We start from the raw sequence: 144,179 nt of genomic DNA, 5'->3' as shown, positions 1-144,179 counted from the left end.
GTTTTTGTCCTGTGCTGTACATATTAGAGCAAGGGCACTTCTGATGGATGCAGAGTCACTTCACTCCTTCAAGAGAAATGTGAAGATCTCCCCCATTGCCCTTTCCCACACACATATGCCTGCACATTTCAGGCTCCAATATCCTTTCTATGATGAATCATGCTTAGAGAAAACTGTGTTATTCACAGGCAACTGTGATGCCTGAATCCTCTTTAGCAACTCTTAACAGGCCACTGTGGTGCCTGAGTCCTCTTTAGCAACTCTTTTTTCCTTGAAGTGGGCTCATAGTTACAGGAAGCAAAGTCCTGAACATGACAACTCTGCAGCCAGGAGTTGACATGCAATGTTTCTGTTTCCTTTTCCTTTAATAGCATGATTCATGGCATCACTGCCTGGACTTTCTACTCCTCTCTTTGAGTTGTAAATTCTCCCAGCTTCCAAATCTCATGGTCCTGGAAATCTTTGCCCTACCCCTGCTCAAGCACAGGTTTTGAACATTCCTCCTGTTTGCCATGGGGGTGTAGGCTCTGGACAATGCCAGATCTCAGCAAAGATTCTTTCACTTTCCCATACATCTTCCCTGATGCAACATGCTCTCTCACCTCCTCCTTCATCTCCTTCTTTTGGCTTAGCAACCTGACCAGAGCACACCTCCTGCAGCTGAAGGTATTCCCAGCTTCTACCTAAGAGAAGAGCATCTGGCTCATCCTGCAGCCCAAGACCCAATGATTACACCTCCCCTTGGAAGACCCTCTTGGGTCAATGTCTATGTTAATCTACAAGTCACATGAATTAAACCGTGTCCTTTTTGTGTCAGTTGAGCTTTCTGGGAGTCTCAAGAAGCATACTGGGGGCTTTGGAATTACTCTATTTATACCAAATTTTTGTGGACTACCTAGCTCTCTTTTGCATGATCTATTCTTAGTACTTTTGGTGTGCTGGCATTCCCCACTATCAGCTTCCAACAAGAAACTGGGCACAGATCTCTGCTTATTCTGAGAGTATTCCTACTTGGCAATAACTGTGTCTCTTGGCAGTCACTGTGACTGAGTTCCCAGCTCCCTAGTGAGTACAGGCTTGTGCTTTTCATTTCTATTTTTTATCCCTGTCAATTGCAGACATTCACATGAGTGCAGGTACAGGGCTCTGGTAATGAAAAGGGATGCATGAATATAGAAAGAGATCTCAAAGAATAAATTATGCTAAGGCAATGACAATGCTTTTGAATAAGAATTTTCTATGGGGTTTTTTTTGGGTTTTTTTTTTTGGTTTGGTGTTTTTTTTTTGGTTTTTTTTTTTTTGTAGTTGTCTCTGGTTGCTTAAAAGCCTAGTTTGCAAGGCATTTCCCATTTAAGGACCCAGCTTACAATTACATGAAATATATGACACTAGTCTGAAAAGGTTAATCCTACTTTTACCATTCTATTCTCTTGATATTCTTCTCTAGGCTTATTTCAGCATTTTAGAATCTATGAGATTATGGAACTTGATGAGGTAGTGTGTACCATATGTGGTCAGAAGTTAATTGGTATTTAAAAGCTTAATTCCAAGAACCTGCCAATGTTTTAAAGATTATTTTAACAGCAGAATAGAAAGAGAACTGCAGAATGGGGGCATTACAAGTGTGCCAGTGTGGTGTAGGAATTTAGACCTAAGACATTTAAACAGCTGAACAGGCTTCTGTGTGGAGTTCTCTTTTCATGAAATAGATTATTTCCTTATTTAAGAATAGTGAATCTGAATTCTTCTGTAATTACTGTGGGAAAATACCACCTAGGGAGATAAAAATTTAGTCTGAACTAAATTTTAATCTCAGTAACTATGCAATAAGGAAAGGGCTTAAGCAATAGTTACTCAGGCATCAAGAGAAGCAATACCTAACATACCCTGTCAGACATAGAATGAGTTGCAGTTTTCATGTCTCAGTCATTCATACCTTTGTACCTCCTGTAGCAATGTTCATTTTAATCACCTGATGTCAGCTTAAAATTCAACATTATTATTGATTAAGAATTTGATGAAACTCATTCTAATGTTTATGTTCCTGACTTCTATGAATCAATTTATCCAAACTAAATGAGCCATTTTCAATCCATGAAAACTAATTTTCAGTCTGTTGATTTGTTTTTACAGAAAGAAACTTTGAGTGTTTCACATGTACAGCTATATGAAAATTATGACCCTTAATGGTCATAGAATACTATTGAATTCTTAACATTTTATATATTATAAACTATATTCCAGTCGTTATTTTACAGCTAGTGGCTAATAAAAATCCCACTGGGCAGTAATATTATACTCTGCATTTTTTTCTGATTTTGCAGTTCATTGGCTTGATGTTTATTATCTTCTCTGTAAGTATATAGAATATACTCAAAGTCTACAAAAAATCACCATGCATTCAGAACAAATCAGCTCTGAGGCAAATGACTTATTTCTATTGTAGAGTAATTATTAATGTATATTTCAAATCAAGAGAATGGATTAGTTTTTCATCGCAAGGGACATATTTTGGATTCTTTAAACAGGCTTGCTTCTCTCAGTCAAGTCCTATGTAATTTAAAATATCTCTAAATAGATATAATGCATTCTTCTCTGAGTACTGTGTGCAATAAATTATATTTTATAAAATCTATTAAAAATGTCAAATAATGCAAATAAATTCAGCAAAAGAATTCCATAATATGTAAAGAGAACAGTGAAGTCTACCTATTCCTAGGCTTTAAGGAATTATGGTCAGAAGAATCAAAGAAATGTGTATGTATGAAAGCTTTGGTGTTATTTTCAAAGGCCAGTTAGGGAGTCTTCTGTACTTAATTAAAAATAAATAATGGCTCAAATTTGTCTAGCATGGTTGCCAACCAGTAATTAAAATCCACACAGACAACTAGGGATCAGACTGTAGGTAGAGGCAGATGTGATTTTTTTGGTTTTTTCTATCAATGTATCTTTAAAGACTTTCAGAGTTCCAAAATTTTGGTTTGTCTGAGAAATAAAATTTATTCTGAAAAAAATATCTTGTGTCTCAAGATACAAAATGTTCTTTGATTAACTTCAATTTTGAAATCCTTGAAGCAACTAATTTTGTTAAATTCTTTATAGGTTTTCACATGTGAATGTGAGAGCGTTTGTCTCCTCCATTTGCTCACACCAGGACTCTCTTCTGCCCAGCACAGTGCCCAGGAACCTGGCACCTTTACCCAGGCTAAGAGACAAGAGCTGCCACTTTCCTCTTTGCGGGTTCAAACACTAGTGAATTTTCCAGGATCACAAGCACACACACATTTGTGAATTCCTGGGTGGTAGTACAGACCCTCTGACTACTTTGTACCCCTGCTCAGATCCCAGCCCCTCTTACCCACCCTGGAGGTTTTTACTCTCCAGCTGGTCCAGCTCAGTGCTTGCAACAAACATGCAGCAGTCATACACTTGTCCCATGGGCACAGCACAGCCCAGCACAAACCCTGCCAGCACCTGAGACCTCTGTTGAGACCCAAGCTGCCTACTCTTCAGCAGGTACAACTTAAAATCAAGTTGTGAATACACACATCACGCACACAGTTTTGGGGAGACTCAGACAAGCCGTTGCCCAGCAGCTGGAAGTAGGAGTACAGGCTTTGCCAGGTCCCTCACTTACCTCACTCACCCTGCTCCCTTCAGTAGTTCTTTTTTTGAGACACACATAGTTTCTGTCCCAGTGTCTGGGGTCTAAAGACCCCCCACTCACGCCAGTTGCTGACACGGAGACCCCACTGGCTCCAGGAGCTGGCACAATAGCCCAGCTGAAATCTGACTGCAGTGTCTGGCACCACATTTCACTCATACACAGGCCTCATGAGCAGATGGTGTTGAGTTCTTGCATGACACACAAATGGCAAAAAAAGTGAGATTACACAGAGAGAGAGAGTTAAGATAAGGCATAGTAAGATATAAGAAAACAGGACAGTCTTTGTCGATCAGATGCAGGGCTCAGCCAAAAGAACGTACTCATTGGCACAGTTTTACACATCATAGCTTGCCTCTTTTATACCCTTTTCTGACTATCCCCTTTTCTGTACCTCCCTGCTCCCCCTTTCCCCAAACCTTGCATTACCATTTGGCACAATCCCATTGATTCCCTCCAATGTGTAGGACCTCCAGGCTTCCATCCTTATCAATTGCAAAGTGCTTGTTTGCCTGCAGGTCCTTGATAACCCATTGATTATTGTGACTGACCAGGTGTGTTTCTGATTGTCTACTTCCCTTTCCACATCCCCCCTTTTGGAAAAATATTTTCACATCCGACATACTACTACCAATTCATGCCACTGACCATGCTTGCTCTTATCATTATCTCCTTTATCATGTGTCATATTCTGGTTTTTGGCTTCTTTGATCAGATGCCCTCAGAGGAGCAGACACCCTTTCTACCTAAGCTTACACTTCCAAATTCTCTCTGCATAGACGTGCAAAGTCTGTATAAACTTTTTTGATTGTATTGCCTTTGACATTTGAACATGGGTCCTGTCACACAGCATGAATTAGAGGCAACAAAAACTGAAGCTAATGTTACTATCATCAAGAATTCACATTAAAAATTATATTTGCATTTTATAAAACTTTTCTGAGATTAGGTATATTGTCAGATATAGAATCTTCAGTAAAATTAAATGTAAGAGAGATAAATTGTTCAGATTATCTATAGAGAATTACAGATATACTAGTAGGATTCTCCAAGATCAACTGAGAAAACTGATAAAGAATAGAACATGTCAAAATTGATTATTTATTGGTGAAATAAATTTTGGTAAGGTTCCTTTATCCCATAGTACCAGAGCCATCTTCATTTATCTCATATTCTCTTTGTCACCAGTATAGTCTTGGAGTTGAGGAGGCAATTCAGATTGGGAAAGAGCTATGTTCAGGAAAACAGTTATTTTATCTTACACTTGAGGGAAGTGTACAGAACTATCATGCTAGTCTATAAAAAAATCTCTATACAGTGAATTAGCAATCATTTATCCCACCTAATTAAATCTAAAATCCCCAGTAATTTCTCTAGCATGCAATCATATATTAATGATTTTTTCTAAGAATTCACAGAATTTGACTTTGGTTACTTTCTGTTCAAGAAGCCCAAAGGCAGAGAAGTAACTGTATTTAAAAGCCAAATTGGTAAATGTAATGTCAGTGACAGTGGGTTTGTATTTTACAGTATGCACACCATTGGTGTCAACATCTTTTATTTAGATAATCTTTAATAAAAGAGATAATGATATCCTCATTGTTTAATTTTTTCCCTTGCATGGCTGTAGTGAACTCTTCCATCAAACTATCTCATTGATTACCATACTTTTAAGTTATACTCAGAACAAATTTTTCTCAGCTTGCACATCATTTCAAGGGTCCTGCTCCTCTATTTCAACCCTAAAATTTGATTTGCATGCCTGAAACCCTCTCATGTTCTGAATACACATCTGGTCTAAGGAAGGAGTATGTATTTTCCTAGAGACATTGCCTCATTTAATATATTACAGTACTGATCTCCCTGTTACAAGTAGTAGGATGATCCAATTTTCCACTGTCCTCTAGCTTTAAATGTAAATGCATTTCATCAATAAGTTTTGAAATTATGCTTTAGTATTTTTTATCCAAGGTATTAAATATCTTGCCAGTATAATAGTGATCTGGATGATTGAAGATACATTTTAGAGTGCCATCAATTCAAAAATTATATCAAAGCTTTGCAGCTAACAGTGCATGAGACATGACTGCATTTGGTATAAAGTAATTGAAAATCAGCTTTGTAGTATCCTGTTAATTACAGACAGAGAGTATAAGTTAAGAAACCCAGTTTCTTTTGTTTCATATGTGTTTTAGACTCACTACATGAGTATAGGCAATTTAGATGTCCTCGGGTTCATTATATGTATTACTCACCTGGAAAAGAAAAGGTAATAAGATAAAGTAATATTAATTTACATTGGAATATTCAAGGGACACTTCCAATATGTTTGCAAAACACTTTGAGAGACTTCATCATAAGTTTTGTTTTTATGGATATATATGTATTTTTATATAGAGGTATACCTATAGAGATATAAATTGTGTTCAGTAATGGTAAGTGTTGACACAGCTTACTTATAAGACCTTACCTTCATTTTAGAACATGCAATTCTCAGCTCAGAGGAATTAATTTTCCACCTATTTAAATAAATCATTTACTATATTGAATTCTCTTTAAATTAGAGTTTCACTGAAGGGTGCTGATTACATCTGAATAAAGCAGCAGGAGAAGTTCAAGTTTTCACAGAGTGGGAACTAAAGACAGGAGACAGAGAAGCTCTGTGAGATTTTAACAATATCTAATTAAAACTCTCCTGAAAACTGCTTAATTTTGACCTTCAATCTTTTTTTTTCAGTTGAAATAAATAAATTTCTGTTTTCTGAAATGGATATAAGAAGAAAAAAAAAAGAAAAAATTCAAGTTTGGCATTTTACTCAATGCTTAGCATCATTTAGTACCATTCCTTGTCCAAGATTTCTATTAATATTTTAAAAGGTGTAATTAAATCACTTGCTGTGAAAACAACATCATATTGTTTGTGAGCAAAGCTCACAGTTCATTGAACTTTATTATTGTCGTTTATTACAAAAAGGCAGAAACAACACCATATATAAAAAAAACAATTGATGTCTTGCTTTCATTGTTCCTGTTCTGTGTTTTAATTAGGAATACAAGTATGTTGACTAAGTTGATCAAGCATACCTTATGGATCTATCTCTCTATGCAGAAACAAAAATTTTAACAAGTACTAACCATTATTATATTAGAAAGTTTCAACATATTTCATAGCAAGTTAGAAGCTAGGAAATTCTTCACAGAGATGCAAAAATTTTAATCAGGTCACTTGCAATTTGCATGAGATTGCTAATCACAGAGATGAAAGAATACCTTCCCCTAAAAAAGTTTTACTGTGGAAACAAGCCCATAATAATTTTTTATGTAGCATGTTCTAGGACTGTTGGTAAAAATTGAGTTAATAAGTAATGTGGGAATAAAGAATGTTTTTATGCATGATTGAGCTGCCTACTGCTCAACAGTTCTAGACTTAGGTTATTGATGTAATTGGAAACATAGCATAAAATGCCAGAGCAGCTCACTAAAATTGTATGAAATAGGGCTGGAATAATCTCTCAAGCACTGGTTTAATCCTACTTAAAATGAATGATAATGATACATTTCTTTACCTCTCCTAAAAACATACATATTCTTAACAAGATCTCTGTCAAATTTACTGGAATATATTCCAGCAAAAACACATCCTCATGCATTTAGAACCAGTGTTTTGATTTCCTCTTTAAAACAGTTCCAGTTACAAGCAAGCAAAACTTTGAGTCTTTGACACTCCTATAAAGACACACATATACAACTGTGTAATTTTTTGTATTTCTAAGAGACTACTTTTTTGATCTTTCTCCTTAGGTTCAGAGACTGTAAAATTATGTGTCTGATTCTAAGTCATCCACATAGTCTTCCTTTGCAGTCAGAAGAGAAATAGGTGCCTCCAAGGTGTTTATGTGTGTTGCATTACAGCAAGAAGAACCTTCTGCTGGGGCAATCTATTTCTCTCCCCCAAGTAAAAGCAATCTTATGACTATCTAAGCTTTTGACAGGTCCCTTCTAGAAACAAAAGGTAAGGTAATCCAAAGTAATAGGGGCTTTCATTAAAAACAGTACAGAAATTAGTTCACTGGAAAAAAAAATGCAAGAAATACTTTCTTAGATTTGCACATTTGATTCAAGCTGTAATTTTAATTGTTACTTGCTGCTATAGTTAGCTAATACTTAATGAGCAATTAAAACATTTTATGAGCATTTTTGGGTGTTTTTTTTAAATTAATCATAGATAAGATGCAGTGCTACAAATCATACACAGGAGACAATGAATTAGAGGGGGTTTTAGAGGATTAAAAAGATAAGTTTATATCAAAATATTTATTGATATTTAGATGCTAAAGTCTTTCTAATGTGTCCTCTGATTTGTTACCTAATGAGTCATAATTACTTACAATTTAAAGCATTTTCCTAAATAAAACTTCTTGTAACAGTCAATATGTACTAATATTTAGAGAAAAGGGTTCATTTCAGGAGACAGAAACAAAAAAGGACACAGAATAGGGACAAATTATTTATTGCAATTGATTTTGAGTTGCTATTTTAGTGGTAGATCAAGAAAACAAAACTTTCAATATCTTTGAAAATCACTAGTTGAGGAGTTTGCCTCTTCATTCATGTACTAGCACTTTAGCAGTGTCTATGCTTATAGAAGTCTACATAAGAATTGTAACAGATTTTTCATTCAGTATAGTAGTAAAAAAGTAAATATAAAGTTAATTGAGATTTGTGTTTAGTGTTGCTGCTGGGTTTTGTAATTTTGTTTTTCATTTTTAGGGGATTTGGAAAATTTAAAGTTTTTTTGAAAGTTGATAAATTTTCTGCTGATTTACAGACTTTTTTTCTCTGTCAGCTTCATTAAAAAGTCTGTAATATTCTTCTGCAGGTTATTTTCAAACTATTTTATTAGCAGATAGGTTTGGTGTCCCTTAGAACACCGATTTGTGATCTGCAGTGGTGCACAGGTTACAGATATCATGACAGAGATAGGGAGCTGTGCTAGTAACATAAGCAAGGATATTTAGCACCTGTGGGTTTAGAGCCTAAGAATGTCAAAACCTGAGATTTACAGTACAGAGAAGATGAGAGCCCTAGGTGGTAAATATCTGTTTTTCTTCTGTCTCTGAACCTGCTCCAGCTTTGCCCCCCTGGCTGGATACTTTAGAACAATACTCTGGATGTCAAGACTCCTGCCCTGCTGGCACATTATTTCACTTGACTTCCCATCCATTAGGGAGCAGCTGGTCCTTTCTGCTTTCTGACACTTTGCACCATTGCTCACAATGACTTTGAGTTCCTGCTTATTTGCATATTCTCCCTGCTATGCACATAATTCTGAGTGTTCATCTGTTAAAAAAAAAGAAAAGTTAAAAAATGTGAAAGCAGTAGTGTAGGATCATTGACTGAAGAGTTCTGAGATTCCTAAAGTTGCCGACACATATTTAGCACAGTCTGGCCAACATCTGCTAAAGCTTATGGTACTCTTGGAAGTGGGCCACCTACAACTAGCACCATGCTGCACAATTCTTTTTTTTATTAGTTTCCCAGACAGTGATCTCAGATGAAGATATAATCCTGACACATGGTAAAGCAAAAAGTAAGGATGTACTTTTCTTCTTATAAATAGAAAAATTATTTATAGAGAGAAAATGGTTTCAGAAAGGAAAAATAAATAGATGCATACAGGGATGCATTTCTGAAAATCAAATCACAGAATTTAGAGTCATTATTGCTGGCATGACCATGTAATCTCTATATTTAAAGACATAAATTGGATGTTTGATCATTTGTAGAGAGAATCTCAATACCTGAATAGGTGATCAAGCTGAGGATAAAATATGATGCTTGTTTAAGGAAATTTTCTGGTTTTACTATAACCTGCCTTTTCAGACTTCTCCTGGTGTGATGTTTACCCTTCCATTCTGCTTCTGTTCAGCTATACCTCTTCCTTAGAGCTTTCTTTTTCTCACACCATCTATTTCCTAGGGTTCCCTGCTTTGTTCCCTTGTTACCTGTTAGTTGTCTTTTCTCTTGTCTTTTATACTCAAAGACCAAGAACAGATTCGTGTCATTTGTGTAGTTTGTGTTTGTTAGTGCTGATTTTGTGTGTGATACCTATAAAGGCATTGTTCTTGTATTTGTGTTGATGTGTGTATGTGTCTATGAGTGTGTACAACTCCAGGAAGAAGTGTTCAACCTGGCCATTGTCTGGACCTTGTGTCAGGGTGTCACAACCATGCTCTAGCAGACCAGGAAGCAGAATCCCCCAAGGTCTTGAAGCTCACCATCCTCAAATTCTCTTTAACAAGGAGGACCCTCACACAGAAGTCATCCACTCACAAGTATTTTCAGAAGCCTCAAGCAGCTTGCAAGAAAGTAAACACTCAAAAAACTGCACCCTGTGAAAGAGACTCATGCTAGAGCAGATCGAGAAGACCAGCAGCTCAGAAGGATTCACACTGGTAGAGTTCATTGGGAACTGTATCTAGTGGTAGAAATCCCACGGAAGAGCAGAAAAAGAATGTGAGGATTCCCCCTCCTCAGGAGGAAGTGACAGAAAAAGCATGTGAGAAACCAACTCCAGCTCCCTCCACTCCCTGTCCCCTAATGCTGCTTGAGGGGAGGAGATAGAGAAAATTGAGATGGAAGTTCAGCCCAGGAAGAAGGCAGGGACTGGGGAGAAGGTGTTTTAAGATTTCATTTCATTTCTCACATTTCTTTCATCATCCAAATCCAATCTGACATGTAATAAATTAATTTTCCCTAATCTGCATCCATTTAGCACAAGACAGTAACTGGTTCTTGATTTTCCTGTCCTAATCTCAACCTATGAACCTTTAGTTTTATTTTCTCTCTCCTGTCCAGTTGAGGAGGAAGAGTGATAGAGTAGCCTTGGTGCACACCTGGAAGGCAGTCTGTGAGAACCCCGGCCTTGCTCTGGGGTCTCATATGGTGGTGAAATTCCTCCTCCAACCCGTGCTTCCAAAGAAAAACTCCGCAGGCTTTTGCTGTTCAGTCTCAAGGCAGTTTATTGCTAGTTATCTAACAGATTATGTTCTTGGACTGCAGCTATTTGATCAGTGGCCTGGGTAGAGGCACACACACACTGACATCCTCTCTATCTGCTGTCTTCTTCTTCTCCCTCTCTGCCCAGGGCTGCTGCTATCTTTTATATGATATATTACGTATAACATGTTTACAATTATTCCCCAATACCTACTACCTACGTTGCCAAGTGTTTTTCTACTCTAAACCAATCTGTGAGTGCCAACATCACCAAGAACATGGAGGTAAGGAAAAAGAAGGAGGAAGAACAGGATCAGCCTACTTTCCTCCATCTTAGAACTTCTGACCCCCATGTACAAAGCGAAAACCCCCCTGTACATGTGCTAAAACCCCCCTGTACAATACTAAAAAAATTTCCCCTCTGTTTTGTAACTACTTTTACTATACTATCTAACCTTTTGTGACTGCTTGTTCCACCTCCAAAGTTGGTAACTCATTCCATGGCTCAAACTCAAAATCACAGCTGTTTTTCAGCTGTCTGCCAGGGTCTAGAATGCTTCTGACCAAGGCCTGGAACCTCTAAAAATGTCTGAGAGACATTATGAGTTCCCACAGCAGTCAGGCTTAATACATTACAACAATAACAATGAAATACATTTATTGCCTAATCGTATCACAGTGATGGGTTTTCACATAATATTTTATCTGAAAATAATCAAATCTATTTTCTATTAAGAAAATAGAAAATAAAACTACTTAGGAAGTGATGGACTGGTCACTAGCAATTCAGCTTCACTGATTTCATACAAGTGTGTTCATTTTGCTGGCAACATCCTTGTTCTGTTACAGGTAATGCAGCAAGGACAAAAACTTCAGCGGCCTGAACATTGAATACAGCATTTTTCAATTTCTTCACAACATTGGCTCAAGATGTAGCACTAGAATGTGACCTTTTACAATTCATTTCACATATGACATGTTAAATCACAAAAGAGAAATTTATAACTAGTGTAGGAAAAAATTTATAAAAGTTACAATATGTATAAATAAAACTTGAGTTACAAGTGAAACACATCTTGAGTAAATAAAGACAAACTCTCATTTTCATTTCCAAATCTCAATTAAGTAACTAAGCAACGCCAGACAATAAATTATACAGCCTGTGTTAAATTCATTTCACATTGGTAATTGCTTAAATGCACATTCAACATCTATCATTTCCAGGATATTTTTAAAGGGTTCACTGTTTTTTTTTTTCTCCCTTCCGTTCTATTAATACCAACCTTTTTTAAAAAAATTGATTCATACCTCTTGTTTTTGCGAAATCATCCAAGATTAATTAAAATAATAAATATCTAAATTAATTTCAAAAATTAAAAAATTCACTCTGTCTGTGAAAAAAAGTATGATTAATATAATTTTCAATTTATTTGGATGTATTAAGATACAGATCTATTGTATTAAGATAGCTAATTAAGTCTTCAAACCACATGAGATCTCACGTGCACATCTCACTCAGCATTTCTTCCTGTCTTTTTTTTTTAGGGACATGTCTGGTCCATGGTTCTCAGTAGAAAAAATAAACTCCTTTTGTTATATAGAGGTATCACAAAAGCTGATATTTTAAGGTGTTTTTTCCCTTCTATTTTCAGCTTTCTAATATGCACTGCATGAAAATATTTTTAGCTGTCTTTAACTCTTTTTAAACTATCTTATTTTTATATCTCAAGAGCATCATCATGGCAACACACAGTGAGAAAGAGTACACTTACTAGCGTGTGAGTTGAAGAAAGTGTTGCTAACTCAGGTATCAGGAAACTGACTCTAAAAGATGATTCTCATCAAAGCTGATAAAATCATTGAATTGCAGAATAGCAGCTTAGATTGGAATGAACTGAAAGATCATCTAGTCCTTTCCCTGCTGCCTGAGCAAGCACATCTTCCATTAGACCAGGTTTCTCACAACCCCATCCAGTCTGGCCTTAAACACTTACAGAGGTGGAGCATCCACAACATCTCTGGGCAACCTGTTCCCATGCCTCATCACCCTCACAGTAAAGAATTTCTTACTAATACCCAATCTGAATCTCTCCTTATTTACTTTTAAAACATTACCCCTTGTCCTATTACAATCTTCCCATGTAAAAATCACTTTCCCACTGTTTTTTTAAATGCCTTTAAGGTACTGGAAGGATGCTAGAAGGTCTCCCCAGAGCTTTTGCTTTTCCAGGTTTAATTGCAAGTCTCTCTCAGCCTATCTTCATAGGAAAGGTGCTCCAGCCCTCTGATTATTTATTTGGCCCTCTTCTGGACTTGTTCCTACAGGTCCATGTCTCTTTTTTCCTGGTGACCCCAGAGCAGAATGCAGCACTCTAGCTGGACTCTCACCAGGGTCAGCAGTGGGGTACAGTCTCCTCCCTGAACCTGCAGGTCATACCTCTTTTAATGAACGCAATGGTTCATATTAATTCCTTTCCCTTTCCCTTTCCCTTTCCCTTTCCCTTTCCCTTTCCCTTTCCCTTTCCCTTTCCATTTCCCTTTCAACTGAAAGCAAAAGCTTCTCAGGACACAGTAATAGAAAGTTAAAAAATATTTCTGAGCACATAGAGTGAAATCTGCCAAGATATTCTGTAGCTTTAGAAAGCATTTGTATCCCTTACAAATAAGTACACATCCTTTCTATCCAGACTGACTAGGTTCAAGGGCTTTTCTAGGATGAGCTGCACAAGGAAAACTGCAAATATCTAAGTGGAGAAAAAACTTTTACAAAACTTAAAACAGAGGAACACAAGAAAAAAAAATTATCAAAAATTACAACCTTGATTTTAGAGACTGTCTTGCAGCTTGTCAGCAAATGGGAACTTAAATATGGGATATTTCAATCTGTCACTGAATTATTTCAGTGAATTTCTACAGGATGCATACACACTTCCTTGCTAACTTGGGTTTGGCAGGAACTGTTTACAGCTCTCAGTGAAACCTATGAATTCTCCCCAGTGAGGATTTGGTGAAGAAGCTACATATACTGAAGATGTGTAAGTTGTACAGTCTAACTGCATTGTAACATAGTCTTGTCTCAGGAAGAAATGAAGAAATACAAAAAGAACTCTAAATAAATAAATGCGTGCAACCCTCTGTGCTGGAGATCAGAGTTAAAAGGGCTATCTGCTGCCATCTATTGATAAACTGGACAAAGAGGTGGAAAGAGCAACAAGCCCTGTGTTAAAAATTCTCTCTACCATGACACGAAGTCTTGGCTAGTTTTGAAATTTTCCCTAAGATTTCCTCTTGGCTAGTTTTAAAATTTTCCCTAAGATTTCCTCGTAGGACCAATGAATAATGACTGCAATTTTTCTGATTTTGAAACCAACCAGTACGACTATTTTCAGGGAAGTAGCTTAAAATTTCATGGTGCCTACTGTGAAAAACAGGAGAAGGCAAACTCATTTATACTTTGTAGGAAGAATGCATCCTTGATACTTTGTGAGTAATACAGTCACATACACCAACAAAATCGTGTACATGATATGACCATACACATTATAAAGTACCCCTTCTGGAAAAATTACACAATGAAATGTGAGAATACTGAGGTGACAGGACAGGCAATCTGCAATAACAAACAGCTGCAAAAGATGACTCATGACTATATAAAAAAATTGTTTTCAACTTTTATGATGGAATTTCCCAAGTTTTATTCAAATGCCTTTGAAAGATTTTATCTACATTTTGCATTTAATTTTATCCCTGCAAATCCAGAACCCAAAATTTCTTGTGACAAAGTTCAGTGACATTAGTTATGCACGTGGAAAGTTTTTATTAATTTATAGTTATTCTGTATAATAGACGAGGAAAATCAAGATAAATTTCTTACATTAACTTTCCTTTCCTTTCCTTTCTCCTTTCCTTTCCTTTCCTTTCCTTTCCTTTCCTTTCCTTTCCTTTCCTTTCCTTTCCTTTCCTTTCCTTTCCTTTCCTTTCCTTTCCTTTCCTTTCCTTTCCTTTCCTTTCCTTTCCTTTCCTCTCCTTTCCTCTCCTTTCCTCCCCTCCCCTCCCCTCCCCTCCCCTCCCCTCCCCTCCCCTCCCCTCCCCTCCCCTCCCCTCCCCTCCCCTCCCCTCCCCTCCCCTCCCCTCCCCTCCCCTCCCCTCCTCTCCTCTCGCCGCGCACCCGCCCCAGATGCCCTTCTTCCTTCTCTAGCCCCGGCTAGCTCTTTGGTCTCTGGGCGAGAACGGGCAATGGAGGCGCCTCCCGCTGCGCCCTAATGGGGTTTAGGAGGCGTCCTCGTGGGTCCACGAGCGTCGCTGGCGAGCCTCGACAGGGTTAAAGAAAAGCCGGATCTAGTGGCAGGCTAAATCCTTCTTTATTGATGGCCAACAGGGCCAAACGCGTGGAAGGGGTGCCAGCCAACTGGAACCCTGGGCTGGGCTTAACACAGGCTTTTATGGGTTGTGGGAGGGGTAGACCGTGAGGGGGGAACCAATGAGGAGCGGGGAAGGGAGTGGCTCTGGGATGGGGTGATTCCACCTGGTCCAATGGGGAAGGGGAATGGGAGTGGCCCCAGGCCCTCGTCCAATCACTCGGTGCCCTGAGTGGAAGCTTCTAGATGAAGGGGAAGGAACACCGAGTGACAGACAAGGCACCTGGGAGGGGACAGGGGGATGACACAGCACTTTCTGGGTTGACGGACAAGTGCTGGGAAGGCGGGAAGGGAGGACCAGGCGGGAAAACAGAGAACAAAGGAATGAACCAAGTGTGGATAGGGGGACATAGGAACAAACTATCGGGATATAAAAACATATAAATAACACACCACCACATCCTCTCCTCTCCTCTCCTCTCCTCTCCTCTCCTCTCCTCTCCTCTCCTCTCCTCTCCTCTCCTCTCCTCTCCTCTCCTCTCCTCTCCTCTCCTCTCCTCTCCTCTCCTCTCCTCTCCTCTCCTCTCCTCTCCTCTCCTCTCCTCTCCTCTCCTCTCCTCTCCTCTCCTCTCCTCTCCTCTCCTCTCCTCTCCTCTCCTCATCTTCCCCTTCCCCTTCCCCTTCCCCTTCCCCTTCCCCTTCCCCTTCCCCTTGTTATTTATAGATAAATTGGAATATATAATGATGATTATTTGGGACACATCACTGAGGATTTGTTGTGTTTATGAAAGAATTGTAGAATGGTTTAAATTGGATGGAGCCTTACAGATTTTCCAGCTCCAAGCCTCTTACCATGGACAGGGACAGGGACAGAAACATTTTTCATTACACCGGGTGGCCCATACTATCGGGATGGTGCAGCCACATTTTCTCTGGGTAACCTCTTCTTGTGCCTCACCACCCTCACAGTAAAGAATTTATTTCAATAGCTAATCTAAATCTACCCTTTTTCAGTTTAATGTCATTACCCCTAGTCCTGTTACTACAAGCCCTGGCAGAAAGTCCACAGACTGTCCTGTAGGTCTCCTTTAGGTACTGGAAGGTTGCTAGAAGGTCTTGCCAGAGCTTTCTCTTTTCCAGGTCCAGGCTGAACAACCCCAACTCTCTCAGTTTGTCTCCATAGGAGAGGTGCTGGAGCCTGAGATAAAACATCATCTTCTTGTCCCTCATCTGGGTTCGCCCCAAGAGGTCCATGTCTTTCTTATGTTGGAGGCCCCAGAGCTGGATGCTGTACACCATTATGGGATCTCTTGAGAGGTGAGTAGAGGAGTGAATAATTTCTCTTGTCTTACCAGTCACACTTCTTTAGTGCAGCCCAGGATATGGTTGGATTTCTGGGTGCATACTGATGGGTTGTGTTGAGCTTCTCATCCACCAACTACCTCAAGTTCTTCTTCTCAGCACTGCTCTCAATCCCTCAATCCATTTCTTCAGTCAAGAAATTTGCGTGTAGAAATTGGGCTGGGCACAGCAGGACATGTATATGCGGAATTCTAGAGCTGCCCAAAGTTATCCCCTGGATGACTGTTACAAAATGAGTGAAATATTCAATAGGAATAGCATCCTCTTTCCAAGGATTCTATTTTCTCAAGGCAGTCTATTAATTCATACCTTCAGATGACTAGCTGGTGAGGTGCTACATCACCCCAGGAATTACTGACTAATGAAGTAGGCTTTGCACACAGGACCAGCCCTGTTATCTCTATCAGTAATGCATCTGGACTCTAAAAGTGCAAAATCTCTTCTGCTACCTCCCTGTATTATGCCTATTATACTGGCAACATATAACATTAAGAATTTTGCACTACATGTACAAAACTGCAAGAAGAACTGAAAGGAGAGTTAAGATGCAGAATCCCTGAAATTTATAATGCAAGGTAAGAATTTGGTCAGCATCACCTATTTCTGATGAGTGAGCTCATGCAAATTCCGAGTAACTACATTTTTCTCTTAGCTTAACAATTAATGATTTCTACTCACTTATAAAATGATCCAAATTAGGTGTATATCTGCTTTCAAAACAAAATTTGAGTGGGGAAAAGCAAGCTATGATTATGAGTTCTACATATAAGAGAAATTTATATTACAAACATGACAGTTACACTTGGGATAAGAAAAATGGATAACAAAGGAAAGAATAATGTGTCGATCTGGGAGAAAAAGAGACACCAAGATGAAAAAAAGATGAAGTAAAGAAACTGATGAAAGGGACAAAGAACGTCTAATACTGTGAATGAATAAATAATAACTATATTAATATTTTTTTACCTAAAAACCAGTTACATTTTGTTTGTACTTTGATCCACATTTTTTACCTAAATATAACAAGACAGTTAAATAACATGAAACTTGAATAATGAGGGCAAAAAAATGCCTGCAGACTTTTACAGCAGTATGGCCAGAATCAAAGGGAACTCAAACCAGCAGCTTTAAAGTTCTTACAGTTTTGTTTGGACATTCTACACAGGTCTAGGCACAAACAGAACAGTTGTATTCACAGTTAAAAGACAGTGAGAGATATTTGAATGTCCAACTTTTCACTTTCTTCAGTTATTCTGCAATAAAGTATGTTACAAACCATCCTGTTCATGAATTGTTTTCTTGAGTAACATATGATAACAGATTAAAGTGTTTTTATGAAGAATGTATAATTCTGGAAGCTAGGCAGATGAGGTATTTCATTCTTAGGCTTCCCTCATCTTCCCCAAAGGGTATCAGTTGAAAGTTTTGGTCCCAGTTAATAAACACATAATTAAGCAATATAATTATTCAGATAAAATGAACTTGTAAGAAGTTTTAACTAGGCAAGTTTTGAGATGCTTATCCAACCTCTGAACTGTATTTTCAAGTATTGAGTTAATTGAAAGATAAAACAAAGCAAACAGTCTTTCCTTACTGTGACATATTCTAGTTTCTGTCAGAAGGCCTTGGGCAGTCTGACCTAACACAAGCTCTGCTGAACACAACAAGGAGTCAGTACTTTTTTTCAGTATTCTGTCACTCTAGAAATATGCCTGTGAAGTGCACTGATCTGCAAAGACCAAGCTCAATTAAGAGACATTTCAGAAAAACCTTCAGCTGTATAAGGCATTTGGCAACACAGGGAACCCTGGGACTTTACAGAAATCTAATTCCAGACAGGAAGAGTCTTTTTCCAGAGCTTCCACGTGTAATCGGCTGAAATTTTTTGTGGGAAAATAAAAAAAAACCCCTCACTAAGCCAACTACCAAAAATAATAAACAAATCAAAACCTAACTAAACAAAACCTCCAAACCTAAACCAAAACAAATAACAAAAAATCCCAGCAAAAAGGGAAAGGGGAAGGGAAAGGGAAGGGGAAATTTGAAAAAACTCCAGTCTCTTAGTCAGACAATCTTCAACTTTAATATTGATTGTATTGGATGCTATGGACATGCTGAAAGAAGCACATGCCTTAGCTATCTTGAAAATGTCAATAATCTTAATAAAGTTGAGGTGATCTGTAGGAACTTAGGAAAAGATAAGGATCTGTCAGTACTTATAACCTGGATACTTAATTGTCTATGTAACAGATGAGCAGGTAGATGAGACAACTTCTAGAAGGAAAAATAAATTAACTGGTGAGAATAGTAATAATTTAAAGATTAAAGGTAATAATTGGTTAGATGCAACTGATGGAAGAAAACAAATGCAATTATTGTGTGACATAGAAATAGAATTAACTTTGATAGATTTTATTTTAGACATGCAGAGGTAATAAAACATTGAAAATGTTACCTCTTTCAAAATTTTCAAAGCTGGGTTCCTCCACTGCCATGCCTTTTAAGAAAATAATAGAAAGGAAATAAGAAAATATAGAAAGGCTGCCAGGGAAAAATGACTGAAAAAATCTCAAGATTACAACACATTTATGGAAGTAAATATAAATGAAAGAAAAATTGTGAAAGCTGAACTAAATATAACTTTGCATTGTCATTATAAAAGTTATTTTTTAGCATATGAAACATGCTAAATAAGGTTAAAATATAATAGAACAGCTAGAATATGCTTAATATTCTTTCATTGTCAGAAACAATCCCATGTGATGAGACTTCAACAGAATATATGTTTCTTGTTTCCTTTTTTGTTTTATTTTAAACTGTGACTGTTAAAATGGCTAACATCATCATAATAGTAGAAATAAACCTTCTCTCTTTCAAAATTAAGCAGACATTATCTGGAAGCAAGGATGAAATACTGAAAGTGACAGAATCTTTTCTAATCTCCAACAACAATATTGACAAAGTACTTCTGCATTTTCAGAGATGCTTTAGTGGCAGCCCGTTTGAACACTCCTGAGCTCTTTTGTACATCATATTTCCCATCACAAAGCAGTCCTCTTCAATTATACTGTCTGACCAGTGGTGCACCCGGGAGCTCTTTTTAATGGTGGTGTATTTTTCTTTCTTGTATCATTATAGACGCAGCTTGGCCACCACAGTGAGTGGGAATATGCCACAGTGAGAAAAAATGAATATAAAGAAATGTATTTCAAATTATTATGGCAATTTCAACTGAGAAAAAAAAAATCTGAATGTCCTATTTGTGAAGAGTTAGGGGACTTTTATTGTCAGCACAAAAATTACTCTTAGGAAGTTGTCACTTTTTGAAGGTAAAGGAGGTTTTACTACAAACACAGCTTGCTATCTAAATAATATATGTGGAATAATTTTATGGCAAAGTTTTTTTATATGAACATTAATTATTTGCTTCAATGTATTCAGTGTTTCAAAGGGAATCTTGCCCTTGAGTTACAAAGCCCTCATAATAAACTGCACTGTGTGTTCACTACTGAGTATTTGTTGTAAGAAGGGCAGGACAATATAAGGTTTTCACTGTCTTGGTATTATAAGAAGTTAAATGAGTGCTGGTACAATTAGAAGAGCATAGTCATTTGAAATTTAGCTCTAAAAGCACATAAAAGGTTAAATCAAGGCAAGCAATCTCTATCCAGTTGAAAAGTGAGATGTCAATACATCTACTTTTGGGCTAAACCAGTCATGCCATAAAGAATTCTCCTATTAAACTCCATGGGTGAAGTATTTTATAAAAATGCTAATTAAGGTTTAGCAAAATCTGTTTTGCTCTGCATTTACTTTTAAAAAATGTCTGTTCAGCATGGAAAAATAGGAACATGGCAGATGTTGTGGAAAAATCAGCATCTATTGAGGGTTTCAAGTGTCCTAAAAAAGAATTACTGTTTTCTGAATAAGATCAAAAGAAGAGAATTTTTGTTAAGAAGAGGAAAAGAAAGTAATTCCAGTGAACAAAAAATCAAATAGCATATGCATCTATTTTTTAAACAATCAGCTGCTGTAAGTGATGTGCATTTTGTTCTGATAGTAGCTTAAATAGCTAAAAGATTTATTGTACTTCTACTTAATTGTTTTTGACTATAAGATTAAAAAGCAAAGTGTAAGGGAAGAATAAATGCTAGTGATTTTGACAAAGTTAACAGGTTGACCCTGACAAATAACATTATGTAGGACCAATAGTGAGTAGAAGGGGGAAAAGCAGGCTAAATTTCTAGGCATTAGAGGAGGGAAACGTATCTCTCTGTATTTGCAGAATAAATGGATTTATAGGTAACTGTATAAAAAACACTTTCCTGGAAGATTCCCACGCTATTCCCCAGCCACAGATTAGTTTTCAAGGATGAAAAAAATCCACTCATTTCAAAAGAATCCCCAAAATAGAAGATGACTCAGAAAAAAATATCATATATGAAATGCAATAGTATTTCAAGTTAAAGGTTATAAACTGTTTAGCACCACCTTAGATGCTCTCAAACAGACAACCAAGCACCAAGGAGTTTTAACCTTTTATTATAAGTATACAAATATTCAGAGTAAATTCAATAATATTTGAATGAATTATGATAAAATTCTGGTCTTATGGAAGTTAACTATTTACTTCTCAAAAGCCAATAATATCTGCAAGAACTTGTGAAAAATAGATGGTTTATTTCTGGCCTTTTTTGGAAAGTATTTAATTTTTATTCTGCCTTAATTATTAAACAAATGAATTATTAGTTCTCTGCTATGTTAGACATACATATTTTAATTAATTGAATAACAGAGACATTTTCTCTTGAAATGTTTCCTGCATTGGCTCTGCTTAGATACATCCAGTTAGTGCTATTTTCAAGGTATTACCACTCTGTGATGGAGAAGGCAAGGAACTGAAGATGAGACATAATCTCCCTCGCTTTTAATGTTCCATTTTCAGGCCAGCAGTTTTACTTCATAGACTTAAATACAACTGAGAGGAGCTCCAAAACATATGTGAGTGAGGAACTTGTCTGGGTGCAAGGATGAAAAAAGAAATCCCAGGGTTTCCAGCTCAGTGCATAAGACTTTGCTCTCTGACAGAGACACATACCAGGTTCTCGCATTATAATGGACATGGGAATTGAAGTGTAAGACAGAAAAGAAAGGGGGAGATTTGTTTCCATTTACAATATCCCTCAAATCCTATCATCTTTTCCTTAAAGTCTTTGCAATTCGTAGTGATGTCATGATGCTCTCCTTTTTATTGTCTTTTCTAAAATCAGGAATCATAAGTCAAATATATAATAGTTACTGCCAGAAAAATTAAAGAACCCTTCACTACTTCATTTTGAGAATTTTGTAATGTCTTCTTATTTGTGTAGTAGATAAAGATCCATAAATTTCCATCCTGTACCACACACATTGAGACATGGAAAAACTTATGTCTGAATGGAAAGGAAAGAGAGGGTAGAAGAGAAAATAAACTGTAATGACCTGATAGTGCATATCTCAGATCTCAGGATAATGAGACTTCTCATGCAGTGCATTTTATTCCCTGCTGTATTTTATACATATGTTTCTGATAGTCTCAGAATATTCTTCTTTTACATGTTTTACTTAAGGAGAAAAAATGACCAAAAAAGCAAAAAAAATTCAAATTGTCAGCTAGATTCAATTTATGTAATCTTATTTTAGATGACCAATTTATTGGCAATGATGTTTAATTTTATCAAGCAGACTGCTTTTATTATCTGTGGAGGGTAATAGGCACTTTGGTTGTACAATAAACATTCAAAGCAGAAAAACTCTGCTCTGGGAATTCCTGCTGTTTCCCCTCTGCCAGCTTAGGGGCAGAGATACAGAAAATATAGAGCTCAAGAATGCTGGAGAGCCACTGGGGAACAGTATTGTGTTCTAAACCAATACGAAAAAAAAAACCCTGTTTATTTAATAAATTTTTTTGCAAGAGCCAGTAGAGTTATATTGAAAACATTTTACATGACAATTCAGATATGTTTATGCAGGAAAAAAACCTGCAGCTCCAGAGTGCAGAAATATTAAGATTATTTTTTAAAAGTTATCATGGGAAACACTATATGTACTTATGAGGACTATGCTTACTTCTTTCGAGGTAAATACTGAAATACTAAAACTCAAATGCAACTCTTTAGGTTGAATAGGAAACATATTAACATTGTTTATAATTAGCAGACTTCATGAGCCTTTGCTCATGAAGTAAAACAGCTGACAGAGCTCTGTGACTTGGCAGCTGCAATAGCTTTACAGAGAAATGCAAAAATTTAGGAACTGTCCTACCTAGTTACATCACAAGAATTTAATCCTCTGATCATTATCTTATATCAATTATTTATGTGGTTATCACATATTATTCTATTAATTTTCTTTCTCACTATCAATTTTTCTCTCACTTCAACAAACTACATTTTTTAGTTCTTTGTAAATTCAGAGTTTTAAAATACTGAATATCAAGATAGTTTATTTGCCTAGATTCCCGAGTGATGTCCAGAGCCAATATTCATTAGTAATCCTAGAATTTCAACCCACCCTTTGTAAAAACCAGTCATGTCTTGGATTTCACATCTAGAAAACTAGTTCTAGTGGTAGATTTTTGCATTGTACAAATCTAAAATGAAGTGAAATGAAATGCAAGGAAACAACTGAGATACTGATAAGGGCATGCTCCAAACAGCTGCTTGGCAGTATGATCATAGATCAGAGCCCAGTGGAGCACTGTGATGTATATTAATAAATTAGTGTAGACATTGTCTAAATGCCCAGAAGATGTTGATAAAATCTGCTGCAGATAGCAATCAAAGAGTGCCTTTGGCACTGTATGTGAAATAATTGTATTGATAGTATAGCAAATGAGGACAGCATTCCTCATTCTGTCCCTGGAACTAGTAAGGGAAGACAACAGAGAAATGTATAATGCAAAATGGAAGAAGAATACAATATATTGGTCACAACACTAAAAAGGTTAAATATTTTGTTATTTTAATTCAAAAAATGTCACAGATTTTCACATAAAGAATTAGTCACAAAATCTTCTATTTCTGAAAAATTATCTAATCCTATATAACATACTAAGAAATGACAACAGCAGCTATATTGACAGGTCTGTTGTCAAGTGATGTGGACACTCAGAATCAGATATTCCACTAAAATGTAACTTCAAGACAGTGAACTGGATATCCCACTCCTTGGGAAGCTATCATGGACTATTTTTTTTTTTACTTATTAGAACACACAGTAAGTCAGAAGCCAGGGCTTCTGTAAAGCAGTTAGGACTCTAAACTGAATATTTATTAAAAAAAAACCTATGTTTTGTCCTGTTCAGTTCTGCAAGACAAAGCTTTTACCTTTAAGAAATTATATATTTTTGATGTTTTTAACATTCCATCCCCTTAACATTTTTAACAGACCTTCCCCTGTTTTATTTTTCTTGCTGTTTTGTTTCAGTTTTTATGTTTAGTTTTGGGTGGGTTGGGGTTTTTTCTTTTCTTTTCTTTTCTTTTGTTTATTGACAAGGAAGAGGAATTATGACAGACACTAATTTATTGTGGATTTTCTTTTCAGTAATTGGAATATCTTTGTATGGAAGGGATGCTGATATAAGAACTCAAATTTTGGGGGAGAGAGGATTTTCTGGATGCTTCCTTTAGCAGCCTCTTCTTTACATGTTTAGACAAATTTATTTATGTTCACACATGCACACACCTCACAGACAGATAGCTAGACAGATGCATTCATGTGGAAACAGGCCAAGGGACCATACCAATCACTACTGTTTGTCAATGTGCCAAAAGTAGCTACAGGACAAGGCCACATATGCAATTGTTTTGTTAAGATATGCAAAAGTTCTCCTATATGAGAGCACATCTTCAGTCTCTGTATCGTTACAAGTTTCATCCTAGCTTTGTGTCAGGAATATATCCATCATGTGCCAGTTGTCTCCCATTACATCTTGTTGCTTGTTTTCTACAGAGGAAGAATAAAATATGTGAGTTCTTTAGAAATGAGGAAATTAATGAACAATTCCCTAACATGAGCAATGGACCCATCCAAGAGGTGTACCCAAAGGCAGATATATTTAGACAAAAATGAAGTGTGCCACAGTATGTGGGGTTTGGTTTGAAGGGTTGTTGCAGTAAGTGAACTGGCATAGACTTTCAGTGCTTTTTAACAAGTCTTTCTTTCTTTATAAAATTTGCAGTAATTTGTTTATTGTGAGCATTTTTCTTTTATACTCATCACTTTGAGTTCAGACTTCAGAATACAGTGTTTTTTGAAAACTGCGATGTGTTTTGCTTTGCAAAGAGTTTTGTCATGTATAAGCTTACTGGAAAACAATAGCAATCTAAAAATGAACCAGGGATAAAGAAAACACGTATACTACCTTCAGGGCTGAGCAACATCTAGTACCTGTAACCTCTAGGGATATCTTCTGACATGCTTTCAAACGCTGGTGACTAAATATGCTGGTGAAACAGACTAATACAACACCGTTAAAATGTATTAAAGACAAAACAGACTGATGAAAGTAGAATCCTATCACACTGCAGCATCTAGCCAATATTAAAGCCTGTCCTTGGAATCTTGCCTAGTACTATATCTCTTAACAGATTTCATAAATGCTACTGTATAAAAAAAATGTTGACAGAAATTTTTTAAGATTATATCATTTTAGCCTATGTTGCTTGGGTTTTATTGGGGTTTCTTTCTTCCTATTTGCTAAGTGCTAATCAACCAAAGCTGAAGGCAATTTTTTAGAACCAAGCAGTGTAAAACTTTTCAGATTTCACCATCAAGTATATTTACATTAAACCCTAAATGACATTTAGCCTTCATTCATAAAATAAGATTTCCTTTTATTTACTTTTACATGTCTCCAGCTTCTTTGTCATGGTTAATTCTGCTTTGTAACAAAAGTGTATTCATTAGTCAAAAGTACTGTGTATGTCTTGTTTAAGCCTGAAGCAGAATGACTGGGAATGATTGCTGAAATAATGGTTAAAAAATTTCTTTTTTTTTTTATTTCCCTGATTTACATTTTCTTAAGACATTCTGCATTTACTCATGACTGTTTATGGATCTCATTTTGATTTCCATCTCCACTATAATTTCTGTTACTCTTGGAATACGTTCAAATCAGTGTCCCATCCAGTATTGGACTATGGTCCCATCCTGTGTTGGACTATAGTCCTCCTTCCATTTTTATTCATTTTCACTCAATTTTGCGCTGTGCTCCTGAATTTCTGTATGTTCCCTTCTATCTTCCTTCAAGCCCCCAGAAGAGTGTAGGATACTACAGTTTCCCCAGTGTTCCAATTCCCTTTCTTTTTCTCAACAGCAAAAGGCAAGAAGGCTGATATGGCATCTTCCATCCATGCAATTACCACTCCTTTTCACAGTTATGTCCTTGATCTCTTTTCCATGCTTCCCTAAATTAATCTTAGTCTTTTCTCCAAACAGTTTATTTTTCACTCTGCAGGTCCTCATGTCTCTGACGAGTCCTACAGGCTCTGCAATTATGAACTTTCTGCTCAGTAACAACTTAGTCTATAAATACTTACACGTTTAAAGCATATAGCCTAAATTTCATTTTTTATACACTTTAGAAACCTTTTAACTTTTTAACTTAATGTTCTTGATTTGATTATTAATTTTGCACCTTAGTGTACTCATTTGTCTCATTTTAAACACATTTTAAGGTTTCTGTTTTCAGATCAAAACAATAAAAGAAAATGTATTGTATTGTAGCTATTCTACAATAATGTAATGTATTGTAGCTACACTACAATAAAATAAAATGTGTCTTTAAAATCCATACAACTTCTTCTGATATCTAACAATATGTAGTCCAAAAACTCAAAGTAAAACCAAAATCCACAGGAAAAAAAGCCCCCAAAATCTGCAATGAATAGTGTTATGGACAATTTCAAGGTCTTGTTTCTTCATTGTGAAGTTCAAAGTTCTAATAGGATTCTTTTGCAATGCTGCCTGTAGATTGATTTCTGCTGCTGTGAAAAGATAGGATAAATGCATATGAAAATGGTGGAGATGCTAAGGAAGCATCTGAAAGTGAGGTATAGTTATTGTTACATTTAATGTCACACACCACCTAGAACTATTCCAGTGTAATAATTTAATTATAGAAATAAAATCAATCATGTTTAAAAAACAGGTCCAAACAGTTTATCTCTTCTACTTGCAGCTAAAATCTCCTCTGTGATAAATATATATTTGATTATGTATTTACGAAATGGAATAAACTTTAACATATTTTGTGATGTGGTAAAAGTGCTGTGCTCAGTACAATCTGCTGTACAGTTTGAATCCTTCCCTGTAGTCAGAAGTAATAACAGGTTTCTCTGTTACTTCCCATTCAAAAAAAGAACTAAAAGATTGAAAAAACCCTCATTAAACTTTGTAATTTGGTACTGTGAAGAATTTAATATGATTGTTTAAAATAATCATATGATTTTTCTTATTCACACTTATACAGATGTATTATATATAACATTATACAAAATAAATCGTGGAAATTAAATAAAGAACAAATTAAAATTTTGTTTATTTATTGAAAAAATAGGTTAGGTCTGAGATATTAATTATCTGAGTTTTCCACAGATGTTAAAATATTTCATTGTTCAAAAAACCCAACTTTTTTTTCCAGTAACACATATAAATGCTTCAAAATGAAAAAAAACCCCAAACATTTAGTAATATAATTAATAATAAAAGAGACTAATAACAACAATAAGAATGGTCCTAATAATAATACCAGTGAAAAATATTAAGGCATTGATGCATTTCAGCTATCAATGGTGGGACCATTCAGAGAGAAGTTTTATATTATCTTTGCTGAGCCATACATAAAAAATGCTTGGGCTTTGAAGGAAAACTGAAATTGCATGCTAAGGAGAGTTCAAGTTGGGCAAGCTGAACCTGTAACAGTTTTTGACAGAAATTTCAGCTCTTAATGCTTTCTGGTTTTGCCTTTGAAAATAAAATACCTGTGTCAGGTAGAAAGTAGACTTTACTCAATTTCTGTGTTTTATGTCTTTCTGTGTTACTGAAAGGCAGACATTATTTCTAAGAAGAGAATCCATGTACACTGAAAAATATCCTTTGTTGTTCCATGCAGATTTGTATACTTTATCTAGTTTCAATACAGTCAAGCTGTATCTGCTAAAATGTCCTTTTTTTTTTTTTTTTTTTTTTGGGGGGGTGTATAATTTGACTCTATCACCACAGCTGAACATAAACAGCATTTATATATCCACACTTCTCCTACCATCTACTTCCCACAGGTCTGTGCCTACTGTGCCTACAGCACTCCTGTAGGCTGGGAGAAATTCTTTGAGGATCATATCTGCTAGGAACAACAACAACAAAAAAAGTAGGGTTATGCACAGTGGTAATGTTAGTTCACTTGTAACATGAACTATACAGACAAAAAAATTAAATCAACATGGTCACCTGCTGACACTAAGATCCCAGTGTGATGATCCCATCTGTCCTGAAAGAACACTATTAGTAGCCATGGTGACTAATCCAATGTTAGTCCCACTGAGTATGGACACAGTCCACTCTAAGAATCAACTCTCTGATGATAACTGACCACATATTTGAGAAGATGGTATGTCATAGACTAGTTTTTAGTGAGCCATAAGGTTTTGTTTCTTTTTATGTCTCTAATTTTTAAGAAAAGCTATTTTTAAAATAGAAATTATAAAAAAAAAGAAAAGGGGCAGTGAACTTTAAATTCTCAATAATTACTAGATTGCCAGTAATTGCCAATTTGACTATCACGTAACAAAAACAGCTCTGTGAGAGTTCCCATTTCATGTGAGGCTTTTCTTTTGTTATGTTTCTTATGAATTTTCAGTGTGATATTTATTTACTGTGGCTAGGTCAGATACCTGTCTCACATATAAAACTACTTGCTCCATTTAGCTAATTTCAAATCAGTAATGGTTGCAAAAGTTCATCTCTAAATTTTTCAAATTCAGACTTGACTACAAAATTGCAAATCAGTCATTTAGTATCTCAGTAACAGAGCTCTGTTATTATTTTAAAAAGTCTAAATTTTCTTAGAATAAAGGAATGATTTCACTAGAAATATTGAAAAGCTATGACTGCAATTTTTCTAAGGCTGAATGCAGAAAGATTTGTTTTCTTAAATGATTACAGAATGAAAATAATTCCAAATGTTTACAGAAGTTGCATTCATTCCAAAAGCTGTTGGTTGGCCATGGATATTTTTTCTTTGCCTGTGGCAATGCTTTTATCTGCTTGAAGAAAGGAAAAGAGCACATCTTAGGGAAATGATGGCACCATGAAAATAGCAGACAGATTTTTGTTGAGCAATTATTATTTGGTTGGCTTTCATTTGTTTATTAGTGGTTTGGGTTTTTGTTTTTTTTTTTGGGGGGGGGTTGGGGTTGTCTTTTGGGGGGGAGTTATGGGTTTGTATTGAGGTTTTTTTTGTTGTTGTTTTCTTTTGGAGTTTTTGGGGTTTTTTTGGTTGTTTTGGTTGGGTTTTTTTTGTTTGTTTGTTTACTTGGGGGTTTTTTGGGGGGTTTTTTTGGTTTTTTTTTTTTTTGTTTTGTTTTGTTTTGTTTTTTTATAATAGCCACAATAAATAGATGAATAACCAGTCTGGAGGATGACAATTTTTTGATAAAGCATTTTTCAAGTATTTTTGAAAAAGTTTTAAAATCTAACATGAGTAATTATAAAATTGGCAAAACGTTATTTGTTGAAAATATATTTTCACAGAATCAACTTTTGGGGTTGGGATTTTTACTCTTCATTCTATTCTGCTACCCACAGAAGCCCTTATTATTCTTTCTGTACGTTGTTGAGCTCTAGACACACCTTGGCCATCCTAACCCCAACCCTACACAACTCAGCAGCATCCTTATACTCTGCCCAGGACACTTGTCCTTGCTTCCACTGCCTGTGAATTTCCTTCTTGCCCTTGTTTTTGGTCAGCAGGCCTTACCCACCATGCCAGTCTCTTGCCTTTCTTTCCTCTTTTCTTACACCTAGGAATACACCTGTGTGCTGTGTAGTGTTCTTAAAGATCTGCCAGCTCTGCTCTGCTTCCTTGTCCTTGAGGGCAGTTTCACAGGGAATCCTATTGACTAACTGCTTGAACAGCTGGATCTGAAATTCTTTAGGAGGGGACTTAGCCAGCGCACTTGCTAGCAGTGGATACCCAGAGTGCATCTATTCACCCAGAAAATGAAAAATGGAGGGATGAGGCACATGATATAAAGCAGGGATTAAATAAGAGCACCAGACATGGAACAGAGGATGGTGCCTGTTACCTGGATGTCTTCATTCTTTTGGTTGAAGACATTCCCAGTGTTTCCATCACATACCCATTCATAACTATGTGGACATGTTTTTTAATGGACATATAAAATATTTATTTACATTTATCCCTCAGGTTTATGGGTGGAATTAATCTGCTCTAACCTGAGGATGTGCAGATTTGATATCTTAGCTTGTGTAGGATGCCTTGGTTGGACGTGTCTTATTTTAATATAGAGAAATAAATGTCTTCTTGAGATGATTTATTTTATTTTGTGAGGTGATGTAAATTACATGAACTATTCTCTGAAGTGTCGGATTTTACTTCTGACTGTAAAGACAGTCTAGCATTTTTAAACAGATTTAGTAATCTACAATTTTTACATCTAAGATTGATTTGAATCCTCTGATTAACTGCTTGAGATGAATATGCTCAGGACTGTATCTTACTAGATCTGGTATTTTGTCTCACTGATCATCTGTCCTTACAAATGTTCTTATATTAATTTCAGTATAAACAATATACATTTCAATATATCCAGGATAGGATCTACCTCACCAGTAGCTGTCTATCTGCATCTTTCTCTAGAGGAAGACTAATATATATGAGATTGTCATCTTAATTTGTAGCTTACAATAAGCATCTAATTAAGTGTAGTATTTGGAGTTTGATATCAATATGAGTTTGTCATAGTTAATTCCCCAGAAGCATTTATTTTCAAATAATGTAAAAGTTTCCCCTTATAAGCTTCTCATATGTCTTTCCTTAAGATTTCAAAAATGGGACAGTTGATTCTCAATTGTTCTGATCTCAAAACAAAGAAATTCTCAGCATATGCCACTGTAAGAAAACTGTAAATTCGTCAGTGGAAAAGTTATTCCCAGTTAATTAGCTGTATCTATATACAAGGGTCCTGATTTCAGCTTGGATAGAGTTAATAACCTTAGCAGTTTTCTTTTGGATGGAGTATGAAAATAGGGTTGATAACACATTGGTAATTTGGTTGTTGCTAAATGGCGCTTACAATAATTCAAGGACTTTTATTTATTTAATGTGTTTTATCCTCTGCCAGTGAGGAGGCACACAAAGAAACTCGGGAGGGAGCATAACCAGGACAGTGACCCAAACTGGCCAAAGGGGTATTCCATACCAGAGAATGTCTTGGCCAGGTAATAAACTGGAGGAGTTACCTTGAAGGGGCCTGACTGGCATGCAGGGACAGGCTCTGGAACAGGTCACAAGGTGGTGAGCAACTGAACGGCATTTCACTAGTTTTTCCTTCTTGGTGTTTTCGTTGTTGTTGTTGTTGTTGTTTTTTGTTTTTTTCCCTTTTACTATTGTTATTAGTTACTAGTATTGCTTCATTTAACTTTTATTTCATTTTTTAAACTGTTCTTATCCTAATGCTTCATATTTTATTTTCCTCTCCAACCCACCAGAATGGAGGAGGTGACCGAATGATTGTGTAGTGTTTCCTTGCCAGCTGGGTTTAAACCATGACGAGAATTTTGGCATCTAGTTCAAGCCCTCCAAGAAAATTTTATCTATTTTCATAGAGAGAAGACAGGCATTTACAAAGTGGGAAGCAACTTGGTAAACTACTTTACACTTTTTAGACAGTGAAATTTAATGAGACAAATCCAAAATGTGTAAAGAATATTTTACATATGCATACTGGTCAACTTACATGTACTGAAGTTCTGATTCACTGTTATCTTTGGAAATGCACTTAATCTATAAAGTTTGTTTACCTCTGTAAAATAGGAATATGGTGCTTTTCTGTTTTGGAACCCAAGAATAAAGAGCAGTTGCTAAGTTTATGATGCCATTAGCAGAGCCTGAAAGGTATTTGGCTGATAAAAGATAATTTGGCTGAAGTTATAAAAAATAATGAAGGTTTTTTCCACTCAATAACAACCATTTAGTTGATAGTCACTGAGGAGGAATATGTTTATCTAAGCTTCCTCCCTAATAAGCAGAAAGAGATAATCCTCCCAAGATGCTGATATATTTAATGCTGAATTGTTTTTTAAAGTATTTTTTCACTTTCAACTAACTACAGATGAGTTAATGATGAATAGAATTGCAAATTATGTGTTTTGAATAGGTGGCTAGAATTAAGGAAAATGAAACAAGGTCAGAGAACAAAGTCTGAGGAATGGGTATTGTGCTTGCCAATATATTTCTCTGGTAAATATATTTATCAAAGGAGTTTATGATAGGGAGCAATCAAGATGTGACCTACCAATTGAATTTTCATATTAAAATAATGTTCAGGTGTTTTTATTTATGAGAGAAATTTCTGAAGACAGTTAATTACATTTTCATCTTTCTAGCATCAGGAATTTTGAGGAAAATAGTATATAATTAGTAAATATATACATAACTGTATATACATTTTTATATAAAAATACATATATACAATCTTTTGTATTGGTTTTTATATTCAAATTGAAATATTATAAGCATATCCTGCAGGAAAAGCTAGGTGGTGTAAGACAACCTGTCTGTAAGATGAAAACTAATGTCAGGTGACTATTCCCAGGACTGTTTTCCTTCAACCTGATTTAATTATAGCAGTATTAATTTCTGCCATTTTTCCAACCATCTCACACAGTTTTACTATCATAATAGAAGCAGGAGACAGAGCCTGTCTACTGAATCTGCATAATAATTGTATTAGATCAGCAAATTATAAAGATCTTACTCATCAAGTAAGATCTAAATATTCTTTAGCTATGACAAGCATATAGAATCAGCAAATATACTTCAAAGATAATGTAGATGTTAAAGAGGAAAAAGTGAGCATAGGTTCTTTTACAAATTCCATTAAAGACTAAAAAACCTGTCACGCAGTGTGAATTAATGCCGTTTAAATAGATTGGCATGATAATTTAGGACTTTAATTATTTTAAAATGTGTTTTTTTATTTGCTTGTTTTGCTGATATTGACACAAGAGTGGCCAAATGTATTGGCTGTTGAATAGATGAAAATATACATGGGTTTAGATTTCATAGTTATGTTATATATTCCATACCACAGGCACCAGCACAAAATCTGGTATAAACTGTATCGCTGGAGCTCTTCTACTTTATACAAATAATAAAAGATATTGGCTTTACATGGGACTGGAACACAGCCATTCTCCTTTTGCTTTCTGTATTAATATTGTGCCCATCAGTCCAAAGAGAAACATTCTCTGAAAAGAGTTTTGGAGTATTTCTGAAGTGTAAGTAGATTAGATGCAAGAGGAGAAAAGACGTTACTATTCTTTGCACTGTTGCAGTTTATCTAGAACCCCCAAATATTTTTGTAAATCCCCTTGGGAGAGAAGGCAGTTGAAATCTTCCATAATATTCTGAGTCTCAAACCACTGACCTAAAGGACTGCAGACAAACATTGCTATCATAAAATCACCATTACCTGATTTTTTTAAAATATATTTTTCTTTATTATTCTTTTTCTCCAGACAGACTAGCTGGAAATTTTTTCCTACTTTTAAACAGACATTCAGAACATTTTAACAAAGAAAAAATGCATGTAAGTATATGCCTATAAGAGCTACACAATTTATAAACAAAATCTCATCTTTTGGGATGGAATGGAAAATTCCTCCAGTCCTAAAATTGTAACTCCAGCTTAAGCCTAATGTTACTATTCATGGCTAAATGTATACACAGAGGGAGTACAGGGACTTTAACTGCAATCTGTAAATTCTCTGAAGAATTGTCTTATGTTTTTTTTTTTTTTTAATAATAATATGTTGATCTTATTCTCATTCTAATAATAATTTGTCCATCTGATAGCTCTGTTTGTGTGTCTATGTTGATTTGTGAGCAGTTACTTTATAGATTAGCATCTGGTCTTGTGAAGTGGGCCATATCTATACATGTGTATGCTTCTTACAACTACCATCGAGTTTTTGTCAGAATAAGGTTTATTGGAATTTTACAGGGTAGAACTAAAATAATTTAATTTTCCTTAACTCTATCAGCAAAATCAGGAAGTGATTAACTGATTAAACTTAGAATTTTAAAATATCATTAATTTACCCAGAATATATATAAACAAAGGATTATTGGCTCAAAATAGAACTTGATTGCTTGGGAAAAAAAGTAATACAGCCTTTTAATCTTTTAGTGGGAAGTTACAGCATGATAACATAATTTTTTTTTTTTCCTCATATTATTTGCAGTCAATACAAAACCAAGGTGTAAGACATTCAGTTTCTATTAAGAAATTTGAAATTGTGAAGGTGGTTCAAGGTTTATTAATGGTGAAATCGGTCAAGTGATCTACACAGAAGTTCTGTATTGTTCTCAAAAGTATGTTCAAAAACTACGAAAAAAAATAATTCTATATTTAGATACAGCAATCATGAAGCCTTGTAAATGAGGGCAATGCAAATTATTCTTTCAGCTCTGTAAACTAAAAAGACAAGATTAGTTTTATTTCCTCAATGTATCTCAAATGTATCAAAGAAATGTTTTACACAGATTGAAAATTACAGGATTATCACCATAGACAGTTTGGTTCATTTTATTTTTCATTGATGTTCAAATTTGATAGTACATAAATGAATTAAACAAGTTAAAAAATTTAAAATGAAGAAAAATTGAGATGACACATGCAGAATGGTTTGCAATATATTAAAAAATAAAGTGCCCAATAGGGATAGTCTGATTAGTTTCAGAAAATAATCCAAGGTAGCTGAATGCCATGAAAACACTGCTGACCCTATGAACAACAACAACTCCTGGAATTGAAAAGATTGATGCTTAATTTTGCAGTAAGGTAAACTCTTAAGAAATCTTTAAATCTAAAAGAGGCTTTCATATTGTCTCTTTGTAGACACTGATGAAATAATTGTGATAGACAATTTGTGTATTTATGATTTTTTAGTTTCATTGTGTATGAGGTATGGAAAAAATTATTTTGCTACCCTACTAAGTTGAACCTATTGGCAATATATAGCTATGTCCTAGGAAAGACTGACTTTTGTTTTCAGATGGCCACAGGATCACAGGCACATGAAAGTTTAGCCTTACTAAAAGAGCTGTAAACTGTGGTCTCCACTGTTACATAAAATAGGACTGACCTTTGCTAGTTCATTATTAACAAAATAGGATAATAAAAAATGTATTATTTTACTTCATTTTCAGGGTAACATTTACTATACTATAATGTGTCCATTTTTATCGAATAATTTGCCTGACAGACATATGAACTCAGAATTAAGTTTCTTCTTTGCTGCTGTTTAGCCTTTTCAGTCCATCACTCAGAGATCAATCTCCAGGGAGTCAGCAAACTTGTCCTAAAGCAAAACTCTGTGTTTCTAGGAACAGCTAAATGACAGCTGATGCTGCTCCACAGAAAAGGGAGCTGAGTACTGGATTCACTCTTTTGTCACCCATTATTTCCCCTCAGTTGGCTTCTCGCATTCACTATACCTGCATATTCATGACAGCAATGGAAGAAGAGAAAACCTCGTCCATCAGAAAAGCTTCTTATTCACCTTCTTACTCTAGATAACTACTCTCTCATCTCTTAGGTTGAAATAGCAACTAAGATACAAGTGGGTTTTCTTCCTAAATAGTAAACTTGACTGGCCACTGCAAATGTGTAAATTCACTACTTGAGCTCAATGAAACTGCTCTGCTTCTCCTTGCCCTGCTTTCAGAATGAGTTGAAGTGGGAATGGCCCTTTGGACTGTGAAAAATATAGTATCAAGTTTTCATGAATTTTTTCTTTATGCTACCTTTGCACCTTTCCTCAGGAAAATGGCTTCTGTATAAAAGAATGGACTTTGATTGTGTTTCTAGGAAAGAATGTTCAGTCATTCCAACTTTTTCATTATGATCAGAATTTCACCATACACATGAGGAAAGGGGCACAAGTGAGATTTTACTGGGAACAACTGCTTCTTTTGTGTTGAACACATGCAGCTTACTTCAATATCTGCTTTGTAGTTTGACATATCTTTTCCTGTATAATAACAATACACATCAATATTTTCCATGTCTACCTCAAAACAAGATGATTAAAGGAAAATAAACACACAGACATAGATTTATATGAATACAAATATAAGTATTAACATGTGTGGCAGATCAGTAGGCTCTGACCTGCTATTTACTAACTGAACAGAATATGGAAAACATGATAATGTGAGCATAGCATGCGAAAATGCTGGACATAACAAATTAGAAAACAATGACCTGAGAAAACTTTTAGGTAGCACTGTGAGAAATTGCAGGACTATCTAGTGTCCCTAACCCTAGAAAGATCTAGACTCTGAGTTTCTGGATGAGTTGAGGACCTAGGAGCCAGGTAAGCATCAGGGTGGATCACATGGGTATTAGGTGAACATAAAACCTGTGCTAATAATCAACAGATCTGTGAATGTGGGGATGACCATGAGTTAAGGAGTAATGGTGTCTATTTATCAACAGTGCTATATTCAGGCTTGATCAACAGGAGGAAAGAAGCCTGATTTACTGTTGTCTGTGTTCATGTGAGTGCTGCATTAAAGGCACTGGATTGTGTTGGTTTCTGTGAATACTTGTGTGCGCACACACACACACGTATCTTTGCAGAACACCTATTTATTGTCTGGATCAACTGATGGAAACAGTAGCAGACTGTTGATTCCTTGGAGAATGAGAGTACACCAAATAGAGCTCCAGCACACAAGGAATGAGGAATTACCAATGTCCTGAGGATCATCACGTTCAGTTTCTTTTAACAGGGAGAAGCATGGGAAAATTCAGTTTAAGCACTTTGGCAGTTGTATTCTACACTTGTGTTTGTCTTGCTGAGCTTTACCATGATGTACTGCCACTTATAAAATGCTGAAAATCAAACAAGAACCTTTACTGAGCTGCTCTGATATGCTGTTTGCTTTTCCTGCATTTCTCCTGCTGTGTGCTCCAGGCTGCTTCTCTTGTGAAATTCAGTGTCACTGTTAAGAAAAGTATTAGATATACATGTGAAATTCAAGCACAATTCCAGGAGAAAAAAATTACAATCTCAGCTGATTGTAGTGCTTAGGTACCCAGCTGCTGAAACACAGACAGGTATTGAGTATGAAATATTTCATATTTTCTCTCTTCAGCATGTGAAATCAATTGGTGTTTCAGATTAAAACCAGAACAGACTGAATGCTGGACTGAGACCTGCCCTTTACATGCAGCTACATACTGCTAGATGATTACAAGTACTGAGGTCAGAGATACATTTCAAATTGCTTGTTTAACCGGGTTGTAAGACAGTGAGTCTGACAATGGAGAACCTATGAACCTGAAACCTCTCTTAAAGGTAAATCTTACAGTCTTTCCTCTATATATGAATTTCCTCTATATATGCAATTCTTCTTTGCAAATTTACCCAAGTAGAAAGAAGTTAATGAAATGCTTGTCCCTCTTTTAATAATTATTGGACCATGAATGAAATACACATCTGAAAATACTTGTTTCAATACCTCTCTGACCAATATGATATTCAAGAGAGTTCTACAAATTCAACAGCTTTTTTGGAATACAATGTGCTATAAATATTTGCTATGTCTCTTATTGCCACTCTAATATTGTGATTATAGGACCTAAAGCCCAGGGTGAAGAGAGTGAAAGGTGAGAGGGTGTAGCTTTCTATCCTCAAGGTAAATGACAAAGCCTAAGCCCTGTCTCCTGTGTATGTAAACGTAAGAATCACAAGAAAAATAAGGAATTTAGAAACTACATGCAGACACAGAACCACAATATGATTATGATGCAAGACACGTGGTGGGGCAGCTTTGATGATTAAAGTGCTGGATGGACTCAAGCTCTTCAAAAAGAATAACAGAGAGAGGACACAAAGTGCTGCACCCTATGTGGACTAGCTTGAATGTACATTTAGACTTCTAAGGGATGACTGAGGATTTATGGGTCAGTGTATTGAGTCTGCATGGCCAAGATTTGGTAGCAGGGTGGAGGGCAACTACAGAGTAGTCTCTGTGAGGGGGTGCCAAAAGCTTCCTCCACGTCTCTCAGAACCCATGGGGGAACTCAGTGAAAGCCTTGTTAGAGTGGAAGTGAATAACAAGGTTCCTCTACTGCTCATGGTCAGTCATTTCACCACAGAAGCTAAACATGTTGGTTATATATATTGGTAAATTCCCCAGGAATTCCTTAGGGTATTCCCTATAATTTTTGCCCTTTTCACCAAAATAACAGTGGAAGACCTCAAAATTCTTAACATTGGAAAGATATCACTCAGAATGAAAACTGAGCCTGGAATGCTCTGCTGGGAACAGAATGGTAGCAGGCACATAAATTCACATCTTTAATATTGCATTTCCAAGGACAAAGGACAATGAGAAAGCAAACCTTGTCTCCTTTTCCCTTTCCTCTTCCCTTTTTTCTTTGACTCTCAGTTTCAGGTGACATCTGAAGATGTTTTCTGATTTGTAGACTGAGAAACTCTCTTTAAGGAAGATAGAACTTTTCCAACATATCAGAGCTACTGTGGAAAAATGCAGGGATTAGCAGGCTTTATGTACTATTAATAGCAACTTAGATATTGTGCTTGAACCTTAATGGTGATTACAGTAATTTTAGTTTCTCATAGTGGTCTAAATGTATGTATAAATATAGGAAAATTGAATTACAGACTTTCTGGGTTCTAGACTATTTTTTATCAATAAGAAAGTGGCTAAATTTTTTATTTTGAGGTGAATTTATTAGTAAATATATCCCTTCCCACAACAAAAAATAGTTATTTAAAAATAGCAACCCTTTGTTGAAAGGCTTTTAAAAAGTCTATATGTTTGGCTTAATTGCATCTTTAAAATGACTGAAATAATCCTTCTAACCAACCCTTCCTATTATCCAGGATTATGAATGAACCTTTAAACAAATTTACAATCTCTTAAAGGCTTGATTCTCAGCTGGTATAAATTAGCATATATCCACTGAAATGAGTAAATTGGCAAACCTCTGGTGCTAGTAAAACTATATTGATCTAAGTCAATGAGAAACTGCCCAATATTCCACTGAAAACTCTTCAGTAGTTTGTTTAAATTACTGTATTACTTCTAGGATGGATTATAGGAATATAAATATGTTTTCCTGTGGAGGTAAAAATGGTTGACTTTTCATGTCTCAGTAGAACTTTAATAAACTAGCTGATTTCCACAGGGCTTTCTTATACATAATTTCAAAGTGCTGAGTGTGTTATCTTAAGTCTATTTACACAATAGAAAATAATAACCATATTTGTAAAACAAAACTATATTATTTGATTAACAGTAATTAAAAGATAATCTAGTTATATTTACTTAGCTCTGTGAAGATTCTTTTTCTGTGAGGATAAATTATGCTAAAACACTTTAAAAATAAACTATGACTAGATATTTTGGTTTTTAATGTTTCTAACGCTTAAGATGGGTGTCGGTGTCAGAGTTTAACTTCTTGCACTGTCAGTTATACTGTACTGGCACTGCTTACTTTTTTCTTTTTTCCCTTTTTCTTCTTTTTTTTTTTTTTTTTCAGAGAGTTTCACAGTGTGTGTGAAATTTTAACAAGTTAAATCTACTTCATGTCCATAAGAGATACCAGCATCCTTTCAGCAACACCATAAAACATATGAAGGGAAGATATACTCACAGAAGAAGGATAAAGTGACATGGCACACATAAGGGTGGAAAGTGTGTCTTTTCTATAAGCAGAATTGCAGAGGGGAAAATAAGAAACGTAAAGGAAACTTGAGTCTTATCTCAAGACCATTCTCTAATTCACTGTTTATCCACAAAAGCCAAAAGATGTCTGCTTGATGCTTTGGAAGGATTATTTGAAGACTGAATGAATGAAGTATTTGAATAAAGCTGTATATTTTATAACATGCTGATGGGAGCTATTTGCCATAGCAGAAAAGCCATTCAACTCACATTAAAATACCCCCCAAGTGTCCCCATAATACATAAGAAACGGATATCCAGGCACCAGCTCACCATATCAATTCTATATTTACTCACATTTCCCTGCAGATAGCCATTACGCAGACCAGAACTGCACTTTTCATAACCACCAGCAATATCAGAGAACTTGCATCTTGTTAAGAATATGTACAGATTAAAGAAAAAAGTAGCACTCTTGAATTACATCAGTCAAAATTAGACCTATTTTACAATATTTTTTCACAAGAAATCCAGATTCTGTTTAATATATCTAATAATAATCATGGCTGATATGGGCCACATTTTTTATAACACCATAGATAAAGCAACTTTATTTCAGTATTTCTGTCATTTCACTTTTCTGAACTATAATTTCAATATATTTTGAACAAACAGACTTTTTTTCAAGAGACTTTTAAAAGCACTTTGATGAACAAGAATGAAAATTGTTACATAAAACTTATTCTACTTTTTTAGAGTATATCCTGTGAAGGTCTTCAATTATTGTGAATAACAGATTTAGAACAAGAAATATGTTGCTGCTTACTTATAACGCATTAGGTAGCTGTCAGAAAAATTCAAGAAATAAGACGCTACCAAAAAGAACTAAAATACGAGCATTTATTTAAAGACATTTTTGGAAGATATTTCAAAACTACAGTAGTTCCTTAAGTTAGGAGCAGTGTGGGGGAAAATTACCTTCTGTGGATTAGTAAGCCAAGTAAATGCAGGGAAATAATTCCCAGAACCTTTCATATTTACATAATCTTTCATTTACATTCTATAAATAATCTAAATAATGTCTCCTTTTAATAAATTAATTGTTGGAATTCAAAATGTCTCTCAGACATTTTTAGAGGTTCCAGGCCTTGGTCAGAGGCATTCTAGACCCTGGCAGACAGCTGAAAAACAGCTGTGATTTTGAGTTTGAGCCATGGAATGAGTTACCAACTTTGGAGGTGGAACAAGCAGTCACAAAAGGTTAGATAGTATAGTAATAGTAGTTACAAAACAGAGGGAAAAATTTTTTAGTATTGTACAGGGGGTTTTTTACTTTGTACATGGGGATCAGAAGTTCAAAGATGAAGTAAAGAGGGTTGATCCTGTTCTTCCTCCTTCTTCCTTGCCTCCATGTTGTTGGTGATGCTGGCACTTATGGATTGGTTTAGAGTAGAAAGGCACCTTGTAATATAGGTAGTAGGTATTGGGGAAAAACTGTAAATATATAATATGTAATATATCATATAAAAGATAGCAGCAGCCCTGGGCAGGGGGAGAGAAGACAGTGAGGATGTCAGGAGTGTGTGTGCCTCTGCCTGAGCTGCTGACACAACCGCAGTAGCCCGAGAAGACAATCTTTTAGGTAACTAGCAGTAAACTACCTTGAGACCGAACAACAAGAGGCTGCACAGTTTTCCTTTGGAAGCGTGGGTTGGAGGAGAGACTTTATCACCACACGAGACCCCTGACCAAACCTGGGGTTCTCACAGTTAATGATGAGTTAGGACAAACATCTAATCATTTTTCACTGTTCTATGTGTATTAGTTCTCAGTGGGATAGAGATAATTCCCCCCATAGCAGCCTTCATGGAGCTGTGCTTTGTGCTTGCAGCCAGAAGAGCTGATAACACACCTGTGCCTTGCCAGCAGCTGAGCATTGCTGGCACAGCATCATCACTGTCTCCCCAACCCTTCTTCTCTCCCCAGGGGTCTGTGGGCAACAGGCTGGGAGAGGACACAGCCAGGACAGCTGACCCAAGTTGACCAAAGGCATGTTCTATACCATACTGATGTCATGCTCAGCAATGAAAGAGGAAGGAAATGCAGAGAGGTATTAATTATTAGGGCTTTTCCTTACAAAGCAACCACTATTCATGTGAAGACCTAATTCTCAGGAAGTAGCTGAACATCACCTGCTGATGGAAAATAAACAATAAATGTTTTTGGCTTTCCCACAAAAGTGCAAGAATGGCATCTTGGCAAGAGCCAAGACCACTCCATACCATTAAGGCTTCCAGCTTCAAGTATTTGTGGAGGTTAATACTATCATATAAATTATTTCATGTTTCAATTTTCCTCTGAAGTTGAAAAGCAGGGGGAAAAAAAATTATCTACAAGACAATTATTGTTTTGCATGTAGAGGCAAGGCAGAAAAATAATTAGTGGGATGTTTCAATATCAAGATAACTTAAGTGATGCCAAAGCTTCTGTTTTCAGTTCTAGAATGATGATTGAGTTTTTGTAAACAAATTATATTTCCCTTGTTATATTTTGGTTTCTCTTATTATTCTATTATAATCTGAGAAAAAAACCCAAAATAAAAGAAATGCCTTCAACAATAGTTTAGTCTTCATAGTTCTGTGTCTAAAACTTGTTTGTGAACTTGTGTAACTAAATGTTGAATAGTAACATTGCCCAAGCTGATGATTTTGGGTAAAAGATCCTGAAGACCTACTAAAGATTCTATGTAGTGTTCTTCCACTGCACAGAAAAGTGAACCTGTTCAAGTGGATCAAGGTTAGCATTAATAATTCTAGGTTACTTGATTGTTTGTGAGCATTAATTTGTATTAAAAGTCTCTGAAAATAATAATTGGCAGGCATATTAATGTTAATGAATATATTAGTTATTAGTGTTAATGACTAATGGTATTTTGTAGATACAGTAAGTGTAGAGATTTCCATAAATATCAGTCTAGTATTATGTGGAGAATGAGAAAAATTTTAAATAAAAATTAAAATGAATACTGTCCAATAACAAAATACATGTCTCAAATGTTCAAAGTGCCCTCTACATATCCCAACAAATCAAATCTCAAATAAGCCTATTACTTTCAATGCAGGTTACAATAATTAAGCAGCACAAAGTCAAACAGCAGTAGTTGAAGATCCAAAATATTTCAAGTTAATTCTGTATTGATGCACTAATTGTTTCATAGATTGGAGGCCAGACCCAAATAAGGACTTAGCTACTCCCATGTAGCCAAAACCTTTTAAATTTAAAGTATTACACAATAATAAAAGTAAATAACATTAATAGAAAAAACCCAATATTTGGGAAAAGTTAAAGCAGTAAATTTTGTGTGCAGCTTTAATTCTTTCAGGTATTAACAACATATTTTAAAATAAAGTTTAAAAATACAGAATTTTGCCCCTATGGAGATTCTAAGTGCCAAAGAGCAGTTGTGACCTGAATACACCTGCTCATTAAATTTAGACACAAAAGTAACCAATGCTTCTCAACAGATTAATTTTTGGTTTTCTATTACCTCAACATCTACCATACAGCTTGTTATATAGCCAAAATTTCCCAAGAAGAGACAGGATGAGCAACCTTAAAAGGATTTAATTCCTTTATAAGCGCAACAAACCTGAAAATGCATTATTCTGCCATTTAATAAATACATTTGAATAAATAAATAAATAAATACATGTTAAACATTTGTGAGTGAAGGCAAAGGGAATTGGTACTGTGCAGCTTGGAGAGGATAAGGCTTCAGGGTGGCCTTCCAGAACCTAACAGGAGCCTAAAAGAAAGAGAAATTTTTACAAGGACATGTAGTAAAACACAGGGAAATAGCTTCAGACTGAAAGAGGATAGGTTTAGGAGAGATATAAGGAAAAATTCTTTACTGTGAGGCACTGGAGTAGGTTGCTCAGAGAAGTTGTGAATACCCTATCCTCTCAGCATCAGTGTTTGGCACCAATCAACAGTGGATGGGAACTGACTGTCACCATCAATTTATCATCCGACTGTAAGACTTTCATACCTTCTCTCTGTGAGTTCTCATGGGCAGCTCCTCTCAACACTGCCTCCTTTTCTCTTTCTCCTGCATGGCTGGCTAGCTAGCTGACTTCTACCTATCCCTAGCACAACCACCAGACCCTTACACCCCATAGCACAGACAACTGATTCTAACACTCCTGTCAAAGAGGCGTTAACCCACTCTTTTATAATACCCATCGTTATTTGACACAGCTGTGTCCTATTAAGGGCAGGGCTGTTCCTACTCTTTGGAAATTAGTACAGCTGCAACTCCTTAGGGGCAAGATTGCCTTCAGCACCATCTCTATTCTCCAACAATCCGTCCTCCCACATGTCCCTGGAAGTGTTCAAGAATCAGCAGCATGATCTAGTGGAAGGTGCCTCTTCCTGAGGTAGGGCATTGGAGATGGGTTATTATAGATGGTTCTATGATACTATAATCTTAATCAATTCAAACTGCTTAATGGCATAATAAATGCTGGAATTAAAAGTGACCATGCTTACTGCCAGTGTGCCTGAGTCACTGAAAGAGAAAAACATCTGGTTGTTTGTGAATACAGGTTGCTGAACAACACAGGTATTGAATTCTGATTCTGTATTGCTATAGGTAAGATCAAGGGATCTAATTATATTCTTTTGTTTTGGATTCAGCTCATCAAATTTCCCTTAAATTTTCAGGTTTTGCCTCATAGCTTGTTAATTCTAGGGGCTTTTTAACCTGTGTTATTCAGTTCTGAGCTATTTTCACTTTCTCTGCCTCTATACTGCCAGCTTGTATAGGGGTTGTATAAATGCATAACAAAGTTTCCTTTGTGCTCCTCATCTTCACAGACTTTGCTGCAGTGGACAGTTAATTTAGCACTGCTTGTCTTTACTTACAGGTATGTGCCTCTATGTTTTTGGGTTGGCTTCAGCAAAGTCTTTTTGAAGTGTGCTGCAGCTCTTCCCCAAGATATCTGCACAGGCTCCTTTTCCATTCCAAAGGGAATGGAAAGGCGAGCATGGGGTGTGTGACAGAGCTGCTCTCCTGGCAGCCAGTTAAGGTCAGCTCACCACCCAGCCATATAGTTACACCCCGGGAGACCACTATTACTTTACACATCCAAGCAGTAGCAAAAATAACACACATTAGAATGCAATAAAGGCTGACTTTTTAGTGTCATAAAGTAGCTTTTTTAGAGGTGTGGCTATATGTTTCGTGTATATTCACTGCCTGCTCAACAAAGGGAGGGAAAGCACATTCAACCTCTGAATCCTTAAAGGGGGTGGAGGGAGGGAGAGGGAATTAAAAAAAAAGATGGAAGAATCTGAGACATCAAACTGACTAAATGGCTGAAAAACAGCCTGATCTTTTTTTTTTTTTTTTTTTTTCCCCAGCTTTGTCCTTTGTTTTCCCTCCAGATACACCACATCTGTTCATAAGCCTGACTTGTTATGTCATGTTTGATTTAGACTGTACAGGGCAGGAATCCTCTTTGTGCTGCATCTGAGTGGTATTTGACATGTTTACATGTGAAAATGAAATAGGCCAGTTGAAGAGGCGTTCATCTCAGTAAGCAGAAGCATAAGTGAAACACTCTAAAACATTTTTCTAGAAGCTGGACCCAGATGTCTCAGCAAGCTGACAGACACTTGCATTTTGAAGGCAGATATTTGTATGCAGCTCATGAAGAGTATAGGAAGCTACTTTGTATGGGTTTGGCAACAGTAATAAAAACAACTTTTCTACCTTACCAAAATAAATATCACAAAATTTCATGTTTAAGGGCTTAAGATTTAGGTGCTTAAAAATTTAAGAACTTAAAGCATTAAGATTTAAGTGGACTACCAATAATATAAAGTAAAATAGTATAGAACAGAACTACCGCTACTTCTAGAGAAATTTATTTTTGAATTACTGTCAGCTGAAAATTAACTCTACTTGGAGGGAAAAAAAGAGTCAAAAAGACATAGATAAAATCCTCCAATGCAGAGATTCATTTTTAATGAATAGGAGAACTCATGCATTTCCAAGAATATACATGCTCTCCATTTTATTGGTGTAAATTTAATATTTTCATCCATTTTTGGCAAGATAAAATTAATTCACTTTTTAAAAACTCTTTTTTTCCATTTTTACAAAAAGGAGTTATAAAGGTCCTTTTTTTTTTTTTTTTTGTTCTTTCTTTCTTTTTAACTATTTTTTTTCATGGACACCTACCTGGAAAATACATTGGGGTTTTTTTTCATGTTCTTAAGAAATAGGAAAAAATAGAAAACATATTTACATTTTTATAACATTTATTATCATTTTAAGCTGGTACCTGTTGAGGCAGGAACTGAAGTTCTGGGCACATGAGGGAATGCTAGTCCAGGGGGCCTATTTTGACAGCGATCAGTGTGCCAGCTCAGAGAAAAACTTTCATTTCAGAATAAAGGGTTTTAAGGCCAAGGTCTCAAGATCAGGAGTTTCCCATTGTCCATCACTATGACTGTTTAGCAAGCTACAAGTTCATATAGAGAGAAACTTGTTTCATTGCTGACATCCTTAATCTGTCCTTCAAATGCGCTCCATAGTTTCTGTGGATCTCTTGTGTGCATCAACAAACAGTGGTATCCCTATAATGTTTGCCAGAACTCTATATATAGAGTTTTTTTGGAACACTATAACTTCAGAAATTTTATTTTTTATTCACCTTTTTATTTGGGTGAAAAAAAAATGATGTGACCAAGAGGTGTCTGTGGGAGTGGTGCTGGATGAGTAGCTGGCAGGAGAGACTGGGAGAATTAAAGGGAGTGGGAAGTTTTTAACAGCAAGACCTCAGCAAGTGAGTAATAGGTTATTTCACCATTCTACTAATACTGTTGATGTTAACAAGGACAGATCTGTCAACAGTGTGGCTGAACTACTGACATTTGTCACCTCTTGTCAGCTCTCACATCTCTTTTCAAGTGAGGCTGTACTTTCCTAGAATGTCAGATTTTTGAGAAGAATCCATTTATGATACTCATAAGGCAAACACATGGGTACAATGAAGTGGATTTCCATGAGTAATTACATCTGTCAGCAGTGGCAGTATCTATGGTCCAGAATCATTAATAAGACACAGAAGCTACCAGGATTCTGCCTGTACCATCTGAATGAGTGACTGCTATTTTCAACTACTGAATGCCCTGAGGAAATATGAGGATGATGGTTTTGTGAGGCCCCAGAAAAAGTAACAGTGTGGAAAGCAAGCAAAGAAGTTGGTGTTTCCTTGATTCATACCTGCAGAACTGTTAGCCTCGAGCAACACAGCATGATTGGCTTATGCATGATTGCTTTTTGAGTGTTAGTTTGATTTCTGTACACAGGCTTTCAAGGACGAAATGAAAACAGCTATTCTTAAACATGGCTCCAGTTCTCTTTTATGTTGGTCTGAGAGTAGATCTGATGTCAAAAGGGTTTGAATTTTAGGTATGAAATTTCTGTATATGTATAATTTTAATGATGACAAAAGGAGTCTGGCTACCTGACTTTCTCAAAGGTCTAATAAGCCAAAAATTTTGGGAGATTATGAATATCTGTTGTAATAGTATTCCATTCAGCACTGTTTGTCAAAAAGCAGAAGTATTATCCCTTCTATAATTACTTTTTGCCTATCCAAGGTCAATATGAGCACAATCTCACAGATATCGATCGATAGATGATACAGATGGATGTAGGTATAGATGTAGTCAGAGACATAGATATGAAAAAAGCCCAGAAAGTAATACCAAGGAGTGGTGAATACTTGTGAGGATAAAATATCTTTTGTCTGCTTATTAATTAGATTAGGATTCCAGGAATGGAGGTTGACATGAATAGTGTCCATTTGTTTAGATTTGGCTTTTTTTCAGTTAAGAATATCTCAAACAGTTGAGGCAAAAGTATGTACACATAATCATAATTTGTCTTTTAAAAAATGAGACCTACAGAAAAACACATTATCCTTTAATACATCTTCTGAAGACACTGCCTTTTTTTCCTAGTGTATAATAAAGTTTATAAAAAAGAAAAATTGTTTCTGTCGCTATTAATAAGGAAACTAAATTATAAAACAACATTAAAATTGTTAGTAAGTGAGAATTTAAGAACAGACAGTGTTCCTAATGCCATACTGCAAGGGGCTGTGCTTCTATATTTCACACAGCAAAAATAACACTGACTGGATCAGCAGAATATTAATATTGTCATTTGCCCTCAGTGTCAAGCTCACAGATTTGCAGTAGTCTCTATCAAAGGCTGTAGTAACACTAATGTGAATTACTTAGACTGCTTCCTGTAATTTAGTAATCCATGGTCTTAGGTTCCAGCAAAATTTAGATTGGATATAGTGGTATCAGTTGATTCAGAATGGATTACGAAGCAAATCAGATTTTTAGGGCTAAGAAGGAAAGGTAGATTTGCCAAAGTAAAATCAAATAGGAATACATAACTTTGAGATCAAAGTAATCTTCTAGTTTTTCTTATCCAACCCAGCATTGCAGCAAGAATTCCACTACCAATAGTTGGCATTTGAATACATTGTAACTGTTTAAGTTAGAATTAAAATTTTTACAATACTTTGATTCATACTTTACTGTCAGTAAATTCATTAAAGGAAATCAGCTCAAAGAAGAATCATTTAGTGTGTACAATGAGAAACAGTTTCTGTAACCTGATTAATTTTAAGCAAAACTTATTAAATTAGGCTGATATTATCATAGTATTGATTATGATTTAAATTAAACATTGCCCATATACATTATTGTTTTGTGTCCACAGAAGTTAATTTCATATACCAGTTGAATTGGGATACATTTAAAACAGTGGAAACAGGGTTCATTTGAATTAATAAAGATATATTTACTTCTAGGTATATTTTCTGTTCAACAGTGGGATGGCTTGAAAGTAAGCTGAAACACAGCATGCTCGGTGACCTTTGTTCCATCTGTTCACAAAGGGCCTTGTGACACCCTAAACTCAGTTTTTAGCTATTGCACCCAAGCAGTCTTAAAAAACCTTTTCCATCCTCCATCAAAAATATGATTCTTCTTCAAGGCATGCAAAACACATGTTGATGGCTTAAAGCTAAACAGGCAATCTGTGACCATTCCCAGCTCATCCACAGCACTTGTAAATCTATTCTTGATTTCATAAAACAAAGAATCAGTCTTTTCTGTTTCAGATGCTCTTTCCTAACACCTGTGCTTGAACATAGTCCTGAATCTAGTCCTGGGATCCACAATACAGAAAGACACCTGCCTGTTAGAGCAGGTCTGAGGGAGGACCATGGAAATGATCAGAAAGATGAGGCATCTCTCCTTCAGGCTGAGGGAGCTGGCTGGGATTGTTCAACCTGGAGAAGACCCTGGGAAGACCTTAATGCAGACTTTCAGTTGTTAAAGAGTGTTTATAAGAAAGAGAGTGTTTTAAGTGAATCTGTAGCAAAAGGACAATGGTTTTAAACTGAAAGAGGGTAGCTATAGATTGACTATTTAGAATGAGGTTGGTGTAATATTGGCAGAGTTTGACCTAGGTAGATGTTGATGTCCCATCACTGAAAGTGTTTAAAGTTAGGTTAGGTGGAGCTTTGAGAAACCTAATCCAGTGCAGTGTCCCTGCCCGTGGCCAGACTGAACTGAATAAGCGTTGATGGTTCCTTCCAACCCAATCCACTCTATGATCTATGAGAAACAGATAAACAATAATTTGGAAAATAAATACAATACATTAGACACAGGCAGGATGAAGCACATGTGCATACATAAAATTCAGAATAGAAGCAATCTAAATTAGTTTTACCATTGACTTTATGTTGGTGTGAATCTGTGATCTCCGTTAGAAAGAAAATAAATGTGTTCTAGCTTATTCTTATTAAAATTTGTTTGGTTTCTTTTTCTCAGAATAAAGGGTTTCATTACCTAAAAGTGTTAGCAGTTCATCATGCAGTTATGTTACATACTGTTTGAAGAAAAGACCACTTCTTTTTAAGTTTGCATTATATGAATTTGTTCATGGAAAGCTGATGCAGATCAGGGCTGAAAAGAGATGACATTGGTAAAGATATATTTAGATCACTATTGTATATGAAAAGAGGTCACCTGTAGGAGAAATATATAAATATAAACATGCAATTTGGTTTAAAAGATAAGTCCTAGAATAGAATATTTTTAAAACAGCACCATAGAACTATTTGCACTAACATTTTGATACTACTTTAAGAGGACACTATCTTAGACCTGTACTACTATTATGGAAAATGAAAATTGTCATTAACACAGAGTTCTAAGAAGCTTGTCAAGTTTTGAATCCTTAATGTGTGCATTTAATTCAACATATCTGTCTCTGTTGAAACCAATTAAATAAATTAAAAGTCACTTTTTAATTATTTAAATTATAATTATATAAATTATGATTATGTAAATTTTATTTTACTGTATTTTAACACACTTACCAATTGTTTAAAAGTTCTCTTTGTAAAATGACTTAAATCAGATTTCTGGCCCAGCAGTCCTCTTGTGTTATCACATATTTTTCTGATTTATTTGTTGGGAAATGAAATATTGTGACAATTGTTCTAGCAATATTTGTCTTTGTAGATAACAAGATTTATTTCTAACTTAGAGATAAAAAATTCTTTAATATTCTGATTTTTATTATTTTTGGAGAAGGAATAAAAATCTAAATTCATGTTTGCACTACATATTTGAGATTATTGCCACAAGTAATTTTCACCTTAGAAAGAAGTCAACAGAAGATTAAAATGTCCTGAGTGCTGCAAGTTTATATCTAGCCTATCTCACATTAAATGCACAAACATTACATCAAACAATACTGACAAACAGTAAGTACATAGTAAAGTTACAGCCCCACTTCAAATATTCCAATGGAAAAATGAGACAATCTCATTTTTAAGTATATCTAAATTTAAAATATATATGCAATTTATGATAAAATAGAAAGACAGATAAAATCATCTCTCAAGTTTCTAGTTCTTCACATATTTCTAGGAGACAGCAGCATGGAGTAGAGTGAAGGACTGGGTCAAATAATAAACAACAAAGAATCAAAGCCATCCAAAAGTAACTGATTTTCTATCATCCAACATACAGTGGAATTTTGTATAAGGAGTGAGCTGCTTTACATTTTTCTAGCAGGTATACAGGTAAGCAACCTTTGAATTTTCAGTGTTTCTTTAACAGGAAATTTTTTTCCCTAAGTAAACATCAGAAATAAGAAATCCCTTTAATGTGTAATTAATATAAACATTTTTTGTGATGGTATTTAGTTTCTGTGTAACTGAACACATCTAGTTTCTGTGTAGGAATGTGTAAAATTTGTTCCAATTTCATGCACCTATCTGCAGGTACCAGTTTCCTAATGGATGATATCTGAATACTTCAATGCATATATCCAAAGAGCATTCCTCTACACAGTTTTATACAGTTTATAACTCGGTATTCAAATGTATTAACATACATATGTAGAACAAATTAAAATTAAAAAGCCAGTAAAACATCTGCTCTGTTTTTGGAAGATATTTCTTGGGTTAGACTAGAAAATCCAACAATACTGAGCAATGGTGTACTGATCAGCAAGGCTACACATTATAACCACTAAAATATTTTTTTTCTTCTGTCGGATCATCTCCATAATTTTTTATCCATATAGCAAAATGAATTGCCAATTGTGTTGTGTGAGAATAAAAATTAACACAAAACGAGAGCAATTTTGATCTCAATGTTATCTGTAGACACTGAAAATTAATCACAATACTATTATGTAAATATTAGCATAGAGAAAAAGTCGTGGTAAAAAGTCAGGGGAAAATAACATCTCACTATATTACTAAAGGTAATTGAGTTTAATTGAAGACATAATATTTGTTAGTATTCATTAGGGTTCTCTTTTTTTCTGAATTTTAGTTCAATACCATAGAGTTAATAGTAATGCAATAGTATTCAGTTACATGTGTTGTACAAAAAGTACATGTCTACTGTTCATTACCAAAGTGGCATTAACTCTGGCAGCATTCAGAAATAGCACAAATTTAATTTTTTTAAAGACTTATTTTACCTGTGAAATTAAAGGATCACATTGAAATATTCTGATTTGTTTGCTCGATTCCAGGTTTCCTAGCCAACACAAATTTTTGCAAGAAGTATTTAAATATAATTTTTGATTTGAGCACTTTTATAAAAACATCAAAAAATTTGTGACAAGTAAGTCACTGTGGAATGGTGTGTTACTGAATTTTGCATCCTAGAAGAACTAAAATAATTTAATTTATTTTCCTATTTAAGAGGTAAGATATAGTAATCTAACAATTATGATATCTTTTCTCTGAATACATGTATATGATGTGCTACAAAGCATCATAATTTATTTCTATTATTGCACTACACTGCTTTGGCCACATAGGAAAAAATCAATGTATATTCAGAATAAGTGATAGGTAAAATATTTAAGATAGATTTTTAATAAAATATGTATGTGTGCTTACTTTTACCAATATGCAGGAAATCCTTTACCAGTGCAGTGTTAAACAAGAAAAGCATATTATTCCATATAGGCCTAAGCCTCAACTTTAACATCCAGTTTCTCCTCCTAGTGAGCTAACCTTTTGTCTTGCTATGCTTGACAGTAAACACCCTACGGTGATTTTTCCCTTAAAAATATTCCCATCACATGTTGTACTGTCAGAGTGATTTAGGACACTGCTTCTGAAAATGGTTGAAGTTGTTTCCTTTTGCTATGCAAGTATTTGAATGATGAAAGCAAATATATTGTCTGTCTCATTAAAGATGTTTTCTACCCTTATCATATCTTCCTAAATGATGAATTTATGTAGGTAAATAAACTTATCTGGAAATCTATTCTAAGATTGTAATCATTCTAAAAAAACAAATTGTATAACGAGAGTATCTTGATCTGTGAAGAATGACTGATAGGGATTGTTGGGCTCATATAGATTTATTTCCCTGCAAGAGCAATATTAGTGAGTTATACATTATTAACACTAGATTATTCATTACTGTCAGCAAGACAATGTTATTGCAAAGAATTAAAAAAAAAAGAGGAGTTGCAGAACTTTTAATTTTTAAAAAACTTGATTGCAGATGAATAATAGAGACTAGCTTTTTGAAGATTTTAATGATGTCACTGAAATACTGCCTTTTATTTTTCTCCTGAAAGAATTTGTTTCTGGGGAAAAATACAGTATCTCAGGCTGTTTTGGGCTTTCTAATTTCTTTTTTAAGTACGCCACCCAGATGAGTGGTCTATGATGTACTCTGCCATTTCAGCGCTTAGGAAGAAATTGGTATCAAGTTATCAAAGAATGCATTATATTACTAAGGAATCAGGAAAGCAAAAAGATAAAGCTCTTAATTTTCACTTCTTTGAGACAACACAGTGCTATTTTTAAAACTATTTTTTTTAAACAACTTGTTTTATTCTGACTTAATGTGACAAGTATGTGAAAAACTCCTAGGCATAGGATTTAATCTATAATATATATTGAGGTGGACTAGATGATCTTTAAAGGTCCCTTCCAACCCAAACTATTCTATGATTCTATATAGATTTACACATTGTATAATAAGTAGGTGTGCTGGGAAATATGAGTAGATTATAGTAGTGGTAGTGCATATGGCATATAAAATTCAGCTACTTGCAAGTATGGATTAACTATGTAAGCACAATGAGTAGATAGCTGTAAGAGTGCCTGATTATTAAGGTGTGTCTTTCTTTCCTCAGACCTTATTTCCATACAGTGATGTTTTTAAGAGAACTGAGCTGAAGTTCTGCATAATAGTCTGCATCAGCCTGAATCTTGGGCAACTTTTGGTTTACATGGTTATCTGATTCTGAGAAAATGGCTAGAGTTCTTGAATTCTTGAGTTTTCACATTACTTACCTGAACCATTTATTTCAGCAAGGATACTTCCTTCTCATCATGAAAATTGGTCTACATTTTACCCATTTATAAAATCAGGGAAAAAATTTATTTTGCTTGTGTATAACCAAACATATCTAGTAAAGCCTCCCCCCTTTCTAATACTGTACCTATTGCTGTAGCTGCAGAACCACTGGGTTCTCTGACAGACAGCCCAAGATGCCAAACTGTAAGTACACTACCATAGAGAATAAATTACCATTTGGTTTAGGCCATCTATAAAGAGGCAGAGCTGTACTGTTTGCTCTGGGCATGATTTCATTTAACTCCATAATTTGTGAGGAACCCTTTGCATTAGACTGCTAGAAGTCACAGTGCATGGTGGATTATGCCCATATGTCAGATAAACGGTTTCCCTATTCACTTAGATATTCCAGTCCTTTGGTCAAACACATCTCACAAACTTTATATTTTTTCAGGGAATTAGTTAAGGAGACACCTCTAAGCAAAACTCAGGTATGTTTCTGAGGATGGCTCATTCTAGCGTTCATCTTTATCCATAATATGGGAAATGCAAACATTTTCTTTACATTGTCCTTCACATTCCTCAAATCTTGTTTCAGAAAACTTTTCATCTCAAATTCCCTTTCAATGTGTACCGTAAACACTACTCTGCTCAACTACAAAAAAAAAAAAACCAAAAAAACAACAAAACAAATATTATATAATTTTAGGTACTCTGTACTGAAAACACAAGTCTATACATAATTTTTCCTTCTAGTTATAGAGGCCTAGGGCCATATGTAATTTCTTAGAAACACAGGATGGTTAAATTCAGCAGGGGCCTCTGGACATCATCTAGCCCACAACCCCTGCTCAAAGGGGACTCAGAGTAACAGAGTAATGTGCACAGAACCTTGCCTGATTGCATTTTCAGTGTCTCCAAGGCTGGAGATTCCACAGGCTCTCAGCTACTTGTTCCAGTGCTTGCCTGCTGCTGCAGGTTCACCCTATGTGATAGCTGAGCACCCACATATCTGCTCCTGCATCCTATCCTTTCTCAAATATGTTTTCTCCAAGGCATCATCATCTTCCTGTGGGGCTCGACTGTGCCTTATGGTTCTTTGGAACTGTCTGTGTCTGGTAGAGGGCAGCTCCTGGACACTCTTCTCAGAGGCCACTCCTGCAGCCCACCCCATGCACAAAATCTTGAAACCTACATCCAATACAACCACCATTATATTAAAAAAGTATTTGCTTATGTATATTTGCTTATGTATATTTGCTTATGCATAAGAATTCCCTGTATTTGTAACTTTGTATATATAACTTTGCATATGTAACTTTGCTCATTGCTTCTCATGCTCTCACTGGGCCCCCCTAAAAAAAGCCTGGCATTATTTTCTTCATTCCCTCATCATCAGATAATTATACATTTTGACAAAATCCCCTACATACCCAGGACTTCACGCTACCAACCTATGTTTCTCTTGTACTGGAGAATTCAGAACTGGACCCAGCACTCCAGATGGCCTCACCAGTGCAAAATAGACAGGAAGCATTATCTCCCTTGACCTGTTGTTGACACTTTTCCTAATCTAACACAGGAAGATTTTGGTTTACTTTCCTTCAAGGCTGCATTGCTGCTTTGTATTCAGTTCATTTGCTAGGACCTAGAGATTCTCCTCTGCAAAGCTGCTGTCATGTTTGACCTGCCCTAGAACTCATTGAATAAAGCATCAAATGCTAGCACTTCTTTTACTGTTCTTTTCAGTTATTATTTTTTCACATCTCTTTACTCAGGTGCAATAATCTGACTAATCCCCACTAAAAATAGTTTCAATGTTCAAATCTCTCTACTGGCCTCTCTCATAAACTTTGAAGCAAATAATTAATTTAGCTTCATTTGCACTGGTTTTGTACTCTTGAAATCCTATTTTACACTCTAATTACCTCTTATGCCTTTTTGATTCTCTGGCAGAACCCTTGATTCTGACTTTTTGATGAAAAAAATAAATTGCATCCCATGAAGGAAATAGCATTTCACAGCAGTTTTTCTTACATAAAAATATGGTTTGTGACTATTCTATGATAACTGACATATACAGAAATCTTAATAATAATATATTGAAAAGGTTTCTGACTTCTTAGAGACTCCAAAAATCATCACCTCTAAGAACAAGGGGATGCTATAAATGGCCACTGATTTCAAGACCTCTGTCCCAGGACCCCTCCTGCTAGTTTTTGGAGCCCGGTCTCAGTGCACACAGAAACAGACACGAACACATAACACCAACAGTGCCAGTCACACAGATAGCCAGTCACACAGATAGAAAATATGCTGCCTTCAAGAGCACCCACATACAAGCCTCCTACCAAACACAAGCCCAGAAAAAACATAGCCTCTTCTCTTCTTGGGCTGCCAGGGGCAGGAGTGCACCAGGGGAGTGTAGAGACAGAAACTTTCTACGCTGACAAGCAAAAATGCATTTGAATTCCTCAGAATTGGTCTGATACCCCTACCTGCATCCCAACTTCTTCTACCTTCTTGCATCTTTCTTACATCACAGACCCTCAGATCTACTTTCTTACCAGGATCAAAGCTCAAGTTTGCCTGTAGTTTTCTCATAGCCTGTTAATTGTTGTGAGTAGTAAGAACTGATTCTTAGCTTTGTCTTCATCATGCTTGTCAGATTTATTTCTCTGTGTATTTTCTTTATGGCTTTCTCATTTTCCTTAATATCCCATTTGACATCATCTTTGATCTGATAATTTTACTGAAATAAACATTCCCACATTTCAAGTACTCTGGTGTGACTCACCAGTTTTGATTCTTGTTACTGCCTACTTAACTATTTTTGTGTCTGATTTATACCTCTGTGTATTTTGTTTATGTCTTCCTCCTTTTCTTATTATCCATTTTTGCATTGAAAAGCCACAGACATGTGCCCTTGAGGGAGCAGAGCATTTCTCTTCCCCTTTCTGCTACAATCCATTTCAATGCCATAATTTAATGGCTGCTAGGGTCCCTTAGTATTCAAAGACAGACTATTTTTCTCAGTGACCCTGTAGCTGAGATACTTAATTCTGATTGACATCTCTTCTTTTCTGTTTGTCTAGGACTATTTGTAAATATTGAAAATGTTCTTTTTATATATGTGGTAGTGTAATGCTAATACTTAAATTCTCCAGATTTAGGTATAAGACAATAAAAATTTTCCATGTAAATGAAGGATCAGAAAGTTAATTACAATAAATTTATATACTGCATTTGTTTTTTTTCAAGTAATTATGGGCTATCTTACCTTGTTCCATTTACTGTATCTACCAAATGCAATTGTAATGTTTTTCTGCTGAAGCATATTGCAGCATCCCAAGGATTATCTTCTCAAACCAGTCTTGAAATGCTTATAACTATTCCTGTTATTTCATTTACCACTGCTCTGCAAGATACCTACATTTTTAGTCATATATTACTTGTACAGAAATGCAGTTTGGATTTGCTTCAAGAACCTATTTCAATGCTTTACACTTGATAAGATCTTATTCTTTTTATAGTTTCTTCTGAAATACTGCATTTTATGGCTTCATTTCAAAATTGTACATCCATCCAAAATTCTCAGATTTCCTATAATGCTTATTTTTAACACTATATCTCTTTTTTATTACTTAAATTAAGTTCCATTAAGCGTATTTCATTTTCATTTAGGTGAAACCTTTCTGTAAAGAAATGGCTCTCTGTCTTTTTTTTTTCTTTTCTAACATATCTAAACTTTCTTTATGCATTATTTTTTTAAGAATAAATTCAGACTGACTTTTATGAAGCTGGATTTTTCCAGGATACTAAAAGCATTTCAGTGGTTCATACCTTTAGTCTCCTACACAATCATGATACTCCACTCTAGTTCTTAAAAGGGGAATATGAACAATTAAAGCTTTTGACCTTCCTCAATATATGGTCAGGAACTTAGCTGAAGGTGAACTAGGACAGTGGATTTTTTGTCATAAAGGCAAATATAGATGAGAGTATTTCAAAATAAGCCGCAAATATTCATGTTGGCAAATTGAACATGCCTAATACATGTAGGTTACTGCAAGCCTAAATATTTTTTAATGATCTAAATAAAGACACAACAGTACCATTATTAGTATTTATCATGCTGTTTTCTTCATAGTACCGCCTACTTTCCTATGGCTGAAGCATTTATCCCCAAAAGCCAGATTCATCTCATCTCTGCTGTTTAATACAGGAGAACTCTAGTTGTTATTAGAGTTCTCCTGTAAGCTCCTGGCATTCCCTGTCAGGAAGAGTGCTAGCAGAAAACCACATGGATCTTCTTGGCTTGAGCTAGTGCCTTGGTTTTTAGTTCACTAATGCAACCATGGCTCTTCTGCATCTTATAATTTTCATAATATTGTGTTTTATTTGTTTTCCTTAATCCCATATTTTTCTAACCTATTTCTGAACCAGTTCTCTGCCATGATTTAGCACTGGCAGGCAGCTAATCTTCACTCATCCGCTTGCTTACTCCTCACAACAAGGATGGGGGAGACAATCAGAAGAGCAAAAGTGAGAAAACTCAGTTTCACTGGTAAAGAAAAAGCTGGGCATGCAAGCAAAGCAAAACAAGGACTTCTTTCACCACTTCCCAAGGGAAGGCAGGTGTTCTGCCATCTCTAGGAAAGCAGGGCTCCCTCACATGTAATGATGACTTGGGAAGGCAAATGCCATAATTACAAATGTACCCCATTCCTCCCTTCCTCCTTCAAACAACAGTTTTATTGCTGAGTATGAAACCATATGACATTGAATATCCTTTTAATCAGTTGTGGTCAGTTGACCTAGTTTACTCCTAAAATTTTGGGCATCCCCAGCTTGATCACTGGTGTGATGGTTGTGAGGAGCAGAAATATCCTTCATGCTCAGATATTAACTAACACTTGGGCATGTTATCAGCACTGCTTTGGTTACAGATCCAAAACACAGCACTAGGCAAGCGATTCTGAAGAAAATTAAACCTTTTGCAAATGAAAGCAGTACATTCACAATAAGTCCCAGGGAGTTGTGTAAGACTAGTCCTATTGCCTTAACATAGTTTACAGTGCCTCAGTTAGTCCCTGGTGTAGGAAAGAGAGGCAAGCAGAGTATTCTAGAAAGCAACTCAAAGTATCCAAGTGTCTTCATTCTTATCTCTGCAGAAGTTAGGGAAATGGAAGCATTCAATAATAATAAAATATTAGAACACCTTGTTCTCTCCTCTACCAATATTTACAGCCTTAAGTACTTTGGTAGAACTTAAATACAATTTTCATAATTACATTGGAAAAGGGGTAGGGGGAGATTGCATGAGCTGAAAACCAAATGCCTCTGATGTTTCAAAATTACTTTAGTAATTTGTTAGTAAAAATCATAGTTTTCTTGTATGGTTTGAATAACTGTTCTCTATATTTGTAATAGATCAGAAAAGCAGTGAGAAAAGAATAACCTTTTGCAGGTGAAGACAAAAGTAGGATATATGACAATTTATTCCCCTACACTGATAGTTTCTTGTCTTCTAGTCTTGGAAAAATTAGGATATGACTGATAATTCTGCTGTTATGAAAAAAATCTAGCTAAGGTGGTTTTTTTCTTTTTCTGTCTCAATACTATCAGGATAGAGAAGTATTTATCTGATGCATGTCAGATAACAAAACATGATGAAATTAAAGAATCAGAAGACTGATCATAAGGAAGTTCTTTAAGTACAATGCAGGCAAACTATTATTGTTCTTTGTATGGAAAATACATATTCTCTCTCAGCTTTACAGGTTTTTAAATAGGTTTTGATCCTAAAAGGTTAGTATGGCAAGATATCCTGACAAACATATAAATAAAAGCTTTAGTATGTTTAATCAAAACTAGAAATGGAAGATTTATTTCTGAAAAGAGAAATTTCTCTAAGGAACATGATTATATGAGTGGACTAGAGTAATTTAATAATTCAGGCAGAATACAGGAAAATGCATTTGGGACAAGGTGATTCAAAACTTCAGATATTTCATTTTGTTGGAAGGAGACACTAATTCTTTAAAGTGGATGAAGAAGGGGATAAAGAGGCATGTCAAATAATTCAAACCCCAAATGATAGGTTGGTTTTAAATTTCTGTTCTCCACCTTACATCTAATTTTGTAGATTGAAGACGAAACAGAATATACCAAACTGTCCGAAAAAAATGGGTTTTAAATATTTATGTTTCAAATTGTTGAACAACTGAAAGAAAAATTTATGCATACAAAACCACTTCTAGTTAGAATATAGCTTCAATAGTGATACAGAAAAGATGGGGTTTTTTTGTGTATATCTGCAAATTGAAATATTATAGTATTTGGCAGTTTATCTTATAAGCATAAGGTTGTTTTTTCTATGATGTACCTCTGCCAGATGTGTAAATTATTGCCAAACCCTGTGAGATCCTTTACCAAACAGAAAAATATGCTCAAATGTATCAATCTCTAAATATTGCCCATGGAAAACCATTAATTTAGATTGTTAAATTTATGGAGTTAGTCCAGGAAGGTCTTGCCTTCCATTCATGGAGTTAGTCTCTCCATCCTTGCCTTCCATTCTTAAAAATATTGTCAAAACCAAAGTAAAGTTTTCGGGGTTTGGGGGTTTTGGTTGGATATTTTAAAAATTATTTTTTGCAAGGCTTTTGTAACACATCTTTAGCTGCCTTTGCTGTCATTAGTGGCTATAAACTTCTAAAGAAAATATAGTTTTAGTTCATACTTGGCAGGAATTCTTTCTTACTTAGCAGGAATTCTTACTCATCAGTGTGACCTAAATTTGTTTGGGACATATTGGAGCTGATGGATTTGGAAGTCCATGTTTCATAGCCGGAAACTCCAGCTGTCAAGAGTACAATTCCATTTTGTCTTACTTGCACATTAATCACTATTGAGTGAAATCCTGATATACAAGGGCATATGTTCTAATTACTTTCTGAAATTATTTAATGATGTTTTCCTTCTTCTTTTTTCATGGGCTTTGTGGGTTTTGTTTCTGTCCAAGCATGATTAATGGGTTTGTAGGACCAATCATCTTTAACAGCTGTTTCTTCTTTGCTTCCGGATAACCTCTATAGGGGAAGTTCCCCTGCCCAGTCTGAAGAACTACTTTTTAAATGATCAGAAATCTGTTGTAGTCACTTGTATTTGAAGGTTAAATATGACACAGGTAATTGGTTACAATTCCCCGTGTCATATACACTACTATGAGGTACAATTTCTTTGTAGCTTGTGGTATCTGATGAATGAATCATCAGCTCCCAAAAGAGGCAATACATTATATTATCTTAATACAAAACATGTATACACTCAGACCATTTTGACCACACATGCTTGCAAGAAGCTTTTTTCTCTTCTGTCCTCTCTGTGAAAGTTTATTGAAGTTTATGCAACATGTGTCAAATATTTCATATTTCAAAATAGTTATGTCATTGCAGTACCTATTTACTGGGTTTATTTAATGAATTAAATACAAAATTTGACACCTGTATGGAAAAAATGGTGACTGATTACACTGTTTCTGTATGACATTTATGTTAGAATTTTCAGATTTGTTTTTTTTTCATGAATCAAGGAGCCAGAACTCAAAGAGATCTTATTTTTTTTTTTTCCTAGTAAGTCTCTGTTGCAGAGACATTGAACCTCTAAACCTTCAAGGACTCATCCAGCATGTTTTAGTGTGACATCTCTTTATTCTCACAATCTATGTAAAGCAATGTGATAAATGCGTTTCTAACAAAATTTTAACAGCTGAATGATGTATTGATCACTCGTGTGATTTGGAGTTATCTATACATAATGCAGTAACATAAATTTTGGAGAACACAAGAGAGAAAAGAAGTAATTAACTTCAGAAATATCACAGACTTTTCAACAGGGAAAGCAGAAGTCTATAAATTGGCTGTAGTACTGTATTAAAATAAATTAATACATTTCTAAATAACATCTATTAAAAGATTAGCTACTTTTATAGCTTAAAAATGCTTTTCCTATTATTCTGTTTACTGAAAAGTATACTACAGTATGATATCTAGCTTGTGTGTCTCTTATAAATGCAAGCTTTATCTACACTGCATTTTGAGAAAAGTCTTTTAGACTACTGAACATGCTAAATGCACTTCTCTGCTGTGTATAAACTGAACCTTCAAGAGCAGGCTCTGGCACTGACAGTGCACATCCCTCAAAATACAGAGGATCCTCTTATGATTCATTTTCTACTGCTGTGTGGTATAAAGCCTATCATAATAGTAATTTTGATACATCTAAGTAAGAATTAGAGACAATGACAACTTGATAGCCTGTGTAGAGTGAAATATATGATGAAACTGAATAATGTGTATAACTGAACAATCCAGTCATCCTAGGTGTTAATAAAAATGAAGATAGAATTTAGAGGACATCTTGCCTCATGCTACAGTAATACAAAATGTCTTACATTAAATAAGCAAGAGACCTTTTTGTTTCTACATTAATGTTAACAAAATGTAAAAAAGCTTAGATGTAGCTGTCTAGAGTAAGTCTGACTTCTGGTCCAAGCCTTTAATAGCTACTGTAAAGATCACGGCAGGACTTGTATCATATTGCTAAGTTATGTATTACCAGCCAAGACTGTCCATGGCAAGGAAGGATTTCTGGGAGACACTTGATCTTAGAAGATCAATTCTTCAACATTTGTATGTACTAGAGGACAAAACTAAATTATATGAACTAGCTTAATATTATATACTTGAAGTCCATCATTTTAGGCATGAATAGCCAATTCCAGACTGAAGAAAAGAATTAGTCAACAGCTAAGAAATGTGAGCAATCAGAGACCCACGGCTTCAACTCACTCCTTGACACTTCTCTTTTTCAGGACTTAGGATATAAGATGCAAAAAAGGCAAATCTTATACTCAAAAGATATGACCTTCTCTCACACCTCTTAAGAGGCAGGATGGCTCCAGAAATAAAAAAAATGTGCAACATCTTCCAAAAAGGTAACAGGAATGTTACTAAGAGAAAAGCATACATTAACTCAACCAGTGCTACTGCAAGAACTTAGTTAATAGAATTTTCAATTTTTGGAATTAAAAAGAAGAGAAACTTTATAGGTTTTTTGGTTGCTTTTACTTTCTATCTTTTCTCTTTTTTAAATTCCAGGTAAGATTGAACTAAGCATTGACTACTAATTCTAGATTTTCATTAAGGTATTAAGTAATATTCCAAGATAAATAAAAAAGAATGCTAAGAATCAAACTCATGGACCTTAAGAATGAATTTGAAATAAAAATTAAAGATCTCAGAATGTTAATAAGTACTGGACAGATAAACTCTTCCATGTGCAGCTCTGGAAGTAGGAGATGTTTTATCACTAGTTCTCCACTGGCAACAATCCCCTCTGCTGTTTTGGCATTGGTAGGTATGAAATTCTGTGTCAGTAAAGACAAACTAGACAGTAATTGGACAGAAAATCACTGGGACTGACCAAATGGTGATGCATATGGTGGAGACATGAAAAACAAGGATTACTTGTGCTGAGGGATATGGATTGTTTAATTTATTAGATACCATCTGGGACAACAATAAGCAGCAGTTCCCTCCCTCCTATCTCTTCACAATAAGAGAAGGACACACAGTTCTCTGGCATTATCCCCTGCTTGTAGTTGTAAATATCTCTCCCTTCCTCTTTCTCTTTTAGAATAGAAGCAGCAATTTTTTGTCACTGTGTGGACCACTGCCCTAATTTCAAGTAAAAAAATTTAATTGCAAAAACAGCAGTGTGAGAGACTGTAATAATAGCTGCTGGCTTGAGACCCTTTAGGGGCATGTGTGGGGAAAAGGGCAGCTCAAGTCTTGCCCTGGTGAAACAATGCACTGCTTCATACAGCATCCCTCATCCTGGGACAGTATCCAAGACCTGCAGTGGCCACCACTCCCTGACATACCGGAGGCAATTCTCCACACCTCACCTCTGAAGCCTCTAACCCAGCTCTTGAGTGGCAAAATGACCAAAAGTGTCAGCTGGAGCAATGGGCCAGGAAAGTCAAAAGGGATTTAAGCCAGAGCATGAGGTTAGAACATTGTCTTGACTCTATGTCCCTTGCATTTTATATTAGCTGGAATACTGCTGAAACAAGAGTGGTAACTATCTTTTTTCTTTTCATTATTTCTTCTCTCTTACTTCTAATTTTTTCCCCTTGAACTTTGAATAGTCTAAAGTTGGATGGTCTGTAATTTGCTAAGTTAGTGCTTTGTGTTGATTGAATGCTGTGATAAAGTTTTTTCCAAAATTCCCTGATTTGCCAGTAAAATTTTTTGTTCTTTTGATCTCTTGAGGAATAATTTGTAGATATTTTCTCCCATGCATCTGGCTCAGTGTGCATAAAAGAATCTTAAACCCTTTTAAGAGATTCATTGAGCAAGGTCTGGGGTCTTACAAATACCAATCAGCTTTTAGTTGTAAGATGTGAATTCTTCCAGATAAAATGGGTAATACAAGATACAGATACTCAAATGTAAAGTCTATTTGAACCTAGCTAACTTTAACAGGTTAGGAAATGTTTAAATTATCCACTCTAACAGCAGTAGTGGTGAGGGAATATTTCAGTAAATGTGGTGGGTTGACTCTGCCTGAATGCCAGGTGTGAACTGATGCTGGTCTATTGCTCTCCTCCTCATCTGGAAAGTGGAGAAAAAAAATAATTTGTGACTTGTGGGTTGAGATAACAACAGGGATGAATCAATCACTGATTATTGTCTCAGGCAAAGCAGACTTGACTCAGAGAAATTGGTTTAATTTAGTATTCATCAAATCAGCAGAGGATAATGAAGACTAAAAATGTTAAAATTTCTTACACCCCTCCCTTCTTCCTGGGCTCAAATTCACTCAGTTTTCTCTACCTCCTTCCCCTAACACACTGGGGAGGTGGGAAATGGGGGTTGCAGTCAGTTCATCATGTTTTGTCTCTCCCACTCCTTCCTCTTCATGTTCTTCCCTTTCTCCATTATGGGGGCAATCCCACAGGAGAGATTGCCGATGAGATTCTCCAACATGCATCCTTCAAATGGGCTGTAGTTCTTCAGGAACTTTCCCAGTGTCGATTGCTTCTATGGGATGCATTCCTTCAGAAACAGGCTACTTCAGCATTGGGCCCTTGTGGGCTCACAAGTCCTGCCAGTAAAACTTCTCCAGTGTTGGCTTCCTATGAAACTCTTGCATGGGTAAGGTGGGAGTTGCACTGAAGCAAAGTACAAAAATGAATACAGTCATTTGTCTCTGACAGCCTTGAAATATTCTCTGCTGGAACTTTTGTCTGAGAGGAATGGTACCATTGTTGCAGGATGGCTAAAGTCGAACATCTCTCAATGTTATAAACAACAGACCTCAGTGAGGCCTATGGAGCCATCCTGAGCAGCAGCAGGCTGCAAGCAGAGTCCCCCTCTCAGTGGAATATGTCTCAGAGCATGTGTGATTGCATTTAAATACACTATAGAAAGTATAGCGTAAATACTGCGCTCTCAGATCTATAATTAAATCACTGTTACAATTATAGTAAATTCTATTGAATCATTACATAGATCTTAAATTAGTCAATTGATTAAATGCTGCTAACACCTTCAGACATAAACCATTGATCAGGTCTGAGGCTAAATTCACAAGGGTGTCCACTCTGAACCTTATGACTCAGCATTGTCCCTTTTTACCCTGGCCATTTTCCATCTTTACCCTTTTTTTGTCTTGGGTTTTGTGTAATTAATTTTAAATTGGCTATAATTTTATTTTGTATGCTTCATCCATTGTAGAGTAATGGAGATTTAAAACCAACAATTTATTTGCTTTCCATTAAGGCATCCCTATTTTCTATTCAAAAGACAGACATTTTTTTAATGCAAATTTAAGGGAAAGTTAAGAAAGCTGTCTCTTCACTATATTTATTGAATAAAGCACCTAAAATATCACTAATGAAAGACTTTAACCTGTGTAACATAGGCATCCATTTGGTAAATCCTACATATTCAATTAAGCTTGGAATATGTCTGTTAGCATCGATTGAATGGTCTAGACTGGTTGTTCCTGGTGTTTTTCTAGCTGAAGGTAATTTAAAAATTAGAGAAACCTTGAGTCCTGATCTAAATCACTCCTGCCTAAATTAAAGGCATTTCCTGAGAATGTATGGATCATGCTAAGAAAACCAAAGCTCACTTGAATTTGAAACTTGAAAGAGATAGCTAGGACATCAAGAATATATTTTACCCCTTTGTTAATGTTAAAAGGTTGAAAAAAGGACACTGGGTCACTGCAGAATGGGTTGTATGTATTTAGTGACAGTGGGAACAGTAGAGCTTTGACTCACTCTTTACCAAGACCTGTGTGATTAGTTGAAGGGTTCAGGGAGAAGAATAGCAATCAGAAGTGGATGGGTTTTGAGTCGTGATTTACAATTAGACCTGTATAATTCCCATCACCCAAAGGGAATCATCAAAGAATTCTAAGAACTGTCAGAGTTCCTTGTGAGGCAACTTTCTTCCATCTTTCAAAGGTATTGGGTACCAGGCAAGATCCAGGCACCAGAAATGTTGATAAATGTTGAAACCGCTGTAATTGACATTCCTAGGAGAGCACTGAATAACATTAATAGCTTTTACAGAACATTTTTCATCTGAAGAACTGACTTTTCTTTGTATTGGACTAGACAAAGTCCTGAGCTTCTTTGCTTCTTTGTCTCACGTCAGAGCTGACCCTGCTTTGAGCAGAAGGTTGGACTCAAGATCTCCTGAGGTCCTTTCCCACCAGTACACTTCTGTGAGCTTGTGCTGTGATTTTAAAAAATACACAGTGGACAGATTTCACTATTTTGGAACTGACTTTTTTTTTTTTTTTTTTTTTTTTTTTTTTTTTTTTTTTTCTGTGCATGTAATTTCAGGTTTCCATGAAATCTACAGTTCCATTACAGGAAATTTAGCATAACTAATTTGGAGTTGATGGAGAAAAAAGTGCAACCAAAACAAGATGTTGGCACCAGCATTATAAATCCTTTCTGAAATTCTGAACAGCACTAAGATGAACTTAAGAGTTAGAATTCATAAAAAGAAGCAGCAATGTAGATTTTGTTGCCCTGTAATTGCTCAGTTCACTTAAACTTCAACAAGCCCTTTGACTTTGAAGCAATGTCTTATGTGACTTGGATTCCTCATTTTTGCAGCTGGATAAATTGGATTCCTTTTTCAAAATTATTTTTGATTTATTGTAAAAACTATGTTAGAAGGCTTCTACTATTGTGTACAATAATATTTCTCTTAAAAATATTTGTTTTCCAGAAACACACATAACAAGAATGCATAAAATTAGCACACCGTTTGTGGGAATGGCATTATTGGGATGTTTATACAGTCTGAAATGCTTTTGCAGAAGATAGAGAATCCTAGGAGTGGGAAATATCCTGCTCAAAAGTAAAAGCAAAATAATAAAATATTTTATCTTTTTTAACAGATTGTGAGACAAATGTTGATTTTTCAAGTAGAATTGGGTAAAATTATTACTTGAAGAGAGTTCAGCTTCAGACATGCACACATCAAATATCTAAGCTCCCACTATGATCACTGTGAGCTATTAAGTTGACCTATATTATACTTCTGAACCCAGTTAGCTGTGGCAGGAGTCCATTCTTTAAACAGTGTTTCCTAAGGCCACTTTAGATGTCCTAATTTACTCCATCTGGCCTCTTACTCCTGCTCCAGAAGATCATAGGTAAACTGGCTCCTCTGCTGTATCTGCCAGCTCCATATGATTGCACGGAATAACCTAAAATGCCTCAGAAAATAATATTCAACATCTGAATGTAGGCAACTGAATTTCCCATTTGAACATGCCAAGTCACTGTATACACAATCTAATGATTTTAATGGAAATTTAATCTAATTAATGTGCTGGTGACTGAAACAAGAGATTATTTGAATAACCTGTGACAGATTAGCATGAACAGGAAATTGACATACTTGAATTCTGGTCAAAGTTCCACTGGAAACTTCTGTAATGTCCATATTTTTCTTTCTTTTTCATTTTAAAGGAGATAGTGAGACTCAGCTTCTATTATATAGCACTCTGAGATCTTCAGATTAAAAAAAATTAATAAGAATTATTAAAATTATTCAGTCACTCCCTAAGGATGCCAAGTAATGACAAATTCTTCTATTACCAAAGTTGTTATCAGCTATAGTCACTAGGGAAATAAAAGTGTAGGCTATCTCTATACCAGTTATTTCAGACTAATTGTTTCAAAATTTTAGGTTACAGTGCTTATACTCTGACCTTGGTGTCTACAAGCTTACCTGAACCAAGCAGCACTTTCTGCAAAACAATGTGACATCATTACCCATCAGGGTTTCTATAAAGCTATCATGAGTCTGTTAGTTTCTTATCTATACACGCTCTTATTTTATTCCTTCTATCTCAAGTTAGAGATATTTGGGCTTGGTAGTTTGAAACAGCATGAGAACTGGAAGAGAAACATCCATTTTGATACTTCAGAATGTAAGTATTCCTCTGAAAACACACATGCACACACTCGTGCATCAATTTTTCCTAAAAATCATAAATATCTTTTCTTTTTATCTGAAGAATCTAAGTATTTGAGATTATTAATTGAAGAAGAAAATATACAATCAACTAAATTTTGCTTACAGCAGAGAAGTAACATAGAACTCAAAAATTTATTTAATTTCTCTGGAGTATTTTTTTATTTCTATTCATAATCATGTTTCATGGAAGTGGGAAAGTTATCATCTTACTATCATTCAATCTGCCCTTCTATACCTATGTTAGTAATGGTTTGTGTGCCATTCCAAAAAATCTGGTGATGTACTCTAAATGTGTTGGAAAATAAATCAGAAGGAAAGGCCAAATAATTTTATATGACACTTCACTGGTGTGCTTATTCTGATAATGAGATATGTGTTAAAAGACAGAAAATCTCTTTGTGCTCATGTTTTATTAAATAAATCAAAAATAAACTAGAGGTTTTAGATATAAATTCAGACAAGTAAATGTGTTATGAACAATAATGCCCTTACTCCTGCAAAATTCTCTTTTTTCCTTATATGTTCAACTTCTTACTCTTTCTGGCCTCTTTCATTTTTTCCTTATAACTCTTTGGATCCATATTTAAGTTTAGCTGTTCAGTGTACATTCCAAGGGTTGGTTTCGGGTTTTTTTCCCTTCCCTATTTTCAAATGCTTGAAGCCTTTTTAAGGTAAATCCTCTTACTTCAGCATTGCTATGGCAGCTGAAGGCATGATAAGTCTTTAATTACAGCTGTCTCCATTGTACCTTTTACATATGTTTTTAATTTCTCAGGCAATTCCCTTTTAATGCCATTTAGTTATTCCATTATTGCTGCTAATTTTATTCATTTGAGAAGCCATTAAGAAATACTAAGCTAATTAAATGAGATGGATTTCTGTAGTAAAGGAGATTTATTTTCTTTTTTTTGAGGGAGGAAGGAAAGAGGAAGATTAAAGAAATTAATCTGTGTATTTGTAATATTATTGAAGGAACAGTACTGAATATGTATTTATGAAAAATATTTTTTCTTAGTAATGACAACAGTGATCTAATACCCATAGATTAGATTATTATTTGTTTGCTGGATTACCTTGGGCAAGACACCTCACCTTAACCTATGTCTTTCTTCAAGTCTGTAAAATCAATGTAGTTTCAATGGCTCAAGAGTTTTAGGTTTTTTTAGCTAAATTGTGATAATTTTTCACAATGGAATTTAATTTTTAAGGAAACTACCAATGCATCTACTTAGATCACAAATTCTGGGAATTTGTTTGGATGCTGATAGGTATATATTTACATCTAGATTTGATTACTAGAAGAAATTCAGCTTCTGGAAGCAAAAGAGTATCAGTGCTGGGATGCCTTTGGGAAGAATGATGTCTGAATGCCAATTTCAGAAGGCTAATTAATTACTTTATTATACTATATTATACCATAACTTTATTACACTATATTACACTAACAAGAACTATCACTAACTAACTAACTAGAAAACCCGTGACTCTCTCCCAAGAGTCCTGACACACACACAGATCCAATTGGTCAATGAATCCAGACACCATCACCAGAATCCAATCAAGCAGTCACCTTGGGTAAACAAACTCCAGAACACATTCCACATGGGCATAATACAGGAGCAGCGAATGAGATAAGAATTGCTCTGATTCTCTTTTCTCTGCTTCTCTCACAGCTTTTCTCAGGAGAAATCCCGAGAAAGCGAAGTCACTCTCTGTTCAGAGGGCATGTGAATACCACAAAAGAAGAGCTTTCTTTTTCAGTGCTGCAGTTTAATATAGTTCATGAAGTTTAAGATTCCCATTACATGACAATGCATTCAACAAAATTCTTTTTCTCCACCTATTTTTCAGGTGATGATTTGTAATAGTATGGATGGCTGGTAATAATATGGATATATGAAGCATCCACTACTTTTTTGGAATGACAGAATAATTATAAAATAGAGTTAAAAGGTAATTTGTCATTTTAATAATTAAACTGAAATTTAGTGTACTATGCTTTGAAAAAACATTAAAGTAAATTCTACAAGATTTGCACTGGGGTTCTTTACACTGCAAAGACTGACATAAATCTATGTCTAAAATAAGTTTTGTGTCACGATAGGGACATAAAAAGTAGCAAATAAGTTTCAAAAACCTGTTCTTCCATCTCAGGAAACATGTTTTATAAAGTTTTTTTATGGAAAAAAAAAAAAACAAATTGAGTACTGATGTGAATAAATGATGCGCAAAAAAAAAAAAAACCCACTCTCTAAAGATAATTAAAACAAATAAGAACTTGTGTATGTTTCTAATAAGGAATTATGGTAGTTGAACACTTTCAACTTCAATAATTCTATCTAGCTTTGTAGTGTCAACTTGACAACAAGTGCATACATTAAATATATTATTAGCAGGGTTTTTAAAAGCTTTCTCCTTCAAATTAAAGGCAATTACCTTGAGATCTCTTTATACACATTGAATTCCCATTAGAACTTCAACAAACATTAGACAAATTTCAAATCAATGCAGAGTCAATTGCTTTGCTTAGAAAACATCAAGAGAGCCAACTTGTCTATATATTTAATAGAAGGTCATACAATTAATTGAAGGGAAAATAGGTAGGTGGAAATAAGAGTATGTAGAATTCTCTCCAGAAGCAAAGCTCTTAATAAATTATTTACTTCTATTAGCTGGGGCATTGGTGACAATACTAGAACAAAATGAAACCATAAAGCTGTCTAGTAGTGATGACTATAAAATTTGGCAAGCACAGATGAATCTGTTTTAATAGTCACTAGTAAGATTTCAAAGTCAAGGAATGACAAAATTAGGAAAATGGATTTGCTTCAGAAACCTTAATCTGATCACCATTTTTGTATAAATTTCTATACCAACTTTACTTGCATAAACTTTTCCCATTACACTCATTACAAGGACAAAGTTCCATTAAAAAGCAGTTCCTCAATTCTCTTGTTCTTCCAGTATTAAATGCATTGCTGTAGGTTTTATTTACCTTATGCTAATCTAGAGCTGTTCTAAATTCAAAATTATTATTTCACAGGTAATAAAAGATCCTCTTTTCCTTTTATTACAACAGTATGGGAATACTCTGTTAATTTGGCAGCATATATTGTGGCTACATCACTCTGAAAGAGGTATTACTACCCTGATTTTATGAAGAGTGACGACAAAGCCAACAGTGTTATCTTCAACTGCCCAATTTTAAAGTGCTATGAAGTTTTTTCAGACCATTTTGTGTATAGTATTATACATATTCCAAGTGCATTTACTGAGCACTTTACTAAGTGGACTATTGCTTTTTCATTAGTACCCCATGAAACAAAAATTATTAGAATGCCACAAAAGATTGTTCACATTACAGAGATGATATTGTAACAGGGAGCTAGTTATAAAAAGCCTTAGGTAACCATATATCATTTAATCCACACTATGTGCTGAAGTAAAGAACAGCAAATTCTCATCACTCATTGCTAACCCATAAGTCAGACAGGGCATTAATCCAAAAAAGAACCTAGAAAACCTAGATTTCCTTAGATCATTTCAGACAGTGTAATTTCCCCACAATGATTCTGTAGCCTTAGAAGTTTTAGATGTGGTACACAAATCAAGTTTATGTACCCAATATCAATGTTAAGAGAAGTGAAGAACACAGGCATTTAGGATGGAGTTATGGGTCATTTGAATTAACTGGATGTACACAAGTCCATAAGACCACATGATGTACTTAGATGCTGAAATACTTAGAAGACTGCTCTCTATCATTTGTGAAAAGTCATGATAATTAGGGAGGGAAAAAAGAGTATATCTATGCTGGCTTCAAGGAGAGATAAAGGAAGATTCAGGGATGTATAGACCACACAGTCTATCTTCAGACACTGAGAAAATTATAGAGTAAACTCCTCTGTAAAGCTATTCCAAACACATGAAGAACAAGAAGGTGATTTTTAGCAGCCAGAATGAATTTACCAAAGAAAAATTATGACTGAACATTCTGATTGTATTCTGTGATGTGTTGACTGACTTATTCTATAATTGTAAAACAGAGGGGGAAGTTTATCCTGACTTTAGGAATGTTTGTCATTCCGTCTGATAATAATAGTATTGCCAGGGTTCTGAGTGTACTAATAAAGCCTTAAGGAACCTGATCAGCATCACCTGGGGTTTCCCACCCACACATACACTACCCATGAGCACAGGACCTCTACTTAAGCTCAGTCCTGGGTTGTACTTCACTGTCTGTGGTATGCTGGAAGAATATTCGTTGCTAGTATGCTCTATTCATAAACCTGGCTGAAACAGAGCTAAAGCTATGTTATTATTATGCTTATATTACTATTATGCTTCCCTCTTAGACATAATGATCTGCCAGATGATCACTGGATTTGTTTCTAACTCTGTGGACAGACTACTGGATTTGACTTTAGATCGTTCTCTTCACCTTAAGCATGCTTGATGATTTAGGCTACTGGCTGGACTTGTATGCTATATTATCTTTTCTGGCAGTCCTCGAACTGTTGATAAAACCCATTCCTGACACCATTCTTTCTTTTTCTCTATTGCTGGCATTGTGGCCTCTTGGTGAAGTCATTGCCTCACACAATGTGTGTGAGGTAGTCATGGAAATTAAATTTCAGTATTCACAGTTAATAACGAGAGTATATAAGAGTATGAGTATCTCTCTTCCAGCAAGGTTTTCTGATCAGAAACATCATAATTAGGAGGATGAAAAAATGGTCAGCTCTAAACATACAGAGATATAAATGTGACCAAACTAACATGGAGACAATGACAAGAAACAAACCTTGCTAGTCATACTAATTGATGGGCTGTCAAAAAACCACAGGTAAACTGGAGACAAATCCCTGTCACACAACTAGGCATGAGGAAATCTGTAGGATTATATAACCTCATGGGAAAGGAGGGTAGGGAAGTGAGAAAGGAGGAATAAAAAAGTGCTGTAGACAGCAAACAGTATTAAAAAGCTCAGGTCATATGTAAAGCAGTGACAGCCATTATGCCTGCCTGGCTAGGCTCTATGCCTGATTGCTGCAGTTTGTCCTGTCTTATTAAACATTCTCATATGTATGTCAAACTGTCCTCTGTGTATGTTTGACTGCTAAGATTCAGTGAAAACTACTGGCATGAGAGTACTGAATGTTCAGCTGCTTGAGTTAAAAAAGAGCTGTAGGTTGGGCACCCTTGGACTATGGTGCGAGCTACTGCAGCCCATGAGATGTCAGCATCAGCCACTGGAGACACCAGGCACAACTATCCTCCAGCCACTGAGAAAGGAATAGTTTGTGTCTGAAAACCAGCTACTGGAGGGACCAGGGTGAATGAGACAGGTAAGGGGCTCAGCACCAGGAGCAGGATTGAATGGCCAGAGGCTACGTGTCTAGTGCTGACTGCTGGGAGCAAGTGTCTATATCTTCACCAAACCAGGTACTCATGTGTATTTGCTGTCAAACTTTAAATCTGATAATGAACAGGTAGACCTTGGGTCCAGAGTGGGCAATTTTTTGGGTGGAGGATGTGTGCTGATATGCAGGGTGACCCATTATTGTGGGGTGCCTGTGTGAGTGCTGCATGTTTGCAATGAACATCCAGCTGCACCAGCCAGAGAATGCCTGGAATGAGGGATGGATAAAAGGGGACAGGATGCAGTCAGGGGTGTAAGGCAGTAGAGGATCTGTGTGGGTGCTTGGGGAATATGCAGCTGTTTGTGTGTGTTTGTGAACCTGAAGAATGTAATGTGTGTGCTGTGTCACACCTCCTGCCTCTGCCAGGCCAGAAGTAGGAAAGGATGTGGCTGTCCAGGTTTGTGTCTGGTGTGAGTCTTATGTGTGGCTGTTCTTGAAGACTGAGACTTGTCTGTGGCTGCCTGTGTATCCAGCTTTGTCAGTGTCCCCTGTGTGTGTCTGGGACATGTGCTCAACTTTTAGTGGTTAGCAGCTGCATCAGAGCCTGGCCAGAGAGCACAAGTCCCCCAGGCACAAGGCAAATCATTATTTAATGAACAGTAGTATATATTTGGTCCTAAACTTAGTTCACGTTCACAGGGCCATACATCAAAATATGTCAGAGACAGAATTATTTGCAGGACTGGACTAGATGAGCTCAAAAGGTTTTTTCAAACCCAAGCAATACTGTGATTGGGCAACGGAGACATTGACAGAGCAAAAATTTTGATGTAAAAGAGGCTTTTTAACTTTACAAGAAACTCACAGTGCAGCTGAAACCTGAAATTCCTATATAGATCTTTAACAGAAACACTTAAGCTGTTTTTCACATCTGTAACCAGAGCTACGGTATTTGTAAAGGATGTTCTGTTGGAACATTGTTGACATGAATTCATTAATTCTCATTTATGTCACAGAATTACTTTAGAAATGTTGGGCAAATATCTTCAAATTTAGCAATGCAGAGATGTTTTATAATTTGATAGAACAAATGCATATGATAACCAGAAGTACACATGACACCAAAGCTATGTATTCATGGAAGCACTTCAAGTGAGCTTGTAAAAGCTTCTCTTCACTGGTGTAGACACTACTGCCAGCACTACAGAATGAAAATGTTCACTAGTTGAGCTTTGCAGCCAGATGTCTTAGTGTTAATTCAACAGGGTAAAACATCGCTATTAGTTATAAGACAGTATTTTAAAATTACTGTTTAGTTAACCAAAGGGTTTATATGAGTATATATGTGGCATCTTCATTTTACATCCTCATAACAGTAATGTAAAGAAGCATTCAACAGCTATTTGCTGCCCACTTTATTAAAGAATCCACAGTCAGTTTGATAATTTTTTTCTTAATGAGTAATTAATTTGTTTCAATCCCAGTAAAAACAACTTCTGAAATATTTTTTCTACAGTATAAGACAGAAAAATCACACAATACACTTATCCAAGAAATATAACCATATAATCCTATTTCCCTGTATGCCACAGAAGGCAGACAATTATGGTCTCTACAAATGATAGGTACTCAATTTAAAGAGTACAAAGTATACACAGTCTTTTGTGTGAAAACTTCAAGCTTTGCTATTCATAGGAATTATTATTTTCTTAGATCTACTGAGATTAGAACTGAGGACAGTAATTCTAAATTAGTACATTCCTACAATAGCAGCATTTTTCCTCCTCACATAAAGTTCAGAAAAAAAAAAAGAAATTTAAATAACTTTATAGAAATATAAGATTCATAGAGAAGTAGAGCAGGCTGACCAGAAATATTGTGCATCTCTGGCTTTGGAGACAGATCTTTTTTCCAAGACCTAAATTGAAACATTCTGAGCTGCCTTATCTAATTTTACACCTGATCATATTTTGAGCAGAGGTAGAGATCTCTGAATTACTCAATAGTGGTATGATCCTATGAATTTTTTACTATGTGATAAAATCGTTACCCCCTAAATGCACTGATTTATCCCACAATCAAAATTTTGGAGAGAGGCTGTGTTTAAATGCAATCTGTATAGTCCACTAAAATAACTATTATTTATCCAGAACTATTTGTTGCAGGAAAAAGAATGTACCTAAGATAAAATATTGCTATTTAAGGAAAGGTCTCCCTAAAATTGCATTTCCTTTACTCTTTTCAATGTTTCACTTATGTTGGGTATTGCACTTCGAAAATGTTGTAACTCCTATCTTCAAAGGCTCTGTCCTTCAATAAATGTTAATTTACCTTTGATGATTTATTGTAGTCCTGGTATCTCAGTGTCAGGCTGTTTTTTTAATACAAAAAAGGTACGTCACTGACCTTCATTCCTGTTCTAAGATCATGTGCAGCAAAAAGCCAGGATTATGGCATGTGTAAGTAATAAATCTATTAGTTAGGATATAACTGGTATTGGGTAGCCTTAAATCCAAATGGAAGCATGCATCTAGACTTGTCTGAATCACTAGCAAGCCATAAGCACTCTCTGTGACAGTATAGCTGAACACAAAACAAATGCCTTGCAAAACATGTGAGTAATTTGACCCAAAATGGGTCAAAGACATGTATAATGGCATGTAGGGGGCATATAAAAATGTGTGAAGAGTGCCCCATGGAGCAATTTTGTGATATAGAACAAAGGAAAAAATAGGCACAATGTACTGCAAAAAGGCAAGACACCCTGCTGAGCACACCAGGATGACTGACAAGACTGAAAACAAGATTAATCAGCATCAGGAGCAGGGATGAGGGAAGGGTGAGGGAACAACACAAGAACACCAGACATAAGTAGGGAAAACTGGGGAAGAAAGAGGTGATATGCTTCAGTGCTCACTTCTTTTGTTCCTTTTATCATCACCTCTGCTGCAATGTATACTCATAGCTAATTTAGAAGTGTTAAGACCTAGCAGGGTTTTATATGCAGCAATAAATAGTGATAATGATTAAGAATTAGCCATTAGCACAAAATGTGTTGTTAATAAATGGCTTTCTTCTTAAAGTTTTTTAATGAACTAAATTAGGTCTTCTAGTCTTGTCACAGAGATAGCTATTTCAAAAGTGGAATGTGTTTGTATATGATAAGTAGTTCACCAAATAGATCTTTGCGTTAGTTCAGACAGGTTCCATAATTTCTTCTCAAATGTAAGTTGACAAAAGGTATTTCTAGAATGACATCATGGATTAGTAGTCCACTTCGTGCACCATAGAGTCATAGTGCCATTCAGGGAATGATCATCAAGAGGTCTATATTAAATATTTTTGTGTAAATATATGTATGTATGAGAATGTGAGATTCACTTATCAAAATGTAAACAAAGATATATTCTATTTAACAGAATGGGTTAACATAATTCCTAAACATTATTAAACGTATGAGTAATTATGGTAATTTGGAAAAGAGTTTGAAATCTGGTAATAGTTTAAAGCTTGTTTTCTTTTCTTCCTGATGTGGTGGGTTGAACTTGTCTGGTTGCCGGGTGCCCAAAAAAAGCTGTTCTATCACTTCCCCTTCTCAGCTGGACAGGGGAGAGAAAATAAGGTGGAAAATAACTCACAGGTTGAGATAAGGCTGTTTACTAAAGTAAAAGGTTGTATGTACACAAGCAAAGGAAAAAAAATCACTACTTCCTATAAGCCAGCAATGTATGGTCACTTCCTGGGAAACAGAGTTTCCCAGGAATACAACTGTATTGCTCATTCTGGAAGGCAAAGACTTTAAACAACAAGTGCCCTTCTTCTTTGTACTTTTTGTAGCCTTTACATCTGAACCAACATCATATGGTATAGAATATCCCTTTGGTCAGTTTGGGTCAGCTATCCTAGTTGTGTCCACTCCCAAGAACCTGCCCACTCCTGTTTATGGAAGGGGCACACAATGCTGGGGAGACAGCACTGATGCTGTGCCAGTCTGCTCAGCAGAAGCCATTGGTGTTGCTTGTTCTAACACCTTTCCAGCAACCAATCCAATGAACAGCATGAGAAGGGCTGCTCTAGTGAAAAATAACTCCATCTCAGCCACATTTGATATACCTGCTTTCTCTTTGCCTCAAAACCAGTATATAGATATGTACAGCCAGCAAATAAAAAAGATGTTTTTATTTTTGTTCATATGTCATAATCTTAATGTATGTTTGTGTCTGTTCTTGGTAAAGGAGTCATCACTTCTGCTTATTCCATAGACAAAAAGAGAAATAATATTGTAAATTCTGTGACATTAATTTGTAGCACAAGTGAAATCATGTCTGGTTTTCAAAGGCTGTTCAGAACAAATTAATGGCAAGGAATAAAACACTGAACAAAATACTATTAAACACTGAAGGAGCTGTGCTAGGTTAAAAACTATCTATGGCACAGTGTGAAATGTTGTTTGTAGTCTTAATTTGGTTGGTTTGGTTTGATATATTTAAATTCCTTTGAATCCCTTCTCAGAGTGGCCAGAGGTTTAATAGAGCCGATAGACCTGAGTATGCTGGTTGACAGTGTCTGAGCATGAGCCAGTGTGTGCCCAGGTATCCAAGAAGGCCAGTGACATCCTGGCCTGAATCAGCAGTAGCGTGTCCAGCAGGACCAGGGCAGTGATTGTCCCCTGTTCCCAGCACTGGTGAGGCCACACCTCGAGTGCTGTGTCCAGTTCTGGACCCCTCACCACAAGAACAACACTGAGGTGCTGGAGCAAGTCCAGAAAAGGGCAATAGAGCTGTGAAGGGACTTGTCCTCTTGTGAGGACAGCTGTGGGAGCTGGGGTTGTGTAGTCAGGAGAAAAGGAGGCTGAGGAGAGATTTTATCACTCTACAACTACCTGAAAGGAGGTTGTAGCAAGGTGGGGTTCTGTCTCTTCTCATAGGACAATAAGAAATGGCCTTAAGCTAAGTCACAGAATCATGGAATATTCTGAGTTGGAAAATCTGCACTAAAGGTTTAAATTAGATATTAGGAAAAAATTCTTCACTGAAAGGGCTATCCAATACTGGAAGAAGCTGACCTGGGAATGAAGTCACCATTCCCGGAGGTATTTAAAAGATGTGTAAAGGGACATGATTTAGTGATGGACTTGGCAGTGTTGTTTTAACAATTGACTTCAATGATCTTAGAGGTCTTTTCAAACCTAATGATTCTATGATCCTGTGAAAGTATTTATATTTGTAACACGAGCTTTTTAAACTTTGTCCTCCCCCAGCACATTGGTTTTACAAATGTAATTTTAATACCAGCATACTTTCCAAAAGTATGGAAAAGTTTTCAGTTTCCATTTCTTAGTGATAAGCAAAACAATTGTGTTTTCATCAGGTATCAATACATTTTGGGGCCAATATTTGAATATTTCTAGTGGATTTAGTGTTATCACCTTATACAGTGAGAGACCACTACCACTATTAAAAATAACTGCTTTCTAGGCTTTTAATTTCCTCAAAACACACTAAAGAGAATTTAGTTTTACATGATCAAAGTTCAGATGAATAAATGTGTTATGTTACTGAAGAATGAAGAAAAAAGGAGAAAAAAAAAGAAAAAGGAAAAAATAAAGGGAACCATTTGGAACTAGATTCAACACAAGTCATATCTAGACCACAAGTCAGTAGAGAAAGTCAGGAATGGAACAAGCCAATATTCAGAAAAACTGTTCAGGGCTTCCATTTTAGCATTATAAATATAGGCAAAATAACATTAAACACTATGAATATTATTTTTCAATACTTGAAAGCTACTGGTCCAGCTCTAAAAATGGAATTTGGAAAGGTGCCTTTAGATCCTCTAAACTCCTCACAGTGTAGATAGAGTTGTGATTTTGGAATGGCTTAAAGAAAAACAACTAATTGAAGAGAAGATGTTTGGTACCATGGATCCATACATATGAGCTTCTTCGTGTTTTACAAGTTACCTAGTAGATTTTAGTTGTTTAAAGTCTTGTTGTGGCCTTAGATATTTAAGTATTTAACTTTGAATACAGACTACTTCTTTAGAAATGTGGGGTCAGATGTCTGGAGATTCTCAGTCTGGGGGTGAAGGGCCCACGAAATTTATATTTCAGGAGGTAGTCTTCATCCATATTGAAAAAATTTATTAAAAGGAGGAAGACTTCATGTGTCTTACTGAAACACAAATACCAATACGTAAAGAATACAGAATTTTAGAATCTGAAAAGGCAAATCCTAAGCAAGTATGTCAATGTGTAGCTTGTTGTTTTGCAGGTTGTTTTAATATCCACTCTCAGATCCTATGTTGAAATATAGAAACAGTTCAAGATCCAGAAACTCAGTATTTTATTTATTGTGATTAGAGTCCTATCCAGTCGAATAAGACTACATTCTTTAACAAAATTTATACTCTATTCCTGTCTTTATTTTGGGTTGGCTGTGACAGACAAAAGAGGAGATGGTGGTGTTAATAGACAATGTAAGGGTTATGTAGCTCTGGGGTACACAAGAGCCATCTGGCTTTTCAAGAATATATTGTATCTTTCTGGGAAGGGTTTGGTTAAATGAGCTAAGAACAAAATAAACAATTGTTAAAATTACTAGAGCACTGAAAATAGTGTTGCTTTTATTAGAAAGTCTCATTTCTCCTAGTACAAAGGACGCTCAATATACTTTTAACTGAGAGGAATTTAAAATCCAATTATTCTCTTTAGGGGAAGTTCTGTAATTTTAGTCTGTATTTCCGTTTTTTCTCTTTTAATACAATACAATGATAGCCAACTAAATATAAATAAATTTAATCTAGAAAATTGGATTATTTGAGTATTTAAGTATTTTTTATTTTCACATAGTGTTGAAAAAGAGGTTGAAATGTAAGCAGACAAAATAGAAAAATTGCTTAGTATGTCTGGTGTTTTTTTCTTAAAATTGTTCTATGGAACTATTCATGGTGATTCTTTATTATTTACTCTTAGAACCTCTAAGATAAGTCCTGGACTGATTATTTCCAGCCTTCAACTCTGAAATGTTCTGCTTTACATGGTTTCAGGAAAGTAGTCTAGAGAACCAGATAAGGAAATATAATGGTAAAATATCAGTTTAATGGAAAATTACATAAAAAAATTTCAAATAAGAAAGATAATATTATTATTTTCAAAAGTTACTATCTATTTTGTAACATCATTATGCTAGTACAATTAATAATACACTTTGAGAGAGTGAAGCACAGGTTCTGACACCTGTCAAGTGATTTTCAATAGCTAATTATAAAATATAATGATGCAAATAAGCACCGATTGTGGCACTTTGATTTTTATTTTTGTGAAAGATGCTTTCTCTTTTCATAGCTATGAAAATATTGGAGCATTACTGTATCATGGAATGCATAACAATCTATATTATTCTGTAAAATATAGAGTGATAATTCTTATTTTAATAATGTCTAACATATTTTTTTGTTTTTCACAAGCTGCCTGGTAATTTACATTAATAAAAATAATGTAGGTATGGTTTTTATGTGTTTTTTGCTGTGAATGTATTCTATAAAAAAGCTCCAAAACATTGTTTTGGAGCCAAGTCACAGTTCAATATGTTGAAAGAAAAATTGTCCTATTTTAAATTAAACATTTTTTAGAATGGTGATAATTGTTCTGGCATTTCAAGACAGAAGGTTCAGGACAGACAGGAAAAGGAACATTTTTCATACAATCATACAATATGTTGAAATTATACTTCTGGTGAAGGTGAGAAATGCAAATTGAAATAATTCTTTCAAAGCCTTGACATTTGTCAGCAAGTTCTTTCATCCCACTCATCAGTTCCTACTGTCAGGAATAACTACAGGTGATACCATTAAAAGAACACTAAGATTGGTCATTATGGCTGATACATTCCCTAATCTGGAAACTCTGTGGACTCCCTGATGCAGAAACTGTCATAAAGAGATGAAATGGGATTGCATTTCCAGGCTGAACAGCCCCAACTCTCTCAGCTTGTCTTTAAAGGAGAAGTACTCTAGCCCTCTGATCATTTTCAAGGCCCTTCTCTGGACCTGCACTAACAGATTGATGTCTCATGCAGGGAGCCACCAAGATGGATGCAGTGCTCCAGGTGAGGTCTTACAAAAGCAGAGGTCAAGGAGATAATACTTCATTACATTAAGCACTGGTGAGGCCACATCTGGAGTCCTATGTCCTGGTCTTGCTACCCAGTATAAGAGATATGAATCTCCTGGTCTGAGTCCAGCAAAGGTCCCTGAAGTACATTAAGGGACTAAAGAAACTCTCATATAAGAAAAGACTGAGAGAGCTGAGAGTGTTACCCTGAAATACAACTTGGATCTGCTCAGAACAGGGCCAGTTCATTCTTACAGCCAAAAAAGAGAACACAGAGCACCAGGATGACTTCTGTTGGTATGAACACTGCCCAGATTAGCCCAGGAGGAATCTCATCAGTATCTATAACACCTGAAGGGAGAGTTGCAAGAAGATACAGCCATGGTCTTTTTGGTGGTGTCTAGTGACAGGAGTAGGTAGAGACAATATGCAAGAGCTGAAACTCAAGAGCATCTGAAACTCTGAACATCAGGAAACACTTGTTTTATTGATGGCGACTGGCCTTTGGCACAGGCTGTACAGAGATGTTAGAGAAAGGCTGTGTAGTTTTCCTTATTGGAGATACTCAAAAGTTGTCTGGACACAATGCTCAGCATCCTGTGCTATGTGACTCTGCTTGACCAGGGGTCAAGCAGAAGAACTCCTGAGGTGCCTTCCAAAGTCAAGTATTATGATTCCATGATTATCATAGCTTGAATGATCTAATCTAATGGCCATAAATTGTGACTACAAGGATTCAAATGGGGTACAAAAATGACTTTTCCACCACAAGGACACTGCAACAAGTAGTCATATCTCAACAGGTTGTGGATTTTCTGTTCAGAGAGTTTTCAGGACAGGACTGGACACAGTACCAGGCAACCTAGAATAATAGAATTTTTAAGGTCATTGAGTCCAACCTTTGACTGATCACACCTTGTCAACAAGAGCACAGTACTAAGTGCTAACTCTGGTCATTTCTTGAACACTTCCAGGAATGAAGAATCCACTACCTCCCTAGGCAGCCCATTTCAATATTTGACAAAACTTTATGTGAAGAAATTCTTCTTGAACCCTAGTCATATACCTAAAATGTTAAAGATTCAGGTTTGAACACTACTCCTCTAAGACTCCATCTTCTATGGTAGTCTCTTAAAGGAAGGGAATTACCTCTTTTGGGTTTCAGGGAGTTCCATTCACAGGGAGGAACTGATACCTTTTATTTGAACTACTGTTCCTAAACACTGTGATGGCTTTGATGAAACTCTTGGGTTGTATATATATGTTTTGTCATGATTACACAGTAGGATATTACAGTAATAAGTAATGCAAATGGTCCCAAAAATCTTAGGGGGAAAAAAATTAAGAAAGATTCTACAAAATCACCTCTACAAACTTACCTGTCATGGGAATTATCTTAGTATCTAAAAGCATTATGAATGCTCTGGGTTCCATCAAAAATTATCTGTGCATTTAAGTTCATATATAGCAAAATACTACTCAAATTCACTAAGAACAAATATACACGTAGGTATTTTTTGAGTAAAATGGGAACATAATAAATTAAACAGTTTTTCTGTTTGGTCTACTCAATGTATTCTATGTCAATTTTTTTTTTTTTTACCCTGGTGGCTAACACCTGTCATTGCAAAAGGCCAAATTTCAAAATTAATTAGGCCCAAATTATTGCTGTAGTTTGTCATAGTTCTGTCAACAAGTAAATGAAAAGGTTTTAATATTATTTTTTATCTTATTAGTTAAATAGTTGTTTCAAAGAGACAATGACATACATACATCTAAATATTTCTTATTCTCATGTATGGAATGGGCATTGCACAAACCAGGCATAATGTTCCACAGTTTAGTGTCTATGCTTTAAAAGTTGAACATGCAGAACATGTTACTTTAAAGCAGCTCCTGTGTATTAAATAACCAAGTGGGTACATAAGCTTTTATGTATAAATTCTATATGTATAGCCACACAGAGACATAAAGCCCTCAAGGAGAGAAAAAAAGTAAAATAACAAAAAAAGGAGAGAGAGCAGGACAGGATGAAAAATTTTATCTATTTTTAAAGTGAATATTTTTTAAAAATTCAAGAGGGAAAATGACTCCAATTAGGGATATGAGAAAGGTTAAAAAGATACTTTAATAATAAACAAGAGAGAAGTGGCTGTGTCAGTCTGATTGCTTCTGGGTTTTGTCAGCAGATACAAGATGTGCTGCTATCATTTCAGAGTCTTTTTTCTCATACTGAGAAACAGCTGTGAGAAGCAAAATAAGAGAAACATAGTTTCACTAAAAAAGAAATAAGTGAGTCCAATGATTTTACGTTTTACATTTCTTCTGTTTAAAAAAAATAAATCTGTATGCCTGTTGATGTTGAAGGGATAGTTCCTTGGACACCATTATTTAGTGTGCTTAACACCAATTCAATAAAATATATCTTAAGTCTTCAGGAATTGCAGGAATTACTGTGTTCTCACTCACCAACTGTTGTTCTTTGTTGTATTCAGTTTCCCTGGAATGATTATGGTAAAAGATTTTTTATCAATAATCTTCATAGACTGAAGTTTTATTCCTGTGATTAATATTAAACATCTAAATTGCACTAAAATTATTTCTACACATTCTTCTGAAAAATCATAGTATTTTGACACATAAATCCAGTCTACGCCCCACCATTGTAACTGAAGAGATTAGAGATTATCCTTATTGTTAATTGAAAAGCAATGTGTATCTCTTCTACAATAGAGTGAAATTAATGCAAAAATGTTGCTGAAATGAGCAACCACCACTGGATTAAGAAATTCACAGGTAAGGTTATAGAAACATTTAGAGAAAACAACATGATGATCATAGTAGTAATTTAGTAGAAAATATTGTTTTGAAATCATCTGTTTGGAAATGTAGTTTAAAACACAGTAAAAGCATCAGGTTTTGTTTTAGCATTTTTCTTTTACAGACACTTTGTTTAGAAAAAATATCAGAATCATTCTTTATTACTACAATATTGAAGATGTTAAGTCCTTGTTCTCTTAAGAGTGTTCTGTGAAAATAACAATAGAAACTGTAAAACAATGAGGCTTTTAGAATTTTAGAAGCGGCAGATACATGAGCAAAACTGACAATCCTTTTTCAAACTACAGATTTAACAAAACCACAGAACCAGCAAGGTTGAAAGAGAATTTCAAGATCATCTAGTGCAAACTGTCAACATAGCACCATCATGATTGCTCCTAAACCATCTCCGTACACTTCCTTGTGTACACTCCAACTTGTGGAGTTGTGACTCAACAACATTCCTGGGAAACATATTCCAATGTCTAACCACTATTTCAATAGCAACTGCTTTTGTACTTTAAAGTGCAATTAAATGTAAAGAAATCCCTTTAAAATACTTACAAGAATATTATAAATTAAGTGATCATTTTGAGGTCCTGTTGAATAAATAAAGCCCTTTATTCTTTTTAAACATACATGGTCAGTAAATTAACTACCAGATTTTAGATAATACTTGAAACCATGTATTTTATAGAATCACTAGAAAAATAACCTAAAAAATGGGCTAAAAAATGGAAAGGAATTGGAACTTATTTAATGACGTATATTAACTTGAAAAGATATCATTACCTAAAGACAAACTGTTTTTACAAAACAAAGATAGTGTAACATTGAAATGAATACACCAAGAGTTGGTCAGTGACTGGGAAATCAAAGAGAGATTTCATAAGTCAAAAGACATATTGTAAAGGATCAGTAAGAAATACATAAAATAAGTGATACTAAATCTAGAAAGCTAGAAAGATTCATTCATATACATTAGTAAAAAAAGTGTTAACAAGGAAACCTTTGGCATAGGTAAACATACAAGTGTAGAGATACAATGCAGAAGATGAACAGAAAAAGGTAATAGATATGGAAATATCTTCAATAGACACTGTTTTGTTTCAGCCATCACTGAAAAAAAAAAGACTAATTTTAATCACATACTGCATAGCATACAAATAATTTTGACAGGGATATAAGAATATGGGCCCGAAGGAAGAAAAAATAAGCAACAAAAGTTTTATGTTATCTCAAGTACAACAAAGCAGAAGGAAATGACCCTAAAGCAACAGAACTAGTCAAAAGGATATTTCAAGTAATACTTGTTACTTTATAGAATTTATAGAAAAAGAATATGCATGCCCTAAGAACTAAAGATAATAAAGTCTGGAGGAATTATATATCTGTCAGCCTAATTTTTATCTGGAAAATGGCTTATCAATATACTTTAAAAAATCAGCTTTAAAGTAAGAAGCATAAGAAAAAAGGATAGCTTTGTCAAAAATGCAAAAAAAGCCCAGCTTCATTCCTTATCAGCCTAACTACTCTAATTCATAGGGGAAATAATATATGTAATACAGCTTTTTATTCTCCATAGTTGTCACTGTCACACATTATCACATAAGAAAACCTAGAAAACATGGTTCAAATATAATCATAATGTCACAATGCACAAGGATTTATGAGGAGGAGGAAAACTGACACCCTATGTATGTATCAGTGATCAGAGTCAAACCATAAAGGCATATTTTTTAGGCATTGTGTATAGGTAGATCCTTAATATATGGATTGAATAATTAATTTCAGATTTTATTTCAGTCTATATTTTCAGTAACCCATGTATTTCAGATATTTTTGACATATATATCTAAAGGAAAAGGGCATTAATTAATCTTCCTGACTCTTGGATTTGTTTATGCAATTTCTAAAAATATTTACTAATGCAATTTACTTACTTCCTCTTTGCTCTCTCATCCATAAACTTGATATTGCATCCAAGTTTTACTCAATATGGCCTGTTTTAGAGATGCTTGAGATTTCATTTTGGTTTTCTTTTTAACCCTGAAAGAGGTTCTGTCCATCTGCCACGGTTGTGTTCATGTAGTAATCAGTAATTGACATCAGTGATTTGTGATCATAGCCTTGGACCTTGTCTACTGTCCCACGATTGCACTTACAAGCTATTTCTGTCAGCTTCTGCTTGCTGTTTCAGAAGTCCCTGATGTGATCCCATATTTCTCCAGTAGCTTTTAAACTGTGGTTTTATTTACACAGCCCAGCCACAAGTGAGTATGGCTGTAAGGTCACTGAAAAGTCCACTATAAAAAATACAAGAGCTATCAGAAGACACATATGTATTTAATTATCATGTTTTGCTAATTATTGTACAACCATTGTCTCACTATCAAAATTGGTTTTTAGCTTTTCCTCAAAAGAGATCCTTGAACACTTCATATCTTATCATTGTAAAACCTCCTCATCTAACTTTTTTATTTTAAAAACAAAAGGCCATTAGTTTTTTCATTTCTGCAAAGGAAAATTCTAAAGACAGGATACTTTTCTGGATTTTTTTATTTCCCAGATTTGCTACCAGTTACCAGTAAAATTAATCACAAGCTATTTCTAGCTAATCTAAAATCTTTCTTAGACCTTTCATAATTTCTTTCAATGTGTCAAAGTTGCATCATACTGAAATTAAATATGTTTTTTATAGGTAATGGGGGATATTTTGGTTGTTTCATTTTGATATTTTTATTGTTGGTTTTGATTTCTTAATAATATCATAAGATTTTTGAAGTTTTATTTTAAGTATTTGTGGTAGTTAATCTCTTACTGTGAGTATCAGCACTACTAAAGAAGAAAAAGTGTCTCATAAATTTCTTGAGATTAGTTTTTCTGACTTTGAATATGAGACAATGTGTCCTCATTGCCTATCCTGAAAGTGTATAGGTGGAAAGGGAAGGTACACATATCCTTAGAGGGTTTCACACTACTAAATTAGTTTCTGTTATGGCCAATTATCCAACCACACTATGGTTCATAACCAGAATATAATTCCAGAAGAGAGAGGAAAAAAACCCCTAAATAATTTCCTCTTATTTTCAGATGTGGATTGATTTAAATTTTATCTGTGCTTGAAAGAAACATTCTGGTGAACCAAGCTTGTATTTTTTGTTTCCTGTTGAAAAGAATAATAGATAGAATTTTAGCGGAGTTTTGCCTAAATTTCCCATGAAAAGACTGTGATTATACTTAGAGATCCACTTGAGGTCCTCAACCTGGAGAGGGAGGACCTAGCTGAAGGTAAAACCAATCATTAAACTATTTTTAACCTTCTACCTTAAATTTCTAATTTGGGTTTTGTAGCATCAAAAATTACTTTCTCACTGATTACTAGTTCTTTGTATTCCCAATTTAGGTACTAGTAAATTAGTATTGTCAATGAAGACAATGGAAAACTTTTGAACGCCCTGTCAGGTGTTAAAGATAATCTGTTGTTTTCCATGCAGTAACTAAAATGTTAAATATTTCTGTGTGATTTAATGTATAGTAAAACACTATTAGAAAAATAAGAAACCTGCAGGATGTTTAAAACAGGCTCTTCAAATGCAGTCTGTATTTTTAGTTTCTACCTGGAGTTAAAAACAGCAAACTGCCTTTTGATGAGAAGAGACTTAGCAACAGAGATAAAAAACATATTTCTGTAGAACTACAGCTCAGCAAAAGTTAGGATGCCTCTAGGGAAAATAAAAAAAAAAAAATTCTCAAAATCCCATCTACCAGGAGACAGGCCAGGGAGTATTTTTTTGAAACTGGGTCACTATGAAGTCAAGAACACATTTGAGTTCAGAAGACACTACTGAAAAAAATGTGTTTTCCAATGAGTTCAACTAAGACTATTTAGACCTGTGGTGTCAATTTTTTGCAGTTTATGTTTTACATTTTTTGGACTTAACTAAACTCAATAAAAAATTACCAAAACCACAGAAGTAAACAGGAATTAAATCTGCTTTGTCATCTAAATGTCCTAATGTCAAATTAGGAACAGTAGAATTTAGACGCATAAATTCCAGTATTAACAACTCAATGTTCCTGTAAATTATACTCCTAAGAGTCTATCAGAATTTTTAGACCTTGATAGGTATTTTTACTTGTCCATCTCTATTTATGTCCTGCATATATAAGTCAATACAGTAGAGTGCCATGATAAATTCAAAGAGCCATTTCTGAACATTTGCAGGTCAGGGAAGTCAGTCCAATATATTCCCTTTATCTAGTCTTCCCATCCTAAAAATGTAATTATATATTTACTGTAAACCCACCTAGATCAGAACACAAGAGAATGCCATACAGGAAAAGTTCTTGTTGAAATCCTAATAGATTCTGAAATTACTAACAATAGATGACTGCAAAATATTTCTCTCTCATGCAGCTAAAAAAACCTAAATATTTTTTTCATATAATTTACTTACTGTGAATGACATTGATTAAGTTGGATAAAGAGTTATACTGAGAAATAGGAATACCTAAAAACTTCTAAAGAAAATAGAAGGGTCATAGAGAAAAGCATTATTTAGAAACCGTCATTTTCCATTTTTAATTCAGACCTAGGTGATGTGCTCTGTTTCAGGTAATGAACTTAAGTTAAATTCCACTTCACCAGCAGTGGGGTGTAATACTGCCAGCACATAAATCTTATTTAATCAATTTCTTCAGATGCATTAACTGTATACACAAAATTTATGGTTCTCCTTTTCTTTACAGCTGCTGAACTACTATCTCCTAGCTAAATTATAGTACACTTATTATTAAGGAAGGCAAGCTACTCTTCCTGAGGACAGCAATGCTTAAACAAAAAGAACTTTGCAGGATGTTTATCTGAAACTACCTCATGCGGAAAATGCTGTGAAGTTTCTGAATAATAATAATAGATAAATATTTTTTGAATAATTAGATGCCATGTATTCTTGGTTATTCAACAACATTATTTACCTTTGAATTAGGCCTTTGCAGGTAAGTATATTTGAAGGTAAACTATTATATTCAAGGTTGACCAATTTTGTACATTTCAACAGACATACATTCTGAATTTCTATGAAGTCAAAACCATGTAACTTTTAGCACTAATTAAGCAGTGGATGATAAATATGTTGTAGATTTGTCTGAGGTTTATGTTAAGCATATAAATAAACTGTTTCTTTACTTTTTCCTACCTGAGAATTAAAGCAAATTCAGATTAGTTTTAGAACCAAGGGAAGCTAATGACAAAAGTAATCCAGTAGCTGGCTTTTGAATTAATTCTGAGTGACATCACTTCCTTTTAATTCACTGTAAAGCAGAGATGTTATCAAATCTTAAAGGTAACAGAGAATTTTTCACAGATATCTATGACATGATTCAACTACCTATTGAGCTGACTTGATTTCAAACGACTTAGATTTAATTTCTCTCAAGATACAATACAAATGGAAGATCCATGATTTTCTAAAGAATGTAAATATATGTTGCTTCTAAACATTCTTCCTACAATAATAATTAAGACCTCAGACACTGCCTCTAGAATGTATTATATTGAAAGCACATAATTTAGTCCTTTTTTAAATAAAAGAACCTCTGATATAAAAAGACAATAAAAATATCACAACAAAAATACATACTATTTTGTCTGAATTGCATTAAACCAGAGAAAAAGTAATTATTTTCATCATAAACGTGTCCCATATTGTGTAATTCTTAAGGATTTTCAAGTTATTCAAGCACTTTAAAAGATGAGTACCTTTGAATAAAGGATGCTACATTTGAAATATAAACTTTTGAGTTTAAAGATCATAAATTCCTATTTCCCTGAAGCTTCCCACTCTTCTTTGTACTCAGTTGAAAATAATTGCAAATGTAGACCAAAGTATTTCTACTGAGTGAAAATACATATTTTACCACATAAGTATGTTTTTCCATCTTTTTTTTTCTTTTTTCCCCCTGGTTAGTCTGAAAAATGAATACCTAGATAAATATGGTGCAGAAATATTGCACTAAAACAGCAAAGATTCCTTTTGAATAGATGAGAGTATTGTCAGAAAAATGAATACTTTCATTCAACAAAGAATCCTTTGTTGCTGTATGTTATATTTAGGAGGATGCATGAAATTAGTAATGGTAAAAGGTCAAATATGCAGACTCCAGGAAGTTGCAATGCTAGAAGTAGTACAAATCTCCAATTGAAGTGAATTGGTTGCTACAACAATAAAAGTGGCAAAGAATAATTACAAATTCAGAGTACATATATAATACATTGCCACTAGCATTTCACAGAACCTATTTGCATATCCAGTTTTCAAATCTTAAAAGCTAGCAACAATGTCTATGAAGAATTATTACTTCTTCTTGAAACAATGGAAATATTTTTTTGTTACAAGTTTAGTCTATGGGAAAAGTAAGACAGGAATGAGGAATTGATCTGTGTAATATATATTCTTTAGGACATTAATAGATTCTTTTCTTTCTCAGAATGCTGTGGTGCAACTCTACTGGCCTGGCTTCGTACAATAGAGAATTTGCACCTATAGGCAGGATAACCACAGTCATAAATCTTGAATTATTCCAGCTTTAGAGGTGTTTCAAATAATTTTTTACCAGAATTAATCAGCTTTCAAAATAGGTGTTATGAGAGCTGTGTACAGCCTCTGCTGTCAAAGGACTCATCTACTTAAAATCACCCCCATCCACCCAAAAGAGATGAGGCATAATTTTGCAAAAATAATAATGTTTTATTATTTTTGTGACTATTTTTCAGTACTAGGCAATCAGTATATTACTGGTATAATGCTAAAAATACACAACTCAATTTCTCTTAGCAAATTTTCATCTATTCCCATAGAAACAGTTTTCCTTTTCTGTGTTTGTAGCTATGAAAAACAGAATAGCAAGTGTGGAAAACAAAAGGAATAGTTTGACCATTGCCATTTTTCCATGCACTTCATGAGGTGGTGAACATGATTTCAAAGATCAATGTGCTTCTGAAGACTTAAAGACCAGCAGGATTCCCATCCCCATCACCAGACACAGCAGGGACAGAGGGCCAGAGCAAACTTGGCTGGTTGGATCTGGTTCTTCCCACCTGCTCCCATCCCATGCAGGGACTTCCTAAAGGCAGGCAATGGGGGCAGAGAGTGCACAGCAGGATCTCCAAGCATGACCCCCAGCATAAAGAGAAAGTAAGGTACAATTCCAACATCAGAATCATGCACATCCAAGAAAAAAGACAAGAAATCCATCACAAACTTCACTTCTCTCCAGGTAGGAGGACTTGTGTTACTGCAGTTTACTGCAGTGCTCAAACCCAGAAATATCTGTAACTAGACTAATTCTACTAGTTAAATTAATATAACTGGACTAGTATACCAGTTAAAGCACAGGTTGGACTGACAGTAGCAGACTGACAGCTGCACTTGTAAAGTATGTTGTTGCAGTTCATGTTTATTTCATTATGTTTTATTGAGTGTCAAATGGTCCATTCTGTTATCCCCCATGTTTTCTCCAAGTTGATATCTCCCTAAATTGTGCCCTCCCTTCCAGATAGCCTTCAAGGTGGCCCCTCCCCTTGTTCCAGCCCTTCCCTGCCTGTCAAGGCAACCCTGCCCGTTCTCTCCTGCCCATCAAAGCAACCCTGCCTCTTGTTCTAGAAAGTTCCCTGTCCTTCCTTCCCTGAACCAAACCCTAACTGAACCCTCTCTCTTCCCACTGTCATGGTTGGCTGTTACTCCAAAATCCCACCTTAAGTGTTGCCCTATTGGCTGCCCTGTTTTATTCACCCCCTGTTTTGTGATGCTTTATAATCCTATGCACTGTGGTGCTTGGGCTCTCCTTGTCTTGGTCTGTTTGACCTCACTGGAGTGGTGTCAACTCTCTCTGCGTCCTGACCCCTTCAGCTTCAATAAACTGGTTGGAACTTCAAGACCTTGAGAGACTCCTTTCTTCATCCAGTCCCTGCCTTGCCACCTTGGAGCATTGCTTCCTTGGTTAGAGCTGTGAGAGCTCTAAGGTTCTGTCCATGGCTGCAACCCAGCCAGGGCAGCTCCCCACTCTCATCACTGCTCTGGAACATCAGAGAGCTATCCCGGGCTCTGGTAGGCAGTGGCAGTATGTTTCATTCTTTTCCTGTGGCAAGATTTTCAGTGTAACAAAAAAATTCAATGGCATCAATGTTTTGGGAATAGAAGACTAGGCCACTAGTGAAAGATTATACTAAACTATGGCAATTTCTCCTTCTTTATAAATACCTCCACAGTTAATCATCCAGAAGCCAGTGAAGATGAGATTGCTGTGTGTTGAGAACATTAGGACTGTTGTTACTTCTTTAGTTGGTACAGTCCAGAATCTTTCTTGACCTAGTAGTTGGAGGTCAGACCCATGTGCTGAAACTCAGGTGTGAGCTACAGATGGAGCTGCTGCTTTCCTGTAGCTGATAGCAATGGCCAGGGGTGCCCACCACTTGGTCTGACTGCAGCAGCTACTCCCAGATTTCACTCACACACACTCAGGTCTCCCCTGTGCCCTTGCAGCATATACAGACACACATACACATACACACACAATACAGAGTGAGATTGTGGTTAGAGAAAGTTAAGAAAAGATTTAACAGGAAGATATAGGAAGATAGGATAGGCTGCAGTGATCAGGATAGGGTTAAGCCAGACAAGAACACTGACAAGTCCTCACACTACCAACCCCTTTCATATGCCTATCTCCATCTCTGTTCCCCCCGCTCCCCTTCCCTTGAGTATCAGTTGACACTGTCCCACTAACCCACTCCAGAATGCATAACTGCCAGGTTCTCATTCTCATCCATTGCAAATTCCTCGTTTGCCTCCAGGTTTTCAAAAGCCTATCAATTCCACTTAGCTGTGCAATTTAGCATTGTCTCGTATTGGAGTAAGAAAATACAAGAGGTTAGATAGGCTATTTTAGAATAATAAGAATGAAAAATAACACTAGATTAATGCTTTAAGAATGTAAATTAAACAAAAAAAATCTTTGCAATAAATGTTTTTTGAGCTTCAAGACTTCATAAATATATGCTGTACAAGATTAGGCCTTGGTATTATCTTTGGTTTGTGATGTGTGGAGAAAGGGTGAAGTAGAACTATCCCAGGCAACAAGCAATAAAGATAAAACATAATCAGGATGGGTCAGGGAAGGCTCACGTTGGGCCTCAGGAAGAATTTTTTTCTTTGAAAGGGTGGTTAAGCACTGGAATGGTTTTATCAGGTAAGTGGTGGAGTCACCATCTCTGCAAGTGTTAAAGAGTGGATGTGACACTTAGTACTGTGGTTTAGTTGACAATGATTGTAGTGTTTGGTTAAAGACTGGGCTTGATGATATTGGAGTCTTTTTCAGACTTAAAGATTCTATGATTCTGTTGAAATGGAAAGCAGAAGAATGGAATAATTGTGATTTCTGACTTGAAGAGTTTCCTAGGTAACACTTCTGAAGCTAATACACACTCAATGTCCTGCAGTTTCATCATTTGCAATGAGAAAGTAATACTGCAGGAAGTAAGACAGTCTACCATATGTTCATGGCTGCTGAGATATTTCTTCTTTTTTCTACATATAAATTTTGTTCCAGTGGGGCTTGAGGACTTCTGACACATTTAGAATTTGCAGTTTTGACAAGGCCATAGGACAACAAGAGCTGTCAAACTTGTAGTACATATATCGCTAGCATAATATAAATTAAATATATAATATATTGGGTGTAAATCAGGTCTGCTGCTGATGACAACAATCTGTGTAAGTTGAATAACTTCAGCATGCCCTGAATATGTCAAACACATTATGTTTGTATACAGAAACAGAGAAACACATTCAGAGATGGGGCTAATGTTGCAGAGGGGGGTGTATGGATACAGTTTATAAAAAATGAATGATACAGAATACAAACATACTTAGGTAGCTACATGAGGCTGATGACTATATTTATGTTTATATTCAGTATTGTGTTTAATTGGCAATATTAGGCTTCTAGCAGGTGAAACAATCAGTGGCTGATGCAAGAAAAATGCAAAAGATGTAAATATTTTTGTTTCTAAATAAAGTAAAAAGACCCATTTTATATATTAATTTTGGTTTTGACTAGTTATATAGTCATTGTGTATTCAAAGAAGTCCTTATTAAAACAGAAAACTTAATTCCCAGAAACATTTATTTGAAGCTCTCTCAAAAATTTACTGCTTTTCAAAACAAATCTTCAGTGGATTATCATGTTGTTCTTGCTTAAAATCTGAGGAAACAATACATGCAAGTACTGTTGTACTTGAATGCACACTTTGGATAGTGTAGTCTATGCTGATCTTCTAAATGTACATAAATTACCATGTAGATGACCATCTATTGAACAATTTCTCATAAAACATATTTCAGAAGCTCAAAAAAGAAATAAAAAGTTGAAAAATGCAAAAAGTGCAGCACTTTTCTAGAAGATACTTTCCACTTCCTGGCATCCCCTGGGTAGTCTGATTATTATGAGCCTTAAGATTTAAATCTTTTAACAGCAGGTATTAGAAGACTACTTTCTCTAAATCTATTTTCAGAAAAGTTGTATATCTCCTGGACATTATGTGAATCAAAACAAAGGTAAAACAAACAATAAGAATAGTAAGTATAATTTAAGAGTCCAGTCTCAGAGAAAAATAGATTATTTAAGAAAAAGAAAGGCTGATGTAAATTATTGTCGCCATGTGCTTGGCCCACATATGACAAGACTTTGTACAGTTTACAGTCAAGAAAATCAAGTTAAGTGGGTTGCAGAGACAAATGCTACATTGTTTCATCTTAAGCAAAAAAAACCTAAAAATAATATAACTACCTAAAATTGACTCTGTCATGTAAAATATTTACAATTGTGTTAACTACAGAAAGAAAGCTAGATATATCTGCTATGAGAAAAAATTTCTAGTTGGAGTTCAATTTGAGAAATGTATAAGGGAGAGGAAAGAAGAAATTCACCATTCCGTTTTGGCTAATTAAGTTTACATATCATTGCCCCGGAAAGAATATGCCAGGTTATCATATAACTGATTTGCATATTCTTAATTTGGTCTAAAAAGAGATGGAGTAGATTAATTTCAACAGAATTATATCTTTTATGGCAAAGTTTATTAATAAGTTGATAGTTTACCAGGGACTACTGTTCATTTTCCTTGGGGTATCATTGCTTGTTTCACATTGTTTCTCTTCCTCTCTGAGCCACTCTGACTTAGCTCCTGCCCTCAAGACCTCTTGGCTATTAAACACATCCCTTATGTCTTAAAATTTATTCCAGAAACTATAAACAGCTTTCATAGCTTGCTTGCATTTAAACTTAAAACTTTCAAATCTAACAAGATTTTTTTTTCTTCTAAACATGGTATTTATTTTCTCAGTTTTTACTCACATAACACTTCCTTTTTGCGCTGCAAAGGTAAGGAAAAAGCAGCTGGCACACATTACAGAACACTTCAACCATCATCTTTGTCTCCATTTAAAAATTCATTTTTCAATTAAAAAAAAAAAAAAAAACAACTGAAAAGAGTACTTCTTAAATATATATTTGGATGGTGAACTAAATATTACTTTACCAAAACACAGATAACTAGACCTTAAGGCTCTCTCTATATGTTGATCTAGATAAGCACAAGAAGATTAACCATTTTGAGCTTCTTTGGGGAAAGTAAAGTAAGCCCTGTCTTTCTTCACAGGAAGGAATGCAGAAGGCTTGTTTTTTCAAGATGTCCAAGAATGATGAAATTTCAGATGATAAAAAATAAATAAAATTTCTACACACCTTTTTTTTTTTTTTTTGTCAGCTGGGAAATATTGAATGTTTTACAGGATAGAATTTACTCCTTTGCTTTGTCAGTTTAATTTTTACAGATCACAATATAGTCTGCTCACAGACAGATTAAATGAGTATCTTCAAATTAATGATCTCTTTCAATAAATTTTCTGATGGAGTGTCCATACTAAGCAGAGGAAAAAAGACGATTCTCTTTTATATTTTTCTAAGCTATAATTAGTGGATATTATGAAGAAAAAGCTTCAGTCATCTCATTTTGAAAGCTTTTTTAAGGGAAAGAAAATGGAAGAGCAGTCTGCTAGAGGGTATTTTATGGACCTGTTTGAAGAGGGTTACATTTGTTCCCGGGAATATTTAAGAGAGATATTTTGATACTATGCTATAAAGCTCTCTTTTTGTCTATTTTGACCATAGAACTGAATGTATGTGGATCTGTTTCATAGCATCCCAGAAGGTTGTCCTAGTTCTGAAGAACCATCTGGAGACTTCATCTTTTCACAGGTTCTTACTAGCAGACCATCACTACATATTTTCCCTCCAAAAAATATTATAAGAAATATGATTTGTACAAAAGGGGATCACTGAAGTTTCCCAGAAGATGTGTGACTGTGGGAAACAAAAAACCCAGGCTGTAAAGTTTGAATGCAACTCTAATTGCAATATATGAACAATGTTTTTAAGAGAAGAACTTGGAACTAACTTAGGGTTTATCACGGTTACCCTTCAGCTGTCCACATAAGAAAAAGTGTTAGTAACAGAATTCAGGACTAGAAGACTATCAGAGTATTGTAAATATTTTCTTTCCCATTTCACTATGAATTCATTATTCTTTTGAAACAGACGAGTGACTGTACAAATTCATAATATTTTAGCATAATCATATCTTATATCTTACCTTCCAAACTGCTATTGAAAGACTTTGCTCAGTCTGCAGTAGGATTTTGGATGTTATTTCCTCCCTAATGCTGAATTTTCTCTTTTCTATGTGTTTTATGCTGTTCAAATGTCACTTGAATAATGCTTATGGTATGTGGTTTACTTCCACTTAGTTTTCATGCACAAAATAAATTATTCATTCATTTACTTTTGTTGCCTTATAAGGTATATGGGCCATCATCCTACAGTAAGTTAACTATACTTCTGTGTCTTTTATTTAATCTATAGTACAGGTAGATATCACATTATTACTGATCTCTCCACCCTGTCAAATCCCCAGATGAAGTTATATCCTAGGAAATCTTTGCAAAACAGGCTTTTAATCTTTTCTAATTCTTGTTCTGCTCTTGGCTAGTTAGAAAGTAGTAATGAAAAAAATCTGCAAACGTTTCAAAATTGCTTCCATGCTACATTTCAGCAAAACTTATATACAGTGATTTTTTTTTTTCTTCAAAGCTAAGGACATAATCTCAAGTCTCAAAGATATTTCAGAGGAGGCAGAGGTTCAAAGGATTTTTTTATCTGGCAATAAGTAATGTAGATAGTCAGAGAGGGTAAAACCAGGGTGAAAACCTTTAAATATTTAATTGTATAGATTGAAAGAAGAGAATAAAAAATAGGAAAATAAGAAGACAGAGCAAAGGACGAAAGGATACAATGGGAGGGAGGAGGGGAAGGGAAGGGAAGGGAAGGGAAGGGAAGGGAAGGGAAGGGAAGGGAAGGGAAGGGAAGGGAAGGGAAGGGAAGGGAAGGGAAGGGAAGGGAAGGGAAGGGAAGGGAAGGGAAGGGAAGGGAAGGGAAGGGAAGGGAAGGGAAGGGAAGGGAAGGGAAGGGAAGGGAAGGGAAGGGAAGGGAAGGGAAGGGAAGGGGGATCACATGGGTATTATTTGTCTTAATTGTTCATTTTCTGCTCAGAAAAAAACAACTTTCAATGATTTTTATCCCTAAATTTTCTCTAGAATATTGAAGCTGCTGCTATTTTTCAACAAAAGACTGAAAAACTTTTTCAGCAACATTTGCTTGTTGCCTCTGCAAGAAGGCTGTGAGTCCTAGTCTAAGTTTTTCTAATGCCCTAGTTTTTCTAATTTAGTGACTCCCTTTCAGGCCAAAAAAATAAATTAATAATGTTACAGGGTATGTAATAAAAGACTCTTCTCCACAAGCATGAAGAGCAGTGGCAAACAGTGAAATCCTCATAACCTAATCAGAGAAACAAGAATGCTGGTTCTGCTTCTCCTGGCAGCTTCATGAGTCAGTAATGACTCCCGTAACCATGAGTAAATGGAAGAGGTTCTTCAGATCACATCAAAAGCTGAGAAGAGTGAATGCCTATTGGTATGGATGACATGACAAGATGCAAGGGAAGTGCATTTTGGGATTGCACAGGACATCTGGGATGTTTAGAAGAAGAATCAAAGGCAGGTAAAAGGACGCATCAAGGTTCTTTGGACGGATCAATCATGGGAAAATTGACGGGTAAAAGGTATGGCTCTGTGTTTAACAGCCTACTGGTCAGTACATATGTCTGACCATGTTCTGCACCTTATGAGCAATTTTTGAATTCCACTTCTAATTATTTTCTTGTGTGAGATGTTTTTTTCATATATTCTGTGTATCTGTGTGTGAGTGTTTTGTTATGGTTTGACACTGGCACAATGCCAGTGCCCCCATGAAAATGTGATCCCTCCCTTGAATGCTGTGAAGTGGAATCTAGAATAGAGCAAAGCAGGCCCAAGCTTAATAACAGAAAAAAACTTTATTAAACTACTACTACAAAAGAAAAGAGAAAACTAAAGAAGGGAAAAAAAAAAAAACACACAAAGATCAAATGAAAACCTTGCAAAACATTCCTCCCCCCACCACCCAACTCCAACAAACCACAGTGAGACACAATCTGGACCCCGATCAGGTTTCCACCCTCCAAACAATCGATACTCAGTCCATCGAGGGAACAGAGTCTCTCCTGTGCCACAGACCCCCCAAGAAACACAGCTCCACATCCTGTGTTTCCATGTCACACATGGCACCACCCGGAGAAAAAGTTTGCCATGGTGACCCTGCTCCTTTCCATGCACAGTGCTCTCACCACCAATGCATGGATGGACAGACTGCTTTTAGGATTTTTTCCTTTCAAGGATGCCCTGCCAAGAGGGGAGAAAACAACAGTTCAGTTTTCATTGTTTGGGACCACAGTCCCCCCCATTTTCCCCCTGGGGCCGAGGGCTCAAGAACAGAGATCTTCTTCTCTTCTCTTTCCTTTCCAGGGCAAGGGGGCGCCACCACAAACCCCCTAACCTTTTCTCTGTTCACTTTTGTCTTTTTCCCAGCTGAAGCAGGTCTCTTGACTCACTGGCATCCTCCCAAAACACAGTCCCTCTTGAAGGAGAAGATTGGTTCAGGTTGTGGCTAACATGGAAAAGTCCAGCCAAAAGCCACTCCTTGTCCCACTCCCATCCAGAATTCCTCCTTCCAACATCCCATCCCAGGGTCCAAGGTGTCCCTCTTCCTCTCTTTCAAACCGAGGAGGGGAAGGAAAAATTCACAAGCTTTCATTTCTCAAGGAAGGGTTAAAAGTCCGAACTCCCAGGGATGGCTTAATGCCCGGACATCCAGCAACTCCCACACAACTGGGCCCCTTGCAGCAGCTCCCCCCGCTCCTCCTTCCTTGCGGCTTTCTCTCTCCCTCTCGGGAGAGGAACTCTGGGGAGGGGGGGAATGGAGACATCCCAGATTTCTTCCACCCTTCCATCTGCAGGGGCCAGCCCGGTTCCAGTCCTTCCACCACCCTTGGGACCTACCTTTCAGGCCATGGGGCTTCCCCTCCCCCACCCAGCTCGTGGCTGGGCAGGGGAGGTTTGCACTGCACGCTGACCGGAACCAAAGAGAGCGAGTTCCCCTGGGAATTCTGCTCTTAACCCCTCTGTGTTCTCAGAGGTGTGTTCACCTTCAATTGGTCAATATCTAAATTGACCTCTTCCTTCCGGAAAAAAATTCTCTTTCCGTGTCAAACCACGACATGTTTATATGTCTAGAGATTTATATGACAGCAGGTGGACTAGGCTCATGGGTCAGAGAGGACAATATTCCTCTCATACGAGCAACTGGAGCAAGGGAGGGTATTTACAGTGGTGAGTGATCACTAGCAAATACCAAGTCAGATTAATCAGCCGGTTGGATAAAAGTCTTAGGGGCCCAGCACTTGGGCCAGACCAGAATGTGAAGAGAAAAGAGAGCCTGGTTACTGGAGGGATCAGTTGATCTAAAGCAACTGGTGGAGGGGCTGTTGAGTCAACTGAGAATCATATTTGCATGTATGTGTGCACACATGAGGCAACTGGAGACAGGAAGATCCAAGGGGATGTGTGTGTCTGTATGTGTGTGTGCTTGTGTAGGTGGGGCGTGTGTGTGCAGCCATGCATGCTGACCTGCAGATCTTTGTAACTCTCGTGGCAAGATGCCAGCAACTGAGGAGAAATAGGATACAGCGAAAGTCTGGGAATCTAGTAGAAGACCTTCATCTTGAACTGCCATAGAACAGAATGGATCAAGGCTGCTCTCACTGTGTTTGTGTGAGTGCTGTGTATCCTGTGTTAATTTGTTCACTGGCTGTATTGCAAGTGGATGTGTATTGCATAGATGTGATTTTGTGTGTCTAGGGAGAATGTAAACCTGCCCTCTCTACTGGTGAGAATTAGGGTCAGGGAACTAAAAAAAACTTGCTTTTTCCAGTTACCAGATTCAACAATACCTAACTCGTCTACTCTCTATTTCATCCTAAGTGTCAAATTAATTGTGTCATTATTATATTTTAAAATTCACCATAATTGCTTCATATTCCATGCCTTACAAAAGAAATTAGTTGGAAAAAAGTTTTAAAATTGTATTTTCAGGAACATAATCCACAAAAACTGATTTCTGATTTTATACATATACATATATATATCTATGCATGTATGTATGTATGTGTATATTGAAAAAAAACCCCACAGATTCTTTTTATAGATTTTCCTTAAGATCAATATTACATAGAATTCTATACAGTAATTGTAGAAACAGTACAGAAAGAAAAATCTGAACAAAACTTCAAGGAAGACAAATATATTGTGCCTCCTGTAGAAGGATATATACTCTTAAGATACTCTTAAGTATGTTCCAGTGCTAGGGAAATAAATGTGTATCCAGGTGTCAAGTAAACTAAAATGAGGACAGAACTTTAAAAATATAGACAGAAAGAAACAATGAATAATTAACACAGATTAAACGAATACTTGAAATTTTTTGTTATGCAAATTTACCTTGCAAGCATTGCAAGCATTACTCATTAGGGATTTGTTAAATGGGTCAGTGAAGGTGTGGTAAATTTGGACTCCTAAGAGCTAAGAGCTGCTTGAACTAAATCTGAAAAATGTCAAATGTCTCCCAAGTGGAAAGGATTCCAGCAGGTTTTTACTATCCTTCTCAGCAACATGGATGGTGGAACTGAATGCACCCTTAGCAGGATTGCCTGAGAACACCGAGCTGTTTGGTGTGGTTGACATGCTGGGTGGAAGGGCCACCACACAGAGGCTGCTTGAGAGGTGGCCCCATGAGAACCTCATGACAGCCCATAAGAAACTTGTGATGTTCAACAAGATCAAATATAAGGTTCTGCACCTGGGTGAGAGCAGTCCCAAGCACAAATACAGACCGGGTGGTAAACAAATTGAGAATAGCCCTGAGGGGAAGGACTTGGGAATACTTGTGATAAAAAGTTCTACGTGATGCACCAGTTTGCATTTGCAACCCAAAAAGACACTCTCACTCTGGGTATGAAAGGCAGTGTGACCAGCAGGTAGAGAACCAAGGTGATTCTCCCCCTCTAGCCCACTCCTGAAAGACATTTCCTGGAGGAGATGTCAACCTCTAGAACCACCAACACAGGAAAAATATTAACCTGATGGAATTAGTCTAGAGGAGGGCCATTAAGTTCATCACAAGACTGGAGCACTCTCTTACAAAGAGTGGATGCAAGATTTGGGGCTGTTCAACCTTGAGAGGAGATGAATGAAAAATATTTTATCCAGGGTATTGCTCAACATATTAAAACATTTAAATTGGTCTAAGTAGAGTGAGAGATACCTGTGGCAGTGTGCAGGACAGCACAAAATCCATACTGGAAGAGTTCTCTTAAACAAATCAGATGTTTTATTGCGGAGGTCTGAAGTGTAGTTCATCACCTTGACTGGCATCTGTTCATTACCACATATTCATTCCCACATCTGTTCATATCCCACTCTCTTGCTGATGGTGACTGGAGCCCTACATAGAATTTTCAGTCCATAGTCTAAATTGAAATATTATATTAGCAACATAGTAACAGTATATGTTTTTATCCATCAATTAACATATATCTTCTAATTTTACTGTGGTATCATATAAATTATGAGGATTAATGGAATTGCTCTGATATTGCTTATGAAGGCAGAAATATGAATAGAAAAATTTTACCAGAAGTTTGCCTTTATTTTCTGAGATTAATCTTCTGTTTCAACACAAGTTATTTATCTTATTATGATTTACAGAACAAAGTTTAAACATATAATTAAAATTTTACTTTAGTTGATTGTGGAAAATTGGTTTTATCCTTGGTGTTATTTTGAAAAAGATAAAGAAAAAAATAAAATAATATAAGTTGCAAATTTGCTTACAAAACAAATGTGCAAATATTTTCATTAAAAAAACCACTAATGCAATTATGAAAATTAACTGCTTTGGTTAACAGACAGTGCTTGGACTGGCACAAGCTAGAGCAGAAGTGAGATGCTTTACCTAATTTCAGGCCTCCATGCAAACTGAAATAGTGTGGAACATCATAGGCACATCTTCATGTTGAGGAAGACAGGTAATTTTGCTGTAAAACACAGAAAAAGTCATTCCAGGGCAAAGTAGCTGAATTTTTTAAAAGAAGGAATTAAATACTGTATTCATTAAATCATTGTTAATGTAATAATTTTAGTTAGACTCAGAAATAATGTACACATGTAAAGTTCAGGAAGTACACACAGAGTTTCTCACTTCCCTTCTTCACTTTTTTAGTAAAGAAATCCATGTGTAGAAAGTCCAGAAATGCTGATGTGAGAACCAGGATTGTTTGCAGTTTCTGTTTGCTTGCTAGCACTGCAAGTATAAGAGTTGCTGGAAGAGTTGTTGTATCATAAAAGACATTCAGAAAGCAAAAATGAAAATCCCATTTTTTTTCAACCCAGGAGTATTCTCCAGACAGCAATTATTGTGATTATTATTAATAGATATTCCCAATACCTTCAACAATAGTATTTTTATGTTCTTGTTAAATTCTTCTGCTGTTTATTAACAAACCTTAAACTAAAGGATAAGTACAGCCGATTATTGTGATTATAAACACAATATAATCACAAACTATAAACATTTTAATTTTTTTTAGATCTTTACATATTCATATAAATCTTAATTTATTTATAAAGTTCAGCTTTAAACACTCTGTCAATTTCAATTTTTTCTCTGAAATTATATTCCATGCCTGAAAATAAAATTGTATTATATCCAAGGCATGTCTACAGTCTTGTTTTATGACCTTTATAATTTTTTCCCACTTTTTCCATCTGTACCGTAGTGATAAAAATTTTAATATTTCCTTTTCTATTGACATAATAAGTGAGGGATGACATGGGGGAGAAAGAGGCTTGGGCAGCTGAACTAATTAAAGCATTTCAAATGCTGGCTGAGTGAAATACTATAACTACATGTATCACCATCTGCTTTCTTATTGATCTTTCTAGTAGCACCATTGCTGTCTTTTCAAAATTATTTGCTAGCAAAGGTAATATTTGTTTCTGTACTTGTACACATATTTGCACCTACCATGACACATTTAGCAAAGTGTGTATTAGCTCAGCATTTACTCCATGCTGTTATCAGAAAAAAATCCTCTGTCACTCCTCCAAACTTCACATTCAGTGTAACAAAAGGCTATTCTATATAGAATATAGATAGTATATCTGTATATATCTATATTCTATATAGGAGCTTCCTATTTTCCTTACCTAGCAGTACATTGTTTTTGCCTACTGCATCTTCTTTGTTGGCCTTTTTTTAACTAGTGTTTGCTTGGTTGGTAGCTTTGCCCTTGGGCAAGGGTTTGATGAGCTTGTGAATGGGCATGATGCCATCCAAACAGATGTGATAGAAAATAATCAGCCAACAGGACCTCTTGTATGTATAAAACATATTTGTAAAGGGCAAAATTCTAATCTGGAAATGTTCAAATAAGTGCTTACATTATGTAGTATTTGGATGAAGGATCTACCATTGTTGATCTAGTTCTGAACTCTACTTAAACACTTTGCTTTCAGGGAAAACAAGGAAAAAGTTTTTGATTTCACATAGAGGAGCACTTTATACTATTAGAAATAAAAACTGTCTTGCTAGTAAAGCAAAGGGTTTCTCCCTTCTGTTTGTTTCTCTGAGTAAGAAATTTCATGCAGTGTGCCAAATCTGATTTCTAAACTTTAGTAGTGAGTTACATAACAGTTCAGGCATTCATATTGACTTTCCCCCATGGGAGGACCCAACATCAGGACAGGGATAGATTGTGAGGAGTCTTCCCCCTGAGGAAGGAGGAGCAGCACAGCCAGCCTGTGATAAGCTGACCCCCATCCCTCTTCACCACTGAGGGGGAGAAGGCAAAAAACTCATTACTAAATTTGAGCCTGAGATGAAGGAAGAGTGAGGAGAAGGTGTTATAAGATGTAGTTTTTTATTTCTCATTATCCTACTCTGATTTGATCAGTAATAAGTTAAATTAATTTCCCCATCTTGAATCTGTTTTTCCTATGACTATAATTACTGGGTGATCTGTCCTTGTCCTTATCTCAACCCAGGAGCCTTTGCTGTATTTTGTCTCCCCTGTCCAGTTAAGGAGATGGAGTGTCTTTGGTTGGTAACTGGCATGAAGCCAGAGTCAACCAGCCACACGATTTTACAAATAAGATGAGATAAGGATTTAAATAAAATTTAATGAAATGAATTAATGAATTATTAAAAAAATAAGATAATGTCAATTTAATGAATAATTAAAAAATAGGATTAGTTGGTGTGGTGGCTTGATTTTCCCTCATAATGTTGTACTCTCATTATATTTGCATTTGTCTGCATAGGATCATGGTAGTCCTCTTTTAGTCCTGATTTTAGTTTATTAATTTTTTTAAGATTTTTTTTGCATAAATGTTTGCCAGCCTGGTCCACTGCTTCCTCCCATGACTATGAGTCATCTTCTCCCTCTCTTGATATACCTTTTTCAAAATTCTTAACACCATGTTGACCAGATTGATGAGGTTTTTGTCCCCACCTGTAGATTCATAACTGAATTGAATAATAAGGGATAATTGAATAATAAAGATGACTTATCATACAGATCATAAGTATCTACAGCCGGACTCCCAAATTTCCAAATGTCTAGATTGTTGCCCAATGTATTAGTAAGTATTAACTTTAGAGTAGACTCTAGGGTTTCAGCTTCAGCTGTACTGACTATCACTGCTAATTATAATAAGATTTGAGAGACCTGGATATCAAGTAGATTTTTTTTATTCAGTGTTCTCCTCAGGTGTCCCCATAGCATGCAACACCATCTGGAGTGTCCTAAATTATCCACCTTGACCTCCAGCTACTAACTTGGAAGCATGTTGATATATTCTCTATATTCTGTGCCAAATCTGCTCTGTTTTCTAAGGCAGGTTATTCCTATCATCAGTAGATAAGAGCATCTACTGAGGATAGGAATAAGCTGCCTTAAAGTAGCTGGCTTGAGCTGTTAGAGACCTAAATCCCACACTTAATGTTTTCAAGGGCCTAAGAACTAAAGTAGTACTTGGAGATGTTATAGTCCTAGCACTGAGGAAGAAATTAGGAGAAATGAGTCCTTCTTTATTTTGCTTTAGATATATGTTTTCCAGGAAGACAGAAGCACGGTTCTTCCAAACCAGACACTTACCTTCAATTGCTTGTTCAACCACCTTAGGATCCAGAAACTGTATACATCCTTTACATGGACTGAGGCACATGGAAAAAAAAAAAATCACCATTTTAGGTATAGCCACTTGTCATAGTCATTTGGTTGCAGCAGAGTGTGAAGATAATAATGAATATAAACCCATGAGAAGATGGGCTTAGTAAGTCCTATGGAATAGAGAACAAACAACGTTTGCTTTTTTTTTTTTTTTTTTTGAGTAAGGAACCTTACAATTCTGCAAAATAATACCAAGCAATATAATAATAGAAACACAGACATAATTTTAATTTTGCTTTTTCAGTTAAAAAAAAAAATCATTGATCACATTATAGTTAGGCAATTACCTAGCATTTTAAAATTCTAAATCTCTTTGCAGCCCTATTTCAACGTTTGATATTGTCATTAGCTAATTATTCAGTCGAACAGCTGTGATTATTCCCACTATTGATGAAATCTTAGGACCAGCAGACATTACTACTCCTAGTCTGCATATTGCTTGAAAATGCAATAATGAAAAAATACATTTTCACTGACTCTCAGGCTCTTCTTTTTGTTACTAGTTAAGGTAAACTAATGAAGAAACAAACCCTAATGGTGCAATAATTTAATTTTAGAACAACAGTTTCATTTTCCGTGAGAGAAAAATTAAATAATTGTGCCTAGGTACATTCTTGGTGTCCAAATCAATGTTAAAGAGAATGATGCACTTTCCCAACTGATTTTTCATATAAAGTAAATATATTTGTAGTGTTTTCTCACTAAGTGAGTAGCTGATTATGGATTCTGTTGCCTGTTTTGCAGGAAGTTTATTTTTCTGACATGCAAATAAAATGTAAATTAACAATATATTAGACCAAAGTTTTTAAATCAGAATGTTTTGGTTTTTAACTTGTTGTTTCATTAAACCAAACGGCAAAATCCTTTTTGACTTCTTACATCACTCCTCACCTCCAAATAATTTGTCAAGTGTTGAACACTCAGACTGGACTTCGCCAAAAACAAAAAAAGTGAGCAGCCTTAAGGAAAATACCCCAAACATTGTGTTTTGTGATGGTTCTGTCTTAAGAACAAAAGCTCCTATATGAAATGAAGTTTGAACCTTGAATATTGCGGTGAAGCTAAAATGTGATTCTTAAGCCAACCACAATAAGCAGCAATACCTTCATCAAAAGCAATTCTGTAAAACTTTTATTCAGTAACATTTATGAAAAGTACCCAGTTAAAAGAAAACGTTTGTTCAGTCTTATATACATCTTTTTCAGTCCATTTGGACAATGAATTAAGAATCCAGTGAAGTTCTTTTCAGGAAAAGAACTGTATCATTTATCACAAGTAGAAATGGCTTAATTGTAATTTAGTGGCCTCTCTCAAACTCATAATCCTGCATTCTTACCTTACAGCTATCTTAACCTTTAACTGGTTAAGTACTCAACAGCCCTTATTTAGTTTTCCATTTTAAGCTTTTGGATACTTGGCAAACCTTCTAGATCCCTTCTGCATCGAACAAAAACACACACCAACTCCATTCAGTTATTCTATTTCTTATTATAGATTTTAATGCCTGACAAGAAGTTAATCCTCCTTCAGTCAGAGGTTCCATGGCTGCTTAGAAAGTGTTAGTATATATGTTTATATCTGCTCTTCTTCTTGTGTTGCAACATGAAATCTGTATTGCCTGCATCCCACAGAGAGCTGCTAAAATCGCTTTTTGTGCATTTTAAGCCTATAGGGTGATGTGATGTAATAGTAAATCATTCTGGCCAGGCTCACTGCAGGCTGTTTCCTTTGTAGCCCTGGTATGATGAAAACAGTTAAATGAAATATAGCTCTGGTCTGAATTGAACAGAACTATCGAAAAAGGAAAGGCAGAGGGGAAGATATTGCAAGTAATACCAAATCTCACCTTTCTCTCTTCATTGTCACTGAGATTGAGTGAATTCTTAAAGTGGGTATATGAAAAGCCACCCAGCACTTTACAAATTTTTCTTTATCCCCTTCCCTCCTCAGCAGCCCAGTGAGATAAAGGCTGTTTTACAAACATCCTAAAAATTGTGGATGGGTGTACTACTGGAAGCTCTGTAAGAGAACAGCAGAACCCAAGATGTCCTTTGCTGCTGTCTTGCATCAACAGCAGCATTGTCAAGGGCCAGGAATCGCAGATCTTTAACTTTTTCATTATGTACATTGATCAAAGGATTTACCCAATTAAATTTCACTTCAGCAGAAGAAACTGGGGGCTTTACAGGGAACAAAAAGATGTAGAGAACCAAAATCAGCAAGCATTTTGGAAGCAGGAAACCTCTGCGTCACATCCTTTTAACAAACTTCCAGTACTTATTAAATATAGAATTTTAATTTCTCACTGCATTTCATTTATGTAGCAATGTTTTACTAGCAGAACAAAGACTTAAGCCATGGCTTCTGTGAAAAGACTCTGGGAGCTGCCCCTGTGTCCAAGAGAATTGATTTCAAGATGGACCCTTAATTTGTCAAAGCCAAACCCATCAGCAATCCTGGTGGAGTCTCTGTGAAAACATATTTCAGAAAGGATAAAACCTGCTGTGCAGCAGCTGTATGAGAAAGGAGTGAGAAAATATGGCAGAAACTCTGTAGACACCAAGGTCAGCAAACAAGGAGGGGGAAGAGGTGCTCCAGGTGTCAGAGCAGAGATTCCGCTGCAGCCACTGGTGCAGACCATGGTGAAGCTGCCGTGCCCCTGCAGCCCATGGAGGACCAGACTGGAGCACAGATCTGCCTGCAGCCTATGGAGGACCCCACATCAGAGCAGGTGAATGTGCCCTAAGAATCTACATAGCAGGAACAGCCCATGCTGGAGCCTGCTCCTCGCAGGAACTGAGGTGTGTGACGAGTACACACAGGATCAAGTTTTCCAGCAAGAACTATAGTCTGTCAGGAATCCATCCCAGAGCAGTTCTTGCAAAGCTTCAGCCTGTGGAAAGGACCCACGTGGGAGAAGTTTGTGAAGGACTGAATCTTTTTGTAGGGGCCCTGTTGCTATCATGCTGGCATGGTAGTGTGGAGGAAGATTTTAGAAAGGCCTTGGGAATGGTAAACTGAGGAAAAGGATACATTAATGTATGCCTCATTGTTTTAGAAAGTCCTTGGGAATGAGAGACTGAGGTAAAAGATACATTTATGTATGCTCCACTGTCTCGGGAAAGTCCCGCTTCAGCATTCCTCTGTAGACCCCCTTCTCCCCACCCCTGAGCAGTTCCCATTGGACCTGGCCCCTGGGGTGGTTCTGATGTGCCTTAGCTGAACACTGTCTCTATTGTTTAGACCTTATCTCTTAATTTTGCTGTATAAAACTGTATCTGGGCAATAGCCCAGGGCCTTTGGTCACTGCAATACTTCAGGCAATACAATCTATCTGGACAAGCATACCATTGGTCTCTCTTGGTCTCTTTATCTCGAATCCTAGCGGCGACTGAGGCAGCGCCGCAGCTCGGACCGTGCTAACCCAGACGCTGCCTGGTGAGCCCAGGGCAGCGGGACCGCGGAAAACCCCGGCCCCGAGAGGGGACAGCTAGCCGGAGGGTCCCGGGGGGCCGGGGAGGGGAGGGGACAGCGGTGAGTGACCCCCGAAAGCTGCAGGGCCCCACACTAGAGCGGAGAAAGGACTTACAAGGAAGGAGTAGCAAAGTATTATAAGGTGACTCCAACCTACATTCTCTATCCATCCTGCACCACTAAAGGGAGGAGGAGGTAGAAAATGTATTAGATTGAGAGAGGGAAGAAGGAGGGGCATAACAAAAGCATTTTCAGTTTTGCTTTATTTCTCATTATCTTACTCTTAGTTGGCAATAAATTAATTTCCATCAAGTCAGATTTGTTTTGCCTATGATGGTAACTGATTTTTATTCACAAGTTTTTCACCATATTTTCTTCCCTTTTCCTGCTGAGGTCACTGAGCTTCAACAAAGGTAAAAAGGTAAGTTTTGTTACGGTCATGGCAGTATGACAAAAAATGAATGTAGGTGTACCTAAAAACTGCAGAGTATGTTCCTAAGGATGGGATTGCTATGAATAATCTCACACAGTCAGAGTCAGTAACAGACCAAAGAGGCCCAGAGGGAAAAAAAAAATCTGACTAATCTTTAAGAATTCAATGTGGTTTTAGGTTTTGGCTTATTTAAAAAACAATTACGTCTTGAATGGAGAAAAGAGAAATGTGCAAAATATCTTTTTCCATGATGTAAAATATTTTACTCTGAACTGAATTAGCCAGTTTTTTTTACACATACAAAGGGTTTCTGATGGAGATCTAGGTAATATTTGGAGAAAGGGGCCATCTCAGAACTCTAGAGGACCAGCATAGACAAATGGCATTTTATTACTGTAGAAATCATCTGATTCTGCTAAAATACTACAACTATGATACTAGTTGACCAAATGGCAACAGCAATAGAGAAGGAAGCAATATAAAACCAACTTTTATGACCTCTTTCTTGTGAAGTGTGTGCACAATCACTATGTCTTTAGTTCTGGTCTGGATATTTTTCAGAAGAGATGGAAACTTTAAAAGGAAACAATATTGAATACATAAAAGTTTTAGTGGTGTATGAATATATTAAATAATAAATTTTCCATCATAAGAAGTTAGAATTTCAATTTCTTTTAGCTCTGAAAGGATTGTATTTTAAGGGTTAAATTGTTTAAATATGTTGTTTCCTCTTTGTCTTTATGGCATGAATTTTTTTTCAAATTTTGTTTAGTTTATTATTGTAGAAATCCTTAAAAGTATAAAAAACATGTATTCAAACAAGCTTGCATTAACCATACAGGAAGTGAGGATATTTTATCTAAATAATTTCAAAGGCAAAGAGTGAAATTTATTCTTGCAATTTTGCTGTTGCTATGATTGATAGAAAGTTCCTTTGTAGGAGTAAATGCTGAAAGTTTAAAAGAATTTCCTTCATCTTTAGTAAACTTGCTCAATTCAGACTTGTCTGACATTTTACTGATGTTGGAATTCAAAGAAGAATAAAAGAGGACTTCTTCCTCCTGACTACATCAACAAATATGACTTTTAGCATTGTTTCAACTCTTTTTTATTCAGCATGTGATTTCAAATAATTTCTTCAAGGCAGTAATGACTCTGTCTTGTAATTCTCTGTAAATAATTGTTGAGCAGGACCATGATTCTATGATCATTTGTACATCTAAGGTTTTCCTTTTGGTTGTCTCACCTACTTCTCACATAAAATCAATTTTCCTATTTTGGCTTCCAGTACAAAAGATTTTTCTACTTTTAATCACTAAAATGAACATATCAGATAGCATCTTTGATTGTTTTCCTTATTAGCCTGTAATAATCTGGTCAGTTTCTCATCTGCTCTTATTGCTGTCACTAATTCTCAAAAGACATATTGTGTGAAGAAGCTTATCTGCTTGAAAATGCTATTAATTCTTAAGTTCTATAATCTATTATTTGAAATGTAATCTAAAGTCTGTTAGAGCCCTGTGGAGTTACTGTAGTGTGTTATATAACAGTGATATTTTCTAAAATCTCCATTATCACAAGAATCTGATTCACATTATTCATTCCTCTGGAAAAGTTGCTGATATACTTTGTCTTTCACATCTTCAGCATTCTTGTAAATGCCAATAGAATGAATAAGTTAATGCTCAGTATGTTTTTCCCTTGTTCTTCACTCTTCTTTACTCTTCACTATTCACCACTCATAAGACTGCACCTGCAGCAGTGCCTGCTAGACACCCTCAGAAACACACAGCTATGAGGAAAGCATTTGCAAACTGAAAAAGTTTAATAAGTGCCCACAAAGGTGACAGAAGTCTTGAGTGGGGAGATCAAGAACTCTGGGTTTATTCATCCTGAAGAAGACACCTAATTCCCAAGCCCTGGTTTCAGAAAAGGCACTTGCTTTTCTTTTGATGTCACTGAATAGTAATAGAGAGAAAAATCAAACTGTTCTGAGAAGTGCAGTGAAAGGGTGATGAGCCACAAAAAACAAGTTGCAGCAAGAAAAATTTCAAACATATAAAAACAAACAAACAAGCAAGCAAAAATTATAGTGACAGTTGTTAAAAACTGCAACAGGCTGCTCAGAGAGGTTGTGAAGTCTCCTTTTCTTGAAAGATCTGCACAGTTCTAAGCAACCTCAGATAATGTGACATTTTTCTGTCCAGGGAGTTGTCTCTCTCTAAGTTATTCCATATTTATGCAAAGTACAGTTCTGGAATGCATTTATTACTGAAAATTTGTATGTAATATCATAGCCTCAACTTTGTGAGATGTGTTTTTAAAGAGAGAATAAATAGCACTAATCAGAATACAATCAAACAAATGCAGACAAGGAAGTTTCAGCAGCTAGCATCAATCTGTCTTCCTTCAAGTTTTACAAGACTGGCTGCTACATAGCACTATAGTTTTTTCTTGTTAAAGAACAAAGTTAATAACTGATCACTGATAGTCCGTATGTGAGCACGAACAGATGAAGCTGGTTAACGATGTTGTACTGGAATTAATGAATTCTCAGGTTTAGGATGTTGCATGGAGATTGTAGAAAATTGGGATATGGCTTATATAGTTTTGGACATAATTATCTGATAAATCTACACTCATTAAGGAGCACTCCCAAATATATAGCCTACCAGCAGAGAAGAAAGTATTTTAAAGCTAAATTGATTTTCTTTAAGAATGTACACAAACCATGCACAGGTATAGTGCACTGCAGCCTGGAAAACAATGCATAACCTTCATTCTATACCTTTCTATTCCTCATAATGATGACTGATACTGATAATCTAGAAGTTGTGTAATTTATTATTCTCAGTGTTTTGGCTTTTCTTAGAAAGTTGTATAATTTCACACTCAAAGTTTTACAGATTCCTCTTAGGAAAGACAATATAACTTCTAGTTTCCTTGAAGTTAGCAGCAAAACTTGCTATGAATACCTAAAGATTTTTTATTTCTGCCACTGCTGATAGTTAACCTTCATAATAAATAACAGCATATATTCTCTTGACAGATGGCATTTATTCTTTGACTTCCTCAAGCATTATGTAAACCCCAAGGTTTCTAGATTATAGAGATTATACTTAATGCTTAGGTGTTCTCTCCCTCTTCAGTGTCAGATGCCATGAGAACAGACCTGTGAATGTAAAGGGATTTTCATCAGGAAACCATGTGGTGAAAAGGTATTTTATTTAATTAAAGGTGGAAGATGTTTCAAAGTCATTAGCTGAAAATGTTCTTGAAGTCTCACAGTTTCTTAAACTTCCATTTTTCAAATCATGACATACCATTAAATTAAAAGAAAGATCTTATCCCTTATTGAAATGTGGGGTGAAAAAAGTGCCTATACATTAGGATGTGCTAAACTATCATTATTCACTATTGCTAAGAATTTATAAGATATGTTTAATACTTCATTAAAACATGAGGTTTTACAAGTGTCTCTAGAAGTTAATGAGAAATACTGGACTAATTTATTTTGTTTCCACTAACACAGCCAGCAAAATTCCAGATTTGTAATAACTATAGGGCATGAATTGAAGTTTAAACCATAAAAAAAGCTTTCTTTGACACATGTAACATGTTATGTGGTTGAAGGAAGAGTAATTGACATCACCTACCTGGACATATAATGCATTTGACACTGTCCCACATGAGATCCTTGTCTCTAAACTGGAGAGAAAGCAATTGGCTGGTGGCTGCACTCAAAGTGCTCTTGTGAACAGGTCAATGGGCAAGCAGAGAGCAGTGTCAGGGGTGAAACTCAGGGGTCAATATTGCATAATACCTAGTTAAGGCACATAACCTTTGTGTCTGCTTAAAGAGTGTGGTAAACTGGTACTCTTAACTATGGCAAAAGTCAATTGTCAACCAAACTCAGCTACCATAAGTAAAGAACATCTCCTTCCAAACTGTTTCCTTTCCACTTCCTATATATTGTATTTAATTTCAAAGACAAGTGCTTTAACTGACGAAATCTCTATATGTAATGCAGTTTCCAAGGATTTTTCTAGAGAAATATCGTTATGCATGTTTCTCATATTTTTCTCTAGATTTTCCCCATTCAATATACCTAAAGACTGAGACAGATAAACTTTTGCATTTAAATATTATGGCTGGTTGCATCTGTTTTAATAATTCTGTTCCAACAAGTATAGTGTTATGCAGCATTTAATTAATTTTGTTTGAGTATGTGCAGTACTACTCCCAGGAACTACAACATCCAGAACAGCTGGAAGGACATTAATCGCTTATCTAAACATGAAAATAAATAGAAAGTGAAGCATGAAATTACTTTCTCTATACTATATACTAAGTTTGTCATCAATATGCCGATGTAAGTATGACAATGCTGTTTATTTGGAACTGTGATCATTAGCCTTGACTCTTGTTGAATGTGTTTTAGCAAACATTACTAGGAGGTAAATCCACGAGTATATTATACATATATTAATTAGGTTGTCTCATTTATTGTGGTGGACAAAAATCTTTTTTCTCCACCATCTAATTTTAGATGAGCTGAACCCAGCATAAAACAAACAGAGTAAGTTTGTTTTTTTTTCTTCACTTGCTGTTCAATTTATTAGGTCAGAAATACCAATAAAAACTGTTTGTTTTCCTTAAAATTTTCCCTTAAAATGTGGGGCTTTTATTTCAAAGTGAATATGTCCATCTCTACTCTTACAAAGATATTCAGAGAACTCTCCATGTTTAGACATGTACCTGGGAAAAAATCCTGATGAAGATACATTTCAAGTCCTGTGCCTGGTTCTGGGTCCCTCACTTTAAGGAAGATATTGAGGTCCTATAGTATGTCCACAGAAGGGGAACAAAGCTGGTGAATGGACAACAGAGTAAATGCTGTGAGCACTGAGGGGGCTTGGTTGTTTAGCCTGGAGAAAAGGAGGCTCAGGGAGCCCCTTAATTGCTCCCTAGATCTACATGGAAGGAGGGTGTACCCAGATAGGGGTTGGTCTCTTCTCCCAGGCAAACAATGGCAGGGCAAGAGAACATAGGCTTGAGCTGCACCAGAGGAGGTTCATACTGGACCTCAGGTGGGATTTCTTCAAGGAAAGGGTTATTAAGCATGGGATGGACTGCTCAGGGAGGTGGTGGAGTCACCACCCCTGGAAGCACTCAAGAAAAAGTTGCCCATGGCCTTTAGTGCTATAGTCTAGTTAACAAAGTTGTGATCAGTCAAAAGTTCTTGAATATCTTTTCCAACCTAAATGATTTATTAATTATCTTTGAAACAAAACACTCAAAGAAGTAGAAAAAAATTGTATGTGTGTGTATTTGCTTATACATCGCCTTACATCTTGAAGCAAAACAAGGTCTGAGACAGAAATATCTGTATATTTAACATTCTATCATCTCATCAGCTGGAAATATAACCATCAGGGTGTAAGGAAATTCTTGAAAATGGAAATACAAGGACTTTTCAGATGCTGTGGCTCTAATTCTTGAATTCTTGTTTCTTCTATGTAGGTCCTTTAAGTCTTACCCTTCCATGCCAGAGTTGTATATATAAATAAATATATGTTTCATATAATGGCTCTAGATACCCATATTTTGACAACAGAATTGTTGTCCTGTTTTCAAAGAACATGAAACTTTCCTTCTAGTGAATTCCAGTGTCTCTGAAAAATAAACGCCCTTTATTTTTCTTTCTTTTGAATATTCATTAAAAAAGACAAGGATAAAAAATGGAAAAGCTTTCAAGTTTATTTGATATCAGGTCTTTTTTCATATGTCGACCTACATATTTATAATTAATGTGTTTTCCTATAAATACAGTAGAATGTCCTAAACTCAATTAAAACTATAATCAATATTCAGTGTTGTTCTCAAGAGAATAAATGGGATAGGAAACTATTTCTTATTTTTTTCTCAGTAATTTTTTCTACTTTGATATCTCTTTCTATAATATATGTTCACACATCAAGTAGTATTCACAGTGTGGATAAAATGTCAAAGACATTTAATCAAATTTTTTTTCTTTTTTTTTTGAAAATAAGGTTAGTCTTGCATCTGGAATAAATTTTTTGGGCTGATAATATTAAGTCTTTGTCATTAAACTTCTTCTGGCACTTTTAGAGTTTTGACAAAGTTACTTGTGAGAAAATGGCTGTTCAAAAATATCCTGATTCTATTTTTCCTAGTCTATTAACTTCTCAAGGAAAATATTCTGGAAATGCAACAGAGGAGACATCAGTGAAAAGACTAACAATAGATAATAAAAAATAAGGTTTTGCACAGGGCTTAAACAAGTTCCAAAAATTGCAGTTGGTTCATTGCTTTGATCATCAAAAATAATTAGTAGCTGAAAATGCAATGAAAGACATTACTGGGCTTTGATCAATTTAACAGTTTTAAGACAAATTCTGTAAAGTGTCTACAGTCAATCAGTAGCAAAATAAAAGAGAGCTGCATGAATGTATATGTGAGGCCTTCACATCAGCATAACTTTCATTGTATGATGAGCAGCCAGCCTTAGAGAGCTGAATAATCCTCTTTGACGACAAGCAGTTCTGAACAGTACAGTTCATGTCTGTCTCAGCTCTCTCTTGCAATATAGATAAATCAGTCCTCGTGTGATGGCAGCTTAAAAGAATTATGTGTGTTATTTAAAAATTATTTACATCAACTTTATCAAAAATTCTCAGTTGGTTTGGGTTTCTTCTTCCAGAAATCTTGCAAAATATTATTTTCAGGAAATGGGGGAAAATCTGTCTTCATTGAAGAGCTGGGTTTGCTTCAGTGCTCTGTCTTTTCATTTTACCAAAATCTATGTGCTAACAGCTATTGCATGATACTTTTGAAACTTTTAATGCTGCATTTACACACATATATTATGAGATGCAGCAATTCAGAAATCTGAAATTCTTCTGAAGTTGCAGAAGGTGTTTTTAGAAAAGGATGTGGCAATCCCTGGTTTTGCTAGAACCAAGAATGAAGATCAAATAGATATGGATTTTGGGGAAAATAAGCAAGCCTGATGTTTTACCATCTTACTTGGTTTTAATCCATATCACGCAAAGTCTGAGTCAAACATTATTCTGAACTGTGTTATAGCTGCTCACTTTGGATTGGAATAGCAGACACCACATGATAACATTCAAGATCAGCTGAGAGAGTCAGGGTTGTTCAGTCTGGAAAACAGAAGGCTCTGGGAAAATCTTATTGCTGTTTTTCAATTCTTAAAAGTGACTTATAAGAAACACAGGCTTTGTATCATGATATGCAGTAACAGGACAAGGGACAATGTTTTTAAGGTGAAGAAGGATAAATTTAGATTGCAAATAGTGCAATTTTTTACAATGAGGGCAATGAAACTGTGCAACAGGTTGCTCAGGATGTTATGCATGTTCACATCATTGAAAGTGCTCAAGGTTAGGTTGGATGGGTCTTTGAGCAACCTGGTCTAGTGAAAGATGTCCCTGCTTACGGCAAGGAGGTTAGACTAGATGAACTTTAGGGATTCTTTCCAACTCAATTAAATTAATACTTTTTTTTTTTAATGATATGATGTAATATAAGGACCTATTTTACAGGATTAGAAAGGTGTAGTCCATCCACCATAAAACTGAATCTCTGTAGGTACAGTTGTCATGTCATGTCACTTTATAATAAAGGAAGGAAAGAGATACCTTTCTGGCTATAATTCTAAGATCCTATTTTGATATTTGCATGATGTCAGTCAAATTCCACTTATGATTTTTTAAGCATCTAAAAAAAAAAAAAAACATATGGACTATAACTAACAAATATCCAATTATGCCTAATCATCAAAATTAATTTTGGTTAAAAGAGGAATAATACTGATTTTCAGCAAATGCTGGATAGTGATTGCCTATTAAAAGTGTTAATGTCTTTTGTCTTTTACAGTGTTTCACTGTAAGAGTAAATATATTGACAGTAATTTATTAAAGATTAAATGCCATATATATTTAAAAGCTGAAGTATCGCCTTAGCAAACACTTTAAAAAAATTCAGATGTTATTTAAAAGTAATTACTGTTTTTTTAAATAATTACTTATGGAAGTATTTAGACTGTGATGTGTTGCTAAATTTAAACACAAACTTTAGGGATTTGTTGAAAATTTACCTAAAGCAGATTTGTGACAAAGAATAGTAAAAAATCAGATAGTTAAGAGTGTTAATTTTGTTTGCATTCCAGTTGAGTAATCTCTTTTTCATACTGTTGCCAGTATTATCTTTTTTTTAATAAATAATGTGTTTTCATTTAATAAAATTAAAAGCCACCTTTTACAGAATTTTTCCAAAACATAGCATCATGTTATCATCATGTAACCACTTTTCCATCTTATAATAATTTTTAAACTTTGACTTTTGTACATTTAATTGTTTTGGCAGAGGGAGTTAAACATGTTAGTGTTCTGACTTGGAAGATAAAGGATTACCTGAAGGTTGTAACTTGCAACAATAATTTATTGAAATTTGGAGTTCAACATGAAAATTCTAAAGTTTAAAATGAAGACTGAAAATTTTTGCTTTAGATCTAATGCACAATATCTCAAAATCAATCAGTCATATTGAAATTAGTGTTTCTGAGAGTTGGGAGGGTTTTTTTACTTTTCTTCATGTATCTGGCCATCTGCTACATCACTAGTGATGCATTGTCCTGTTGTGATTACTAAAGATAAATACTCCTGAGATTAATCCATAATAAAATGGAAAGTTATAGAGGGGAAAGAGTTGACAGCAAAAGCCCCTTTTTGTTCTTTACTCTGCAGGTACCTGTACAACAACACAACTCAAGGTTTGGTGGCAGGAAGAAGAGGTCCATGTTTACTTACTCCTCACAAAATGAATAATCAATTGTAACATATATTGTTATATTGTAGAAGTCATTTTTTTGCAAGAAACTGAGAGAATCACTTGTAAAATAGAGATTTATTGGCTTGAATATAAAACATACACAAATTGAATATTAATCCAGAAGTGAATTTTTGTGGTTTTTTTCCTTTTATTTTTTGAGCATCATACTGTAGTAGTAACAATCTATGCAACATATCTAATGGCTAAAAAATCCCAAACCTTTGTCTTAACTGGCCTATAAAAATAATTGGTTTGGGAAACAAGTGCTGTTTCTGTTTTTCTGAGAATATCTGCAGAGTTTTCTGTCAGACCACAGTTCCTTCTGGACTAAATAATTTATCTTTAATGAATTCCCTTTCCTTTCTAAAATGCAGTTGCTACAGAAAAAAAAAAAAAAAAAAAACCAAAACAAAACCAAAAAGAAACACAAAAAAACCCCAAACAAACAAAAAACCCAACCAACCAACAAAATAAAAAACCCACAAACCAAACAAAGAAGTATAATCCCTGAATAACTTCTGATATTGTTTGATTATACCTGAACAAAAGTATACATGAAAGAGGGGTTTTGTTAACCATCTTGAAAGGAAGACAGATATAAGTGCAGAACTTCATTGTAAGAATTCTCTTTCTTGATAAAAAAGATATAGCTAATCATATTCAGATTAGGACATCACCATTACAGATAAGAGTGACAGCAGTGATGTAAAAATACCCTTTTTATGTAATAAGTCTTTATAAATAAATCTTCACTTCAAAGTCAGAAGGCAAAACAGAAACTAAAATTAACAGCATATTATGTCTGTGAACTAAAAATACATTTTATCAGAATGCTATTTCTATGCCTAATAGACTTACAAAATTAGCAGGATTTATATAAACTAATGTTAAAAAATATATGAAATTTATTTTTTTCTTTACTAGAAGCCTCTAAGTCAGAATTAAAGAATGTAGGTGGAAGAATTGATAAAAGCCAAATTTATTCATATTACAGGTTTAAACCCAGCAATGTATATAATTTATAGATTACTTAATTTTTTATTCCATTAATATTAAAGTAACCTCTAAATCTGTTTGTTTTGTGTGCTTATATGTATTGTAACTATTATGTATGACATACAGATGTATTTATGGACATAATTTATTTTTTTCGTCAGGGATCATTGCATGAGTAGGAAAACGACCAGACTGCAAATCAAAACCCCCAGGGTAAAGGAAGACAGAATTATACATCTTTTAAGTGAAATATCACAAAATTCAAAGTATATTTTATTTCCAGCACTCCTGGTTAGATGATCAGATCATTCTTGATTGCAATCAAATGCACCCAGCCAGGACTTAGATTGTGCATGATTTTTATCTCTGATTGGTTCATCTCTTCTTAATAGTTTGCAGATTGAACATTCATAGAACACATTGTAAGTGAAATTGTAATATCAACCTTTTGACTTACACTTAATAATAATGGCAAAATTTTGACTTAATGGAAACACATTTAAACTGCAGGAAAATCAATTAGCTAATATCAGTGTTCAGAACCAAATACTCTGATTAATAGCATCTGTAGTTTGTATATCATACCACCACAGCACTCCAAGTAAATATTTGAAAATGTAAATCATGTCTGAGTTATGTGCCAGCACCATATAAACCAAATGTATCACAGAATGCTGCAATTTTTTGTGTTCATACTATCCAACACATTACAGAATTCTGTCTGAATTATTTGATGGAATACTTTTATTCATCATTCCTATTTTCAGTTTATTAAATGAAAGTTAAAATTTAGTAGAAATGTAGGCATTTCCCTGTCACATTTATTTCTTAGAAATAAGCTCTTATTTCAATTACTCTAATGAAATTTCATTAATTAAAACAATTTGTTAGGAGAAAAAGAAAACAAAGACATTAAGTCATGCATTTGAATAGAAACTACATCTGTTGCTTTTAGAAGTTATTGTTTTCTGATATAATTTTCAATCTTCTTTGAAATTACCTTATAATCCTTTATCAAGTCCTATAGGGCACTACAGTAAAGCCATTATCTACCATTGCCAGAATTAGTTTATTGATTGGAAAGATTTGGTCAGTTAATAAACTTGGTTTTGAGTTGAAGCTGTAGAAAACAGTGGCTTGTACCACACTGCATAAAGGACAAATACTTCAAATAAGTATTTTTGATGTTTTGTGCCTATGACTGAATTGCTGAGTTGATAATGTAAATAGAGAATTTCACTGTTAGGCTGATTTAACTGCTACATATTTCTACAAAAACTAATACATGAGGCCCCAACATAAACAGTGGATGTTGATGTTTCCACCAAAATATAAACATCACATGATTAATGTGGTTTTGAAAAGGTGCAGGATGTCAGCACATCTAATAAATAAAATCTGAATTGTTTCTCTGATGTCCCGATTTATGATTCAATATAAATGTATTAATGAGGTTGAGGGCTCAAGATTAATGCATTAAAAACTCTTCAGGTCTAAAGAGAAAAAGAATTCTACTTGTAGTGGAACCAGGAAATCTGCTTTGAAATAACCCTGGACATACCAGTTTAGGTAAGAAAATAGGCATTTTCATTTTCTAAAATGAGTTTTTAACTTATCATCTCATAAAATCCTATAAAACATTTTTTGATATGTCTGTAGTTATTTCTTCTTTTTTGCAAACAATAATAGAGAATTGGCTCAGTTGATAAAAAAATCCCCCACCAAAACAGGAAGAAGCAGATATTGTACTTGATATTTAATATACTAATCAATGACACTATAATTAATACATTTAATAATAATAAGTTTGATGATTCCCTAGTTTTCTTCTCAAGTTTCTTAAAATTTAAGCACCATATCTTCAGATTTTAATATAAATAAATACTCTGAATCCAAGTGTTTAAGGTAGGAAGTAGCACCATCTGCCTTAACATGTATCAACACCATATTACTAGAAATAGGAATTTTATTCAGCATGAAAGAACATAAACGAAATTCAGCAATCTTAGACTGCATTTGGAAAGGATATCCATTGACTTTACTTTAGTAACTTTTATCCTAGTGATGTTACTGTAGCCAAAGCCCTTCTTCATCAAAGAATCTTTACTGATTTTCTACAGGATTGTACCTCAAGAAAATTTACTTGTGATTCACTAGCATATCAGAACTGGCATCCATTCCAGAAGCTGTCATTCCTTCAGTTTGCTGATGAACTTATAACATTTTTTATGGTGTGTCTGTTTCTACCGTGTGTATATATATTGATTTCTATAGCTCATCAAATATTACTAGACACCTGAATACCTGTAAGTTTAGCTCAGATTTCCACTAAACTCTGTGAGCTTAGATAGTCTACTTTACATGACAACAGCTATACTCAGATAAAAAAATCTGAGGTGTCTAAAGGTTGGATCTGCATCCCTGATGGAAATTCTGGCTTAATCTAAAAAAGATTAGAGACATTGGAGAAGGAAAAAAAGAATTACTTAAAATATATTTTCAATTGCATTTTTGGGTTTGTTGTTTTTTTTTTTTTTTTTTGGGGGGGGGGTGGTTTTTTTTTTGTTTGTTTGTTTTTGGGGTTTGTTTTGTTTTGTTTTGTGGTGTGGTTTTTTTTTTTTTTTTTTTTTTACTTTTAGGTATTCCATTACTGCAAACTGGCAATCAATTGCTTTAAAATTTAGTGAAATATGAAATTAATTCTGAGGATCTGGACACATGGGAAGGCATATTTCTTATGCACACAACTTACCATGCAGGAAGGCATTTGGACCAATATGAGACTTGTTATGACAGGAATAAGTGGAGAAAAGCTTGATTGACCTTCAAAACTGAAAAACTCCTTTATGAAGCATGGCTATTTGTGGAAAGCACATCTGAATCCAAAGAACCACAGTTTATGATATGTATCTGTTTATAGTGACTGCTTCATGCTAATTAAGAAGTCTCTATGAATCAACACCAGTAACATTTCTTTTAAACCCAAACAGTTTTTTAGAATACAGAGAAAAAATAGTTTAATATTGAATTACTGAATTATTTAAAAAAAAATGTAAGGAAGTAATTAGCTGATTATCTTCTCTTGAGAAACTTCTAAAAGATCATGTTGTAATTTTTCTAATAAAAATATAACAAATATATCAGTTAAAGGCAGGAAGCTTCTGTGAGCAAAACAGGATCTCTGAAGACTGTTTAGATTTTATGGCTTCATCATCTACTGCATCTGTATTCTGATATGCAAGGTTTTCAATTATGACTAAAGGTATGCAGTCAAATAATATTTTTGTCTTTCCAATTAATTCAATTTGGCTTCATTCTTTTCAATTGCTGCTTTGAAATTCCAGACAAAATTATTTTAAAACTTGCTTATGTAAATAAATTTGCATGAAATCAGAAAGATGATGTTCATAGCTGATAGGAAATAAAAACAGAACATAAGGGATTATTTTTTATCTAGAGGAAGAAATCAAAAAAGTCAACTACTTGTAGAACCGAGGGTTATAATCAATTATGCTAGGTTATTTCTACCACCTGAGATACCATTTTGAAAATGCTTTAAAGAAGTAAATATCTTAAAACTGGTGAGAGAGGGGAGAGTAGAGATGTCAAGCTGAAGCATTTATTGTGCTAGTTGTATGAGGATCTTAGCAGAAACTAACCTCTTTTTTTAGGGGTGAGAACCCAGTTTCTCACTTTTCCCTCATGTAGGAGGATAGAGTAGAAATGCAATGACACTGAGAGAGACATAGCAAGGGGATATTTGTAAGGAATTTGATGGCATGCTTACTTTTGGATATGCTTTTATTGAAAATATATTAACCCTATAGCCTCTGAAGAATGCTGAAATACTTATAGTTTAAAAACTGTGTTTCAAAGTTATAGGTGTCAAATGCAAATTTCTGTCCTACCATCTCTCTTTATAATATTATTTTTTATTTTACTGGAAGAATTTGATTACTGGTTGCATATTTTATAGATTTACTAAAAGAATGTTAGGGTACGCTTGAAACCCCCCATATTGTAATTTTTCTCCTTGATTAAGAGAAAATAAAAATAATCCTATTAGAAATATATTTTTCCCCTTAGTTTAATATTTATTCAAGTCATAGGAGAAAACCTACATAATTTAACAATTTTTGGTTCAGCTTTGTCATACATTTGTATTTTGTCTCTATCAGCCATGACTCACTTAACTGATAGTGTTGATTCTCCTGTGATTTCCATCTTGCATAAAGTTACACATATTGAATGTGGGTGTTTAAAGAATACTCATACCCTTTTCAGTTTTCAGCAGTTACCCACATGGTGTTCCTGATCTTTTTACATGTCACAGCTTGTTTACTGAACAGGCACTGCAATTTTCCTCTCAAAAATTTTTGAAGAGCAGTGACAGATTATCTTAATTTTCAGTGTCCTTCAAAGGTGTGTCTTACTTAAACTCTATGACCAGCTATTTTAAAAACTATTAAGCTGTGTAAATGTTATTGAGGACAAAATAGTGATCAATTATAGTTGTGTATCTCATATAATAAATATGTCTAGAGTATACCAAGATATGACTGCATTTTTACACATTTAAAACAAATTTGTTTATTGTAATTCAGTCTGTAATTCAGTTTGTTTTGTACTCAGTTGCTTATGATTTTTAAACCTATCACTACACAGTCTACACATATTAGCTACTGCATTATAATGAAAAGGTATTAAATTATGAATATTTATCACTTTATTAATATATAACGTACCTGCAGAATTCACCACAGTTTTAACAAACATATTTTCACTTGTCGTTTATAGGTTGTTTATTTGGTTATGGGGTTTTTTAATTATTTGTTTATTTGCTTGTTTAAACATTGTTTGTTGTCTCCATGTTTGAAAATATTTAGAAATCCCAAGAATGTCTTTGGATGCATCCACACATCCATAATGCATGAATGCACCATTCCATCTATCCCTAAACTGCAGCAAAAGTCTATGGTGTATTGCAGGTGAGTGGCCTTTTCCACTCATACAAAGTAAGCAAAAAGTGCTCAGAATCCCTTGGATTCAACACATCTGAAAAAAAAAACATAGAACATATTCTTTCAGCTCAGGGAAAAAATCCTAAACAATTCCAAACTAAAACAAACAATAAAAAAAATCCTACAAAAAGAAAAACCCTTAGTCCCAAAATCCCTTCTCCTGCAAAACATCTTTATGAAATCGAAAAGCTTTTTCCTGTATCAATTTTTGTTTTTCACATACATTTAATTCAGATTTGTAAGAGTAAAACTTAAAGGGAGAAAATAGAAATATTCAAATTACATTTTTCTTTAGGTCTTTGAAAAGCAACCAGTTGTCTTTTAAGAAACATGCTCTAACAAAACAAAAGGATCATTTCTATGCTTGGGGAAAGCAGTACAGAACAGCAGTACTTTTTTTTTTTTTTGTAAATAGCTGGACATAATGTGGAGATAATTGCATGAAACTGATCAGCAATTAGTAGCATGAAATGTATTAAGAATAATTTAGTGTGAGCTGTAATGTTTTTTAAGGAAAAAAAAATTGCCAGCGATTTTGTATAATATCTTTACTATAAAGCAATATAACTTTCCAAATTTCACATCTTATGTGACTTGTCTCCTACATGCAAAATGCCTACTCAATTTAGAAAAGATTTCTGATATAATTGTAAAATTAGAAACAGATTGCTGATATTAGTCCTCTGTGATGGGAATCCTAGCCACAGTAATTACAAGGAGTTTCCTTTTAAAAATTAATTGAAAACACAGATAATGCCATTTGCAGTTTAAACACTGAAACTCAGTGCATTAATATACAGATCAATTTAATATGTTCACATATGTTTTGGTTTTTTAAATTATCAAAAAAAAGACAAGTGGAGAACATCTCTAAAGAGATAACTACACAAACAACTTCCTTTTCTTCAAGGTAGCAAAAGAATAATGTATTATCACTTCTTATTCAATTTAAATTGTTGCTAGTAATCTTTCCACCTGTATGCTGAAACATGCTTATAGCTTTAAATATCTGTCATACAAAAAACAGTGAAAAGGCCCAAAATATTCACTTTTTTCAGGATATTCCTATGTCTCCTTTGTGTATTTGGCTTAGTCTTAACCACTGTTCTTAACACGGGGCTCCTTGGGAGAGTTTTATATTGTTCTGCAAACTATGAGTCCTTAATGAGACTGGCGCTATTGTAGCCCATTTTCCAGAGTGTTGCCTACACAGAAAAACAGCCTTAGCTATTGAAGTGTTAGTTAGCTGTTGCCACACAATTCTGTTTAACTAACCTGCACTCTATTGAATGGGACTTCTGCTTTCTTGTCAAGAAAGGAACTGCAAAGACCCTAGTGTAACTAATAAATTATATTTTAGATTTAATGTTGGTGTTCTTGGTGAAATTAGCTATAAATCATTATGGATTTTTTTTTCTGAAAATTATTCAGTTGGCATTTTTGTAAGTAAGAATATTTGTGGCTCTGCAAGTGAACTGCTAACAAACAAATTTTTTTAAAAAATACCGTGTTTCCTATAGCTTTGTGATTTGAAAGCTTTTAAGGAATTCAGAAACATGGAATTTTAACTTCTTTTAATAAAGCTCTTGCTGAAGTAACTGTTAACAGTGCACAGAGAAGCTTAATTTGCAATTTTCATAGTATTAAATTACAGTAATTTGTACAGAGAAAAGCTGTAATGTGTATAAGTATTCACTGACCTACTAAGCTTACATGAACTAAAGTTTAAGTATAAATCAGTCATGACAAGAGTTTTATGGTTTACATCATGTGCCTTGGGTAAGATAAGCAAAATGATTTGCTGGATCAAGGGCTTCAGGAAGCATTTTTTAAATATGTAACCAACTGAGAAATTAGTTGAATGCAGGGAATATGAATAGAACCAGAGCACAATTTTTGTCCACCTAATATGTCACTTATACCATGCATTGCTCAGTCGCATTCAAATATATGGCATTTCAAAATGCCCCTGTGAGTCTTATGGAGACTTCTGACATTTTTCAAAGCCCATTGATAATCTCTCCAGTATTTTTAAAGTGTTTTGGTCCTGTTCCCATGTTTTCAGAGTGTCATTCTGCTTCTCTGGTGATCTGTATATGTCAAATTCTTATAAGAGTCTTGTGAGCAACAGGATATGTTAGTGGTGGAGTGGGTAAGTTAAGTAAAGCTTGCTACTATGACCAGCATTCAAGAAAGGAAAAAATATAAAAGCAGTATAGGAAGTACAGCTACCAAGGGCAGACCGAGTGAAACGATCTTGTATATCTGAACATTACAATCCTGCTTTTACCAGCTTAGAATGGTACATTTTCAAGGCTGAAAGTAATGCAGGTGCTGCAATATGTTGGAATGTATATCTTGATGAGGAGCTGCTTACTCTTCTGAAAGCTAATGACAAATGGCAAATAACAAAGAGAAGATGACTGTGTGTGTTTGATACTAACTGTGGGTGGAAGAAAGTCCCAGCTACATTTTTAAGGAGAATTTTTATTTGCTTGCTTGTTCATGTCATCATTTTAATGACAATGCACTTTATTCTTTCATAAGGCGAACCCAGCTGTGATTAGCAATTTAACTTCCTAAGTAATGGAGTAGAAACAAAGGAAGTCAGTAGATCCTGCACCAGTTGGCAAAGAAATAAATTCAGTCTAAGCACCAGCTGACAAGAATATCAAAAACAATAACCCAAGAATTATAATTGTGAAAGTGGAAACAGCACCTGGAAAAATGTAATGAAGGGGAAAATCTACTCTGCTATTCTGTGTAGTAATTTCTATGATTTAGTTGCAGAACACCTCTGCCTATTCAGTCCAGTGAAACAAGCTGGACATGGGGAATATTCTGCTGATGGATCAACAGCAGAGAAGATATTGGTAGCCCATGATAGGCCAGTGATTCTGGCAACAATAATAACAAATAATGCTCTTCAACATCTTACTGACCCTCTTGGGTGTAAATGTTTTTCCCAAATAATTTTTATCTTCTTTCTTCTTTAGTATGCCCCTGCCTTCTCTGGGTGGCTGATCTTACTGCAATATACACTCAAATTAATTTTTTCCTTTTGCACTTCCAGATATGAATCTAAGGTCATGCTTAACTATGACATATTTTGAATGTTCTTCACTATCACATTATTTCAACAGGAAAACCATTATGCATTTACAATAGTTGTATATCATACAGAATTTATTGAGGGAAAGAAAATTTAAATAGAATGTCAAAATTATACACAATAAAGCATGTTTAATTAGCTTTATATTGAGTTTTGTATACTGAATATACAAAACATCCAGAAAATATAACAGTGTATCCCAGATGCATTTGATTAAGAACTAAAGAAAGGCAAAGAGAGAAGGACATGAGATTTATCCACGCTGAGACTCCATACATTCACATCCAGATTACCAGTAAGAATGCTCATGGCAGTTTTCAGTCTGACAGCAAAGTGCTAACTGACTGAACGTCCTCACTGCAAGAGGAACATTTCCAAAGGTTCCCTAGGGTATTCCTTCAGCCCTCGTACCTCATGTCAGGAAACCATGAAGTGCACCAGTGACACACTTGAGTGCATCAGAAACACACAGCGAGGGAAATTAGCAGTACAAGACTTCCTCTATGCTACAGCATAGGATAGATTTACTCTATGAGGAACTGGGGACTGCCAGTCATGTAGGACAAGCTGTGGGTCAAGTGACAGCAAATACCACAGACTGCATATGGAATAGAATGGTGCCTTTTAAGGAGTTAGAGAAGGGAAAAATGACTACCTATTAGCCAAAGCTAATTCCCATTAGCAATTATCCTATAACTCCATCCACTGTTATTTGAAACATGAATTTTAATAATTTCTGCTAGCTTATTGCTATTCTGCATCCTTGTTTGCCTTTGTTTTATTTTCTTTAAATGGGTCGGGTTTTTTTAAACAATTGCCTCCTTTTTCCATTTTTAAAACTGCATCTTTTTAACAGGACTTCTCATTTCAACAATGTTATGTCTGTACTACAGAGATCTATTCGCCAGTTCAACCGGAGAAATGTTAAAATTATCATCAGGATCTGTTTTCTTCAGGAGCCTTCTGGGAACACTAAGATTGACAATAAGCCTCAGAAAAATAACAATATATTCTAGAGCTATTTATTCATTTTGCTTTATTCTTGCTAGGAATTGTTCATCTGGGTTCTCCCCTGGGCACAGCATCTTGAAGGACCTCTTACATCAACTAGAAAGCAAGAGAGTGTCAAAATAAAACACCTGTAGAAGTTCTGATAACACTATAATTCCAACAGTTTTTTGCCCTGTTTGATTTATTTTAATTTTCTATGGCTCTGTTTTCCAAAGTCTCTAATCAAGAAGGTTTAAGTACATTGGTACATATCATAACCTTGGTTTCTACTGGGATTTAGTCAGAGTTTCTATTTAAATTGACTGAATTTACAACCAAGACAAAAGCTCTGATTTTTACTGAAGTACATTGTGTTCTTTAGTGCATGCATTATGACCCCATGCCATCCATTTATCATAATCAAGAGCCCACACTGGGAAACTGATATCAAACTCCCAGTGATTAAACTAAAGTTGTTCAAGATGGAAGACACCACACTATAACTTCTTTTCAGCACTAAAATATAATAAATGCTAGTTTCTTCACTTATAATGGTTTCTTATTATAAGAATATATTATTTTTCTTATATAGTCAGCATTCATCACTGATTTTGTCCATAACAGAAATTTGTTTGCTTTGCTACTGAAGCATTTAAATTTCCTGTTTGTTTCTAAAACAACAGACATATTGTTATGGCTTCTGAAACAAAACAAGGACTTATTTGTAGGGCCTCTTTTCTTCCTTTTGCCTCTATTGCAATAGTGCATTTGTAAAATGATCCCTTTTGGTTGTTCATAAATGTTTTCCATTCTTTCAAATAACATTGTACACCAATTTCCTCTGAAAGCTTTTAAAGCTGTTTATATTCTACACAAGTGTTTCTCACTACACTTCTGTCTCTCCAAAAGCTTCATAAATACAGGGCTGTCAGTATTTCTTTATTGCTTGAGATTATTTTTCCTAGGACATTTCGGTATAAACTACACACATTTAATGAAGTTTTGTTTTGGTTTGAGCTTAAGTCATTCACTGTTGCACACTTTAGTCATTATTTGCATTATTAGTAACATGGCAATAATTTTTCTAAGGCCTAAGAACTTCTTTCTGGTGTAGTCTATTTGAATAAGGACTATGGATCTTTCAGATGCTTAATCTGTACACTTCATGTTAAAATAAGGAATCTGCAAGTTGCATTGATATGTATCCCTGTGGCAGCTTCTGTTAGAAAATGCAATGTTCTAGTGACCTATTATGCAAACTTCAGAGTAAAATTAAAATTTAAGAAAAAAATTTGTAGAATGTTTAAGATTATGCTTGCAATAAATTAGAAAAAATATTAGCAATATGGGAGGTAGACAGTCTTACCCTTATTTCACTTAGGTTCATCATCTGTCTCATTGTTGCTTGGAAAGCACTGTGCACTACAAGATAAATTAGCTTTATGCCCAAAGATATATAACATAAAATACAGCTTTAATTTGTGGAGCCTGAATTTTCATTAACATAATGTTTTACATTTACTTTCCATTCTTTAAAGGAATTGATTGATACATGAATCTTCATTAATTTCTTCCTTCTCCTAGTCCCCCTAAACATGCATATTGATCTTACTTGCCAGACAGGCATATTAAATGCCTCTGGCTTTCTGGAACTGTAAGACATTTGATCACAAAATGAAAACACTGGCATGTAGTTGGCATTGTTCTTTCTGGTTTAGCTGGCTTTAGTACAAGGCTCACATTAGCTCTGTGCCCATAACCTCAAACTGAATAACATTGGAAATGCGTGATGTATGGAGGAAGCTTAAAGGAAAAGTGCCAAATGAATATTGGCCTTTCATGTCCTTCTCTGGTGAGCACATGTGCAAGTTGGATTCAGGATGCAGAACAAAGAGATGAATATTAAATATTCTCAGTGCACACTATAATGTCTTTACAATTAATTCCTTTATAAAAAATCCAACATGTTGATCCAACTCAATCATTTTTTTAAACATCTTGGTCTGGATAAGACTTCATTTACTGTAAGCAGCCATTTCCAACAGTAATGAAAAAAGGTAAAGAATAATTATGGATATCAACATGAGTCAGAAATAAAATCCCCAGAAGGATAGACATGATTTATATACAATTTCATTTTCCACATATCAAACATGGACAATTTCACATTTACATACTCAGACTTAAAAACATGCAAAGGATTTTATTTTTTTTAAAATGAACACAATCACAGTAAGAGCTAATCTTTGACTAATAAATTCTGATGGAAAGTTTAGATGCTGTGCAAGAGTGTTTTTGCCATTAGTACTAGTAAATTTATTTCTTAAAGGCAATTGACTTCTACATTTCTAAATTAATTCTTTTAAATGTATGCTTTGGCTGATTAATTATCTTAAAAGGGTGCAGGTATTTGTCAATACATTGTTTGAAACATATGTTTTTCTTCTTGTCTGGTGAAGTAGGTTGTCCTGCTGCAGTGTGTCACACTGGAGCAGTCTTTTTCTGAAGGACTTTTTCTCACGTTGGGGACCATATGTTAGAGCAGGGGTATGCTGTGAAGAGTAAGAAGAGGCATATATGAAGTGTTATGAACTGATCACAAACCCCTTGTCACGTTCCTCTTCATGGCTTGGGGATGAAGAGCTAAAGGAACTGGAAATGACAGAAAGAAGTTGAGCCTGAGAGGAAGGCAGGGTGGGGAAAAGATGTTTCATTTTATTTTTTTTTTCTCACCATCCTACTCTTTTTAAAATCAGCAATACATTAAATTAATTTTCCCTGAATCAAGTCTGGTTTTGCTGTACTACTGAGTGATACATGAGTGATGGTAGATACTAAGTGATGTACTTATCTTAAACCACAAGGTTTTCCATCTAACTCTCTTCTTGTGTCCTATCAAGCAGGGTAAGGGAGAGACCAGCTGGTGGGCATCTGGTAGCCTGCCACAGTGCGTTCACCACAAATTTATTCTTGATACCAAATAAAATTGGCCCCAGTGTTAAATGGAACTTTTATGAAGTAATACTGAAAAATCAGTATAATAACAATGAAACATGTATCAGGAATAGCATGAAACATGTGCGGGATTAGCACTCTACAGTATTAATAACAGTTTAAAATTTTGATCTCAACTTCTTTTTGCATAGCAGCTCGATAAGAATTTATGGATACAAGAAAAATAACTTGATGTCCTGAGATTCAGTAAACATGCATAGAGGAATATGACAGTAAAAGTGTCATTGATTGCATTCTTGGTGACTATTTGTATATATCATGGTTTAGGAATGCTATTATCCAATTTAATATTGCCACTGAAACCACATCAAACAATATGCCACTCGCTCACTCCTCCTTACCCTCTCCTCTGTACAGGGCTGGAGAAGTAAACTGGAGGCACAAAAGGTAAAGATCATGGGCTGAGAAAAGAACAATTTACTGGAAACAGCAATGAGATAAGAAAACTAACAGTTACAAAAACAGTACTGATGACAGAGGGTGTGAGAAAGGAAACCTTACTGCTCAAGCCCCCAGGAAAACCCCTGAGAATCCAACATGCTACCTCAACCTGGAAGCGAGTCCTTCCCACATTCCCTGAAAATGATGTGAGTTTGTTGTGGTTTGACACAGGAAAAAAATTTTCACGGAAGGAAGAGGTCTGTCCAGTCAGGGGTCAGATTTGGATACTGACACTTGGGGTGACCAATTAAAGGTGGACACGCCTCTGAGAACACAGAGGGGTTAAAAGCAGAATTCCAGGAGAACTCGCTCTCTTTGGTTCCGGTCATTGGAGAGTGCAGACGTCCCCTGCCCAGCCTGGGCTGGGTGTGGGAGGAGACCAATGTGGCCTGCAGAGGTAGGCCAGGGGGTGAAGGGTCTGGAACCAAGCTGGGACAGCTCCTGTGGATGGAAGGGTGGAGAACATCTGAGATGTCTTTATTTCCCTCCCCCACAACCTAGAGGGAAAGAGATAGAGAGCCTGCAGACACCTGGAAGTTTGCCGGCAGAGGAGAAGGAGAAGAGCTGGGGAAAGATTCCCAGCATGGGAGATGGGAGATGGAGTCCTGGGCCGAGAGATTTCAGCTGTCCGTCTGGGGAGTCCATGACTTTTAACCCTTTCCTGGGAAATGAAAGCTTTGTGAAATATTACTCCTCATCAATTTGAAGGAAAGAGAGACAGCCTGGGACCTCAGATGTCAGGGAAAGAAGGTTGGGGGGAGATGATGGAGTGGCTGTTGTCTGGACTCTTCTTGTTAGCCATAGGCTGAACCAATCCTTCTTCCAAGAGAGAGACTGCATTTTAGGGGATGCAATGGTAAGCCAAGAAACTCCTTCAGCAGCTACCAGTTCAGGAATGAACAGAGAAAGGTTGAGGAGGGTGTGATGATGCCTTCTGTCTTCAGAGAAGAAGAGAAGACGATCTCTGTTCTTGGACCCTCGGCCCCAAGGGAAAATAGGGGGGGACTGCAGTCCCAAAATGAGACACTGGACTGTAGTTCCTGTTGGTCCTTGGCAAAGCATCCTCAAAGTGGCCCTGTAAGCAGTTTCTGTCCATGCACAGTGGTGAGAGTACTGTGACATGGAGAGGAGAGTGTCACACTGGCCTGTGTGTCTGGGCGGTGCCACGTGTGACATGGAAACACAAGAAGTGGCAGCTGTGTTTCATGGGGGGTCTGCGGTGAAAGGGAGACTCCCCTTCCCCTGATGGACTCAGTATTGATTATGTGGAAGGGTGAAGACTGGATTAAGGGTCCAAATGTGTCTTGCTATGGTTTGTTGGAGTTGGGTGGTGGGAGGAGGAATGTTTTGAAAGGTTTTAATTTTGAATTTTGTGTGTGTGTTTTTTTTTCCTCCTTTTTTCTTTTATAGTAGTAGTAGTAGTGTAATAAAGTTTCTCCCTTGTTATTAAATTTGGCCTGCTTTGCTCTGTTCTAGATCACATTTCACAGCATTCAATTGATAGGTTACATTTTCAGGGGGTGCTGGCATTGTGCCAGTGTCAAACCATGACAGAGGTCATATAGAATAACCTCTGGGTCCTAGACATGCCTCCTTCTGGCAACTGTAAAAATGTTTTACTACAAGTGTTCATACCCTAAAGGATATTAATTGTAGTGTAAACTGTTCCACAAGGGCATTAAAATATCTCAGAGTAAAATTAACATAAAGTACACATTTAAGAGGTTGGAGAAATAGAAGCTTTGAATGGAATGCAGGAAATAGAATAATTTTAACTTCTACCTTGTACATTTTTCAGCTTCTTGGCAGCTGAGATTAAGCAACATAAAGAAATTGTAAACATTTCTCTCACCTCCTCCCTCCCTCTCCCTATAACTCTTCCCTACCCTGTTTTCCTCAGGTCACCATCTAAGTTACACTTCTCATATTTTTTTTAATTTGTCCTGATATATAGATATCTATTTTCAGTCTAACACCACCAACATTTTCCTGAATTTTTAAAGTACCACATATTTAAATGGGTTTGTAGCCACATGAATCTCCATCTGTTTCAAAATTCATCTAAAAATACTTTTCTCTTGTCTGCTTCTCCATGTTTGCCTCTTTTTTCAGTATTTTGTTATAACTATAAAGAAGATTTATTATATATTTTATTCAGGGCATGCGGAATTGCTTTAATTTATCCTATCTATTATTATTCTTAGATTTTGAATTTATGATTTAACTTTCCTACCCCCACTCCCCACCCCCAGATATTATTATATAAATTACAGTTACCTTTTCAGCACCCTTTGTTTTCTAGTGTTCTATATTGGGGTTTATTTAATTTTTTAAAATTATTTTCATATCTGCTGTACTTATTTCTCCCATAAAAATGAGACTGATTTCTTCATATTCAGTAACTTTTACACAGCATCAACATTCTTGTCATGCATGCCCTTTTCTGTTTTATTTAATTTTAAAATTATTTACTAGCATAATCTAGAGTTGATATTTTGGCTTTAATGAGTCAAAAGTCCTATTGACTGTTTTAAGTGTTTTGTCAGAGAACTTAAGAGTTATCTAATCTTTAACAAATTTACATTGGAAGGGATATTCTGCCTTATGCATTTCTGTATTATTATGTATTTAAAGTAGTTTTTGATTCAAGATTGTTCATCCTCAGGTGAGAGTTGCAAGTCTCTATGACTGCAGATATGTATTTCTGAATTCCCCCACTGGAGGTTCAACTTTGAGGAGCTCCACAGAGTTTATGAGGTTTGCAGATGGTCCTGGATAAAAGAGCTACACTATTGTCTGGAGCTAGTTATGTGCAGAGGGAAAACTCAAGATCTCTCATAGAGTCATTGCGTTAATATAGTCTCAGTCAGAATAAATGAGAAAATTATAATTCATAAAACAATTTGCACAGGGATTGTATTCTAAATGAGCTACCAATGCCCAAAGGCCAGACTAGCAACTGAATGATCAAAAATTTGGGTAAACAATATCCATTATTACTTACTGTTACTGTAGAACTAGCCCTATAAGTGATAAATCATATATCTACTTTTGCCACACATGTGGACCTAACCCCAACATTGAATTTTGCATGAATTTTCATATCCTTTGTTGATTGGCTGGCATTTTGAAAATTACCCCCCAGATTTTCACATCCAGTAGAACAGTTACTGTAATTAATCTTATTAATACTTATTGAGCATCCACAATTAATATTTTTTCAGCTCTCTGGTTACCACAGTGTTTTGTGTTTCCTTACCTGTCAAAAATATAGGTTCCTCAAGAATTTTCTTAAGTTTGCCTTTATGTACAACAACATTAAACATTGAAACAGCCCCCAGGTAGAAGACCTGTCACTGTTTCATACACTTTTCTTGCTGGAAGCAGAAATCCACTTTTTTAGATACTTAGATGAAAGTTATGATGAGGGGATTATAGTACCAAGTGAAGGATAAAGACATAAAAGAGGTAACAATCAAGGAGGACACATAACTTCTTTAAATTTCAGACACGGAAGGTCCTAGATATATTTATGAAATACTGTTGTGAAAAATATGAGGTTTGGGAGTCTTGAGTTAGTTTTACTCTCTTTACGGTAGTAAAGTTTTCCATCACATATTTTATTTTGTATGCAATGTAAGTGTATGTAGTCTGTGTAGATGTTATGCTGCAGGTGTTTACATGAAACTGGTTAATTAAGAAACTAATGCTCCTGGAACCTGTGCTTTTTCATGAAACTCTGGTGTTCATAAATATTTTCGTTGTTTATTCAAGATCACTTAAAATAGAATTCTCAGTAGAAAAGTCCAAAAAGGAAAGGGATAAAGGGGAGGGGAAGAGAGGGGAGGGGAGGGGAGGGGAGGGGAGGGGAGGGGAGGGGAGGGGAGGGGAGGGGAGGGGAGGGGAGGGGAGGGGAGGGGAGGGGAGGGGAGGGGAGGGGAGGGGAGGGGAGGGGAGGAAGGAAGGAAGGAAGGAAGGAAGGAAGGAAGGAAGGAAGGAAGGAAGGAAGGAAGGAAGGAAGGAAGGAAGGAAGGAAGGAAGGAAGGAAGGAAGGAAGGAAGGAAGGAACATTAGCCTTTTATCATTAGTAGATGGGTGGGATAAAAAGGGCCTATATGAAGAAATGTCCAGGGCAAGGGCATGTAAATAATTATGTAAGACTGCAATGAAAAAAAAGAAAAATCTAAGATGGAAAAACTTAATGGAAAAGCACAGAAGTAAAAAATTAGCACAACTCCCAGATGGACAGGAAATAGTAATATTATGCAAGCATGATATCAAACTTTCAGGATATTTAAGTCATGCATTCAGGCCTCCTTCAAAATATGGAACTAAATTTTCCTTAAATAATAATGATGCTCTGGTAGGTTTGATTTTGTTTGAAATAGGCAGGAGGGTTCAGTTAAGGAGTTAGATAGGCTTTTTTTCCAAACACCATTGCAACATGTAGTTGATAAATCTAAGCATACTACAGCAAATGTGGGAAAAACTTGTTGCCTTAAACATACAAAAAAATATTATTTGTGGAAACCAGCTTTTTATCCCACTGGGAACAATCTACTCTTTGTTGAGGGGCAGAATGACACAGATTGAGTGAACTGCTGTTAAAGTGCAACTTCCTCTAAATCACAGAATGTGATCTCCAGCATGATAAAGATCAGACCCTACAGTTCATCGTGATTATACCCATTTCTCCAGTAAAGAATGTGCTAATTTAAGGATTTATATGACATATCTAATTCACTTGAGTCATAAATTGATTTCTGTGATAAAATCTACTTTCAGAATACAAGTGTCTGTGAAATATGAATGTCAAATTACTTGTCTAGTGAAAAATCCTTCATAATTAAAAAAATATTAAGGGTCTATTTAAATATATATGATGATATAGAATTTTTCATAGATATCAATCAATTACTTCTAATGCAAATTTTCCAGTTCTGTTCAAAGATTTCTACTCTTATAGCACAGTCATGTATCTATATGATACCTGAGAAATATTTTATGTAGATGCAATTACATGATAATCTATGAGAAGGGAAGCAGAACTTAATGAATGTTTTGTTATTCCCTGTTAGAAAGTTAAATATACTTAATTTGTAATTTTTTCAATGCTGTTATTAAGCAATTGTAAGTCATGTACTCTTAGAGTGTATTTTAGATTCTTGCCTTTGGTCTCAGCTTAGCATTGAAGAATAATTCTTGGAGAAGAATTCTGTAAATTAAAACGTTTATTTGCAGATAGTAAACCTCCAGTTTTCTTGAGCAGGATAATGCATTCTATAAAAAAAAAAAAAATTTATTTTACTTTACGTGTGGAGATGGCCTGATAACATGACTAAAATTTGTACAGATATATTCATGCCTCTGGCTATTAAAAGAAAAATGTCAAAAGGGTGGAAAAAGGAACCAATATACCACAGATTGCTATAGATGACTGATTCATCTCCATTAGTTCTCAGAAAGCAATTTGAAGTAGTCAGTGATTTTGAAATAAGGACAGCTGAAAACAAAGTTTGTAGTACAGTTGACTGGGAAGCACTGCTGATAAACAGTGTAGAATTTTATGATAATATTTTTAAACAGATAACACAAGATATGGTACTATCATCAAAGCGTTCCTGAACTTGTGACAGTGCAAGGGTTGGACTAAAACATCTTTTCCAGACCTACTGTTCTTTAGGCATGTGTTCCTATGGCCTACTTTCTTTGTGGATATTAGGCATTTAAGGGATAAAGCAAAAAAGTAAACCATCCATAACCACATCTTCTTTTTTGCCCTCAAAAAAAAAAAAAAAATACACAAGAAAGATGTACTTTAAAAGACAATTGCATGATATTTTATGAAAAAGAGAAGATATTGATGAAGAGATCAATGTGGACATCTTAGGAGTGGTTAACTATTCAATGTTGTTTTATTACCTTTGAAAGGAATTACAAAAAAAAAAAAAAAAAAAAAAAAAAAACCCAAAACCACAAAAAACCTCCCAACAAAGTGAAAAGATTCCATGAGGAAACCACTTTTGAGGGAAGTGACTGAACTTAACTTGCTTCATGCATGTTTCATAAACTATGAAATTCTTTTGGTTTTATTTCTGAAGTTATGTTCTGGATGGGATAGTATTTACCTATGTTACTAGTGGTTTATTTTTATTAATATATTTTTTGTGTTCTCCCTTTAAGACAATGCTTTTTACCAAAGACACTGGTTCATGTGTTTTAAGTGGAGCAAGTTATTTAGGTGAGCATCAGAATATTTAGCATTATTGTTTTAAATGTCTACATAGAAATTTAAGACAATTTATTAAATTTGAGTCTAGAAATTACTGATGACAGATGGTGGCAGAGGCTTACAGAAATTAATATAATGTACGGTATTTAAATACTAACTTAAATTGTGCAGAACTGTAAGCAAAACACAAGTACTTTGCAAGAGGCATTAAGTCCCTCTGGTGTGGTAAACTTGCTGTGTCGTCTTATTACCAAGCAATAGAAATGTAATGTGCTGATCTAGAGAAATGTCATTTTCCCACTCTTGGAAAATTTTTGTTATTTCCCAAATGCTTTTATGCAGTGTTGGCCAGAAACCTTGGCTAAATGTATCCCTTGTGGATTTTCTTATTGACCAGTAAGATTGTAATGAGGGAAGATTCAAAATTTTCAGGGAGGAAAAAAGAGACTTAACTCCAAAGCAATTAATCACCATTTTCCTTCAGTTTGCAGTATTCATGCTTGATTTTGGGTAACCTACTTTTTTTCTAATTAATAATTTAATATTTATACAAAACAGACAAGATCAAGCAGTAGAAATTGAGTCAGATATAAAATAGCCAAGTGTCTTCTTAAGAAAGAAAGAGATTTAAGTCAGGCAAAAAGGAGGCAAAGTACATCTAAACACCATAATCAGTCTCCTGCTAGGTACTCTGGAGCCAAGATGGTCAGTCAGCCCAACTTTCTATCCTTTCAGTCAGCCCAACCTTTCTTCCAGTATTTCTGTAAATGATGTTACACATCCGTTCACACTGGGGTATTTCCAAAAGAGTCTTCATAGCCATTAACAGGAGATTTTATGATTTTCTACAAAATTTAGGTGTACTTCTGTACTAGCACTTTTTATCATGCCCTACACAATGCAATAGAAGCTGAATTTTGTCCTTGTTTCAGAGTTGCCTTTCTTTTCCACTTAAGCTCTTACTGAGGTGATTTGCAACATCAGTGATTTTCCAAAAGGTTAGTAAGATCATATGGAGACACTTTTTTTTCTCCACAAATGGTCAAATGGTGGAGATTTACTGTCATTGTGGCTTCAAAAAGCAAATGATCAGTAAAGATATTTGCTAATGAGGAACAGCAAATATCAGATGCTCCACAAATCCCTCTTCCCATACATATGCATAAAGGCTTAATCCAGGTCCAGAAGTTGAACCAATGCAGCATTAGTCAACACAGCTTGGCAAACACCCTACTCTTACCTTCTATAAAGACTCTGTAAAGTTTGACTGTATCACGATATTCATTCTGTCTCCATATCATGATTCAAAATGTGTCTATTATGGCAATTCTAGTCACATAAAAAATTAGCCAGATTGGCAAAGAGAACTGAATTTAATTATAGAAACAAAATAGCCTTCCCTCTTTTCCTGATGTGAAAATATGTATCTTTGAAATAAACAGATATTTCTAATACTTTTATAACTTTGCAAAACCAATTGTTATATTCCAGCTAAACTGTTGTCAAGCACTGGGAACAGAATGCCCAGGAAAGTGGTTGGGTCACCATCCCTGTGGGTATTTGAAAGATGTGTAGATGTGGCTCTTATAGACATAGTTTAGTGGTGGAAATGGCAATATTAACTTAATGGTTGGGCTTGATGGTTAAAAGATTAAGGTTAAAGGTTTTTGCCAAACTAAAGTATTTAATAATGCCATACTTCTACCAGGCTGACATCTGAAGTTACTTGCCACTACTGCTACTATCCATTGCAGATTTGTCTTGGAAACAGTCTACTAGATAAAAAGAGGTTTCAGAAAAAGAGTGCTGTAGTGTTTCCTGGACACATGGTTCAAGCATTTTCATTAATAAAATAATTTAATTAATGAATATACTAGACCTGTTTCTAAAAGAGCTATTACAACCCAAGTTACACCATGAAATGAATCATAAATGTTGACAGTGCCATCAAAAGGACATCCTTCTTCAGTAGGCTATCAGTATTCTTAAACAACAGTTATGGATATGCAAAATTGACACCTATATATTCACATGAATATTCAATTGTCATATGGAAATTTAGAATATGGGTTATGACACTCTGAGAACTTACTCCTTTAATCATAATCACAGGAGTAATTTATTTGAGTAGTACCTATTTATTGGCACTGAGGAAAGTGCTCAGTTAATTTATAAACTGAAAAATTTAAAATAGTGTGTCAGAGTTGGTCATGGTTTTGGATTCTAAGTTAAAAAGGATATTTAGAAGAAATACTTAATTTTAAAAGATGTAAAGAAATTTTACTGCTGTTTGATGCTTCTTAGAACTGTGTCTGTGTAGAAGGCAAGACAAAGAAACTATAAATCCCTGATTTTCATAGTGAAAATTGAAAGATATTTGTGAATATGAATGATATTTCCTACAAAATGTGTGATTTCTGCATTCCAGATTGGGGTATTCTACTAAGTGCACATGCTAGGTTCTATGCTAAGTATCTTTAAATTTCCAGACAGCAAGGCATGCTTTGTTGTATGTTAGTTGCAGGGCCTAAATTCATGGATGCTGCCATAAGATGAAAAAAAAAAAAAAACCAAAACCTTTTTGGCTGGAAATTAATATATATGCTGTTTAAAATATTTTTTGTGTGTATGTTTAATAGAAACAGACAAGTATGATAATCTGAATATGTAAATATTATTAAATTATAAAAAATTAGATTCTGCATCCTTGAATCAAATCAAGTGTGTGTATAATTTACACCTATTAAACAGGTATATCAAACAGGTGTATATATACCTATAAACAAGTATTTTGTTTCCTAATAAATTCTTTCAGATCAATGCATGCCTACAACCAAAGAAGAGTAGTTATTGTAATAAATTTACTATATGATATAGGAAAAACTGAGGTGGAATTAATTAGATATCTATTTTGTCATGAAAAGTGGCCCTAAAATGCTTAAAGACAGGTACTTTAGAGTCACAAGCACTAAACAAATAAAAAGTAAGTTACTTTTCTAATCCTACCTCCCATCATTAAATATCTAGGAAAAAATAATAGAACAAGAAAATTTCAATAATAAGCAAATAGAAAACTGAAAATCCATTAGCACAACTATACACTAAACAGAGAAAAATGTCAAATTTTATCATCATGGTAAAAATCAAAAATCTAGATACATTATTATTACTGTTGATATTTCTATAAACATTGACTTTAAAGAGTTGTACAAAATGTATATTTAAAATGTTTAAAATGTTATTTAAAATGTTTAAACAATGAGAAAAAATGGATCACATTTTAATATATACTTTAGTTCTATATTTAGAACAAATCTTCAAAATATGCTCAAGTGTATTTACCGTAATTTCCAGTATTTTTTTTCTAAGACATGCCACTAAATGAGATTTAAGGTAAGGAAATATAATTATCCTCTGTGGTTTACAAAAAAGAGTTTCTATCAACTCCTAATGGTGCAATATAAAATTGATTTATCAAAAGGTGTTATTATTCCTTTTTTAAATGTTCTTTTAAAATATATTGATTGAATTGTTATTCTGCCTTTCTTCAAATTATACCAGAAGGGGAACTTTATGGACAATTAATTTCTTGAAAAAAACCCAATTAACTTTTTGTCTTTGAGATTTCTTGTAAAAAGTGTGCTGTCATTACTACAATGAACACTGTTTTAGAAAACATAGTTGAGAATGTGGTCCTGGTTTTTATGATTTTTTTTCCCACATTAATCTTCTTGATAGCATTGAAGTTTTCCCTTACTTTTTAAATGGTTGTTTAGAACTCCTTCATTGACATAGAGCTTTTTTAAAGATAATTTAAAATAGATCAATACATAAAATCATATTGTCAAACCACGACACATATGCATGTTTTCTCCGAATTGTTTTAAAGATACTGTTGTCAAAACATTTCTATTAATGATATTATACATTAGAGCAGTAGATTAATCAAGGTAATGAACTTCTGAAAATTAAATAACAATGTTTCATATAATGGCAGGATGCACTCTGGGACAGCTCCATATTATCTTATTCACAGATCCATTCCTCCATGTGCAATGACATATTACAAATTTTAACTTAATATGATTTTACATCTAAAGGGAGGTCAATGAGGCCAAAATTTTGAGGTGAATCTGACTAGAGATTTTCTCTCTGTCTAGTTCCTAGTTTCCTATTTCCTAGTTTGTGTATCTAAGAGAGATACACAAACCTGAAAAATACCTGCAGGACAGTTAGATACCCAAAGACATAACAAGTAACCCAGGCATCCAACTGCCAGCAGTGGAATCAAACCCTAAAAGTAAAGCAGAAGTCCCAAAATCCTCTCTTATACTTTCCAGCCTCTTTGGACTTTCAAATATTATAGAGCTTTTCAAGTGGAACTAGAGATGAAAATGGAAATGCACATCTCAAGTGGGCAATTGAACCATGCTTCTGAAGTTAAGCTTCTGAATCTCAAGTTGAATATCACCATAATGACTGAACTTCTTCAAATAGCTTTCTTACATGCACTAAAAAATTCTGAGTTAAAAATTAGTACCAGTCTAAAAAGTCTAATTGAAATCAACAGTGAATGCTATCAGCAGAGCTACATTACAGGACAAATTATCTGTAGTTAGCAGAATCTGAACTTACCAACACGAAAAGATTCGTTTCAGGGGGTGGAAAACCTGCTTTCATCAAGCTGGTATATTTATAGATCAATCATCTGACAAGATGTCAAAACATGAGAGGAATTCCTGGAAATGAACATAATTGCAGTGTAAAATAAGTTTAAATGAACTTCAGATTGTATAAAGAGCAAACTCTAGACTTTTCTCTTTTTTTACTGAAAATAAAAAATGTTGTAAATAATGTTGTCCATACTAATATTTGCTATGTTGTACTTAAAATAAGTAAATATTGAGGTGGAAAGGCTGAGTAAAATTTCAAATAGAAGCATAAAAACCAGCCTTTTATTAATACTTGTACATGACATAAAAGATACATTTGCACTTCAATGTCCACCTGAATAAAATCTTAGATTCCTACATATGCTGGATTATCAAGCTATGCTGCAAGAAGTGGAAATATATCTGACTTGCAAGACCTTGAGAAACTGAATTTTGTTTTAGATGAGTGACTTATGATCTTTGTGCTTATACAGTAGTTCATGCACCTCTGTTCATCAATCTACTACAAAAATTTATTGTCTATATAGACAAAACATTGTTAAATGTTTCAACCTTGGCAGCAAATATTCAAGTAAGAGCAATGGAAGACTATGCACTCTATGAAAAACCCAAGGGCTTCCTTAGTATATCTAGATTTGTTTTCCATGTATCCTGGGAGGACTACTCTGTATCTATTTTTAGGAAACATAAAACAGGCATAGTTGAACTGTCAATTCTGGCTTTGATCGGGCCATATACTTGTTTTGTTTAAAAGACTCCTATTTTCTTCCTGCCCTATAAATCTGAGGCATTGCCACAATCTAATTAGTGTAATAATAGAAAGATTTTGGACCAGATATCTATCCAGCTTTCTTTGAAAAAACCTTTTAGGCT

Source organism: Lonchura striata, chromosome 1 (assembly GCF_050655825.1).
Source record: "Lonchura striata isolate lonStrDom1 chromosome 1, ASM5065582v1, whole genome shotgun sequence".
Taxonomy (NCBI): Eukaryota; Metazoa; Chordata; class Aves; order Passeriformes; family Estrildidae; genus Lonchura; species Lonchura striata.
Note: the sequence above shows the minus strand (reverse complement) of the source record.